Raw genomic sequence first — 144,179 nt, forward strand, 5'->3', positions numbered from 1 at the left:
CCAGAACTATGGGACACACTTCTCAAGAGTCCTGCAACTCTGATGCTACCCCCCCCCCCCGACTGAAGAGGCCATTTAGTTTTAGAGGTTGAACTCTATGTAAACAGCATATGTTCTGTAACAGGAGAGTCAATACAAAGGGACTGTCCTCAGAGCTTCCAAGGGAAGCCACAAGCCACAAGGTCAGTCATATAGCAATGTACCAGCAGATGGCATAAGTGATGGAGGAAAAAAAAATTAAAGGAACTATGGGTCTCCTACTTTTAAGTCTCTAAAATTAAACCAGGACTAGACCATCAATTGTCCTTGACAGTAAAAAAAAGGAAGTTATTTTGAGGCTATGTGCATGATCTTGAATACCCAGCAGATTAGCATAGTGGGAAAATGGCTCCTCTTTGTGGTGATAACTAGCTTCACAAGTTTCAGAAGAACGGTGGGTTTTTTCTAACTGCCAGAAATCCTCCTATAGTTCACGTCCAGCTCATTTCTGGATATTTAGACTGCCTTTTAGAGTTTGGGGAATTGAAATCTCCTCTGGGCCTTATAGTAGATACTAAGTGCATAAAGTTAATGTGAAGCTTTATAGATTCCATTTTGAATGTCATATATATATGGTGAGTTTTGGTATGTGCTACTTTTCTTTCTTTCCAAGGTTTTTCTTTTTTTTCTTTTTTTTTTTTTTTTTTTTTTTTTTTGTTGTTGTTGGTGGTTGGTTTTGGTTTTTTCAGACAGGGTTTTTCTGTGTAGCCTTGGCTGTCCTAGAATTACTTTGTAGACTTGGCTGTCCTGGACTTACTTTGTAGACCAGGCTGGCTTCAAACTCAGAGATCCACCTGCCTCTGCCAGCCACACTGCTGGGATTACATAATGCATGAACCATTACACCTGCCTTTTTTTTTTTTTAAATGATGATGATGATGATAAATTCAACTGGACCTGCTAGTCACCTAGGCAGGGGGGCCACATTAGGAAAGCAGATTCCCTGAAGCAATTCTAAGGAGGTGGAAGGAATGATGCCTACTTAGAGGGGAAATGTACTGCCCAGAACTCTCTCCCAAGCTGGTTGCTTGCAGACTGTCACTAGTATGCTTGCCCAATTTTCTGGCTTTCAATTAAAAAGTACAACCTTTCCCACATTCAGCATCTTCTTTTGATACTACTCTCTACTGCAGCTTTTTTCTTATGCCCTCTCTTTTAAGCAATGGTTCTCAATCTTCCTAATGCTTCGACTCTTTAATACAGTTCCTCATGTTCTGGTGGCCTCCAACCATAAGAATACTTTGCTGCTACTTCATAAGTGTAATTTTGCTGTTACAGAGAGTAATTACCCAATATGCAGGATATCTCATATATGACCTTCAAAGGGGTCATAACCCACAGACTGAGAACTGCTGCTTTCGAAGTAAGGCTAAAAGCAGTAAGTAACTCCACAGTTTTCTGGGGTTTGTTTTTTAAATTAATTTATTCAGATTACAACTCAATTGTTATCCCATCACTTGTATCCTCCCATTCCTCCCTCCCTCCCGCTTTCACCCTATTCCCCTCCTCTAGGTCTAAGACCGAGGGGGACCTCCTCCCCCACTATATGGTCATAGGCTATCAAGTCTCATCTTGGTAGCCTACTTATTCTTTTTTTGAGTGCCAACAGGCCTCCTCACCAAGGGGAGGTGGTCAAATATGGGGCACCAGAGTTCATGTCAGAGTCAGTTCCCACTCTCCACATAACTATGCAGAGTTCCTGTTCATTGAGTAAATAAGAGTAGGGATTCGATGTTTACTAGTTGTATTGTCCTTGGTTAGTGCAATAGTTTGTGCAGACCACCTCCCCTGCCCCCGCCCCCAGGCCCCGATCCACCCATCACAATGTTCTTCTTATAGGTTTCTAGAACCCTCTGGGTCCTTCTATTTCCCCATCTCCTATATTTCTCTTGTCTAGAGTCCCACTCCTTGGAATATACCCAGAAAACGCTCCACCACACAAGGACCATGTTCATAGTAGCCTTATTCATAATAGCCAGAACCTGGAAACAGCCTAAATGTGCCTCAGTTGTAGAATGGATAAAGAAACTGTGGTACATTTACACTACAGAATACTACTCAGCTATTAAACACAAGGAAATCCCAAAATTTGTGGACAAATGGATGGAACTAGAAAGGATCATAATGAGTGAGTTAACCCAGAAGCAGAAAGACTCACATGGTATATACTTACTTATAATTGTGCACTTGCCCAAAAGGCATGTCCCATGAAAGTCTTCACTTAACCAGGAGATTGGGATAGATGTGAGGACAGTTTTTGTTTTTAATGCTGTTAAGAGGATGCATTGTAAGACACTGTCACTTTTCATCCTTTCTTTTAGGAACAATCAACCCCAAATCTATGGGACTCATTTCTAGCGAGGGACAGTGGGAAAAATTTTGCAAATTCCCCAGGCACTGGTGGTGCAGGTCTTTATTCCCAGAACTCATGAGGCAGAGGCAGGCTGATCTCTCTGAGGCCAGCTTGGTCTACAGAACAAGTGTCAGGACAGCCAAGGCTACACAAAGAAGCCCTGTCTTGAAAAACAAACAAAAATGTAATTTTCAGGAAAAATGAATGGAACTGGAAAATATACTTAGTGAGGTAAATTGGGCCCACAGAGACACCAATTCTTCTCTCTCATATGTTGATCCTAACTTCAAATTTTAACATGTATTATATTTAACTTGGACTGTCTGTAGAGGCCAAGGGGCAAGAAAGGGACCATGGAGGAATGCTTGTAAGAGAAGGGAATAGAATACATCTGATAGGCAACTGGTTAGAGGGAAGGTACTGGGCTTGTAAATGCTTAAGTTGCTTAAGTGGAACTGCAGTGGACAGGGAAGGTAAGGGCATAATTAAACAAAACTAAGTATGTAAAGGCCATATAGAAATATGATTAAATGAAACCCCCAGTACCAGGTGTTGCTACCTCCACAAGAACTGTTGGTCATGGAAACCTCCAAAAAAGTCTATTTCTACTGCTCTTTATTTTGTTCTCCTTTCTAAAAATTTATTCATTCTTGTTACATCTCAATGGTTATCCCATCTTTTGTATCCTCCCATTCTCCCCTTACTCCCCTCCCCTATGACTGTGACTGAGGGGGATTTCCTCCCCCTGTATATGCTCATAGGGCATCAAGTCTCTTCTTGGTAGCCTGCTATCCTTCCTCTGAGTGCCACCAGGTCTCCCCATCCAGGGGACACGGTCAAATATGAGGCACCAGAGTACGTGTGAAAGTCATACCCCACTACTGCTCTTTGTTAGCCCCTAGAACCATATAGACCATACTGCTGAAGATACCCCCACCCACTTTGGTTGCAGGACATAGATGAATCAAGCTGAAACTGGGAAACTTCCACTCTTCTGGCTAGAACAAGTTGTTATTCAGGCTGCTGGGAGAGAATAATACTTCTTGCCAGCTGTGAGCCCTACAAGCTACAATCTCACGCTGCCAGGCAAGCATTTCCACTGGTGCAATAGTGACCTGGTTGTTAACAGTGAGAATCAACGGTGTTCTGGTTGTGCTTAAGGCTTGCTTTTACAGGGAAGGATTCACTTGTACTACTGTTAACCTAATCAAAAGCCCAAAGCCAGGAATGTTACAGGGCTTATGCAGCAACCTACTACTGTCTTCTTAAAAGGACATGTTGTCAAACTACCTTCTAAATCTGTATGCACTATTCTCAGCCTTGGTCAGAGAACCTTCTGCTTGCATTGGAAAGTGCTTAGAATAAAAAGACTGTTCAGTGCTAAATGGGACATCTATACCAACTCTCTCCCAAGGCTCAAACACCATCGAGGAGGAGGCAGAAAAAACATGAAAACTGGAGCGCAGGAAGGAGTGCTGTGGTAGCTTGGATGAGAATGGCCCCATATTTGAATGCTTGGTCCCTAGTTGGCAGAACTGTCTGGGAGGTTTAGACGGAGTGTCCTTGGATGAGGTATGTTCCTGGGGGTAGGATTTGAGGTTTTAACAGCCCACATTGTTTCCAGTTAGCTCTTTGCTTCATGCTTGTGGACCAGACGTAAGTTCTCAACTACTTCCCAAGTGCCATGGCTGCTTGCCTCTGCCATGCTCCTGCCATGAAGGTCACAAACTCCTCTGAAAACGTAAAGTTCCAATAAACTCTTTCTTCTATAAATTGCCTTGGTCATGAGTTTTGTCACAGTAATTGAAAAGTAATTAAGACAAGTGCTATGAAATGCTATCTTTGGGACATGACATGCTGTTACAAACGTAACAATGACATTCAGAAACTCATTAGTTCTTATCTAAAAACCATATTTCACTAAACTGAAAAGTCTACAAGAAATGAACATTCCTAAGATGCATATAACCTACCAAAATTAAATGCAGATGACATCAACAGGCAGTGAGATTTGAAACAGTAATTTAAAACATCTCGATTTTAAAAAGTCTAGGCCTTGGTGGAGTCACTGATGAATTTTACCAGGCCCTTGAAGAAAACCGAACATACCAACGCTTCTCAAACTGTTCCATAAAATAGAAAAAGGAGAAACATTACTAAGCTTTTTAAGTGGCATTGCAACAAAACCAGAATAAAGACACAACAAAAAAGACCTATCTCCCTTATTGACACATTCTCAACAGTACTTACAAAACAAATTCAAAAACACTTCAAAAGAAAGAAAGAAAAAAAAAAAAAAAAAAAGACCACAATCAAGTTGGCTTTATTCCAGAGATATAGGAATGAGTTAATATATTTGTTAGAAATTACATAAATGGACTCAAAGACAAAAATAACACGATCATCTTGATAAACCCAAAAACAAGGCAGGTTTTGACAAGATTCAATATCCATTTATGTTAAAAGTCTTGAAGAAATTCAGAATAGAAGGATCATATCTCAGCATGATAAAGGTTATATGTGGCAAACCTACAGGCACAAGCATTTTAATGGGAGAACGCAGCATTTCCAGGAAAACCATAGAATTCAAGAAGCATATGCACTCTCTCAACTCGTATTCAATATAGCAGTAAAAGTAACAGGGGTGAAGCAGCGAAGTCAAACATCAAGGCTTAAGTCTATTTTGCTAAAAAGCCTTGCCTCCTTACCTGGCCTCATAAGTCACCTTGGAAGAACAGAACAACCGTTGTTTAAGAGAGAGGCATCAATAGCACCTTATCCTCAGAGGGAAGCAATTACTGGTAGAGGTAATGATCTTTCAATGACTTCTTTGGACCACTTTTCAGAACCACACTTTAGCCAGGCCTGCTCAGTTATTCCTAACTCATGCTCCTTGCCTGAATTTGTCTCAATCCAAAGCTCATGTCAATACATTAAAGACAAGACAGGTGTGGGGCACTAGAGCACTGTATGTTCTTTTCTCCTGTGCAGCCACACTGAAGAAATCCAATCTGATTTCATCAAGCTCATTTCTTTAACTGAGTCTCTTAATGGGGACCGTATCTCATCTCTGAGGTCAATGGAGGCAGGACTTCTGCCCTAACAACTGCGGCTAAATAACTATATGCACTGTGACTATTTAATTCAAAATTAAGAGAGAGAGAAAAAAAGGCAGGCCACTGGATAATGCTGTGTAATGTGATTTGTTTATTTAAAATGACTTCTCTCCCAAGTTGCCCAATGATTTATTTAGCAGGCTTTCTTCTACTTTCATCTCAAACCATCAACACACCTTTTGTATTTTAACCATGAATGCTATTTTAACATTTGATTAATATCAGAATCCAATACGCTGACCAGTGAGGACAGATTTACATTAGACCCTTGGCAGCTATGGCAGATTCGTGAGATTTCGGTGATGGCAGATGCTCCTTCAGGCCCTGTATCCAATCTGCTGCAAGCCTAAAGCACTACACACCTCTACTCAAGGCTTCTTTGTTGTTTTCAAAAGATAAACCTGAATGTATTTTTGTCAGTATGCAAGTCTGTGAGGCTATCTCCTATAGTTCTTCATATACCTTCTTCTGTGGCCAGATAGCCTTCAAACTTACTCTGTAACCCCAGATGGCCTTAACTTTGTGTTATTCCTCCTGTCTGTCTCTCCAGTGCTGAGTAAAGACGTTGATGATTATAGGTGTAAGCCATCTCATATGGCTTACCTGCAGTTGCATTGTTGTTTATTGTTTCTTGTTTTAGTTTTTCTTCTTAATTTTCTTCCATTTACTTGTATTTCACCTGAATTTGCTACTTCTTTACCTATAAAGAGTAACATTCCACTCAAGTAAACACAACTTCATCAAAAATAAGCACAAACTCAACTATTCTTAATCTAATGCATCCCAGTTAACACACAAGACAGTTTTCCTTGAGTTTTCCCTTATCCCTACCTTTAAAAGTCAACCATAAAGTCACACTTGAAAAATAAATGAATTTAAAAGGAACAAATATACATTTTAAGACAAAAAATGCAATGATCAAGACAATCTACTGCACAATTTGTCAAAGTGGACAGAGACAGCAGGAAAACCTCCATCTTCAAATATATCATTAACAATACTCGCCTAAATAATAAGATCATTACACAATATGTATTTTCAGATCTGTACATCAGCTCCAAGAAAAAAATAAAGAGATGTAGGACAGGATGGGCAAGTAAAATGAAGGTTCTTCCCGGACAAAACTATATGGGTACCAGGGATTCAAGATTAAACTTCTTAAACAATTTTTTAACAGAACAAAACAGAATGATGGTCTGAGGATACATCTCAGTTGTAGAATGCTTGCCTACAATGCATGAGGTTCTGGTCCTGGGTTTAATGCCCAGTACCACCTTAGGTGGGCAGAAGGAGGTTTCTTTTTTAGACAGAAACAGGATAGGGTATTTCTTAATAATATTTACTAATTATATTAAGAAAAACTGGACATACTCATTTCACCCAGAGTCCAATGAATTCTTTCGATAATTTTGTCTCTCATATTACTAAAACATTATCAATTATTTGGGTCAACTTCATGTTTAAACTATTTTAACTGATTCACAAATGCAGAATTATCAAAGCTGAGTTACTTAAAACTTTTGAATCATCATGTTTGCATTTCCTTAGGCAAATCTGAGCAGCTGCTCTGACAGTGATATGATGGGAATAACTGAGACACTTGAAATCTTTCCCTTTAAAAACACATAATCTGTGTGATGCCAAGTAGTAAGTAGGTCATATCACACAGCTTCTTAACAAGGAAGAATTGTGTGTAGGCCTTACTAGGAGGAAAGAACTAGTAACAGCATGCACTGCCTGTTTCATCAGATATCCTACGTAGCTTAAGAATGTAACAATAAACAAAAAGTGAAACTCATTATCATTTTACCAAAAAAACCAAACAAACCATAGAATAAAGGCAAATGAGCTTGGCATGTGTTCCAGACATCCCACTATGATTCTGAACCAAACTTTAATACAAAGGCATCTATATACAATTTCCATGACTATCTATACTAGAAAGATAGAGTAGATGAGGCGAGCATGGCCTACCTTGTCAAAGATAAATATCCACTTAAGTAAAAGACCCATTGCTGAAGTGCCTCAACTGACTACATCAACCCCTGTTACTGCAGGTACCTAAGAAGTGATGGTCACTTACCACGACGTACTGTCTACATTTAGAGGCAAATGGGATGATGGGTGTCTTTTCCAATCTAATACTTTATAGCTAATTATAGAAAAGCAATCCTAAATTTACTACCATTTAAAATTCTAAAGTTAAGATAACCTCATCATCTTTAAATACTGAGAATACAAAGGGCCCATACAAACTAGTTGTGTCAATTAGCCACTTCCTACTTTAACATTCAATTGCTGTGCTCTTAAATCTCTATGAGAGAAGCAGGAATTTTCCCTGTGTCTTTTGGCAATAGATTCAAAAGCAAAAGTTTCAGGCCTGTAACATTGCATGAAGTCTGTGGTTTTTAAAGCTAAATTATTCATTATCTTGAATTATTATTGCACTCATATGTTGCCCGGAATATGTCTAGAAGAAAAGGTAAGTAGGTCTACAAGCATTTGCTTTCCTTATTAGATAAGCAAGCTCGCATAAAGAAAATCCAAAACGCAATTTAAATAAATCTATATATGTGTAACAATGTACCAACTTCTTATAGAATGAAATTCAACCCCCAACACTACAAACCCATGAAGAACCAGAAAGGAATTATTGTATACAAAGTTCAGACTATTGACACATTCCACTTTGAGATCACTGTGCTAAAACAGCAATTTCTCAATATTTAAGAAAAATAGATTTTAGGAAAGAGACTCTTTCAAATCACTGAATACATAATTTCTGTCATTAAGAGAAATAACTTATGCTTTTTTCTGAGATAATACATTCTAATGAAGTAATCCTGACTTCTAATAAACACTACATTTACAAGAGGAAAGGAATTATCAGTAGGCATTCTTCTTTTTTATTAAAGTTATTTGTCTCTAAAATATGTCAAGTAAGCTTTTAAAGACTCAGGGAGCGGAAGCTTCATGATCTTTTCCCTCAATAAGTTCTGAGGTGGTTCCTCACGCTTCATGGCTTCGCTGTGATCTTTTTCTTCTTCTTCTTTGCTGTCTTCTTCCATTTTTTCATCCTCTTCACTGTCTAGAGGCTGAGGGATGAGCTGATTACCTACAAATACGTAAGTGTTAATTCTCTGTTTAACTCTCTTCCTTTTCCTCTTGGGTGGAGCCCTCTGTGGAATTCCCCTGGCCTGCATCTCATCATTTATGAAGTTTCTAAGTGTGCGTCGGATGTAAATACGAGCCAAGTCTTGAAGATTCCGGACAGCACAAGGGGCTAAAAACAAACACAAAAATAAAAACATTATATAGTACTCACTTCTTCACAAACTTTAGAAAACATTAAACTATAGAAAACTGCTTTGAGCGTCCTTAAAACATGACTTAATGCATACTGAGCAGGGCAGAAAGTGCAGAAAAATGAGGAGAACATCCATGCTGTCATCTATATGCATTCAGAGTCTCTGGAAGAACAAATAATAATTTAGAGACAGGATAAGGACAAAATGGTAAGTACATGAGAGGTTTTAGTCTTTTTTTTGTTTGCTTGTTTTAAGTTATAAGTGTGTACATGGGGAGGAGGGGAAGGATCACAACCGTTGGTAACTAACTCTAGTTCCAAAGGATCTGACATCCTCTTTTATGAAAGACCAGGAATGCTCATGTTGCACATGTATACATGCGGGAAAAAAACCTCATACAAATAAATTAACAATGTAAAATTGTACTTAAGAAAATGAATAAACCATAGGAGACAAATACTTATCAGAAAAGCTCAATGCAACATTTCAATGGCTGCCTGAACTTTGAAGCCCTTGGGGGTACTCACATATGGGCATGTGCGTGTATGTGTGTGTGTGGCTGGAAAGTAAGATAGAGAGAGAAAGGGAGGGAGGGAAAAGGAGAGGGAGAGAGGCAGAGACAATTAGCAAATGCACACACTTGTTCACAGCAAAGAAAAGTCAGATATAAGTTGTGAATAAACAGAGATCCCCAATATAAGAGGCACAGTTTTAAGATACTGATGCTTACTTACATCAAATGCATCACAAAATGGAGGAAGAAGGATCATAAATTCAAATGTACAAAATACCAAGTGTGCCTTCAATCCAAAATTGTTCACCAAATTACTTAACAGATTACTTGTTAAACAATAAGCTGGACACATAACTCATTTAGATATATGACTGGTTTAAACTAGAAAAGTCCCTGAATACAGGGAGCTCACATGTGGAAGAGAGAAGTTAAAAAGATGGAGACCAGATGAAAAAGGGGTGGGTGGGGAAGAGAGAGAGAGAGAGAGAGAGAGAGAGAGAGAGAGAGAGAGAGAGAGAGAGAGAGAGAGAAAGGGATTGTAAGCAAAACAAAGCAGCAGTCACATAAGGTATTGTAGCTTTCCACTAGCTGGTGGGAAAGGCCTCCCTGAGGAGACTGCTTTGCCAGAGTTCAAGGAGCTGAATCATCTAGCAGCCATTAGAATGATATGGGCAAAGAGAACAGCCAAGCCCTAACAGATGCTGAATATGCTCAAGGACTGACTACTGTCTAGCTGGTTGTGTTTGGAATAGCAGGTCAGATGAACACTTGGGTGAACAGGAGATATGGCTACACCGACAGTAAGGAGCAGGACAGATGGGGAGAAACAGACAAAATGTTGATACATCTAAGACACACAGAAACAAATTTGATATGGTGGCTAAAAGGAAAAATATCAAACTAAAACATCCAGTGTGCAGCCTGATTTTCTGGGCATGTGTCAAACACAAACTCAACAGATACAGACAGAAGAACAGGAGAAGGAAGTCCAAATGTGTTTGCTTGTTTGGAATCTGAGATATCCATCGGTATCTAAGAAGGGCCATTTCAGGAGTAATATCAGTAATGCAGGAGACAAGAGGGTTGCTGGGACTTCCTCTGGCCTCGGTATGTATGTGCACAGAGCCATGCACCCTTACACATGTGTATAAGCATACCATACACACACACACACACACAAAAAAAAAGTTTATGTCTTTACTATATAGGAATTTTACTTTACCTATATTTTTACTATAAAGGAATTTTAATTCAACAATAATGACTGTTCTGGAAAGGCATCACATCTGAAGACCTTTGAGGTCTATGTGATCTGGCTGAAATACAGACACACCCTCAGGACACACCTTTAATCCCAAACAATGATGTCTAGTTGAGGGAGAAAGTGATATATCAGATAAAGATCACAAAATAGGATATGCCCAACTTTCATGAGAGGAAAGAGAGGCTACTAATTAGAGTGCAGCATAGAAAAGGGGAGGGGGAGGAGAGGCAGTTTTACCAGGAGAGTTTTACAGAGAGAGAGGGTGAATCTAGAACAAGCTAGACACAGGTGAAGATAGAACAAGCCAGCAAATGACAAAGAGCCATAAGATTAGAACAGATTGTCAAGTAGAGCAATTCAGTTAAAAGATAAGAGAAGCCAATCTGCATTGATCAGGTTGGAGAGAAGTGTGCCATAACAGCTGAGTTGAACAAGCCAGCCATGGTTCAGAACGAGCTAGAGAGGTGAGCTTATTCAGCAGTGAGCCTCAGAGGCTGAAAACATTCTAGGCCTAGAATAGATAGTACAGAGGCTAGAGCTTCCAGGACTAGGCCTAGGTTAGAGACAGAGGCAGTAAGCCTCCTCTAAGACAACACTTATATCTGGTGAATAAAAGTAACTTTTATATTTACAGCCAGAGCTACAGAGACACTCTGTCTCATAAAAATAAACAATTACCACAATAACAAAATTAAGGGAAAGATTAAGAAAAGTCATTTGTTTAAGTACAGAACATTGTGGTTTCTCTTATGCTAACTTCAAATATTAAAGATATTTTTAAAATATTAACTCCACAGAAACCAATGTGATAAAATTTTATAATTTATTATGTATTCTCTGCCTCTGAACTTAAACAAGATACTCTTCTTTCTGAAAATTTGAATCATATTTCTATGGTTTTATATGGCATATAAATCACATTAACATCAAACCATGGGAAAGAATATGATTTTAAGTCAGATAAATATCAAAGGAAAAATTGTCACTTCATTTTAACAAGGTACTGAATATGAGCAGTTTTATTGTTGCCACATCTATTTGGTACAGAGTTTACACATGTATTGTTTTTAGGAGCTTGGGGACCAATGGTCTAGTCTATTCTAATTCCCTGTCAGTAACAAAATAATGTTCTATGAACAAAGAGATACTGTGATTCATATTAACAGAAAGAGAAACTTGTTCTGAATCTCCATTCTTCTATGGAATTTCAGCAAATAGGAATCTTAAAAGGTTTTTCATTATGTGATCATTATACAAAGTTGGGGGGGGGGGGGTAGCAACTCCCAGAATTCTCAACTTGCTCTTGGAGACTGTTGATATACAGAAAGAGTTAATATCAAAAAATGTACCTTTGCCATGATATTAACTACTGTCTCTTGATGCCAATCCAATTTTATCAATCCTCCCCTTCCATCTCCACTCAAATTATTTCTATTGAAAATATATTTCAGAGGGGAGATGGATTGTTTTAATTTGGCCCTGTACATTACCACTGATCCTACTTCACTAACAAATCTGTCTGCCTACTTCCCTAACGTATCTGTCTGCCTACTTCCCTCACAGTTTTCTTTCATTGTGTGTATGATGATGTGTGTTATTTGTATGTGGATGCACACATGCCACAGCACATGTATGGAGGCCAGAGGAAAGCTTTCGGGAGTTGGTTTTCTACTTCTACTGTGGGTTCCTGTATTCAAATTCAGATCACTAGGCTTTGTTCTGCAAATACCTGTGGCCACTAAGCCTTCTATCTGGCCTTTGTTGAATTTATTTCTAGTTTATATTCATATATATGCAGCCAATATCCAATGGTGACTGTCTTATTTGCCATTTCTATTTTTGTGGAGGTGAATGGAAACTGGTAACTTACAGCACAGCATCCATGCCAATTATCAGTTACATTAGGATGTAATCATAGTCATAGCTAAGACTTATAAAAGCTAACCTAAAGCAAATGTCAGATATAGATGCTTCTAGAACTGTGAAGCTTTCAGGAGCAAAGCATTTCCATGGCTACTGCACAAAGCTGAAGAGCCTAACAGAAAGAAATGTGCTTATACACAAAGCACCACAGGCAGAATGTGCCATAGAGCTTTTTTTTTTTTTTTTTAAACTTTCCATTGGGCTACAAAAAACTAAGGTGTAAGGAATAACTTCAATTCTGTTACAATACTGTGAGGAAAACTGGCTTTATCCTGATACTTCTTTTAGCTGGTAATTTAAGTCAGTTCAGTTAGTGTAGAATGGCATGGGTACACAGACTTCATCAAACAACCATAAAACTTGTATAAGCGATACTCATTTGACTGGACACCCAGCACAAATCCTGTTTTAAGTAATCTGGAAGGATGTGAATGCTGCAGCACAGTAACTTCTAATTTTTAACAGACCAAGTCCTTTTTTTTTTTTTTTGTCTTCTTTTTCTTTAACCATTCTTATTTTTAGTTTTTGTGTTGTATGTGGATATTTTATATGCTTTTTTTGTTATCACCAAAAGTATATATAAGCATATTTGTAAAACTGGCTAAGAACAGTTTATAAATTATAAAAATTTCAAAATTTTTCACAAATGAGAGCTTAGTCTCTTTCTAAATGAGATTAATTTTTAATAGACTCACAGAGTCAAAATGGGTGATTTTTATAAATCCTTACAAGCAGTCATGATGTCTTCATAGCATTCTTCAGGATCCAGGTGAAGAAACCTTCAAGCCACTACTGATAGCCCCAGAAAATGACACTTACCACACCACAGGTCACAAAGGTCTCTGCAACTTCTCTCTCAGTTTTCCCAGGGAGAAAATAGCTTGTGGTTTGAGTGTGTAAAACAACAAAGCTCAAACATAATAGTAGGCTGTGCTCACCCACGCCTGTTTCCTGTAACTGGGTGGACAAGTCTATCAGAACCATGCAAAGCTAATCTCTTTCCCTCTCATTGACCTTGCTTAGTAATGAAGTTGAGAGCGCCAGCATTAAGCAGCATTAAGGTATCTAACCTTAATGGATTAAAAAAGTAAGACTTGGCTTTTTACTAACCATTACTACAGGCCACATACTAAACCAAGTAATTTGGGGATATTAGGCTCGTAATTTTTGAAATCATTTCAATAGTTCCAATGTCATATGGCTCATAAGAAAACCAAACAAGTACTGAGAATAAAATGAACTTTGTAGCCATGTTCAATGGCGCACACCTATAATCCCAGCACTTGGGAAGACAAGAGGCAGGTGGATCTCTGCGATTTTGAGGTCAGCCTGGTCTACAAAGTGAGTCCAGGACAGCCAAGGCTATATTTAAAAAAAAAAAAAAAAAAAAGAGCTTATTGTATAAAGCCAAATTCCTATAAAATAAAATTGAATCAGAGGTTCATTTGTAGTTTAGTTTTTTATTTAATATTTAACAAAACCATGACATATTCAAAGCCAGTTAATGGTAGTCACTCTCTCTCTCTCTTTCTCAAGGCCTTCTAAGTCTGGTTCAGATACCTACTATATTCTCTTTGAGACTTTATTTTCTTGGTTTCCAACATCCCGCACACCTAGATCCCTTAACTAATGGCCTAAAACTTTAGATAGAAATTTAGAGAGAAAACAGGAAGTCACAGGTCCAATTCAAAATCCTCTTCTCTACCTTTATCTCTAGTACCCTAAGGTGATTTAATCTATTTCTTGTCCAAGTACAGCTTAGGACACCATCTTTACACTGAAGATTCTCAACTGATATTTCATTTGTGTAATAGGTTTGGGCCCAAACGGCTTCCGGACACTTGTATACTCATAGGCATCTCAAACATAGCCTACACCTCCTTCCAAACAATGTAACACAGACAATCTCAGCTAGTCATTAAAGAGAAAACCAATTCTTTTTCCTCCACCCACATTCCTCACATTGTGGTATGTTTCTGCCTTCAATCAATTCTATCCACACCCACATCGACTATCTTCACAATAACTAGCCTACTTTTGCCTTTTCCTTTCATAACAGCTAGTCTACTTTCCCGCTTTCCTGGTGATGATCGATCCTCCACAGCCCCTAAACATGCTCCTGATCTTGAACCTCTTGTTCTCTTCATGAGCCTAACCTTTTGTAGTCACTATCTCTGAAAGATGCTGCCAGTCAGTGTAGTAGACTTGTCTACAGTCCCAGCAGTCAGAAGGTGAAGGCACGAAGAATAGGAGTTCAAGGCCATCATTGACTTTACAGTGAATAGGAAACCTTGCCTCAAAAAAAGAAGCCAAAATATAAATGATGCTACCCCTGAACTCTTGACCAAGCAGGTTCTTTGATAGCATTCTCAGCAAATGGCCTTGCTTCCTACCACCCTTAGAAATCAGATGCTCTTCCCCTGTAAGAAGGAACCCAACTGAAGCCATTTTGAGTAAAAGTTCCATTTGAATAGGTTTCAAACATAGTTTAAGTTCTCAAGACCTCCCTAGGTAACTGACATCCTGCTTGGCTGAGAGAGATATGTAGATAGGTAACTAGCATCCTAGTTTGCAAGTTGAGACATGAATGCTAGTCAAGTCGCCCCACTGCAGTTGAATAAGTCAACCAATGAGGACAAGATAGATGGACCACACAGGGAAATGTCCCCAGGAAAGTCCCCTATCTCTGAATTGTGATTGGTAGAAACCTGTAACTGTAACTTGGCACAGATGTTTGTGGTTTTTTAGGCTTAAAAGCTCTGTAACATTCTGGCTCAGGGCCACAGTTAAGATCCCAAGTCTGTTCTGTATCCCTGATTGATCAGTAGGGGCTTGATCACATAATACCAACTTGGTATTTGAGCTGTGCTGAATCTAAGCAGACCCTGTCACACCACAACCAGTTACTTTCTACCACATCACAAACTAGTAAGCTCACAGTTGGTATGCCTTTCTTCTTAGTTTTCAGGAAGGAAGCTACAGTGCCCCATTCAACATAAAGATTTTTTATTCTTAAGGGAAGAATAGTAAATCTCCTCTTGCATTACCGCCATATTTAATTCCTTATAACTATATGATCCACTAAATCCAAAACATGAGTGAAATCCCATCAGTGACAACTCATTCTATGAGTTCAAAGATCTACTTACGGAGCCCCACAGAATCCGGTGTGCCATTATCATTCTTACTAGGTTGTACTAGTGGCGCAAAGGAGACGGCAAGGATATTTTTGCTTTCCCAAGTGTTTTGTCCAGTCCGCATAATCTGTGTTAACTATTTGGAGCAAAACAAGAAAGAAGCACTGTGATTACCTTAATATCAAACTTTTACATGAATAATTGCCAACGAGAATGTAACAATTAAATGCAACCAAGCTATTTCCATTTAAAAGAAATCTACCACCCACTCCACAGGATATGCATACCTAGTACTTTTAGTTTGGCCAAGAACCTGTAGTTGAAGAGCTCACAGAACCCAGTGTAGAACCTACCACTATTTTTTAACTAAATGGTCATAGTAAAAAAACTGTCCATTATGAGTAAAGCTTTCAGTCCTTATCAGACTCACAATTTGGCAAACTCCAGAGAATAAGTGTCTGTGGAGTACTCAGCCATAAATGGGGCATCTCTATCACATTTTCCCATACCCCCAAGGCTCAAGGAATATCACAATAAAGAGGGCAGAAAAAAAATTTAAGACCTTAGGGGTCATGGAGCATTGCTAGAAAACAGTGTTTTCTGGACCTGACAGGACCTTAGCACCCACTGGCTCACAGCAGCTGCTCGTCAAAATTTCAGCATTGGCAGAAGGGCCTCAGGAAGCTCCACCCATGACTGATGTAACTATTGACAGGTGATGGCTACTAGAAAATGGAAAGTCAGTTTACTTTAGGGATGGAGTGCTTGTTAGGTTGACCATTCTCCAGTAGATGGCCCTACACCACTGTACATTAGCAGCAGCTTCTACAGGTACCACTACAGATCTGTACACAACACTGTCTCCCCAAACAAACGTCTGAAATAGGTGCAGTCACTTCGTGACTGCACTGTTAAAGAGACAATACTTTCATTACTATACCACTGAACTCACTTTATGCTCTTATATAGCAGCAATAAAAGAGATTCTAATTCTAACTTTAATTTGACACCACAAACAAACATAGTCAGGGCCAGAGAGAGGGTTTAGCTCGTAAAGGTGCTTGCTGGCAAACCTGACATGTGGTTTTCATCTCTGAGACCTACGTGGCACGAGAAACCAACTCCAACAAGCTATCCTTTGACCTCTACACATGTTCTGTGGTATGCCTCCATACACGCAAACTAATATGATAAATAAATGTAATTTAATGTTTTTAATAATCACAAAAAAATGTTTATCTATTCAGCAAACATCTATTTTTAAATGCCCATTATCCAAGACACATATGTACTAAGACACCAAAGTCCTGAATTACAGGCTAGCTTGAGTTACATAATAAAACCCTGATTCATGAAATACAGATCTTCAAATACATCATTAAAGGAAATCAAACACATGAATGATTTTAAGTGTAAACCTTGGAAATTTTCAAGTAAACCAAAGAAAGTGCATGTACCATGTGTATGTGAGTTCAAAACTACACACTGGGCTCTCTTCTCCACACCCCTTCAAAATGAGACACGCATGTCTATTTTTTTCTTTTACTATATGTGCCATGTTTGTGTGTGTGTGTGTGTGTGCATGCGCGCGCATGCATGCATGTTTCTATGTGTTGCTGGAGACGGAACTCATAGCATCACCTGATAGGCAAGCCCTCTACCACTCAATCACATACCTGTTCCTTCTAGAAACATCTCTAATAATGTTTAGCATTGTAATCTACTGAGTCATCTTTCCAGTCCCTCAATAGAGTGTTTTTTTTTTTTAAATCACTTGTTTTATGTATGAAACTAAGCACTTGAAGCCAGTCACAAACCAAACCTAACATGTTACAGATAGAGGACATGCATTCATTCAATCACACACCTTCCAACTGAAGAACTAACTGCCTGGCTGAGGCTGGCTATCAAATGGGCTCTAGTTTCCCATGACACTTCCTCTCTACAGCTGCTGTGCTTAATATATTTAAGGATCTCTTTCAAGCTTCTTTCTCTGCACATACATAGATCTGTAGACTTGTTTCTTCTTCAAAAGTTATAATGTAGTCTTTCCTAATTCATAATTCCCAAGGTCACACCTGTCCTGTGACAAAAGCAGGACAGTGAAGGTACCTGATCCTCTATAGGCATGACCAGGATGCCCCCAACTTTGAGTAAGATCTTCATGTAGTTTTCATGGTCTTTCTGGACTCCGGCTCCACAGTAAATTCGGTCATACTGATGACTGTCAGAAGCTATCTGAAGGCAATTACCCACCACAAATGCAGGTTCACAGAATTCAAATCTGTGTGGGAAAACAAACATTTAATTTTGTTTAAACATTAGCACTTTGGCAAATTCTCATAACCCTGTCCTTGAAAAAGCAAGGCTACCAAAATTAATTTTAAGATAAAATACAATTAGAAATTTCTATTTAAAAATATGTGCGAAATTTAACATTCATCAAGTATATCATTTTGTCATCTGTGGCACAACATACAAGGCATGAACCTATTCGGGCCATACGAAATTTTACTTAGGGCATAGAAATAAATAAAATGAGAGGCCCATCCAACGACAATCTTAAGATGTCCCCAAAATGATGTTCGAGGATGAAAGTCAACGACAGGGAAAGACTTTCACTTTCTTTTCAGACACTTAGAGCCAACAGGAAGGAGAAGGGCTCATTCACGGATTCCTCTCTATGCACTGCTGTTGCTGACAGAAACAGTACACAATTTTGACAAAGAGATACCAATCTACTGGCCATGACCCTTGCAACCACTAAGATCAGAATGGTTTTCCTAAAATTTATGGCCAAGCAACTTACAAGATTGGGATAGAGCGCAAATGAGTGGTGATTTTCCTAACTGTGCTTCTATGGTTTTGCTAATTGACACAAGAAAAAATGTGGTTTCAAGGTTTATCCAACCAGTACTTCTAGTTACAAAGCTGGCTCCTGGTAATATGCTACCTTATATAGACTTTTGAGTTTATTTCTTAAATTCTGCCAACAAAGTGAAAAACAGACTATATAAAATTAAAAGCTTGATGTAAATGCAATCTTTTCCTCCCCTTAGACCTTGGACTCACTGTATGGCCCACGCTGGGCTCAAACTCCTTCAAGTCCTTCTGCTTTAGCCTTTTAAGTGCTTGAGTTACAGGTGTGACCCCCCTTCCCAACCTTTAAGTTGATAGTATAAAATCATACAGAAAGATTAAGCCATTATTTACAAATGAAATAATTTACAGTGAGAGCTTGGCAAAACATTGAAGGATGACTAAATGATTTCAATCAGAACCAATTTTACTTTCTAAAACATATCCTGCCCTTTGATAGTTAATAGTGAACTTACTACATATTACGTTCTCATTAAAATCCACTAAAACATACATCAATGATCATACATTTAAAGAGAAGTCCACCCAGTTTTGCATCCTGACTTTGTTTCCTTACTTTCACTATACATGGGACTAAAGGGAAACAGGAAAGGGTTAAAAGAGCCGGGAGACAGGAGTTAAAAACAGTGCACACTATACTGTCATCTCCACACCTTCATACTGAACCAGGCATGTCCTGGATTGGTTGATTGTATGATTGATCGATTGACTGACTGACTGACTAAGTGCCATCTCACTGAATTTTCAGAATATCCTTCCATCATTTTGTTCTCCTTCAGAGAAGAAGGGGGCACTATGCTCTGGATAGAGAGGGTGTGTTTCCTTTAATGTAACTACGTGCTGTAAGTTGGTTGCCAAGTATGGCAATGCCGCGAGGTAGTGAAATCTTTAAGAGAGCCTTGGTAGGAGGGAACAAGATTATAATAAAGCATCTCAAAGGGATTAACTCCCATGTCACTGAGGTGAGCTGGGGTCCACAGAACTAAGCAGTTGTTGCAAAGCTAGATCGCATCAAAAATGTTGTACAGTATTCCCAAATATGTGCTGATCATGAGATGCTATCTAGTCATGTCCTGATGCATGCCCTGAGGGCCCACCAGGTAGCTTGTGTTCTGTTACAACAACAAAGACAGACGCCCTAGTCTGCTTCAGCATGTATGTATTTCTCTGAAGGTAGATGGAATTACCTGCCTCTAATTTAATGTGAACCATGATGAAGCATTCCTGTGTCTGTGTGTGGTGCTGCTTTGCCCAAATGCTCTTCATTGGCCACCTGCTAGTAATGAATGTCCACTATACTTCAAACTTACACTTAAAATATCAGCTGCACAATGAAATCTTAGTGCTTAAAAGTATTAAGTTATCTACATTAGGGATATTTATTCTTTCAGAGACAAGCCTATATAACCTGTAAAATAGAGTCAAAATATAACTTCTTTTTAGGTTTATTTATTTTATCATTGTATGTATATAAGTGTTTTGCCTTTATGTACAGTATGTACCACGTGCATGTTTGGTGCCAATGGAGGCCAGAAAGGGCATCTGGATCCCCCAGAACTGAAATTACAAATGCTTGTAAGCCATCATGTGAGTGCTGGAAATCAAACCTGGGTCTGTACAAGTGCAACAAGTTCTCTTAACCAGTGAGTCATCACTCCAGCACCAAAATGCTCTTTTTAAAAACTTACTCCCAGTTAGTTCTGTCTGAAAATCTCCGTTCTTATAAAAACCCAATTTAAATACTAATTTATATTACTCTTATAAGTTTCAGATGTACAATTTTTTAAAAAATATCAAAGGGTTTTAAGTTATTAAAGTTATTTTACAAACCTATTAAAACATACACAGTTTTGAAAGCTTCCTATTAACTAAAATACAGGACAGCTTATAGAACTAATACCTAAGAAAACATCATTAGAAGTATAATTAAAACAACACAATATTGTTCATGAATTTTGTGCCTGATTTTAAAACTGTGTGCCTATCCACAAGTTCTCCCAAAAAGCACACACGGTCTAACTTCAGCTATGGGTGCTCACTGCAAACACAAGCAAATCCAAAATAACCACTAAGCAATTCTGCTCATTACAACCCACTTTACAGTTGTGATAATGCTTTAACATTTAGAGGAAAGGAATATGATGCCTTAAGAATGAAGGTAAAAGAAAACAGACAGACCCGGAGGTCAGAAGCTTCCTGTGAAATTAACAGCTGTGATCTGAAAGGTCAGACAGTAATGTCCAGAGCCAGACTATGCAAGATGGCAGCCATTAACCACAGACCTAAGCCCTTAAAATGTGGCCAGCCCAATTGTGAGTTGCGCTGTGTATAAAAGTCATATAAATTTTCAAAGACTTTCTACAAAAAAGTATACTATTTCAATAATAAGTTTACATTGCATACCAATAGACAATGTCTACACAGTTACATCAAAGGACAAAACTCTACACAACTGGCATCTGCTTGTCTTACACAGACAGGTGTTATAATAACTTTCTCCTTAAAATACTTTTTTCCTATGGAATATTTTCCTGGTTTTTGTTGTCTTTTGTTTGTTTTGTTTTTTACATCCCTGAATATGTCTAAGTGTAACTACATTTCTATCACCAATTACCCTCCCCATGCATTTATTCAATTAAATAAAACAAGTAGGAAATACATATTTTACATTACTTTTTCTTTTTTTTTTTTTTTTTTTTTTTTTGGCTTTTCGAGACAGGGTTTCTCTGTGTAGCCTTGGCCATCTTGGACTCACTTTGTAGACCAGGCTGGCCTCGAACTCACAGCGATCCGCCTGCCTCTGCCTCCCAAGTGCTGGGATTAAAGGCGTGTGCCACCACGCCCGGCTACATTACTTTTTCTAACTACCAACTCTGAAAAAGAACTCTAATTACAAACTAAATACAATAATCACAAAAATCAAGATCTAAAGAGAATCTTGCCTAGAAATAAAGTTAAAGGGAAAGTAAATGCCCCCTGCACTCTATAGTGATGTAATGGTTCACAGATTATGATGCTGATTGGTAAACGCCCCCTGCACTCTATAGTGATGTAATGGTTTACAGATTATGATGCTGGTTGGTAAACGCCCCCTGCACTCTATAGTGACGTAATGGTTTACAGATTATGATGCTGGTTGGTAAACGCCCCCTGCACTCTATAGTGACGTAATGGTTCACAGATTATGATGCTGGTTGGTAAACGCCCCCTGCACTCTATAGTGACGTAATGGTTCACAGATTATGATGCTGGTTGGTAAACGCCCCCTGCACTCTATAGTGACGTAATGGTTCACAGATTATGATGCTGGTTGGTAAACGCCCCCTGCACTCTATAGTGACATAATGGTTTACAGATTATGATGCTGGTTGGTAAACGCCCCCTGCACTCTATAGTGACGTAATGGTTTACAGATTATGATGCTGGTTGGTAAACGCCCCCTGCACTCTATAGTGATGTAATGGTTCACAGATTATGATGCTGGTTGGTAAATGCCCCCTGCACTCTATAGTGACGTAATGGTTCACAGATTATGATGCTGGTTGGTAAACGCCCCCTGCACTCTATAGTGACGTAATGGTTCACAGATTATGATGCTGGTTGGTAAACGCCCCCTGCACTCTATAGTGATGTAATGGTTCACAGATCATAATGCAGGTTGCTAATTGCAGCATTAAATGTATCTTGTCCGAACATATGAAAAACCAAATTAAATCTTGGCTTTGGTGTCATTTAACTGAATATCTAAAACCATGCTCATTATTCTAATAATAACTTGAATGTTTCTCCTTCTAATGGAGATATGAAGGAGTCTATTTACCTCAATGTATAGATAAAACATCATTTTGGAAGAAAAATTCAATCTCTAGTGCTCACTAACAAAATGAAATATAGACTTCTAATTCACTAACTTACTAAACCTTTACATACTAACTTCTTTATATAGGACACTTAAATTTGAAAGTCTAGTGGAATTAGAAAATATTCCAGGCCTGGTGAGATGGCTCAGAGAGTAAAGGTACCTGATGACCGGGTTTATCCTCAGAACCACATGGTGCAGGAAAAGAACTGATTCCCACAAGTTGTTCTCTGACCTCTAAGTCCATGCCCCACGCACAACAAAATAGATAAAAACATACTAAGAAAATTTAATTTAAATCCCAAAATATTGTACTATTTCTATTTATAAAAATTTCAAGATACAGTGAAACTGTGAAAAATGTTGGCAATAAAAACATAAAGAAAATAAAGAATATATAAATCAAATATACAATAAAGAGTCACCACAATTTATAACAATGTCAAATAATTTTTTAAAAAAACAGAAAAAAAAATCTCTCCCAAAGTATTCCCCATTCAACCATTATTTATTATACCATAAAATTATGGTAATCTTTCCTACCTATAATACATGGATTTTTCACAATTGGTTAAAAAATTCCAAAATTGTATACTGTTAAAATTTTAAAGCCTTACATATATGGATAGATTAACTTTTTGAACAAAGCACCGTAGGTGCTTCTGGATAGCATGCAATGAAGAATCTGAAATGCCTTAGTAATGTCACGGTACCTTTACCATAGCATCCGTGAAATAAATTCATACCAGTCAGCTGGGGAATAACTACCAGAGCCCACTGCTGGCATTGCCCCAGCTAAATTGTGGCATATGTTTATTGATATGCCCATTAATATAAATGATGAATAAGTAAATAACTGAGTCAAGACACAGATGGTGTTGGTTAACAGTGTTATTATTATTAACCGGATATAACTCCTATTGATTCTTCCAGGAAAGTAGAAAATTTAAAAAGCAATTCTCTTTTAGTTCTTGACTATTTCAAAAGATGTACCACACTAAAGTTGCTTAAAATACAGAGACAAAGTACATTTTAAATCTTAACAGAAATTTCTACGTACACTTAACAGCAATTCCTAGAACACTTTAGCAATGAACGTCCAGAATGTCTGTATATAAAATGGCACTATGAATATTGATTAATTATACATGTAATTCAGGTTAGGATATAATGAATTAGGAAACCCAAATTCTATCTTTTCACACAAAACACGCATCACATGAAACCTGAGATATGTAACTAATCTACCAAATAGTAGATAAATATATGTGGTTGTATTTAAGAATGGCTCAGGTATTCTCTCCTAGTTTTTATATTAAAATTAGATGTGTCTTAAAATGTTGTACCTAACTTAAAATTGCAGACATTTTACTTTTAGAAAAATCCCAAAACAAAATAGCCAAATAAACTTGCTTCCCTGAATTACACTACCAAACATAAAAGTTATCTGTATATGGGGTGGGGGGTGGGGTGGGAGGAGTCCTGAAGCTGGTAAAATACCCACAAATTCATTCACGTGAGGCTATATTACCAATACCTGAAAACACAATGACTGGTGTGAGATTCTCACACAGGAACACACTTCACTTGCTCTTACTAAGCTGTTCACCGAAAACCATTCATGGAAGAATGCAGAACATACAGACATCTTGGCTGAGAACATAAACACTTGCCCAAAATCAGACCAGTATTCCAATCACTTACCTTAGCAACGGCTTTCTTTACAGGTCCATGTTGGGCCATCTTCATCTTCAGATGGACAGATGATTGCGTTCACAGCAGGGACCTTGCCAACTTGCCCATATAATTCTTTTGAAAAGCAGCTAGGAGACAGGGTGACCTAGCCTTGCCCTGTGGCTTCCCTCTTAGACGGATAGTCTAGGTCTAGGAGCTGACTGAGAGTAGAAAAAACAACATTCCCCTTCAATACACTGTGAGGCTGGGCCAGCAATTGTGCACCTAGCTTAACTAGGTGCCAGCGGACACTGTCATTGAAATTGTAGACAATTATTCCAATGGAATAAAGGAATTTCAAGGACCTAGGGAAGAGTCCTACCTTGTTCTCATATCTCATCCAAAAGAAATTGACAAATGAATCACAAAATCTTTTTCTTAAAACATTTCATTAAAATACAGTTTGAGTCTTAAGAGCTATAAGAACTTTGTTAAAAATAAGACAAACTTTAAACATTTCTGCTGGGGTGAAAGCAAGGGAAATATTAAACTCTTGATCTCCAAATACACCATTCAAATACCTTATTATCAGTAACTAAACTGCTGAATGAAAATGAGAAAACAGCGACTTTACCTTTTCAAGTGTTTTCCCTTCCAACTGCATCAGACTCATCTTAGGACAATTCAGGCATTATTTGAAGTAAAATGTTAAATAAAGTGGCTTTCCTTGTTTGTTTGTTTGTTTGTTTGTTTGCACTGAATAAACAAACCCGAATTACTGTGGCATTGTAGAAACCCACAGTACTGAAATGGTCCCTAAATGATTTAGAGAAAATCTGACAGCTAAGTCATTTAAAGCCACTGAATTTTTCCACATAGATGTTAATATTAGAACTGACAGTTCTTTTACAATGTTTTAATTTATTTTTTGGTTTTTGGTTTTTGGAGACAGATTTCTCTGTGTAGCCATGGCTGCCCTGGACTCACTTTGTAGAACAGGATGGCCTTGAACTCACAGTGATCTGCCTGCCTCTGCCTCCAGGATGCTCGGATTAAAGGCGTGTGCTACCATGCCCAGCTTAAGGATTCTCTGTCCTCAAACAATTTGACTGTCTTCTATCACATTAAGATTTGTCTAGCAAGGTCTGGCGGTTCACACCTACAGTCCTAGCACTGTTGAAGCTGAGGCAGGAGGATCACAAATTTGAGGGTGATCGGAGCAACTTAACAAGTCCCTGTTATAACAAAACAAAACAAAATGAAACAAAAGGGAGGAAGGAAGGAATAAATACAGGGAAAAAAAGTAATGCTTTTAAGACAGGGCTTGACTCTGCAGCTAGGCTAGCTTGGAGCACTCAGTAATACTCCTTCATCAATCTGCCGAGTGCTGGGACTGCAGGTACGCCTCATCACAATCAGTTAAAAACCGTATTTTAAAATGGCTGAGGTTGTAGTTTGGTGGCACAATGATCTAGCATGTATCCTCAATACCACTGAGAGAAAAAAAACCCAACTGCTTACAACTTGCAATAATTTATATAAAATTATTTCTGGACTCTATTAGTATATCAAGATATACCAACAACTGAAAAGTATAAATTAATTACAAAAGCAAGATAACTTCAATACAATTCTCTTAAAGATAACATAAGAAACTACTCCAGTGATAAAACTAAATACAGAAGCAGTTAATTTTCAACTATAAATCACTGTGGAAAATAAACCTTTGATTAATTGTAAGTAAACCCAGGACACTAACTGTAGCCATGCATCACTTATGTCATTTGAAACTACAAAAGATGAAGAATGCATTGTCTTTCACTCATCTTCCCCTCCAATAAGGCCGAGCTGTCCTATCTCAGTTGACAGTGTCTGATTCTTATCTCAAGGAAATACATGATACACATAAAAGTGCTGCTTTACATTTCATAACAAGTGCTAAGTGGCTAGGCTATAATATATTGGTAGCACCTAATTTCTAGAAAGAAATAATAATAATAATAATAATAATAATAATAATAATAATAATAATAATAATAATAATATCAACTTTAACTGGCCAGAGTCTAAAATAGACCTTCCTAATGCTGTGACCCTTTAAAACAATTATTTTCTTGGGTACTTCATAACTGTTTTGCTACTGTTATTAATCATAATGTAACTATCTGATATACAAGATATCTGATATGCAACCTGTCAAAGTGATCGCAACCCATAGGTTGAGAACCACCGGTCTAAGACAACAGATTTACTTACTGGTCTGACTACACACTACTGTTTTCATTATCTATGACTCACGTATGTGTTCAGCTACAAGAATATGAAAACTCTGCTCATTTGGCTACAGAGAAGCATTTCCAAAACACTCTCTCTAGTCATCTTGAGGGAAGAGGTACACTCTACTGACCTAAAGAGCCAAATCAACTGTATACACACATTTGTATATTAAGTAAACTCATATACATAGCCATAAATAAATGTTTTACTAATGACAAACTCTTCTATGAGGTCAAAATTTACAACTCAAGCTTCTCTAAGATGCTCCCCCAAGTACTTACAGCTGGACAAATGTATTTTGCTTACTGAATAAACACTGTTTTGAAGTAAGCTGACTCCCCCAACTTCCTCCTCCTCCTCTTGTTGACTAAATAAAAATGGTCTTTGTGCTCACAGGTAAGCACTAGGGACCACAGAATGTAAAAGATGCGGGGATGTCTCTGCAAAGAAGAGATGTATAACCTGTTTACAGTCCGGAAACTAGAAATGGATGCAGTCAGCAGCCTGGTGAGGTGTGCTGTCTGTAGGGCCAGGCCTCACTTGACTCACAGACTTTTACACTTAGCTCAGTTACTCCGTACACCCTTATCTTGAGCACTGTTTCTCAGTCAATAGAACCCATATTTATGGGTGTATTTTTAAAGAGTTTCAACATAAACATGCTTTAAACTTTGTTGTATACATGAGATTGAGTTAACTATCATTAGCTGTGCTGAAATATGTCTGAGATAAAGCATCAAGTGTGACTTAGAAGTCTGAACCAACACCGGCACTGAGTAGGGCTGAATCAGTTTCCTTTCTGCCTCATGTGGACCATTACTCTGCTGGCTGTGGTGTTTGCAGAGAGCCCTCAACTCAACACCTAGTCTTTTCAAAGCCTCAGCGAATAAGGCCCCAATACCAATCTGGACCAGAGTGAACATTTGAAAAAGGAACCTTGATGGCTGTCAAGTGAACTTTTGGCTCAGTGGGGAAAGCTGCTTGCTGGCAAATCTGACAACTAGAGTTTGATACCCAGGACCCACATCATGGAAGGCAAGAATCAACTGCTCTAAGTAGATTAATAAAAATGTTTAATAAAATATAAGGGGGGGAGGGGGCTGGAGAGATGACTCAGAGGTTAAGAGCACTGCTTGCTCTTCCAAAGGTCCTGAGTTCAATTCCTAGCAACCAATGGTGGCTCACAACCATCTATAATGAGATCTGGTACCCTTTTCTGGCGTACAGGTACATGCATCCAAAGCATTGTGTACTTAATAAATAAATAAATCTTTTAAAAAACTACAAAAAATAAAATAATAAAATAAAAATGGCATTTTGTAGTGTGTGAAGACTATTAGAGTTCAATAAACTAGCAACAGCAGGGCAATGCTGCTAGAACCTGCCATGACCATTTCTCTCTTGAGGATTAGAGTCATCTTTTCCTGCAGAGGCAAACGTCACTGGCTGCCATCAGAGACCATTTAGCCCAGCCACCCTAAAAATAATCATCTGGTCATTTGTGTTTAGGAAATCCTTTGAAATCAGACCAGTTCATAAGGAAGGTCAGAGAACACCATCACTAAGGAATAAGTAATCCTGCTTCCTATGTCTAAGTACAGTAAACTCTGAGGAACTGCGCTGAGCCATGGATCTGTTCATGTGACACTAACATAGTTCTACAGACATGTATCAATGACTCATTCAAAGAACAAATGATTTCAGACATAAGACCCAAGTTTGTACACTACACATGCAACACAAACACACACACTTACTTGTATTTCTACATTGTACATTATATATTCTAACACTAGTTACTAGATCTCTCACCCTCCCATATATGAGAGCTCACCCTGACCTTCAGCAGATATATATAAGAAAATCTTCAAAGGGTAGCCTGGCTTACTACTTTGGGCAGTGTCATCCCTAAGCTGGTGGTCCTAGGTTACAGTAAGAAAGCAGGCTTAGCAAGCCATAGGGAGCAAGTTAGAAAGCAACCCTCCTCTGTGCCTCTCCTTCAGTTCCTGTTTCCAGGAGTCTACCTGGAGTTCCTGCCCTGACTACATGCAGTGATGGACTTTAAGCTGTAAGCAGAAATAAACTCTTTCCTTGCTAGCTTGCTTTAGGTCATGGTGTTTATCACATCAATAGAAACCTGACTACAATACCACTGCCTAAGAAGTAAGGTACAAATGTTCCAACTGACTTCTTTACAATAGATTAACATAAAAATGTTTCAAAAATAAGCTATAACACTTCAGCAGCTATGTTAATGATTATAAGTGGGATAGCAAAAACATTCAATGTCACAAGGAAGCACTTAGATTACTCTTCACTGAATGTATGAATCATCATTTCTGGAATTAGTTTAAAAATCTGCATAACAGTAACAATTTTTTTTTAATTTTAATCATTTTACAATCATGTGACAATATTTTTTTTTGGTGTGTGTGCAGGGGGGGGGGTGTTATTCAAGTCAGGGTATCTCTGTGTAGCCTGGCTGTCCTGGACTCTCTTTGTAGACCAGGCTGGTCTCAAACTCACAGCGATCTGCCTGCCTCTGCCTCCAGAGTGCTCGGATTAAAGGTGTGAGCCACCATGCCTGGCTCGTGAGAACATTTTGTGAGATAGAGAGATGGGGGGGGGGGGGGGGAGGCTGAGGTGTCCCAGTAGATGCCAGCGATGCAAGTAAGGACCTGAGTCTGTACTCCCAGAGGCATATAAAAAAACCAAGCATGCTGGGTTGAAGAGCTTCAACTTGGGTGAGAGACTGTGTCTGAAAAGTACAAATGAAGAGTGACAGAAGAAAGAGATCCCGCATCAATCTCTGGCCTCAACACATACACACATGTATGCATACCTTCATGTCCATACTCACATTAACAAGCACACCTACCCACACACAACATTGAATACAAAAATATAAATGAAACATGTAAACAACCTTCAAACTGATTTGTTATACTATACAAAATAAAAATCATTAAAACCATAGCACATTTTACTGCTACCAGGACCACTTCTTAACAATAAACCTGACGAGAGCTGTCTTAGTGACTCATCTTCCTTAAGCTTGTTGATTAATGACAAGAAACTAAACCTTCATGTATCAACAGATGAAATGTATTAACAACTAATACGGTCCAGTAACAGAGCTTACTGGAGATTTTATGCCTTCATTTTTATTACTTTTATATTTTCTAAGTTGAAATATATTAAAAGACTTCTTTTGGGCACATTAGTTTCAATTTTAAAACATATGTTACAGGAAATTCAGCAATTCAAAAAAAATCTCAGTAACTAGGTAAAAATTAATCATGCCCACATCTCAAGAATCAGCACAACATTAGTCATTAGAAGAAAAACAATGAGGACACAAACAGATACTAAAATTTAATTGCAGTTTCTTATTAAATAATTTGAGCTAAAAACCTTGATTTCTGTTAAGTATGTTTCTTTGGAATAAATGCAGTAGGCAATTGAAAATGACTGAAAGTATGAATTATGTTTTAATTATTTATAAAAAGTTGTTCAGGCTCTGGAGAGAGGGCTCAGTGATTTGGCACACTTGCTCTTGCAGAAGACTGTGGTTAGAATTCCAGCACCCACATGGCAGCTCTCAAACTCTATAACTCCAGTGCAGGATCTGACACCATCTCCTGAACTCAGTGTGCACCAGGCTCGTATGTGGTTGCACACACAGACATATAAACAGAACACTCATACACATAACATAAATCTACAAGAGATAAAGTGTTTTGCAAATTGATAATTTACCTGTCCAACATAGATCTATTGTGTCACTAAAAAAACATAACCTGAACATTTCAACTCTGTCAATCTTGCCTGAAGTGCTTAAGAATCAATTTATAACCACACCTCTGCTGCACAAAGCCTCAGTTGGGCTCCAAGAGCTGTTTTCTTCAAGCATTATTCACACTAGGATAGATACAAATTCGTAACAGAGGAGGAGACAAAAAGCAAATGGCAAGAGGAAGAGGAAGAAAAGCAAAAGAGCAAAACAGGAAACTGCCCTCCCAGGAAGACATTCAGAGTGCAGTGACTGTCCTAAGCTTCCTGTGTTTCCTATCTTTTGTAAGGCTATCTCTATTGCAAACTATGACAAACCACACAAAATGGCATGCCAAAGCCCTACATACAGTAAGCTATTTCAATTCACGGGCTTTCTTTCAAATTCAAGCCTAAGAGCCCTTGATCCATAAAACTGTCAAGGCAGAATTTCAGTATTATTACACCCCAAATCTTCACTTTCACTGCTGGCCAAGGATCAACACCCACGTAATATGTCTTGGAAAGAGGAGCCAGAGTTAAAGTAAACAGTTCCATAAAATGGAGTCTGACACATACAGACGTATTTACACAGTAATTTCCACTAAACTTATTATGGAGTAACTGAATACTATAAGGAGGGAGCTTTGTATGATGACATACAAATTATGGTACAAACAGAAGACAGGATGTTAAACTACTACTCAAAAGGTTTAAAACCAGTAACCAAAATGTACTTTGAGTACAAACATCCTGTTTTCTATTCAGATGATACCATATGACATTTAGTAAGTGAAAACCCAGTCATCACGTATTATTTATCTATATTTTAATTTAAAAATTACATGGTAACTTTCCTATTTTTTTCTCATTGCATAGCACAGAGATTTCTTCTGTATTTACTTAACCAGGATCAACAATACTGTTCAAGAACCAGCATACTACACATAATTGTTCTTACAGTGAAACTACGGGTATAAATACTTACTTATCAAAGCTATCGCTATTTTTGATGAAGCTCTCCAGTTTTTCCTTGGCATATTCCACCACATCTGAATGAAGTTCAATCCCATGATTTATTCCAAAAGGACCTGTAATTGTAGCAGCGGTTTTTACAACAATATTAATGATATGCCCCAGAGTTCTACTTTCTGTGCACTTATCTATCCATGGCATTTAAAGAGGGCAAGAAATAGGCAAACATCTACTAGCTGGATTTTAGAGCTGAATGAAAAACTATGTACATAGATTCAGTATAGTAAGGTGGAGGGGTGTTTGCCTACTTTCTATGACGAGGAAGAGGGAGTGAACACAGTAGCGAGAGATTATAGGGCTATTAACTTACAGGTCTCCAAAGACATATTTTTGGCAGGAATCTATGGTCCAAGTAATCACAGATCTCCAGGTTTACGTGGTGGTGACACTTTGCAGCTCTGAGTCTGGAACCAGACCTTGTCCCAGGCACCATCTGCCCCTCCAGCCCACTGTGTTGCTAACTTGCGTCCTCAGGCTGGCCTTCAAGTCACCATGTAGTCCATGCCAGTCTCTAACTTGATTCTCCTGCCTCAACTTCCAGAGTTGTAAGGGGAAAGATGCAAGCATCACCATAGCCAGCTGAGGCTGAATCTTTACTATAAAGCCGGACAATAGTGGCACACACCTTTAATCCCAGCACTTGGGAGGCAGAGGCAGGTGGATTCCTGTGAGTCTGAGGCCAGCCTGGTCTACAAAGGGAGCGCAAGACAGCCAAGGCTACAGAGAAACCCTGTCTCAGAAAAAAAAAAAAAAAGAATCTTTACCATAACCTTTACTTATCATTTATTCAAAATCTGGTGGTCCTCACGTGTGCAGTTAAGAGTTCCAGAAAACTTCATGCCTTTGACACCATACTTCTGTTTACACATGGTGATGGCTGAAGAGACCTCCACGGAGAAGGGCTGGAGAGCTGAGCTTACTCAATGCTCCCCTGTAAGTGGCAGATAATATTTTCTCACGGAGATCTAGGGCACAGTATTTACTAAGGTTACTATTGCACATCCTGTGTCCACAATCCTTACAAAGGTAGTCACATGACTGCAGCTGAACCGCAAGTTCTCCTCATCAGCTGAAATGGAACCTAACAGGTGTGTGCTTTGTATTCTTTTAGTCTGAGAGATATCCTGAGAAGGTTGTGTTTTCTTCTGAATCTTGTTTTGGGGAGGGAGTCGCTCTCTGTGTAGCCCCAACTATCCCTGAACTTAGACATTCTCCTGCTTCTGCCTCTGGAATGCTAGGATTAAAGGTGTGTGCTACCATGCCTAGCTTAATAATTTTCCTTAAAATAATTCTGTAACTGGAGATGTCCTCTACTGTCTGTCACAAGACAATGAATTTCAGACTTGTATTTATTAACCATGAAGTACTTTAAAGTAAAGAGAGTCAACTACAGATGATCAAATTTAGATGTTCAGAGAGTACAAAAAAATTTGACACAAAATGTTCACAGTCTTCGAATCAAATATCAAATGTATATTCTTTCTCTTGCCATCACATTCTTTTTAATTACTTATTTAAACAAAACAGAAAACTGATTTTTACCAAGAAAATGTATTTAGACAAGAAATTTTAACAAAGAATTTGACTCAGCAAACACAACACAGGGATTAGTTTCTTTCCTCCCCCCCTTCAGTTTGGTGAGGTTTTGTTTTTGTTTGGGAGGTGGGGTGGGGAGCTGAGACAAGGTCACACTGAAATGTTATGCAATGGAGAATGACTTCAAGAGTTGGTCCTGTCACTTCTCAAGTAATGGGATTATAGGCAGTAGTCACCATGCCAACCAACCTGAAATATTATGTTTTTAAACATGAGCAAACTGAGGCAATCCTAAGCACTTCTTCTTTACTGTTTCCTTGTAAACTGGTAAGCTTTGATCCGAAAACTGAAATGTCAGTCCAACATCATTTAATACTTCCTGATACTAAAAGCAGTAAAAGATGTTTTTTTAAAAAAAATCCCCACCCCCAAATTATACGTAGAATCCAACACACAGTGATGTCACCCTTTAACACATACCCAATCTGAGCATCCTAAGAACTTGAGTTTCCAAGAGTCTATACATGCCAGAGAAAGTTCAGCCTAGAAACACTTGGAGGAGAGTCAGGTAGATTAAGGAGATAATACGTTCAAAGTATATTACAGACACGAAAATAGCCTTGTGCAACCTTGTACAATAAAGTAATAGTAATAGAAGTATGTGCTTTAAAGCTTGTTCAAGTTAAAGCTGTCTTAGAGACAGTCACCTATAACTGAAGCTGAGGTGTAGAAAATGCTGGCTGGTATTTTCCTTCACCTGTCAGAAAATGGCACTTTTAAAACTGCAGCTATCAGTAGCTGAAATTGTTTGAAAGTCGTCTTAGCCTTGTCCACCTCACCTGTCTGTAGACATGGGAGACCACATGCATCAGCTACTTGTGTCTTTCAAGTACCATTTTCATTTTTAACTTGAAATAAAAATTATTAAAAATTAAAGTGAAAAGTTAATATCAAACTGTAATCACTTAATAAATACTACAGGTAAGAAAAGCCTTACCACCAAATTAATCTCAATTTGCTTCTATCTTCCATGATCCACTCAGGTAAAATCTAAGAGAAACTTGGGGTCCCATTATCCATTAATACTTTAGTAATAATTTTCGAACACTTTGTGCAAAAATAAGATACGAACAAAATATTGCTAGCATTCTATATTTCCTATAAGACCAAATGCAAAAGCTAAGAATCTGAAAATGAAGGTTTCCATTGCTATTTCAAGCTGCCTAATTTACACAAGAGTGTAGACTTGAGACTAGGTCAAAAGGACAAAGACAGGCTGTTCCTCACTTCAAGATGCTTCCATTACTGTCTTAAAGCACTCTTATCAGCTTTCAGAAATGGGACATTTCTGTAACTATCTTTTATTTTTGGAGGTTATAAGTATATTATTCTCCCTTCCTTTCCATCCTCCCAAACCCTCTGAACCCATCTTTCAAATCCATGACCTTTTTTCTATTAACTCTTGTTACATACATATATTATATTTACATATCTATTACATATATATTCCTAACTACATAAATACAACCTTCACAGGATATATGATGTTACCTGTATGTACGGTTTCAGGGCTGACCGTTTGGTACTGGATAACCAATTGCTGTACTCTTTCCTGGGGAAGACTATTTCTCCTACTCTCATCATTCTGAAAGAGCATTTTGTATATTTTTTTAAAATTTCATTGTATTTTTCCTCCATGTGAGGGTATCAGATCCCTAGGAGTGAGAGTGGTAGATAGTTGTGAGCTGCCATGTAGGTGCTAGGAATTGAACCCAGGTTCTCTGGAAAAATAGCCACTGTTCTTATGACCCATCTTAAGGAATATGTTTTCTTACCTAACTTATTTTTCATATCATCATAACATAAGACAGTTAATAATTTCAGAAGTAGAATGTATGGTGGTCCAGCTGTAACACCATACTCAGCAGACTGGGGCAACAAGATCAAGTTTAAAGTCTCAACTATATAGTTGGGGGGAAAACAATTTTCCCTCAGTAATATATTAAAAACTATTTTCAAACACAGCATAAATATATACAGAGAACACACTATTAAAAGATAATACAGACCTTTGTTTTAAAATGGAATTGTTTAATTTTAAAGCAACATGGAGGCATATCTTTATCACGTAATAACCAAGCCATTAGCAGTAAATCAAAATTAAAAGATAAAAGATATTAGTAAAGGCAGGATCCATGGACAGGAGGGGAGTCTCAGCAGTTAAGAGCATGTGCTGCTCTTGCAGAGGACTCGGGCTCCTAGTCTCAAACTCCTGCCTGTAACTCAAGCTCCAAGGGCCTCCAGAGGCACCTGTACTCTTATACACATATTCAAAGGAACACACGCCTGCGCGCGCGCGCGCACACACACACACACACACACACACACACACAAATAATGGTAAAAAAGTAAAAAGCAGAGCTGAAATAGCAATGCTATTATAGTCACAGAATGTGCTCTCAACTAGAACACATCAAGTTGTCATAAATGTGGGACAATGCTGATAGTTACAACTCAAAAAGAGAACCACAGGGAAATAGGACACAGGAAACTGAAGGCACAGCCAGCTACTTCTGAAAGTGGAGACTGAAACGTCTAAGGTAGGAATGCCATCTCATTATACACTGTTAAAATGTGTTTTACCTGGGCTGGGTGTGGTGGTGCATATCTTTAATCCCAGCACGTGGGAGGCAAGGACAGGTGGATCGCTGTGAGTTCGAGGCCAGCCTGGTTTACAAAGTGAGTCCAGGACAGCCAAGGCTACACAGAGAAACCCTGTCTTGAGAGAAAAAAGAAAAAAGAAAAGAAAAGAAAAGCAAGCATTCTACCCATGAACACATGCAACCTGTCAATTAAAACCTAACAGGCTAGGACTAAGGAGGTGTTAACAGAAAAGTGCTTGCTGTGAAAGTATGGGAAACCAATTCTGAATCCCAGAACCCATCTAAATCCAAGCTCCTTAGCTTGTCTGCAATCCCCGTGTTCCTACTGCAGATGGAAGGCCAAGCAAGAACCCCAGAAGCTCACAGGCTGACTAGTCTAGCTATGCAACAATAACAACAGAGAATCTCTGTCTCAAACAAGGTAGAAGAGTGATGACCAACACCTGGGGATGGCCTCTGAGCGCTACAAGCCTGCTGTGGCATGCGCTCACGCCACCCTACCCCACGTGAAATGTTAAATCTACACAGGGGTCAAGGTGATCTTCAGCTGTTTATCCTAGTCAAGGCCAAAATGGTTACATGAGATCCTGTCACAGGAAGGAGAAGATAAAATAAAAATAAAAAAATAAAACACTATGAAAGTTTAGTTTTTTAAAAAAGGCATTATTATGTATATCAAACAACAGTATAAGTTGCCAATGGGAAGAAAGAAAACAGTTCTCTAGATGAAATGTGAATGTGATTTTGTATTCAATACAATTCAATGCTATTTATTCAAAGAAGCCAAGAAAGATTATAAAATAATAAAGGCTTCATTCTATAATAAACAGTTTTAAAGAGAAAATACTAACAATTGATACAGCTTTTAACAATTAACTTCCAAAGAGAAAATTGAAAGAAACAGTTTATTAAAACAAATAAGAGTACTAAGAAATATCTAGTCTATATATTAGAAATTACTTAAGACTGACTAAAGTTCATATATCATAAATAACAAATGTAACAAAATTCTAATGTAATAAAGACCAATTATCTCTTTTAACAACTATACCTAGCCCTAACCGGCTCACATATACATCAGTTAGTCAATAATAAAAGTGTACATGTAACGGTCAGTAATTACTAGATAAAACGCAGTAACTATTCTATTTGCAGCTGTGTCTTCTTCACCTGATAACACACATACAATAGCCATCCGCAGGACCCAAAGCTTTACACTACACAAATGATGCTCACTCTGCTATTGGCATTTTATATAAGGCTAATTCACAGAACACAATCCAGACAAAGGGAGATCTTAACAGAGAACTGGAAGAACCACTAGAAGGAAATGATCAGACCTGCAAGTTCAGTTGGGAACACTTAAAGCCAAACTGTATGGTGTTCTTCCCTGTGGAACAACCTAGGATTGGTTGTTTTTGTTTTTGTTTTCGAGGAGGGGGGGCGGTTTGAGACTGGGTTTCTCTGTGTATTCTTGGCTATCCTCGAGACTCACTTTGCAGACCAGTCTGTCCTCAAACTCACAGCGATCCACCTGCCTCTGCCTCCCGAGTGCTGGGATTACAGGCGTGTGCTACCATGCCCAGCCGCAACCTAGGATTAATCAACTACTTCCTGGAAATTATTTTTTACTCTAAAAGGAATCTTGAGGATCCACAACTGCTTACTTAAAAGTGCCTCCTTTGCAGGGAAGTATCAGAGGTAACAGACCATCAGAAATTATGACATGATCTATCTCCTCTTACAGACCATGTTAGGGACACAAGCAGCATTCTAACCTACAGAAGTGGTTCTCAGCCATGATGGTACATCAATAACCTAGGAACATAAAAGTAGGACAAACATGACCTGTTTAAAGCCATTATTCCTGGGTCCTACTGCACACATGCCAAAGGCAATCCCTCTAGGGTGTGGCCTGGTCAGGCTAAAGTAATAACACACATCCAGGGCTCTGGTGCAGAAATGTACCCTTCCTAATTATTATACAAAGCCCACCCTGATTTTCTAAAACAAACACACACACACACACACACACACAGCAGTATTCTTGCCTCAGGACAGGGTTAAAGGCATATACCACCATGCCCAACTCAGATGAGTAACTCTCAGTGCTTTGGACCATTCGAATCTCTGTTTTCATTTGTAAAGTAATACCAAAAGTTAACAATGACTAATGTAAAAACATTTGGCTAAGCCTTAATATTTACCACAAGGGGGAGTAGATGAACTGGCTATTTGGTTTCTATGAAACCAATATACAGTCAATTATATTAAATTAGACATATAAGATACCTTTTAATAAATTATATTGGTTATTAATAACCCTAGTTATATTATTTTTAATTTTTTATTAATTCATTCATATTCCATCTCAATAGTTATCCCATCCCTTGTATCCTCTCATTTCTCCCTCCCACTTTCCCCCTATTCCCCTTCACTATGACTGTGACTGAGGGGGACCTCCTCTCCCTGTATATACTCATAGGGTATCAAGTTTCTTCTTGGTAGCCTGCTATCCTTCCTCTGAGTGCCACCAGGCCTCTCCATCAAGGGGACGTGGTCAAATATATGGGGCACCAGAGTTTGTGGAAAGTCAGTCCCCACTCTCCACTCAACTGTGGAGAATGCCCTGTCCATTGGCTAGATCTGGGTCAGGGTTCAATGTTTACTACATGTATAGTTCTTGGATGGTGTCATTGTTTGAGCAGGACCCCTGGGCTGAGATACATCCGTCATCATAATGTTCTTCTTGTAGATTTCTAGGACCCTCTGGATCCTTCTATTTCCCCATTTTCCCATGCTTCTCTCGCCTAAAGTCCCAATAGGATGTCCTCTCCTCTGTCCCACTTTCCTGATAAGTGAAGACTTTCATGGGACATGCCCCTTGGGCTAGTGTCCAGATATAAGTGAGTATATACCATCTGAGTCTTTCTGCTTCTGGGTTAACTCACTCATTATGATCATTTCTAGTTCAATCCATTTGTCCACAAATTTTGGAAATTCCTTGTTTTTAATAGCTGAAGCCACATCCCATCAACAGAAACAGCAAAATGACTAAAGGACAGCATAAGAACACAAACAGCAACTCTAGTTATATTAAATAAGACATTTAGAAATTGAAGTAACTAAATTTGTAGATATGACAGGTAAAACTGAATTATAGTAGCACAGCGTGTCAGAACTTAGACAGCTAGTTTCATGACACCGTGTGTGTAATCCTTGCACCTGGGAAGTGAAAACAAGAGGATCAGGAGTCAAGATCACTTTGGCTACAGTTAAGCTCAAACCTAAACTGCATGGGCTCTGGTCCCCCAGCAAACCAAACACGTGGGAGGGAGGGCGTGTGCGGTTCTCAGAGTTCTGCATATTCTATCTAACAGTGATCAAGGACAACTACTGTCCACCTTTTCCTAAGTCTTGCCATGTAACAGTTTAGTGATTCTCAAGATGAGAAACTTATCTCTCCTCTCTGGGTTTGGAAAAAGCCTAATGAAAAAGTGCTAGAATTTGCCAGTTAACATCTTAAAAGGCACCAGACTCATCCAAGACATAACTACCACTTCTCCTTTTTACTTCATTTTAGCAATTGTTGAGACACTACCTCATGAATTTTTTGTTGTTAGTGGCTTTTAAGACAGAGTCTCATTGCAGTTTGGTCTGGCATTGAACTCTTGAACTTGATATGTAATTAAGGATTTTTTCAAATTCATGATATTTCTTCCTCTACCCCCACCCCGACTCCCAAATTTATGGAGCTTCAGAGCTTGATCCAAATTCTTTTGCCAAAATTAATTTCCCCAGAATTTAGACTTTTCCCCCTGGTTTTGTTTGTTTGTTTGTTTTGTTTTGTTTTTAAAGACAGGGTCTTCTTTTGTAGCTCAAGCTGGTCTTGAACTTCAAGCCTCCCATTCTGTGCTGGAATTACAGTTGCCACTACAATGCTCATCTCACATTTATGGCACCTGAAGGCATCAGGGCCAGCCAAAGACTGACTCACCAAAATGTGTTTTTATGGAGCAGAATGAAGAGCTAATAGAGAAGTGCTATGGTTCTCTACTGGCCATTCTCAGCAGCTGATATAGGGTCTAATGTAAATACTTCATAAGCATATGATAAAGGAAAGAAATTGCAAATTTATACCAAAACCAGTATTAGGGAATAAGTCTTACAAATGAATATATTAGATTCAAACCTAATTTAATAGAAAAATTGAAGACATTAAATATTTACTTTTTATCTGTAAGACAATTTTCTTTTCACTTCAAGCTAATTCTCATCCCTGTAGGCATCCATCACGTAAGTATTATTTAAAAATCAAGGTGCCCTTAGGGCTTCATGTTACCGTGCAAGTGAGGAAGTCATTGGATTAAATGCAAGAAAAAGAAAAAAAAAAAGGAAAGCCATTTCAAAGCATGCTTTTTTACTTTTGGGTTTTAAGACCTGGACATTGAATGTGTTGCCTGCTCTATGGTGTAAGATTAAAGAGGCTGATATTCAAGTCTTTACCTAAGGCAGTTTAGAAGAAAACTGCGCCTTTCACCAAGAAAAGAAACACAGGACAAAGAAGAAAATATAATGAATTTTTTGTATTGTGTGGAAAAGAACTGAGGGAAGGACTGGTTGAGGACATGGACTGAATGTGTAAGGATGCAGGCTGGGAGTCCTCTCCAAAGTCCATGTCCAGACCTGGGCAGGGAGACTCTGAGGTTGTGGAAATTCATGGGTCCTTCAACAATCAAGGATACTGAAACCAAATAAAATAAAATAAAAGTGAGATCTATCCTTCACTATAGGAGAAAACTAAAGGGTGTTTTGTTTTGTTTTGCTTTGTTTAATGGACAAAGCATTTACAAAAACAGTAGGCATTCTGGAAATTAGACATCCAAAGAGAAAAGGGGTGTTATGAAACACTGTGTTCAAGATACAACAGGTCCGAACCCTGACAATCATGAACACACGGCAGCTGAGGATGCCTGCAGAAGACCCACATATGTCTATTGCCTGCAATATTACATTATGGATGAAGGAGAGGGATGTGCTACTGAACCCCTCTATCCTTCCCTGATGAGCTTTTGGCAGAGGAGGGGTATCATTTTCTTCAGGAGTATGGACACTGGTAAGCTACCCATGCACCAGTAAATAGCCTCTATTGTGCTCACACACGTAACTGCGTCTGAAACAAAGACAGAGAGGGGAAGACTAATGGAAAGAAGGGTTCAAGAGTGGAAAGGAGGGCAGTAAAAGTATGAATATTACACAACACACTGCATGAAACACTCTCTTATACATGTGTGCATGTATGCACGTGGCACACACACAAATAAATAAAAGTTCAAGAATGGAATAGGCTGACTCTGTTAGAAGGCAGACTTAAGCAGAATGTGAAGAGTGATTCCAGGGAAAACAAAAGCCTCCCTGCAAACCAAGGAAGCCTGTGAATTATAGTCAACTTCTGCCACTATTTGACACACTCAGCTTAACACACAACATAGCCTAAGGACGACTGTACCACAAGGAAAGAAACAATTCTACAGCTGTGAGCTTTGATACTACAAGACTGGTTCATGAACTCTTTCACACAGAGAAACAAATGCAAAAAGGCAGTAGTTTTCTGAAAGTGTTCTACTCTTCTAGTAGTTATAGTCTGTAAAGTCCAACAAACACTGTCAAAAGGAACACTCTGTGTGTGTGTGTGAGAGAGAGAGAGAGAGAGACAGACAGACAGACAGACAGACACACACACACACACACACACACACACACACACAGAGACACAGAGACACAGAGACACAGAGACAGGGGCGGGAGATGGAGAAGGATAGATTACAATTTTACATACTAAAATTTCATCGTGATAGAATCTACTTAATTTTACTAAAACTCAGAATGTGACTTGCCTAAGGTTGTCACAGGGACTGGTGTCATATTTAAGATTCAAGCTCCACTCACTGGCCTCAGTTCAATGCAGTGTCTTGCCCAACACAAGCAAGAGAATTCTTGCACTTCTAGTAGGAACACACACAAGTGACTCAACATTTCTTCTCCTCTGCATCAGAGCTGCACCAAAGTGCTGCATTCTTAGGAGCTACAAAAGTGCTAAATTCATTGGGGAGGGGGTCACAAAAGCACTGCACTCATAAACCTTACAACTAAATTTGGCAAAAGCAAAAAGGAGCATCTGCTATAGAGATGTTAATACCAAACATAGACAAGTAAACCATTTAGAATACCTTTCTATCACTAAGGGGATTTCCTCACACTTTCTAACAATGTTTGATGTAATAAACCTAGAGAAACAATTACTCTGAAAATGAATGATTCCATGGTATGTTATCTGCATGCCATTTGCTGCTATTAATTTGTAAAAGGCAGCAATAATAACCATAAAGAAAATCACCAGAACACCAACTTTTAGAGGCAGCAGCAGCAACAAGCACGGGTGACTCATTATGACACCACAGACACTTACATTGCTGCTCTACTAACAAAAGCAGGGAAGTGAAATCAACCTATGTTCATCAACAGATGAACACATAATAAAAGGGTGGTGCATACAGACAGTGGAATATTATTCAGCTGTAAAGAAAAAAATCTACAGTAAAATGGGTGAAATTGAAAAAAATATAAAGCAAGGTAGCTCTGTGTGGTTGCTCACATAGGTGGCTCTTACCTCCTATTACATCTAAACATCCAGATAGGAGAATAGAGGCTCCAAAAACAAGAAAGGCATCCATGAGACAAGAAAAAGGAAGCTTTGAGAGGGAATCAGAGAATAGAACATATGAATACTAAAATAGAAAAGGGAATATTAATGGCAAGAGGGCAGGCACAGTGGGGAAAAAAAGGCATGAACTGAAAATCAATCACAAGGAAGCAGGTGTGAAAAAAAAATTGTTTTTTAAAGGCATGCTAATAATGGAATACACGATGTTGGGATGGAAAACAAGATGCACAGATGCCTATATAGGACTAAACAGTGCAGTGTACACAGGCACTTTGACAGCTTAAGTATGATAAGACTAAGAGAAAACATTCTCAAGAGATATTTGTTCACAACCAAAACCAAGTCACTTTGAAGAATGTTCATCATTACTTAAAATTCAGAAATCTTTTCTTAAAACACAGAATAAAGGACCAAGACTAAAACCAACACTTAATGTGGGAAATAGAAATTCCCTTAGGAGGATGTGTTCTATCTCACAGGAACAAGGAGCTGGGGCAGGACCACTTTAAGGACGTCTGTACAGAATCTGAAGAAACATTATAAAATCCTATGCTAAAAATGCTTACATACAAAGCACAAAGGAATACAAGCAACAATAATAACGTGCAAAGAGCAGGGGAAAACCTTGCACAGACCCTGCACCAAAGCTATGCAAATAACCAACTAGTACTGAACAGATGCTCACTTCATTAATTATGGAAGTGTCAAACTGAACCGCCAATGAACCAACAATTCACATCCACTTATATGGCTACTAAAAGAATAAAAGGCTCCAAGTCTTAAAAGGGAGGTGAAGCTCAGTGGTAGACTGAATGTATGCTTAGTATACACAAGGCCCTAAGTTTTTGGTGGTGCTGAGGCCAAATTTTAAGTCTGGCAATTTCTTAAAAAGCAAACATAATTTTACCTTCTGCCCAACAATCCCAGCTCTGTGATCTACACAGGAGAAAGAAATTGTCTACCCAAGACTTTCTATAGAATTCTCAGGGCAGTACTCACAAATAGGCAACAGCAGTAAAAAAAAAAAAAAAAAAAAAAAAAAATCAATTGTGAACTGATTTAAACAAAAATGTGATGACATTTATCCCTGGGGTCACGGACTCCACAAGTGAGTTGTGAAGCCACAGCTGGGTGTCAGAAACCAGATGCAAAGAACACTGTGTGCTCCTACTGCTAGTAAAGGCCCAGAAGGCAACCTAGAGGAGCAGCTGCCTGCCAAGGCTACAGCAGGAACCAAGAGTGGGAACGACTGAACACAGCCTAACAACAGAGGCAGTTAAAGATTAGACTGTGGCAAAGTTAGTACAACACTACATTTCTAGTAATAAATCACCAAGTTAAAGACTTAAAAACCGTAAACTTGGGCTGGAGAGATGGCTGTGGTAAGAGTACTGGCTGCTCTTCCAATTCAATTGCCAGCGCCCACACGCGGCTCACGGCTTTCTGTAACTCTAGTCTCAGGGGGTCCAATGCCTTTTTCTGGCTTCCAAAAGAACAAGGCGCACACATGGTGCACAGACATATGTGAAGGCAAGGCACTCATACATATAAAATAAAAATAAAACAGGGAAAGGATAAGCGTTATAGTATATAAACTATACATTATTAAAGAAGAGGGGATGAGGGGGAGCAAAGACATATACAAATGCAGAGGGAGAACATTTTCTGAGGGCAAAGGCAACATAAGCATTCTGAATAAGGATTATTTAACATCCTAATACACACACACACACACACACACACACACACACACACACACACACTCTATATATAGGTTCCATCAGGAAAATCAGAATAAATCGCCCAGCTAAAAGGAATGGGATGAAGAGGAACCACCCCTGCCTGAATCAGCAGCTATAAGAATGACAGGAATGGTGATGGTTTGGTATTTAATTCAATTTTAAAAGTTTTGGGAAGCTTCTTTTTCGTTCTCTCCATTTAATTGTACAGGAACAAATATAGTGCTGAGATTCCTCTGTAAAAATCCTGAGCTCTGGGAAGACAGTTACATGAGCAGAACAGAATTCATTTTGAATTTGGAACTGAAGATGATGTTTTAATCCAACATAATAGGGTTTGAAGTGATCTACTCTCCAAGTCTGGAGCAAAATGAAACTTACAGATAACTGTTTTCAAGTATACTTTAACTGTCAAAAACTATCTGAAGAAAACTCTAACTTCCCCTCACTGAACAAGAATGCTCTAATTATGGCCCATCCTCCATACTCCACTTTCTGAGGTGAGACAAGAAGTCCCCAAAGGCATCTTATCCCTGAACTGCATACTAGCAAACCAGAGACGGCCTGCTCCCCAGCTGCTGCCCGCATCACTGTAACAGAACCATGACAAGCACATGCCGAGCAACAGGCTTCTTTAATGTGGCGGCCATGCAGGAGGGGCCACACGCACATAGTCAGAGAATTACAGGCTATGTGTAAGCACTCCTCCAGGTTCACATGACTGTTTTGTTTGCCCTCCCTCTGGTTTAACACATGAAATACAAATCAAAGTATGAGGGTGTAGGGTAGAGCAGTTAGCAGATTAAAATTCAGCTATGATCATTGCCTCACAATTGTCCTTTCTTGTCTTCATTTTTAAGTATTTTTCACCAACTATACAGTTCTAATAAAAAGAATAATAATTAAACTCTGGTTTTAATTATGCAGGATGACAAAGAAATCTTGAGACAGTATCCAGAAGCTATGGCTATATAGTAAGCTACATGTCCATGGCTTACTGGGCTTCTGTTACAAGAGAAAAATGCCTAACACACTATACAACAGAGGGTCTGTTTCCCCAACACTGCTGCTGGCCATGATTAAAAGACAAAATAATATAGTTCAAGGCCAGCTTAAGGTCTTGAACCTATCTGGCCATATTACTTAATCTGTGGGTGGCTGGGGCTAGTCAATGACTCTAGTCAAGCTACTGATGAGGAAACACACCTCAACACACCTTTGGTTGGACTGACTCCCTAACAGGGGATAAATGGGTCAACTGTCTTGAAACAAAGAGACAAAACCTCTTCTCAATAAGCCTCTACCAACAGAAGTACAGATACAAGTTGTTCCTATCAGAGGACAGAGAAGAACATCATACTAACGTAAGGTTTTAACTGTCTATTTTGTGACATCAAAAACTAATCCAGTTGTGAAAAAAGCCACACACATTTTATGAATCAAATGACAGGTTCCATGATTAAATCACACGACTAGTGGCATAGAACAAGCCCTGATTTCAGCCCTGAAAATACCTGACGGTGACAAATTGTGACTGCATTTAACTGAGCAGAGACACAGTCACCTATGACAGTGTGTGTCAGTCTCTACTTTACAACCTCCAACTACATCTCCCCACTGCTGTAGGAGGAATGTAACCCAAGTCTTGACCTGTAACTTTGGCACATAGCTCAACTACAGAAGCCATCACATGAGGCAGGAACTGTTCATTCTCTTTCTTGGAAACTGGTCCCAGGCCACGGAGGCAAGAGTTTATGTCATCCATCTTAGTGCTATCCTTAGCTGCTTCCAGGCAGCCCAGTGAATGTGATGGAGGAAGCCAATGTTAGTAACCCCATGGGTGCTCATTTTCTATGCAACATGCCTTATGGAGCCGAGGTCCCTCTATGCACTAATTTCCCACGTGCAATCCGTATTCCTACTCACCTTCTAGCCAGTGATTTCACGTAAGTAATTGAACCTCACTCACTTATAGCAGCTCAATAATAACATATTCTTCAAAGGACTTCTGGAAACATTGAAAGGGCTGCAGAGCCTGATACAATGCCAGCATTCACTCTGAGAGTCCCTTTTGATCCTTGCTCTACTCCCACTCCAGAAGCCTGGTACAACAGACACAAAACAGGCTGCAATATGCTCTTTCTGTTATTCTTCTCCAGTATTCTGCTTTGCCCTGCAATGCCACATGAAGTTCCACACTCCTGTCTTCAGGACTGGCACAATTAATTCCTTTTCCATTTAAAATGAGACACTAATAAAATGGTCAAGAATTGTGTATCACAGGTAATAGTTTTTTAAAAAGCCAAGGCTTTCCCAGGTAACTGGGTACACTGTATAGAAAAGACAACCTGAAACATAAAAATCCAATATTGTGGAAGATGATAAATATATACATATGTGAATATGTAAGCTTCCAATGTGCCCTCAATTGGGATTCTGGAATGTCTTTGGAAAATAGTTTCACAAAAAAAAATCTTAAAATATTATTTTCATTTTTGTTACTTTTACCATGTGGGAAGTACTTTACAGCACTGACTAGTCCCTACTTCCATCACAGTGTCTTGTTTTTAACAGCTCTTATATTAGTCCCAATATAAATGATAAAAGACCTGACGTTTTTGTCAAAGTCATTCCATTGTTGTGACATGTTGATTGAGATTGTGGCGAGTTCATAAATAAAATTAGAGGTAATAAAAATCATATTAAATATTTTTTCTTCTTCTAAAAAAAAAAAAAAAAAAAGAATTGTGTATCACTTTACATACACCTAATACTCCTCAGTTTCTTGCTTTTGGGAAGGGGTAAGAGGGTGTGAAATAGGTCTCATGTGTCCCAGGCTGGTCTCAAACTCATTATGCAGCATGTAACTAAGGATGATTTTGAGTTTTTATTCTTCTACCGCCATGCTGGTAACGTGAAGTACCGGGTCGCAGCAGGGCTTTGTACATGCTAGGTAAGTATCCTACCAACTGAGCTCCAGATCCAGGCCCAGCTGCTAGATTTCAAGTACTGTTCTACTATAACTCAACAGAATAGTGCACGAGCTGACCAACCCCCACGGGCAGGGCTGGGAAAGGAGAGATTACTACAACTGTGTGCTTCCACACCAATGAAAGAACTATGCTGCTTTAAACCAACACTTTCAGACATACCAGACACAGTTACAAACACTGTAGGTCATGAAGAGCCATGCAAACTCAGCTCACTTTATAAATGGAAATTTACAAAAATAAAATTACCTAAAATTAAGCCCACCATTGTACTTAAATATCCGGTTCCACTTCCCAGGTTAAGAAAAGATAATCCTGGTTGAAGTTTCAAAGCTTCCATAACTTCAGAATAAATGCAAGGTGCTGACAAGTGTATGTTCCCGTGCTTCCAGGCTAAGTCTTTGTAAGCATTGTCTCTGTAGCCTTCCAGATAGTAATCTCCGCGGTCAATGGCTCTGAAGGCTTGCTCTACTCTTTCAGTTCGGATGTACTGAGCTTCTTTAAGGTTATCAATTAAGTCATCATTATCTTCCCCAGCACTCACAGCTCCTCCCATGACAGTATTCAAATCAAATCATAAGTTAAAATGTAACGGATTAGTAGAAATGGCTTCCAATAATGTGTGCTTTTTCTTTTTAATATTGAACTTGATTTCCAAAAATAAATTAAACCTGGAAAAGAGTAAAAATAAACAAGTTTAATGTGTGTCATAATACTTACCTACCATTTCCCAAATATACATTCTGTTCTAGCCACAATGTTAAGCGACTTAAATAGATTATTTCACTTAATTGTTATAACATTCATGGAAGTTAAGGCTAAAAGTTTAAGTTACCTAGTACTGGTCCTAAATGATGACCACAAGTCACATATCCACAGATTAACTGATTGTAATTACACGCAACTTAAAATTCAATTAAGTCAACTTTGTCAGATTCACACCCTTAACATCTACCTGTGGCAGAAGGTACAGGCAGCTAGCTACCAGGTAGCTGCCACATCACACTATATGGGTCTGGAGAATGAGGATGCTGCCAACTTAGTACCAGGTCTTTCTAACTCAAAGATCATGCTCTGAATCATTTAGCTACATTTATAGTAAGAGTAATCCTGGATTAATGACTTAAAATTCCTAACCTTAGAAGCCAATAATTCCACATGGTTTGCATTCTAAATATTTAATATTTATGATACCTAAACACTGAGTGAACATGCATCACCTCATGTCATCAAAAGACGATACGGAGACATTCAGTTCAGCCTTAAGGACATGTGTAACTGGGGAGGAAAGGCTGGAAAAAAATATATACTCCAAGCAGATAGTAAACAGAAGAGAGCAAAGAGCCAGACATGCTAGTGCATGCCTGTGATGCCAGTGCTCAGGAAGATCAGAAGTCACATCAAGTATGTTCTTGAGCATAATGGAGTAAAAGCAAACTCAATTGGCAGGAGAAGTTCTGGAAAATTCTCAAGTACTTGAAAATGAAACATTAAATGTTCCCAAACAGCCCACAGTCTACATCTCAAGGAAATTTTTTTTTTCAGTATCTTAAAAAACTTAAACTGAAAACAAAAGAAAAAAAACTTAAACTGGGAGAAAATAAAACAAAACTGAAAGTGAAAATGAAGCCAGGAGGTGGTGGCACACACCTTTAGTCCAAGCACTCAGGAGGCAGAGGCAGGTGAATCTCTGAGTTCTAGGCCTGGCTACTCTACAGAGGAAATTCCAGGACAACCAAGGATACACAGAGAAACCCAGTCTCAAAAAACAAAGTTGAAAGAGAAAAACCCAACATACCAAAACCACAAGATGCATCAAATTTGAACCAGGCCTTGTAGTACAGGCCCATAACCAGTTACTCAATAGGCTGAAGCACAAAGACCACACATTGGATTCGCTTGGCTATCCTAGACTACTGATTACGTTCAGGGCCAACCTGGGCAACAGATAGAGATCTTGTCTCAAAAAGATGCCAGGGATGGTGGTATACACCTAAAATCCCAACATGGAGAGTGGAAGAGGATCAGAGGCTACAATCATCCTTAACTACACAGTAAACTGGAGGCCAGCCTGGGCTTTGTGAGATCTTCCCTCAAAACTCAACGTGGGAGCAGAAGTGCAGGGAAAAGCTGAGATAAACCCAATGACAAAGCTCTTGGCCAACATGCACAAGCCCCTCTGTTCAATGCCCAGTATGGCTCAGGATCACTGTAAGGGAAGAAACAGCCAATGGCCCGAGTTCCTGGACTAGGGCAGGGGTGAGGGTGGGAGGGTTGGTCACAAATAGACCACATTGCTTAATTATGTATGATATTTAAACCTTGCACTCATGTTACGACATGAAGATGGACTAGAGGACATCACTGGATCTCAATGTCCCTCTCCCAAGTGTTGCTAATATTAAACAAATACTCTTTTCCTGGATTTTCAATATTAACTTGGCTTTTATTTAGCCTATTACAAATAGGTGGCCCACCCTGGCCTCTTAGGACTGTGAGGGCATACAACCTGGCTGCCTGATCAAAAAGACTATCAGCCTGCCAGATTAATAGCTTTATGCTAATGCCAACTAATCTGAGCATACCATGCATGCCGTCTATGTCTTAGCTATTGTTCAGCTATGAGGAGACATCATGACCAAGGCAATTTATAAAATAAAGCATTTAATTGGGATTTTGCTCACAATGTCATAAAGCTAGTCCATGAAAATCATGGTGAGGGAGCAGAGCAGCAAGTAGGCATGGCACTGAAGCTCTGAGAGCACATTTGAGAGAGATAGAAAGAGAGAGACAGATAGACAAACAAAGAGACAGACTGGGCCTGGCTTTGGCTTTTGAAACCTCAAAGCCAATCCCCAGTGACACACGTCCAACAACACCACGCCTCCTATTCCTTTCCAAACAGTTCCACTCACTGAGGACCAAGCATTCTAACATTATGAGCATATGAGGGCCATTCTCACTCAAACCATCACACCAAACAATATACTACTACAACTCCTGAAATATGCAGCTTCAGCCATAACTGTTTCAAACAGCTTATATCAGACTTTCTGCTACCACATGCCTTGGAGAATTCTAAGATCCTACAATAATTCCTATGTAAGTCTGAGTGGAAGCATATCAGATGCTGATGACCTAGCAAGATTAAATACCACTACTGTAAAAGACAGGAAAAGGAAGCCTCATTAGCATGTGAGTTTACGGTAATAAGTGCAAACGCCCTTCCTCTGGCTGTAGGGGCAAGCCACTCGGACTGACTTAGAGTTGGCTGGGAGCCACCCTCCTGTGCTGCCTTTCCTCCTATTGCAACATTAGGCCTTTAACAAGTTGCCCTTCAGAGGCCTCCTCTTACCTACTTTCCTAGCAGTGCAGGCTGCTATAAAGAAGACAACATCTATTTTCAGTAACCGCGCAAGGCCTAAAGTGGAGGGACTGGGACACCAAACTAGCCATAAAACCTTCAACCTACAGTCTGTCCTGCTTGCAGTGTTCTGGGACCAGAACCTAGCATAATTGTCATCAGAGAGACCAGAGTGACTTCATCTAGCAACTGATAGGAGCTGATGCAGATTCCCACAGCCAAACAATCAGAGCTCTGGGAGTCTTGCTGATGAGAGGGAGGAAGGATTGGAGGAACCAGAGAGGCCAGGGACACCGTGAGAACAAGGCCCACAGAACCAACTGACCAGGACTCATGGGTGCTCACAAAGTTCAGGGAGACTGCAGCGGTTTGGCCTAAGTTCTCTGCATAGCTTGGTATTCTTGTGGGATTCCTAGCTGGAGAGGTGGGGCTGTCTCTGACTCTTTTGCCTGTTTAGAGGATCCTTCTCCTGCTAGATTGGCTTTTCTAGCCTTAATATGATGGTATGTGCCGGGTGTTACTGTAGCTTGTTGTGCCATGTTTGGTCCAGGTCCCTGGGAGGCCCGTTCTTTTCTGAGAGAAGGCGGAGAATAAAACAAAAACAAAAACAAAAAACAAAAAACTTAATTTTAAGGAAGAGGCATCTCAGACAGCAAAGGAGCAATGCAGTGGAGCATCAAGCAGGCTACCTGACTCCTAAATGAGGCAGCTGAACAGTTCAGACAGGGCTGTAACAGGAAAGAGAGGAACAGCATGCAAAGCTGAGGTTAAAGGGCAGAAGACCTTAAAGAGAAGAAGACCAAAGCCGAGTGTGGTAGTACATGCCTGTAATCCCAGCACTTGGGAGGCAGAGGCAGGCAGATCGATGTAAGTTCGAGGCCAACCTGGTCTACAAAGCGAGTCCAGGACAGCCAAGACTACACAGAGAAACCCTGTCTCGAAAAACCAAAAAGAAAAAAAAAAAGAAGGAGAGAAGAGGACCACAGGCCTTGACAACGAAAGCTGCTAGTAACTAAGGAATGCCAACATGCTAGGCCTGAGCAAGAGCTGCCATATGTGGATGTGAGAGTTCCACAACTCAAGGGCCGCAGAAGAGCTGTAATATAAGAGGGCATGTACCTGCCATCACCTCTGATCACCACTGTCAAATGCCAAGAATGAGAGGTGACATAACTAGCACCTGAAGAGCTTCTCCCTGCCTGTAGTTTCTGTCCCAGTAGAGAAAAGGGCCTCAGCCAGATGGCCAGTAGCAAAAGGGCAGTGTAAAAATCCCAAGAAGCTGCATCATACAAATAAGTGGATAGTGTACCCATACAAACAAGGATGGCATCCTGATCCTGGATTAGGATCGAGAAAATATCCAGACTCAGTGCAATGTATACAAAATTCCAATGCCATTTTTTTCACACACACAAGAACAACAATCGTAAAATACACTTAGAAAAACAAGACTGCAAACAGCCAAAGCAATCGTAAGCAAAACAAGCACTCCTAAAGGTACCACATGACCTCATTTCAAAGTGCACTCAAGTAGCTTCAGTAAGCAAAACAGGAGGACACTGGCAAATAACAGGCAGAGGAACACAAGGCCCCCAGAAATAAGTGTGCACACTAATTTTCAGTGACTGTGTCAACACCAGCACACTGAAGAAAGTGCAATCTCTTAGGTAAACAGTGTTTGGAAAAGTGGTACCCAAACAAAAATTGAAAGTGGGCCTTTACTTCACACTACATTCAAATGGATTAAAAATTTAGCTATAAAAGGTTGGGGAGAGAGCTCCCAAATTAAGAGTGCTTGCTGCTCCTGCAGAGAAGGGGAATTCTTTTCAAGTACCCACAGGGCTTGTTACTCTTGCTGCAAGGGATCTAACATCCTCAGGTGGCCTCTGAAGAAGCACCTGCACACACATGGGGCACACTCACACAGGGATGAACATCTAAGTAAAACTTCAAATCAAGGATGTAAATATGAGACATGCGAACCGTAAGACTACTAGAAGAAGAAAATGCAGGAGCAGAGCACAGTGGTTCCCACCTACAGCTCCAGCACTCGGAGGGCAAAGGCAGGAGGAATACTGCAAGTTTGATCCAGCCCAATCTACATGGCTAAAGCTGAACAGTAAGACTTAATGGAATGAAGGGAGAAAGGATGGGAGGGAAGGGAGGGGGCAGGCAGGCAACAGAAGAACTGCTTAACACCTCAACATTCATCTGGGACCACACTTACTATGGATATGACTCCAAAGTCAGAGGTGACACAAATAAAAATTGACTGAGGTTACATCAAACTAGAAAGTTTTGCACAGCAAAGGAACCCATAATGAAAAGACAGCTGATACACTGAAAGAAAACACTTAAAACAACCTATGTGATTGAGGCTAATGTCTAGGATTGCAACTTGGAAGCAAAAAAACAAAACAAAACAAAAAAACAACCCGGCCAGGGAACAGGAGATAAACTGAGCTTTGGAAGAGCACACAAGTATGTCCAAAATGTACATGAGAAATGTTCACCATGACTCTCCCCAGGGGAAAAAGAAAAAGAAAAAAGAAAAGAAAACAAAACCCAAAACCACCATAAGACCATGAACAGTGGTACACCTGTACTTTTAACACTAGAGAGGCTGATGTGGAAGAGTCCAAAGTTCAAGGTCAGCCTGGGCTATACAGTAAGGTCCTATTTCAAAAACACAGACACACACACACATATATGTATGCACAGAAACATATGCACACACATACAGGAAGATATCACATCACCTCTGTTAGAATGACTATTATGCTTTTTTAAAAGTTTGAAAAAGTGTTGATGATGCCGGTGGCACACGCCTTTGATCCTAGCACTTGGGAGGCAGAGGCAGGCGGATCACTGTGAGTTCAAGGCCAGCCTGGTCTACAAAGTGAATCCAGGACAGCCAAGGCTACACAGAAAGACTCTGTCTCAAAAAACAAAAAAACAAAAACAAAAAAACAAAACAAAACAACAACAACAAAAAAAAGTGTTGATAAGGGTATGTAGAAACAGGACCCTCTAGCATTGCTGGTAGAAATATTAATACAGCCATTACAGAATACATATAGTGGTTCCTTAGAAAACTGAAAACAAAATTACCAAATGATCCTGTAATCCCACTTAAAGATATATATGCAAAAGAACTGTAATCAACCTACTGAATGGGCATCTACACTCTCATGATCATCGCTATAGTATTCAGTAAGATGCGGGTCAGCATGGTATGCATCATCAAGCAACTGATAAACAAAATGTGTCCACCTGAGTGTGGCAATACACATCTATAATGCCAGCATTGGGAGGTAGACGCAGGATGATTGGAAGTTCATAGCTATCCTCAACTACATAGCAACTCTAAGGGCAGCTTGGGCTACATAGTCATATAAATACATAATGAAATGTTGTTCAGCCACATGTCATTACAACATGTAACTTGGAGGATATTGTGCAATGCGAGTAAGCCAGACACAGGAAAAGAAATGCTGCAAGGTCTTTTATGTGGAACCCACAAATGGGAAATTGTAGAAATCAGCTCAGTGATTACTAGAAGCTGAGGAGGAGGACCATGGGAAAAAAGAAAATGTTGATCAAAGGATTTGATAGAAAGAATACATAGTAATGCCCAATGCATATAATGGTATGCATTATTATAAACATTGAGGACCAGTGAGCTGGCTCAGCTGGTAAGAGATCGCCAGGCAAGCCTAATGACTTGAGTTCAATCTCCAGAATCCATGCAGGAAAGGCCAGAAGTGGTGACACATCTCTGTAACCCCAGTACTCCTACAACATGATAGGAGACAGACAATGGAGACCTGCCCAGAAACTCAGTAGCCAGCCAGCCCACAGTATCCAGCACAGTAAAATCATGACTCTGCCCCCAAGACTCTGTGGAAGGAAAAGAACTGACTCCTGAAAATTATCCTCTGACTACACACACACACACACACACAAGGGGGGGGGGGGGAGAGAGAGAGAGAGAGAGAGAGAGAGAGAGAGAATATTATAAAATAATGAGCATGTACTCTATACTAAGTATACAAAGTGACAGGCTTACTAAGTAGCCTGGTTTTATCACTCCATATATTACAAATACCACAATGATATGTCATATAACATATGCAACTCTGACAGGAAGTTTGTTTTCTTAGTGCTATAGCCAAATAATGACATGGTTTGAGGAAACAGGCCATCCTGGCCCAGGCATCATGGCACCTGAGCAGCTGGAAGGCCATGGCTGCAGGGGAACACTGGGCTGACAGGAAGCTGGAGGGAGCTGGGGAAAACAAGCAGGTCAAGCTATAATCTCTGAAATCTACCTGGGTCCCAACAACCCACTTCCTCCACATAGGCCCTACCTCCTAAAGGTTTTAAAGCTTCAAAACAGCACCACCAACTGCAGACCAAGTGTCTACACACGTGGACCTGTGGTGGAAATTTCACTCTCAAAGCATGACAGCCACACAGACATGCATAATTACTACTCACCCATTAAAAATAAAAATACTTAATAAAAAATATTAAGAAAAAACAGAGCCATCAAAGCCAATGAAAGTAATGTCAGTGTGTTACTTGGTAAGACTGGGTCAGCAGTCACACTGCTTATGTAGTAAAAACAATGGCTACTCGGCTGTTGGTTTAATTTGGACACTCTTCTCCGCACGCTGGTAGGAGAGAAGAGGCAAGAAGCACCACTGGAAACTGAAGCCTCATCAACAACCACAAATGGGAAGTGCTATCCAAAAGTATCAACTAGAGAAAAACCAGATGCGTGTTTGTTAGTGATGCTGAAATAAATAACTATAAAACCAACGTTCCCTCTAGTATAGGAGCTAGAGGGTACAAACAGGAAGAAGCCAGAGTTCCGGGCTTGCCTTTAGCTCCTAAAGGGTTTACATGAAGTGACGGAACAAAACTGGCAAGTCAGAGCGGTCACATGGAGAAACTACAACAGGGACTAAAGGGAAGTGGAGGATAACTTAAGGAATAAATGTACATTTAGCAAGAGTCTAGGGCAGAAAGAAATCAGTAAAGAGATTACATGGAAAACACTAAACTTCAAAAAGTTCTCTTTACATTATTATATTAATGTGTGTTATTATACATTTCCCTGAGAATTATTATAAAGATCTTCATAATATTGACTGGCGTGATCCTAAGAGCACTTCTGCAGAAAAGTGAACGCTATTATAACACCAGTGTTCACAGCCACTTCTATTACCTTTCTAAGCATCTACATACTTTTTAGAAATTATTATTGTTATTTTGGGTGTGTGCACAAGTATATACCACAATATGTGCTTGGGAGACCAGAGGACAACTTTTGGGAGTTGGTTCTCTCCATCAATCCATGGAATCTAGGGATCAGATTCAGGTTTTGAAGCTTGCAAGGCCAAACACTTTACCTGCTGCACAATCCTGCCGGCCCTATATGCTTTTTAAACATAGCACTGATAATATATTGTTTATACTGCCAAGTTGCTGGACAGGGATTAGTAGTCTTGGAGGTCATTAAAGACGGCCCCATCCCTCACAGTAGGCTTTGGGCATTGTTTCCTTGTTTAAGAATTAATCCAGTAAATTGGGTATAGCTGCAAAGTGAGCACTTGGGAGGCAGAGGCAGGTGTGAGAACAGCCTAGTCTGCAAAGTGAGTTCTAGGACATCAAGGGCTACAAAGAAACACTGTCTTGAAAAAAATAAGAACAAAACAGGGAGGGAGGTTTTAAAAAAGAAGAAAAAGAGAAAAAAAACTTGATTAAGCTTGCCAATCACCAGGCCAGAAATCGACCCCCCACCACCACCACCCCACACCAGGAAAGATGGTTCACCTGAAGACATGCTCAAGAGATAAGAAAGTTGAGGGGGTGGGAGGGTGGGGCAGGTGACTATGCTATTGATCAAATTAGCTTGAACTTCCCAGAAGCCCTTTTGAGGTCGTTTCACTGATAAGCTTGCCCTTGTTTTGAGTTCTAATTCCACCATATTTTTTTCTTATCTTACTTTCCATGCCTTTTTCTCTTTTGTTTTGTTTTTTTCGAGAAGGGTTTCTCTGTGTATCCTTGGCTTGGCTGTCCTGGACTTGCTTTGTACATCAGGCTGGACTCCAGCTCACAGCAATCCACCTGCCTCTGCCTCCTCCCAAGTGCTGGGATTAAAGGCGTGCGCCATCTATACCTTTTTCTAAAAGCCAAAATATGCTGTTTCTGACACTCTGGCCTTTACTCTTTCCTGCCTCCTGCTATGCAACTTACAGAGCATACCACACCTCCTTTCTTGGGCCCTAACTCAAAACCCATTGCCTTCTCCCTCCTTTCCTTAGCAGCAAGATTTGCAGTGCATCTGCCCTGTTGCTTTTCCTCAAACACGAACAAAATAGTCCTTAAGCTTCCAAGACCATTTTTAATTATCTTATTAACAAGACTAAGAATCCCAAAAGGGAACCCAAATCATCCCAGTAACAATATCATTTAAGATTTTTATTATTTGAATATTAATAAGACATGAATATTTTTCATACCATCCACTTAATAGGACATAAATATTTTTTCATACCATCAAATATTCTTCCTAAGTCTCCACCACCTGACAGGGCATGACAATCTGACTGGCAAATAATGGGATCAGGAAGTGATTACAGCAAAGCGTAGTTAGTTTGTATTAAAATAACTATGCTGATGTTTCCATAACAATCTCCTAACTTGAACAGTATTAAAAAGTCAGTACTATGTAAGTGTCATTTGTTAACTCTGAGCTAATCATTGAGGGAAGTGTGTCAAATCCACATCAAAAGCTACACCTATCTGGCTGTGGGCAGCGAGCGGTAACTCTGCAAGCCATACCTGCAGTAGGGAACTGCTTCCCAGGGCGCCTGCCTGGCTCTGATTTCCTTCCTGCTTCCCCAGCACGGGTGCCACACCTTGGTGTTTCTATTACTTTGGTCACAACTTGTACTGCTCCCACCGCCATTTTTCTCTTTCATAAGAGAAGGTTTTAGGAAGTGTTCAAATCCTCTGTCAGATAATAAAAGCAAAGAATGCAAAGCGCTAAAAGAGCGACAGAATGAAGGGCTGAGCGGTTTAAGCACTTAGTAGCTCCTTCTGGGAGGAAAGCCATCGTTTACCAGCAAGCCTCACAATGCTGACTGACTTACTGTTCAGCATTTTCTCCCCAGTGTGTGTGTTGGGGGCAGCGGGGAGAAGGAAACAAAGCTCCACGTTACACATTCTCACCTGAAAGGCTTTGGAAAATCTTGCAATTCTTCCAACATTAAGGCCTGTGGATTGCATTCATTTGGTATACAAAAGAAGTGCTGGGGCTCCACAGAACATCAGGGTATCTCTGGGGCTGCCAGGGATGTCTTATGGAGGGTTAAGTGCTGACAAGTCAAAGTAGGTGGAAAGCAGACAGAAGGCAGACAGATGTAGCAAGGTGGGCGGAGAACAGAATGAATGCTGACTCACTTGCCTTCCCCCTTAGCACCCTGGAAGGAGAAGTCAATAGCTGCTCCTTTTCTGCAAAAAAGGAGACAAAGCTCACCATGCCCTGGTGCAAAAGAGAATGTAATCCCAAAGAGAACACAGTGTTTGAAGACATAAACAAAGAACACTTCACAAGACCAGATAGCTACTGTCGCTGGAATCATGGACAAAGGTGCTTTGAGTTTGGTGGCAACTGCACCCGAGGAAAGTTTTTCTTACTGAAACAGGCAATTTATAAAGAATTATGAAGGAAAGCAAGTTTAGGTTGTTTCACTACTGGCTTGCTAAAAACATCAAATTAACAATATTCAATGATAAATATAAACTGTTATTAAAGACTTCTTTTTATTTATATATATATGTGTATGTATCTGTTTATCTGCCATGAGTACAGGTACCTAGATGCCAGAAAAGGACATTGGATTCCGTGGAGCTAGAATTACAGATGGTTAGGAGCCCAATGTGGTTTCAGACTGTAATAATATTTCAGCTTTAAAGCTAACTGCTAAGGTCATCTTAAAGGATGAATTTGTCAACGGTGGTTTAATGACTCTACTCAAATGATACCCATTTAGAAAACTTTCATTTATCAAACAAAATGTTTGTCAGACTGTATTTTATTTACTTACTTATTTTTTAGGCAGGTGTTAATTTGCCAGAGAAAAGGCAGTCCCACCATTTCAGTCAAATTTGAAGACTGACCAGGGCGGACTTTGATCAGGACCACTCCTAGAATGCCCAGCTGAGTGGACTTGAGAAACATTATTCAGGGGCTTATAAGGACAAACCCACCTTACTTTGCCTTGAGGCTTTCTTATTTTACAAGAACCATAACTCCCAGCATTCCACGAAGTTACATTGGCCTGGTAGGGTTTACAGATTAACTTGAATCTCACACAGGGTCTCACTATGCCTAGCTACTCTAGAATTCAAAATATAGACCAGGCTGACCTCAGACTCACAGAGATCTATCTGCTTCTGCCTCCAGAGTGCCAGGATTATTAAGGCATGTGGCACCACACACATGCTGTCAATGCTTTTAAAATTCTAGCTCAATACCTGTATACTGTATCTAGTATCTTCTATAAAACTGTTACAGTAAATTGACCAGAACACAGGTTCACTATGGAGAAAGAATCTCAGATTATTTCAAGTCTTTGTTCTAGAAAATTAATATCCATGTAAAAAGAATTATTTCATAATAAGTTGATTAGTCTTCTTATCAGTAGTAAACTGTGACTTAAAACTATCCTTAATTTTACACTTTAAAATTCTGAATGTGGCTGGGTGTGGTGGTGCAAGCCTTTAATCCCAGCACTCAAGGAGGCAGAGGCAGGTGGATCTCTGTGAGTACGAGGCCAGCCTGGTCTACTGCCAAGGCTACACAGAGAAACCCTGTCTCAAAAACAAACAAAACTTCTGAATGTCCCTTCAATAATAAGTTACTTAAAACAGTTTCAAAAAGAATATAATTTTTAAAAGGAAAATGGAAAGCAAAATGTTTAAATAAGTAAACAATAAAGATATTAAATTGTGCCTTCGCGACCTATTTTGCTTAGAAAAAATTCACTCAGTTTTCCCACTAAACAAATAAGACTGATCTCCTATTTATGCTTCAGGAATGATGTCTGGAAGAGAAAACTGGGCTCAATGCCGAGTCCTAGGAGGTCAGAATCAAACTGAGCTAACGAGCACTTGCCTTGCCCAAGACCACAAGTTAGGAAGGGTTTACTAGGTATAAAGTTGAAAATCCAATCTGTGTCAGTCACTAGAAGGCCTATCAAACAGTAGGTCCCCCAGTTCTTCTTCTTTTGTAAAACTAAGCAGCCACAATGCATCTTTTACAAATAAATTTAATTTCAAATTTTATCATAATTACTATTAGTAATGACCATTATTAATATTTAGTAATATTACAGAAACATAAATTATGGCATCACATTAAAAACTAAAATAAATACCATATACATGCACATATATACACACACACACATAAACACAGATATTTATTTATAAAATTGCAGATGCTGTAACAGAAAGCCACTTTTTTCTACTTTTTAAAAAAATTCTGTTAAAATTCCTGTACAGAGCCGGGTATGGTGGCACACACCTTTATTCCCAGCACTCGGGAGGCAGAGGCAGGCGGATCACTGTGAGTCCGAGGCCAGCCTGGTCTACAAAGCGAGTCCAGGACAGCCAAGGATACACAGAGAAACCCTGTCTCAAAAAAAACAAAAACAAAACAAAACAAAACAAAAAACAAAAGAAAATTCCTGTACAGAAAAAGTTTCTGGATTATGAGTCTCTAAACAAGAATGATATGCCTTGATTTATTGAGTACGTCTCTACTAAATCTATACAGGTTTTGATCAAGTCACAATACTAAGCAAATGTAAAAGTTTGGCAAGAATTTAGGATACTCTGTGTCAATAGGAATGCCACTTTGCTCATTTGTTAGTCCTATTATACCACTGGTTCTCAAACCTTCCTATGCTGTAATCTTTTAATATAGTTCCTCACATTGTAGTTGCCCCCAACCGTTAAATTATTTTTGTTGCTGCTTCCTAACTGTAATTTTGCTGTTATAAATCACAAAATAACTGTGCCTTAAAAGGCCACATGACCCCCCAAAGGGATCACAACCCACAGGTTGAGAACCACTGTATTAAATGACTATAAGCATATCAGATTATAACTTCCTATCAAGTTTGCTGTCCATTATGAGTTATGTTCTAACAGAAAGCACTCGTTTCTACATAAATAAAACAAAAACATTTAAAATAATAACAACAATCTTGTAATGTGTATCTAGTTTAGAGCCCTCATTCCACAATGTTCTAGGTAACCAGATTTAAGAAACAAAATTTACATCTCATGGGCCTCCACTGGTATGTGAAGAAAGTAAGAAAGAAATGAGGCAGTGATGGTGGTAGTGGTGGTGATGGTGGTGGTGATGACGCACACCTTTGATCCCAGTACTTGGGAGGCAGAGACAGGCAGATCTCAGAGTTTGAGGCCAGTCTGGTCTACAGAGTGAGTTCCAGGACAGCCAAGGCTACACATAGAAACCCTGTTATGGGGGAGGAGGAGACACAAAAGCAAAAACAAACAAAAAAAGAGTCCGCTTTTTCTGCTTGCAGTCTGAGAGTCCCAGTATGAGGCCTCACGTGCTGAATGAAACTCATGCCAAGACAGACAGAGTGACATGGTTCCCTTCCTTGCAGACACTGCTCAGCACCCCGCCTGTGTGTCTCTGGTGGTCCCAGTACAAGAACTCAGCAATCCTCTAGTACTCTACTTGGAAGCCTGGGTGGCAAAACTGAGTTTTGGTTCTAAGTAGGCCGAAACATCAGAAATTGAGTGGGTGAGCCAGGCCTTACTGAGAGTGGACCCAGCCAACTCCAGGAACCTAACTGAAATCGCCACCTTTGGAGCCAGTGTACTGGCTCGAATGAGAAATATTCTCTTGACCATGGTAGCAACGCACAACGAAAACTAGTACATCCAAAGAGCTACGAAGACAAAACAACTTGAAGAATTCTTGAAAGTTCCTTCCTCCTTAACCTCAAGCAGCCCGTGTAGTACAAGGCAAAAGGCACACACTGACTGGCTGCCCCGCTTTGGCCACTGGAAGTGAAGAGAAACATGGATTCTTAAATCTCTCTAGATGTGTGTTCCCCCCCCCCCCCAAGAGCTGAGGACCAAACCCAGGGCCTTGAGCTTGCTAGCGCTCTACCACTGAGCTAAATCCCCAACCCCTAGATGTGTTTTCCTTCCTGCTATCATGAGTATCTTGTTTGTTTTCCTTTGCAAATAGCAGTTTCATAGAACTATTCCAATATAGAAATGAGTTCTTTTTGGTATGATGTAATTTTCATCACACATGGTAAAGTAAATTTTATATTTTTAAAAAACGGAAATAAAAGGTATGGTATTAATACCAAAAGTAACCTGCGTTGAGCAATGTGCAAATTACACCAAAATTTTATTTTTTAATTTTAAAATTAAAAATTTTTAATTAATTGTTTTTTCTACGTGTCATGGTCTGAGCACTCAATAGGCATCAGTTGTTTCTATAATTTAATAAGAAAACATTTTATCCTCTCATGTAAAAGAAAGAAAGCTAGTCTTATTTAAAAAAAAAAAAAAAAAAAGAATGACTCAAATGAACATACTCTAAAGATTTTTCAGATAATAAATTCTCCTAAAGTACTTGGACTTAAATGCAAATTTTCAACATGATTTCAGTAGTTCTGTGGCACTTTTCAAGGAAAACTACATGGAAAGATTGAGGAAAGCCTAGAATATGTACATGAGATTGAAATAGGAAACTACAGCAATGTACATACATACGCATACACTGGTTAGCTTTTTTGTCAAGATGATACAGACTTGTTGGAGTCGAGTTGCTGTGCACTGTGAGAAGATTATCCTTATGTATTCAAATGCTGATTTCTGTACTCACAGGGTACAGGCCAAGCTCTGGTGTTCTCATTATGAAGCATCTTGGCCCTAGTATTTTGTAAGCATTGTTCTCTATCACCTTCTGACTGGTTAAATGAAGAGATGAACAGCCAATAGCTGAGCAGGAGAGAAAAAGGTAGGACTTCCTGTGTGAGAGAGAGGGACTCAGGTGGGAACCTGAAGGAGTCGACTTTGGGACTCAAGCAGAGAAGCAGGTGCCAGAATGAGACTAAAATGGCAGGACATAGGCTAGGCCAGTATTGTAGGGTTAGGATAGCTGAGTATCTGCCCAGCTATAGTGCCTAAAGCTTTTAATAAGCATAAAGATCTCCTTGTCATTACTCAGACCAAAGGCAGACAGAAAAACCTCAGGGTCACACAAACTAGAGTTACTGGGGAAGGAAAAAGTTTTAAATGAGAAGCTGTCGCAACGAACAAGCCAGAAAGCAGCGCCCCTCCATGGGCTCTGAACCAGCTCCAGCCTCCTGCTCCTCCCGGCCCAATTTGAGTTCCTCCCGTAAGTTCCTGCTTTTGATAATAAACTTATCTGGAAGATTAAACAAAATAAACCCTTTCCTCCCCAAGTTGCTCTATCAATCTCTGTATATAAATTAACACCTTACTATGATCATTATGTAAAACCTTTGGAATGTGTTGTTGAACTTAGCGGTCCACTAGCCTCCACCAAAAGCTAAGAATGCTGTAAGATTCTCCCATTCTATTAGAGCAATGCCCTCAGCAATGCATTTAGTTAACACAAAATTGCACAGCCATTCTGTGGTGAAATGTGTTGTTCAAATCCATATTTCTGGGCCACAGTCACTCATAAACTCCCTGTCATCCCTTGGAAGCAAGAGCAGGATTTATGTCAACCTACTTAATAGTGTAAGTAATTTTCATGTTTCTACGTGAGCAAAAAAGACTGCTATGGAGACACACGAAATCTCAATACAGGTAGAAGAATTAGTAGTTCTGAGTCCTCCAGGTCACACATAGATCATTATTATGAACAAAATGTACAGAGAGAGATACACATAAATACAAAGAGAAAAGAAACCCAAATGATTTCACAGAAGAGCAATACTGGAGTCCTACAAATTACTCTAAACACAAACAATACAAAAAGCTGGAACCATACACAGATTTAAAATGTGTTCAGAAAGTAACCAAGACTAGAATATTCTCTAGTCTATGAGTCCTTTTTTTCACCTACCTGCCTTAAGGTCACATGAGTTTTTTAATGGCATGTGATAAAAATCTTTTGTTGTTGAATTTTGATGAGAATAGCAATAAAATGAGACTAAGTAAAAAAAAAAAAAACAGTCATTACTGACATTTGAAACTGCTCTCTTGAACTTTGATATCAACTACACCACAAAGGCAAAGCTTTGACCTATTTACTTCTCTGTGTGTAGAAACCAAACAGAGCACTTTAACGATTGTGAAAAGCAGACCAAGAAAAGTAATTACAAAGGGGAGAAATATTATTGGGACTGGAGCGAGGGCTCAGAGGTTACAAAAACTTGTTGCTCTTCCAGAAGACCCAGGTTCAATTCCCAGCACCCACCTGATGGCTCCTAACCATCTGTAACTCCAGTTCTAGCGTATCTGGTGCCTCTGAAAGCACCAAGTACACATATGGTACACAGACAGGCAAATACCCTTACACATAACATAAATAAAATAAATGGTTTAAGTGTCATTATCTAGCTTCCCCTCTTCAGGTAAAACTACTCATTTGAGGTCACACTGACAGCATCAACTGGCTTCAGCATATTATTTTTCTTTTCTTTTTTTAATTTTTGGTTTTGGGTTTTTCGAGACAGGGTTTCTCTGTGTGACCTTGGCTGTCCTCGACTCACTTTGTAGACCAGGCTGGCCTTGAACTCACAGTGATCCGCCTGCCTCTGCCTCCCATGTGCTGGGATTAAAGGTGTGTGCCACCACGCCCGGCCTCAGCATATTATTTTTCTTTTCAATTTTTTGTAAAATAAAAGCCACAAAAACTGGTATTAAGAGATGAAATGCTTTCTTCTATGCTGTTTATAAAACAAAAAAAATCTTTTATTAAAAATAAATAGTACCTTATTTTTATGGAGAGTAATACTACAGGGAAAGCCTTTAATCTTACTGATGTGGGGTAAAGAAAAAAAAAAACTAATGCCCTAATGCTATGACTATTTTCACATCTTTATGTGTGAGTATACGAGATTCAAACAAGAAATGAGCTGTGGATCAGGTAAATGGGAACACCTTAATACATAGGAGAAACTGGCCTCTAATCAAAAGGGGTCCAGCATAATTGTACCCAAAAGGAAAGGGTACAACAGCCATGGAGATGTTTCAAGGAGAGCCTAGAGCAGGGGCATGTTGCCTTGTCCTACCAGGGACTAGACCAATGGTTCTTGGCCTGTGGGCTGCAATCCCTTTGACAAACCTCTATCTCCAAAAATATTTCCATTATGATTCATAACAGCAGCAAAATTACAGTTATAAAGTAGCAACAAAAATAATTTTATGGTTGGGGGGTCAACACAACATGAGGAACTGTATTAAAGGGTCACAGCATTAGGAAGGTTGGGAACCACCAGATTAGACAAAGGAAAAATACACTATTGTCAACTAGTAGTTAATGTTTACCAGATGGTACTAAAGATACTGCAGATAGCAAAAGGCTTTCCTTCCTGGTTAGGGCAGCAGGCTTGGCAGGCTTACAAACACCAGGCTCTCATACCGTACCAAAGCCCATAAGCTTCCCTTGCACCCTCCCCTATCAAGTATGTAGACGGAAGTCTTCAGCAAATTATCTGTATGAACAACTGATTCTGCTACTAGCATGGGTAAATTCCTGGCAAATTCTATTCTCAACTCATCCAATCAGCCAAAGATGCAATGCTTCCAAGGCCTGGACGTCGGGCCTAGCTTAGCTTCTTGCTGGGGTGCTCAACCACAGGCCTAAAGTTGTGGCATATTTGAGCCAGTTATGGCTGCATCTGTTTGTCATCAAGAGGTTCACCAGGAGTATGAGGCCAGCCTGGGCTACACAGCAACATGTCTCAAAAAAGCAAAACAACAACAATACCAAGGAGTTTTGTGGCTGTCCCAATATCTCTCCTTTCTGCTCCACCCACCTTGACTGAGTTCCAGGTAACCCAAGATAGTTGCAACTACACAGACAAGGATTGCTTTATTCTCCTGGTCCTCCTGCCTTCAGCTCTCAAGTGTGTGTCCCCACGCCCTCAGCACTCTCTTATTAGCCAATTTCTTACAATAGGAAAATCTTCAATTATTCTTTGTTCAAATTACTATGATTTCTCCTCCCTGTCTGGAGCCAGAGAAACAGAGTCCTAAAAGCAGAATAGTAACTACTAGACCACTGGGGCAGTGTTCAGGCTGCTCAAGAAGCGAGACTGCAACTAACACCTGGCCAGACAAGCATCCACAAGCCACAGCTTGATTTAATCACTGCACACAAACACTCCCTTTGCCTTGTTTAAATTTAAGTATGGAGGGTTTGTCTCCTATCCTGGCAGAGTTCTAGCCACCTGTTGCCAGCCTCCATCTTAAAAGAGCTGTCTATTCTAATCTTGGGACAAGGACCAGAGTTACTAACAGTATGAAAGCAGCAGCCACCAATTTAGCCATGAAGTTCAAAGCCAGAAAGCACACTTTGTCAGGTTCTAGAAAGATGCCTTAAGAGCTTTCCTCGAATGAGAGACAGCTTGAGCAGTGTTAACTGAAGCGCATGCTCTCTCTGCTGCCAGACTTCTATAACCACTAACACAGCTGCAGAAGGACAAATAAAGCAATAAACAAACTCCATAAATTGCACAACAGGCGGACCAAAGACAGAAATCTCAAAAGAGTAAAGGAACAGGGAATTCGGCAATGTTAAATTCTTGACACAGAGGCAAATCACAAACAGCAGCAAAGTTTACTGTGACAAGATTAAGTTTCTTGTGACATTTCACGTTTATAGACAAAAAGAACAGGAACAAAACCAAACAAAACTCCACAGAAATACGCTAAGTGCCAGAAATTCTTCTATCACACACGGGTGTGTGATTAGTTTGTTCTAATTAAGAAAGTGTTATATGTTTTAAAGGGACCAAAAATATGAAGTTTGGGGTAGTCTTTTTGTTTTCGTTTCTGAAACGGGGTCTTGTTTTAGAGCCCACTGTGGAAGCCAGGCTGGCCTCACAGTTTCAAACTTGTGGCAATCTTCCTCTTTGCTCTCTCTCCCAGTACTGAGATTACAGGCAGAAACCACCATTCCTGACTAAAACATCATGTTTAAAGACAGCAACTTAAAAAGAAAAAGATAACTTTTAGTCATCTGTGATAGCCAACATCACTGCTGCAAACTCGTTGTGCTTCTTTAACAGCTGGCTGGTCCAGGATAGAAACGTGTTATTATATGCCCAAAGCTCACAAGGCAGGGTCTCTCTAAGAACAATGAATATACACAATTTCTTCCAGCACAAACTTTTTTTTCCAAACTGGGAAGACTCGTTACTGGAAATTCACAAGAACTGTGGCTTCCCTTCCATCTATCAGGGCAATTTAAGCACCTGTGAGTTGTTTGGGGTTTGTTTTTTGGGTTGGTTGGTTTTTGTTGTCTTCACCAATGTGAAGCAGAGATTCTCAACCTGTGGGTTGTGATCCCCTTGGCAAACCTCTATCTCCAAAAATATTTACTTTTTTGTTTTGTCCTTTTGTTTTTGGTTTCTGGTCTTTGGTTTTTTGAGACAGGGTTTCTCTGTGTAGTCTAGACTGTCTTAAACTCGCTTTGTAGAGCAGGCTGGCCTCAAACTTACAGCGATCTGCCTGCCTCTGCCTCCCAAGGTGCTGGGATTAAAGACGTGGGCTTCCACACCCGGCGTTTTAATTTTTCTTTTTCTTTTTCAAGAGAAGGTTTTTCTGTGATAGTCTTAGCTGTCCTGGACTCCCTTTGTACACCAGGCTGGTCTCAAACTCACAGCAATCCACCTGCCTCTCACTCCCGATTGCTGGGATTAAAAGCGTGCACCACCATGCCCGGCCCTACATTATGATTTTTAACAGCAGCCAAATTACAGTCATGAAGTAGCTAGGAAAATAATTTTATTGTTAAGGGTCACCACACATGAGGATCTGTGTTAAAGGTCCCAACACTAGGAAGGGTGAGCACCACTGCTCTGGGAGAGTCTCCTGATTTACCAGTTGGGCAAATATTCCAACATAAACATTTAAACAATCTAAATATTTACTAAATGTTTAGATTAATTTCCCAGGGAAGGTAAATCCCACTATCACTTCAAATTTAACATGGCTAAAATCACAATGTCCTACCTACCTCCTTGTCTTTCAAAGCAGCTATTCTGTGCAATTATTCCCACCAGCTTTGATAAGAATCTCCATCACTACCCATAACAGTTCTCCCAATTTAAAGCATCCTGTACCATTCACTTCCCTAAGGAAATGTTTACAATTTATTTAGTTACAAACAATAGTTTTCTATCACTGTCTTAATGACCCACCAAGAACTTAATGACTTAACCTCAAGCTTATTATTCTTAATCGCAGAAATCACAACTCTGGCACCGATCTCCCTAGCCTCACCAGGAAAACAATACCGAGGAGTCAGGGCCTCAATTCCAGGAACTGCCACTCAAATAGAAACTCCTTTTTCCAGGAGCAGAGCTGGGAGACTATTTCCACTGTACTCTCTGTGAAAGTCCCCTCCTAGGCAGCATGTGTGCACGAGCACGTACATGTGGACATATGTACACACATACAATTAGGGCCAGCTACACTTACTTTGTTAAGTCCTTTTGAGATACAAGGAAACCTATTACACCGCTGAACACATCTTTAATCCCAGCACTAGGGAGGCAGAGGCAGCCAAATCTCTGAGTTTGAGGCCAGCCTGGTCTACAGAGCTAATTGTAGGACAGCTACAAGAAACCCTGTCTTGTGAGGGACAGGGGGAAATAAAAATGATTATTAAATATTGGCAACACAAGTCCTTAATAGAAAAGAAAACAAGCTTCTTTGTCATTGTAAGTGATGAGGAGGTTCAGCTACAGAACCATAGTGACTTCACCCCCTTTTTTAGAGCCAAACCAATTTCATAACCAGTTATGATACACAGATATAAATCACTGTAGCAGTGTCTTTCCATTTTTAATTTCTCTGTTTCACTAAGAACAAGTTCAAATCACTCTTTACAGGAAAGAAAATCAACCCCATTAAAATGGGTTCAAAGTACTTAAAGTAATTCTTTTAGGTTTTACAATGCATGTTAAACCATCAGAGGCAACTGCATGCTTTTCTTGCCACTAAAATCCTACTAATTACTTTGTGTTCCAAATTTGCTCATATGTTTAAACATGAAAACTAACTACAATTTTTAAACTGACTTTAGAGATCAGGGATTTAATCAACGGGTAGAGGACTAGCCTAGCTGGCCCAAAGCAAAGATTGGGTAAAATCTCCAGTATCATATAAATCAAGGCTGTAACCCCAGACTTAGGAGGTGGAAGCAGCAAAATAAGAAATTGAAAATCATGCTCAGCTTCATAGTATGTCAAGGCCAGCCTGGGCTACATGAGACTATCTCAAAAACCCAAATTATTCATGTATGCGTGCGCACACACACACGATATACTGATAAAAACCACGAGAACCAAGAGTCACAGGGATAAAATAAACTGTTTTCCCATATATCAGGCATACACCAGTTTTTAGAGGTGAAAAGTTTCTAAGTAACTTTTCAGCAAGATACCTGCCCAGCACAGAGCCCAGAGTGATCTACCTGTGGCTCCATACCCAATAGCTAAGCTACCAAGTAGCTGACCGAGCATTTGCAGAAACTCTCCGGATGTCAGCTAAGGCCTCAGCACAGCCTGGATGCTGAAAGCACAATTTCCTCATGCGCAAAGTTCCACATCAAAGAAACTTGGGGTGCTCAATTTGCACAGTTCTATCACCACATCTACTTGCCTTACAGGAGAGCTAAACCTAAAGCTGAGCTCTTCAGTAACAGAGGTCCTTCACACTTCCCTTGCATGTGCCTCTGGACAGTAACACTGCTCCAATCACCTGTGACTTCTTTACACTTTCTATGTCTTCAAAGATTCCTAACCAGCGTACTGTATGGAAGCAAAAACAAAGAAACGCCCTTTGATTTATGTCATTTACAATGTCTAATAAAGTATAAGTGATTAGAAACAAAGCAAAGAAGCCAAGCACGATCCCAGCATTTTAGAGACAAAGGCAGGCGATCTCTGTGAGGTTGAAGCTAGCCTGGTCTACAAAGCGAGTCCAAGACAGCCAGAACTTCAGTGAGACCCTGTACCAAAAGAAGAAAAGAAAGAATAGAGGTTCAAAATACATGAGCACAAATGAATTACATCTCAAACAAACACACACACAAAAATCTAAACCATATGGCCCAAATGTAGACACATATACATACCAGTCTGAATGGCAAAGAAATGGCATAATTAATAAACTGCTATAAACTAATTTTTGTGGGCTGGGGAAATGGAATGTATAAAGCCCTGAGTTCAGCCCAGACACAGCACAGGTGAAGCACACCTGTAATACAACACAGCCAGAAGCAGAGGGCACGAGAGGGAAGACCACAAGTTCCGGGTCATCCTCAACTACACAGGGAATTTAAAGCCAAACTGAGATACTTTATACCGTGCCTCAAAAAAAGTAAAATAAAAAGCTAACTTATATCCACCAGAAAACCCTTCAAATCCCTATTTATAAAAAAAACAGCAGCAGCAACAACAACAACAACAACAACAACAACAACAAAACGAAAAGAAAAGATCTCATAATCCTTACTGAATAAATCAAACTACTAGGTATGAAAATATGTAGCTTGGGCCAGGCAGTGGTGGCACACACCTTTAATCCCAGCACTTGGGAGACAGAAGCAGGCAAATCACTGACTTCAAGGCCAGCTTGGTCTATAGAACAGGATCCAGGACAGCCAAGGGTACACAGAGAAAACCTGTCTTAAAAATGCAGTGTGTGTGTGTGTGTGTGTGTGTGTGTGTGTGTGTGTGTGTATGTAGGTAGGTAGACATATGTATGTATGTATGTCAATCTTGGGAAACCTTAAATTACTGGGCACCATCTGACAGACCAGATATGGTGTCTAAGAAGCTGTTGTGAGTCACTGATTATATTTTATAGCACATGAAATCTGAACAGATCAAAGAAAATTCACTATTGACCTTTGCCACAGCATCACGGTAGCCACCTGTTTGTGAGTTTCCTTCACTGAGGTAGGATCTCCAGTGGTCCAGACTGGTCTCAACCCATTATATATGAGAGGATCACCTTGAATTCCAGATGTTCCCAAGTAGTAGAATTATAGACTCCACTTTCATCGTTTGTTAGATCCTGATACCCACTGTCCTTCGCTTCCTTGCCATTCAAGAAGATCCTGGGGTTATGTGTGCTTCAGAGTGTGTGGTGTACATGTGCACATGCTATATATGAACATGTATGTGGAGGTGTGCATCCACAGGCATGAATAAGATGGCCAGAGGTAAATTTCATGTTTCTTCCTCAATGTACCTTATTGAGACAGGGTCTGTCTATCAAATCAACTAACCTGGGCAGCCCACAAGCCCCTAGAGCCCTCCTGCCCTCTCCCCAGTGCTAAATCACAGGAGTGCTACTACTGCCCCAGGATTTTCACATGTGTTCTGAGGGCCCAAATTCACCACATGCTTGTGCAGCAAGTACTGCCAACCAAGGTGTCTCTGCAGCCTCTCTCATATTCTTAAGGTGCACAAACACATTGTTCTTATTTATACCTCAAAGCCTGAGCTAGCAACCCACGAGCAGGGAAAGACCTACTGAAGGTAAAAGTTCTCTCTCCCTCTCCCCCCCCCCCCCCCCACCCCGCATCTCCCCTTCTCTCTTTGGTTTTTTGAGACAGGATTTCTCTGTATAGCCCTGGATGTCCTGAACTTGCTTTGTAAACCAGGCTGGCCTTGAAATCTGGCCTGCCTCTGCTTCCCTAAACACTGGGATTATAGACACACGCCTCCACGCTCGATTTAGGAAATTTTTCTTTAACTTCACTTATTTTATTACTTTAAATCTCCCATTTGAATATATAGTAACTTTATAATTAAAACATTGATGACTGCCGGGCTGTCCAGGACAGCCAAGGGTACACAGAAACCTTGTCTAGAAAAAAACCAAAACAAACAAAAAATATTGATGATCGCCAGGCATGGTAGCACACGCCTTTAAATCCAGCACTTGGGAGGCAGAGGCAGGCGGATGGCTGTGAGTTCGAGGCCAGCCTGGACTACAAAGAGAATCCAGGACAGCCAAGGCTACACAGAGAAACCTTGTCTTGGAGGGAAAAAAAGGATGATCACATGAAAAAAAAAAAGACACATCACCTTGGAGGCCATGGCATTGTCTTGTTAACACTGTAGGGAATCTTCCTTTGCTCCACAACAGGTTTTCTGTTAAGTATATTACAATAGGCTGCACTTGTCAGTTTTTCAATCAAGATGTCTGAGGCAATCCTTGTGAGAACAAAGTTTTATTCCATACATACTTTGGAAAGTTAAAGCTATGCCACAGCATCCTCTGTTTTCAAACCAGCCCTGTTGCCTGTAGCACATGGTGCTGGGTGGCAAAGAAGAGAGCCAGTACTGGAGATCATTTACACATCCCAAATAGGAAACTGGAGAGCCCGGTGGGCAGACACACTTTTTAGAACTGCCTCTTGCTATAACCCCATCTTCTGAAAATTATCCTGGAATCACCTGAGCACCACTTTAATGCTTCCCTAGAGATTGATCTCAAGTCACCTAAAGATCTCCCTATTCACAGGCACTTCTTAAAGTTCCTGCCACACAGGGAGCCAAGGTTAAAACACATGGGTGTGACCAGTTTCTAAGTGTTATGTATGTGTAAACACTGAACTACTAAATACGTTCAGAGTAAAAACAAACAGAAACTTGGATGGACTGCTCTTAGCATCTCACTCTCCTAGTTCTTACAGATTCTATCAAGTATAGCCACAGGATTGCACTCTTCACTCTCCAGCCATTGAGCCAACAGGTCAGAAAGAGAAACACGCCTTTAATCCCAGCACTCGGGGGGCAGAGGCAGGCAGATCGCTGTGAGTTCGAGGCCAGCCTGGTCTACAAAGTGAGTCCAGGACAGCCAAGGCTACACAGAGAAACCCTGTCTCGAAAAACCAAAAAAAAAAAAAAAAAAAGAGAGAGAGAAACAGTAAACATCTGATATGGTTCAAAACCACAGGGCCAGAGTGTGGGGCTTCAGTGTGCTGACTACTCTCAACGGAGAAAATACGTGAAGAGGCAGCCTCAGGAGCAGGCGCTCTGACAGCCTACCCTTCTTTCTCCTGCTCCATTTTCCTTCACAGCAGGCTATAGAAATTAGTATTCCTCTTCCCTAAAGCAGGTCATAGAAATTACAGTTCCTACCCCCAAAAGTGAGCCATAAAATCTGAACTATCTTAACCCTCTCCTACCCTCCTGTATTGAGCTGGTAATAAAGAAATTCTGACAGATCTTTTCTAAAAGGTCAACTCCTCCTCACTCAAGCATACTGAAAAAGCAAAGAGACACCAAGAAGAGTCTCTGCAGACAAGTTTTGCTTGGCTTTTCCCCTCCTCAGGCACTGCACCAGATCACACCTCCTGTCTAATTACACTTCTATAGGGCTATCCAGGCTATCCATTTTTCAACCCCAAAAAGGGAAGTAGTTTTCCTGGTCTCTGAGTTTTCATATAATCTGCTAAGAAGTGGACCATGCTTTTTTCCTGTTAGCCTATCCCTACATGTAAACGAATACCAATTTGTTTCACTCCTACATGTCTATTTCAGCTTTCTTTCTTTTCATCCTCGCCCTCCCTTTTTTTTGGGGGGGTGGTGGCTTTTTGAGATAGAGTCTCACTAGGTAGTACTGGCTGTCCTGAAACTCGCTCTGTAGACCAGACTGCCCTTGAACACAGAGATATGCCAGACTCTGCCTCCCAAGTTCTTAGACCAGATGGGGAGGGGGAGTGTTGGTGCTTTTAAAGGTGTGCACCACCACCAAGCCTCTTTATTTCAGCTTTTAAACTTGATTTTTTTTTTCTTTACAGGGCAACAACTAGGTGTTTGTTTCTTTCTCTTTCTCTTTTATTCTCTCCCTCCCTCCCCCCACCTCCATCTTTTCTACACATATAAGAAGTTGCTCGAGCCGGGCGTGGTGGCGCATGCCTTTAATCCCAGTACTCAGGAGGCAGAGGCATGTGGATCCCTGTGAGTTCGAGGCCAGCCTGGTCTACAAAGCGAGTCCAGGACAGCCAAGGATACACACAGAGAAACCCTGTCTCAAAAAAAAAAAAAAAAAAAAAAAGAAGAAGAAGTTGCTCATGAGAATACTAATGAACTGCAGTTCATTAGGAAACCGGGCCAACTAGACAGCATGAAAATATTCAAATGCCAAAACACTTATTTCTTACAAACTTAGATACAATACCAAGAACCCAAATATGCAAATAAACTTATTTTTAGATGAGCAATTTACCATTTCCTAATAATCTGAATAAAGATTTCACATGATCTACATACCTAGAACAAGAAAATGAAGTTGTTAAGACACATAAAACTCTAGGAAGTTTGTGAGGGGTGTGTGTGTGTGTGTGTGTGTGTGTGTGTGTGTGTGTAGAAAAGAAAGAGAAATACAATAAACACGAAACAGAAACAAAGATGTAGGAGCTAAAATAAAATGCTTCTCCCATGTCGAAGCAGAGGAGTTTCCGCAGCACTGGCCTATTCCAAACTGACTCTGACAGAACTGAAGACTTGGGTTCCTCTCCCCAGAATTTCACAGGCCAACCGCAACGGCTAGAGGACTAGCAGCAAACAGCACCATCTTGACGGGGTGTGAACAGGCAGAAACTACCACCACACAGACTAAAAAGAGAGATCAAAGCTAGTCTTTTACACAGGACTTTTTCCATTTGTTTGTTTTCAAGGCAAGGTTTCTCTGTGTGGTGGCTGTGCCACCAAGCCCGGCTCACAGGAACTATTTCTTTTTTGCCTTTTTTTTTTCAAGACAGGGTTTCTCTGTGTAGCCTTGGCTGTCCTAGACTCCCTTTGTAGTCCAGGCTGGCCTCCAACTCACAGCGATCCACCTGCCTCTCCCTCCTGAGTGCTGGGATTAAAGGCGTATGCCACCACACCTGGTTTACAGGAATTATTTTTAAAGATAAAGATGAAAAAGAAAAAGATACCAAGAAATGGTCAGACAGTGCATAAGAAAACAAAGTGTGGTAAAAGTAAAGCTCACCTTCTTTAGGAGGCCAAGGCTAGTCTGTTACTACACAAAGCAAAGTTTTTTACAAATCACTGGGGCCATTTAATAGAGATGATGTAGAGGAACTGGGCAGACTTGCAAGGATGACGCCTGCAGCATCAATTCCCAGCCCTCCACATACAAAGCACTACTTGGTTTTTTAACAAGTTAAATGGGCTGACAGCACCTACTAACACACATGACAAGGACCAAATGAGAATAAAGCATCTGCTGGGGCGGAGGGTAGGGGGACGCACACATGTGTACACAGTTTCACAAAAAATCAATAAATGGTTGGGGTTTTTGTTTGTCACCAGGCAAATAATCAAGACTTTTTTTTTTTTAGAATAATTAATATCAATAAGCAGGACGAAAAACAAAACCTAGAGATGAGAGGAAAAAAGGAACTGTAACAGAAAATACTATTGAGAATAATAGTGAAAAAATATGGAAGACCTTCTGATTCGGGCCCACATGACTAAGAAAATATTAAGGTTATTAAAGAAATAAGAGGCCGGGTGTGATAGCACACACCTTTAATTGTAGCACCCAGAAGGCAGAGGCAGAGAAATCTCTGTGTGTTCCAGGCCTGGCGGATCTACATAGTGACTTCCAGGACAGCCAGGGATGTTACATCCTATTGGGACTCTAGATGAGAGAAGCATGGGAGAATAGCAAAGTAGAAGGATCCAGAGGGTCCTACAAACCTACAAGTAGAACATTATGATAGGCAGATTTGGGCCCCAGGGGTCCCGCTCAAACTAAGGCACCAGCCAAGGACAATACAGGCGGTAAACTTTAAACCCCTACCCAGATCTAGCCAATGGACAGAACATTCTCCACAGTTGAGTGGAGAGTGGGGTATGACTTTCACACGTACTCTGGTGCCTCATATTTGACCATGTCCCCTGGAGGGGGAGACCTGGTGGCACTCAGAGGAAGGACAGCAGGTTACCAAGAAGAGACTTGATACCCTATGAGCATATACAGGGGGAGGAGGTCCCCCTCAGGAACAGTCATAGGGGAGGGGAGTAAGGGAAAAATGGGAGGGAGGGAAGAATGAGAGGATACAAGGGATGGGATAACCACTGAGATGTAACAAGAATAAATTAATTTTAAAAAAAAATTGGGGGCAGGGGAGGTACTCAACTCACAATGAAACTAATTCGAAGTAAGAGAATGTATAAGATAGACCAACAAAAGCAGCAAATCTCAAGGCTAAAGAAAATAAGCTGGTGATGCAAAATCCAGACACAGGAAAAGGGACAAGCAGATGAAACCAAAGTACGGGTACAGCCAGAAAAGAAAGGTGAGACCCAAAACCAAGGATACCTAAGACAAGCTGGACCATTTGAGGGTGCTGGCTCAGAGTGGGTACAGACTAGTCCTTCATGGCACTTCACATGGGCGGCTCTTCAAACGCAGCATAACTTCCAATTATGAACTGAACAGACATGGGATTGCTGTGCAAAACTTGCAAGGTGCTGAAAGTTACTATTTATCCTAACTCAATTCCCAGCAGGACAGAACTAATAAAGGATACTTATAAGTAGATGTTATGCCAGTATCTCAAAACTAAGAGAATTGTAGCTTCATCTTCTTCTACACTCACTCACATATCTGATTGTAAGCAGTATTTGGGGAGGGGGAATATTTATTTTATAAAAATGTAGTTGTTTTAAGGTAGATCTCCCTGGCATTTATTTAGAAATCACAAGACTTGATGTTTGTGTGAACATTCAGATAAAACACATTTCTTTCTAGGTTCTTTACTGGAAAAGTGTATTGTTTCACTCTTACTGTATTCTCTGACGGACTTGAAGACCAGATAGTTTAGTCTTTCAATTAAGCTTAGTAGGTTAGGGGTCAAGATGTTTTTAAATCACAATAGATGTTTTAAGTTAACAGAGATGAGATATAATAGATACTCATCTCCATTCAGAAATGTAAGCAATATTTTTAAAACCAGTTTTCTCCCTTTGTTTACTGACAATTAATTCTCAATTTTCCAGGCCCTCCCCTCTCCTCTACTTTGGCTTCTTCCTAAAATCCCAACTTTGGAAAAACAACTCCCGATGAAATCTTGAAATGGCTGCTCTTAAAAACCCAATTGGGGCTGGGAGGTGGTGGCGCACACCTTTAATCCCAGCACTCAGGAGGCAGAGGTAGGTGGATCACTCTGAGTTCGAGGCCAGCCTGGTCTACAAAGTGAGTCCAGGACAGCCAAGGCTACACAGAGAAACCCTGTCTCGAAAAATAAGAAAAATTTTTAAAAAAAGAGAGATTTTAGTACTCTCTCATTTTTGGAATGTAATAATTTTTGTGGTTTTTTTCCCTGACCAAAACAAAACAAAGCTCCAAAAAGAGAGAGGAGGAGGAAGAATAATAATTTAAACTGAGGATGTAATCTCCTGTGCTTTTTATTGAAAAAAAAAAAAAGAAGCTGGGCTTGGTGATGCATGCCTGGTCTACAGAGAGAGTCCAGGACAGCCAGGGCTACACAGAGAAACCATGTCTCGAAAAACCAATACACAAACAAGCAAGCAAACCACAAGACCGAAACCATCGATTTATCTCTGGCTACTCCCATGAGCATTCCCCAAAAGTATTTTCAGGTTAAACTAGGAAGCAAGCTTTCCCATCAGGCACACAGCACTGCTCTGTTGTGGTCCCCGGAATCATGGAGGGCCTCAGCCATGCCAGCTAAGTTCTGTACTACTGAGCTGCAACTCCAGACATTACTCTTTTTGGAACACACGAGCTCAACATATTCCCAACTCTTCCCATTTCTGTAACTAATAGTGAATGCATTTTATATTCTATTGAAAACAGTTTTCTGTGCTGAAGCATTTTGTGTCCCACAAATATTAGCTATCCAGGACTATCTAAGGGATAAGGGGTGGCAGATATTTGACACCCAACTTCTTAACAGGCAAGAGCAGCTCAAATCTTTTATTATACACAGGTTTTGCCTCAATACATAATTTGATCATACTTTATTTAAATCTCATTTTTGGTCATATTTCCTTAAACTACAGTTCAAACACCTGCAGGAAAATAAAGAAATTAATATATCATAAGACACAAACCCCAGTAATACATTTTAACTCCCAGGAATAAACAAAATTTAACCTTATCTACTTTGTATTTGTTCAACTTACAGAGGTTCAGCTATTTTAATATGAAACCACCAGAACCTCATCTAAAGTGACACCACAATGGCTTCCTACACTTATTTCTTTAGACACTTTGATGGGGCAGTTTCTAGTCAAGAGTACAAGGCAGAGCCAAAACTGAGGCTCAGACACTCAGCACCCCACAAAAGCAGGGCAGCTCCAGAGAGGCAACAGGAAAGGGACCTCCTGACTAGCCACAGGGTCAGAAAGACACTACTTCGGCTTTTATGAGAAACCAATACCAGCATACTGTTGCCAAGACACCATGGATCTCTTCCTGTCTTTTAAGCCCAGTTGCTAAATAAAATACAGTTAAGTCTATGCTTTAAGGAGAGACCTATTTAGACTGAGATGGCTGCCTATGATTACTTTAGTACGTTGCTTTCCTTGGAACCTATCAAAATTAGTGCAATAAAACATCTTTAATAAATAAAGTTAGCTACTGTATGGACCTGCTTCCTTTCGTGCAGTACCACTTTTCTTCCACTCAGACTCCTCCCGAGCAAAATATTTAATCCGTGGTGGTTTTTTCCTTATCCGAGTACAAATTTCTAGGCACTGATTTTTCTACCATACTTCTTCGCCAAAAGTAGCCTCCTCAAGTTTAAACAATTAAATGCTGCCGTCTAACCATATGGTATTTAAACTTTAAGAGGAGCAATAAAGAAAAAGTAAGACTTCGTGTAATCTTCTTGAGGCAGTCATTCCCTCTCTTGGAAACTCTGACTGGGGTCTATGAACACACTATCAACCTATTTCATATGGAAGTATCACATGTGGCCTTGGATATTGTGAAAGTCTCAACAGATTAAGTTGCAAAATACTGGCTAGGAGGCCAGTCAAGGCAGCTCATGTTTGATCCCAGCACCTAGGAGGTGGAGGCAGAAGCTAAGAGTTCAAGGTCAGCCTCTCCTACACAGAAGGTTCTAGGTCAGCCTGAGCTATCGGACAATGTATCAAATCACAAAATACACCATCAGTTTTTAAGTGACTTGCTATTTAAAGTGTGAAGCCCATGTCAAATAGCATTTAACAATTAAGTATGTAAAAAAAAAAAATTGGAGGGATCCATATACTGTTACTGCCTCCCCCCCAAAAAAACGACAATCTATATACAATTCCAATTTTCGTGTGTAAACACACTCCTCAAAGGCACCGACAAAATACTGAATGGCGCTAACTGTATATACTTGGAATCGGGTTACCCTGAATAGTAGGAGAGTACATATTGGGGTAGGGGACCTGGAGGCAGAGGGAGGGCAGGAGTCTTGTGTCTTCATTGTTTGGCAGCTCAATTTTTTCCCCCTTACGGAGCACGCAGTACTTTAGTAACAACAACAACAACAACAAAAAAGCTCCGTTGCTAGGAGTATTCCTCCTCCTCCGTGCCCAAATTCTTCAGATTTGTAAATGCATAGCTGTGGTTTCATGATCTTAAAAAGACACGCATAAACGAAACAAGCCGGGGAGGGGGGAACACCTTGGCTCTGCAAAACTGCTCGCCCTACTTCTCCTCCACGGTTCTCCCGGCTAGTGTCTAAAATGCCAAACAGCGGACGCGCACCGCACTTACCAAAGACGCAGAAGACGCTCAGACAGCAGCAGCAGCAGCGCCAGCTCGGTCCTCCGAGCCCCGTCCCAGCCCCCGCGTCACGAGCCTGCGTAGGCGGGAGCCCTCCAGGCCAAAGCAGCTGCAGGCCGGCGGCGGGCGGAGCGTTGTTGAGAGAGCCGACGAACCCGGCTCCGCGTCCAATAGCGCCGGCGCGGGAGGGCGGGAGGGCGGGGCCCGACCCGCCACCCGCGACCTAGGTAGCCGGACAGTCCCAGCCTCCACGAGGGCCCACGAGCCGCGCATGCGCGGGGGAGCCCCCGAGAGAAAGGTGCGTGTCAACAGCGTGTCCGGAACCGCCCCCACGCCCGAACCGGGTTGGACTCCGCCCTCTCGCAGACCGCCCTGCCCCTTAACCAAGCAACGCGAGGCTTTCCCCGGCAGCCGGCTGCTCCACAGATCCCGCGAGAGCTCCGGCTCCTACGGCTCAGCGGCTGTTTGTTTGCTACGTAGCTCCGCACCGGGGGTTCTCGCCTTCTAGGTGTCTGTGTCCACGCCGGGTGGCACCGGCCGCCTGCACGTACGTGGGCCTCTCAACTCCAGCCTCCCCTCGTTTCTCGGTAGCGGGAGACCCGCGCGCCCCCCTTGACTGGCGGCGAGGCGCTGCTGACGCCGAAGCCACAGCCTTTTATGGGAAGGAGCAGTTGTTGAGAGACGCCTGAGATCGGAAGCCCGGAAAGCACCTCCTTAGTAAACACGTCGCTTCTACTTTGAGACTGGTTTGTTTTTTCCTTTGTTTCCAGCACATAAAAGACATTGTCTCCAAAATACTGTGATTTGGTTCTGTCTTATTACTTCTTTTGTTCACTAAGTTGTTTCCCTCCAAACCACTATGATCATTCAAAACCTTTATGGGTTTCCCGAGGAAAATTAGAACACCTTTGAGTGCCCCAGGTATGATGGCACTTGCTTGTAATCCCAGCATTTGGGATGCTCACGGCCTGTCTGGACTACACACATACGTCAAGACTCTATCAAAAATACACTTGACGCCTCGGTCACTCTCACCTAATGTAACTAAATAAGTGCAAAGTGTTTAGAAAGAACAGGCTGGTGAAACCAGAGCCCCCATGAAATGATCACTGAAAACAGTAGCAAAGTTAAGTGCTGTAATTCCCGAACTTTCAGCTCAACAACTTCCCTTCGTGCTTAAAGTTCAACTGTATGTTCAGTGGGCTCCCCTAGGCTGGAGCCTTAGTCCCGTCTTTGGATCTCTTGCCTGGAATCAAAGCACTCCTGGTCGTGATGGGATCACATAACACTCTTGTCAAGATTAGCTTTCTGATACCCCAGGCAGAAATTTTAGCACGTGAACATACTTTACCAAGTGGATGTAATGGCTCATGCCTGTAATCCCAGCAGCTCTGCCTTGTGAGAGCAGGGGGATCAGTAGTCAAACGTCATCCTCCAATATAGAGTTCATTTGAGGCCACTCTGGGTTATATGAAACTGGCTCAAAAATTACCATAAAATAAGTTAACATGATAATATAAATTAGGAAGGTTTGAGGGTACTTTTTTTTTTTTTTTTTTTTAACTGAGTCTCCAGGTTGGCCTCAAACTTGAAATCTTCTGGTCAAGGCTCAGCCATCTGACAAATTCCAGGTGGGTTCCAAGCCACCTGTTTTAATACAGCAGTGAAACTAGAAAACGTTTTGGCTTTCTTGTTTAATCTTTCAGTCCCTACGGGAATTTTTTTCAAGTAGACTTTTTTTCTACTGAATTAGAGTTGGACGCAGCTTTTCTTTCCACCTTCCAAAGGCTTCCAGGTCTGTAGCAAAGGCTGCGGTTTTTTTTTGGGGGGGGGGGGGGGGGTTGTTGTTGTTGTTTGGTTTGGTTTGGTTTGGTTTTTCGAGACAGGATTTCTCTGTGTAGCCTTGGCCATCCTGGACTCACTTTGTAGACCGGGCTGGCCTCGAACTCACAGCGATCCACCTGCCTCTGCCTCCCCAGTGCTGGGATTAAAGGCATGCGCCACCACGCCCGTCTCAAAGGCGGCGTTTAGTAAGAGGAGTGATAAGGACTTTGTATATGAAACAGGACCAGGGGTTACTCACCTGTGAGCAGCTGAACTGCAGATCATCATGCAATGACTTGTGTATATGCCGCATGGTACCCACCACCTATCATTTCTTAGGATTATGTGTATCCTCCCACTACTTTGTAATCTGGGAAGGCTGGGTGTTGAATGCCAAACTGCTTTCAAATCTTGACACAGTGCCACACTGTCAAGACTTGTATAGTGTTGGTCAATTTTTAAGTTATTTCACCACCTAGATGTATTTAAAGATTGTAGGCTTCGTGTAGCCTACAGGAAAATGTGTTCTTGGCATTCTTGATCCATTATTGGAGTAAGCCTGGCCCTGGGAACAGTAGCAACACTTGCTGTGAAACTTTATTCTTCACCCCAGGTGGCTTCAACTGTATTACTATGCAGAAAAGACCACAGAGTCGTATATGTTGTGGCACTCTGTTCACAAAACCATGTAGGCAGAAACCTTGCTATACCACAAATGTTCAGCCTGGCGCGGTACGGAAGGCCTTTAATCCCAGCACTAGAGAGGGAAAAGCAATAGGGTCAGAGTCAAGACGTTGGCATGTAGGTCTCTGTGAGTCCAGGAAGAGCCTGGTCTATTATATCAAGTTCCAGGATAGCCAGAGATAGAGACAGAGAGAGACAGAAACAGGGATTCAGAGATAGAGACAGAGCAGGACCAGAAGACAGAGATGACTTAACTTAGTAGTTAAGAGCGCTGAGCACTGGCTGCTCTTCAGTATGACTTTGGTTCCATTCCTAGCACCCACATGGCTGTTCACAACTGTCTGCTACTGCAGTCCCAGGAGATCTGACACCTTCTTCTGACCTCCACAGGCAGGCAATGCGTATGGTGTATGGACATTCATTCACGTAAACACTCAAACATGTCAAAATAAATAATCTCAAAAAAAAATCTTTAAAAAGAGTACAAGGCCATCCCTAGCTACCCAATTAATTCAAAGCAAGGCTGAGCTACATGAGACTCAGCCTAGAGCACTCCACACCCACCTTCCAAAAAAAAAAGAGGAAAAGGAACTGTTTCGTCATTTAATTCATAAGGCATTCAACAAAAGTTTATTACATTCAAAGTACAAACTCTTCTCACCTTCCTGGTGTCTCATATTTGACACAGGTGTAACATTGGCATTGTCCTACATTTTGTCGAGCCTTAGAACTGGCAACTTCCTTGTGCTGCTCAGTTTCTCCCAACACCATTATCACACAATAGACCAAGGTAATGGTTTATGGAGTCAAATAGAGTCTGAGGCCTGAAGAATTTTCTCACATTCAATGCCTGGGGAAAACCCAAAACTAGAGCCCTACTAAATACGGAACAGCTTTGTTCTGTAATTTTATTTCCTTGCACTATTTCAGTCCTTCCCTCTCAACCCTGATTCCAAACCAACAAAAAATAGACACTTTCCCTCTGCAGAACAGTTTTTTCTCTGTTTTGTTTTTCTGGGTTTGAGAAAAACAAATCATTCTCATCTTTCTCTTACTGATTTGAAAAGTCCTAACTTTGTTGGGAAGATAATAATTGTCTTAGTCCAATACCAGCTACTATAATAAAGTGCTATAAACTATACCCTATACATAAGAAACTTAATTCTCACCATGCTATAGCTGCAAGGCTCGAATCATAGCATGATTAGATTCAGAGTCTGGTGAGAGCTGGTCTTCTGGCTCATCCCTGGCAGTTGCTTTCTGCATCTTCACAAGGGGCAAGGCAGCTCTTTCTTGACGGAGTGCCCTATGGGCCCACATTAACATACCCTAACACTTGTGGTGAAGGCTCATGTGAGTTCTGAGGCGCTCACACTTTCAACTCAGAACACTGATATTTTCTACAGTAGAAGTAGACCCAGGGAAATAAATCCCCAGTGTGGGGATCACGAGTTTGCTATCACATTCCAGAAAGTGATAACCCTTTATGTATGTGTGCTCATTTTTTGGTCTTGTTTTGGTTTTAGAAACATGGTTTCATATAACCCGAACTGGCTTTGAACACTATGTATCTGAGTAGAACCATAACTCCTAATCCTGCTGCCTCCACTTCCCAGATGCTGAGGTGACAGTCATGCATGGGTCACTATCTTTTTAAAAAATAGAAAAGAAAGACATACACAACAAATAAAAACATGTATATGCCTCTGAGACATACCACATTCTGTCACCAAAAATATTCACAACAAATTTGACCTGTAAAGGTTTTGGGGGGATTTTGTTTGTTTGTTTTTGTTTTGTGTCTATGAGAGTGAGACAGGGTCTTTGTGTAACCCAGGCTGTCCTGGAATTTGCTGTTTACACCAGGCTGGCCTCAAATTCATAGAGATCTGCCTGCCTGTGTCTCCTACGTGCTGGGATTAAACACATGTGCCACCACACTGCTTGGTTTCTAACTATTTACATTCAGTAAAATCTAAGGGACCACATGTACAATTGAAAATATAATTATGTTTGTATTTGCCCAAAGTCAGTTGATCCTATTCCATGATAAATCAGAAACCCCAGCCCTGCTTACTGTACTCTTTAACACATCAGAGAAAACCTAGAGAAGATACCAAAATTTATAGATGCCACATTAACAAATGAAAACAGTGGATTTCTTTTATATTAGTTGCAAGGCCATGCCCAAACTGAAATACTCCACTTCTTTCCCTGTGTATCTGAATATCTGTAGTCTGCCATTTGTTTGTTTGTTTTTTGTTTTTGTTTCAAGACAGGGTCTCTCTGTGTTAGCCTTGGCTGTCCTGGAATCACTTTGTTGACCAGGCTGGCCTCAAACTCACAGCGATCCACCTGCCTCTGCCTCCCTAGTGCTGGGATTAAAGGCATGTGCAACCACACCTGGCTTAGTCTGCCATTCTTGATCTGTCTGTAATATGTATGTTGTGTGTGTGTGATTTGTCTGTTCCTTTTGCCTGGCTATTGTGCTATGCAGATATGAATCATTGTCTATCCCTAACAAAAGGGCTTTATTCTGTATTTAAGGAGCAGCATAGAGAACATGGTATGGGAAAGACAAGTCTTCAGCTGAGCTTTCCAAGGGAAGAAGTTATGTCACTCACCCAGAACAACATTCAAAACGGAAAACCGATGCTATCAACCTACATCTGCATGTTCCTCACAACATTTATGGGATACTTGTTATTAAGATTGCTTTCAACCCATTGGCTGAATGATTCTCATCAAATGATTGCCACAATACATACATACACACATGTAGTATTATGTATTGAGGGCATGGAAGAGTACAGAATTTAAGATTAAAGCTCTGCATTTAGCTTAGGGTGTAAAAGCCAATTACATGGGAAATCCAGGGCATAGAAGGTTAGTTACATTGCTCCTTTAAATATATTTAATACATAGTAGGAAACAGGTTAAGTATACAGTATTATATGATATCAAGGCATATTTTCTACTTGGCTGAAAGATCCAGCAACATTTTTCTCTGTTTGGAGTCCAGAGGTATTTTTAGAAAATACACCACCATACTACTTAATAAATGACAATAACCTTGACACACATGTTCCCACCTACATCTGACTGGGCACACACACACACGCACACACACACACGTGTTTGGGGGGAGGTTGATTTTTGTTGTTAGTTCTTACAATATATAATTCTTTTAAACCCCAAACCTAAAATTATCCAAAAATGATGCTGTTGTATTATTGGGAGGCAGTGTGACTGATTGTCTGGGTTTTAAGGTATCATGATTGTCCCAGTGTGCTTGCTAGTCTTATGTCAACTTGACACACAAATGAGGGTTATTTAAAAGGAAGAAACCGCAATTGAGATATTGCTTTCTGTAAGATTCCAGGGTAGGGAATTTTCTTAATTAGTGATGGATGGGGGAGGCGTCAGCCCATTGTAGGCGGTGCCAACCCTGGGCTAGTGGTCCTGGCTTCTATAGGAAAGCAGGCTGAGCAAGCCAGTAAGCAACACCTCTCCAAGGCTTCTGCATCAGCTCCTGCCTCCAGAAGGTTTGGGTTGCTGTTGGCCTCCTGTCCTGTTTGAGTTCCTGTCCTAAGTTCCTTCAGTGATGAACGGTGCACTGGAAGTGTAAGCCAAAGAAACCCTTTCCTCCCCAACTTGCTTTTTGGTCATGGTGTTTTGTCACAGCAATAGAAATCATAACTAAGACACCAGGGGAGGCCGGGCACATGCCTTCGATCCCAGCACTCAAGGCCAGCCTGGTCTACAAAGTAAGTCCGGGACAGCCAAGGCTACATAAAGACACCCTGTCTCAAAAGACAAAAGCAAAAAGACACCAAGGTAGCACCTTTTTCCTTTGACATCCCTTGATTTCTAATTAAAGGCTAAATATCAGGTATATCTCTGAAACGTAGTTTATACTTTATTTTCATTCCATACTCGTTCTTTCTTTTTTTGTTTTGTTGTTGTTTTCTTTTGGCTTTTGGGTTTTTGTTTGGTTGGTTGGTGTTTGTTTGTTTGTTTGTTTTTTGAGAAAAGGTTTCTCTGTGTAGCCATGGCTGTCCTGGACTCACTTATAGACAGAGATCTGCCTGCCTCTGCTTTCTGAGTGCTGGGATTAAAGGTGTGCACTTTTTTGTTGGCTCCGTTTCTTAACAATTAAACTTTATTATACAACCCAACTATCTTACGCAAGAGGGAAAAAGGGTAAAGGGAAACAAGAGTGAACCTTCCGGTATCCATTCTATGGGACGGGTCCCTAGATGTCTCTGGCTTGCACGCTGGTCCGGCCTGTTCGCTGATCCTTTTCCCAATCTACCTGCGCTCAAGCCCGGTCTGAACCTACTGCCCCTCTCCCCTCTCGTCCTCTCTGCCTGTGTCTCTCACATGCAAGGGCCAGTCTCCTCCTCCCATGGAGGGTCAATTAGAAACACAATAATCTAGGTGGAGTCCTCAGTCCTGTCGGCTTCCTGAATTCCAGGTCCGGGATGGCTCCACCCAGTCTATCTCAAGGTTAATCTCAGGGAGTATCCATGGTGTGCCCAAGGGCAAAGCCCTCCAAGATTACTTTCACCTGTAACAAAGCATACAATCCTTCCCACAGTTTTAAAAAATCTATTTTAGCTATACTTTAGGTGTTGGTTTTCTTGCGTTAGTGAAGTAATGAAACTTTTGTCAGGGAAGAAAGCAAACTTTGTACAGTAACTTTTCCACCCTGCAACCCACTCAAAGAATTTAAGAAAGAATTACAACATGCACAAAACCTGACACTAAGCAGTGTTCCCAAGAAGGTCATCGGGGAAATGGTGGTTCTGGATGGGCAGGGGCATGACTGGTCTGGAGAGCTGGGGCTTCGAATGCATGGTGAATGTTGGCAGGCAGATGTTTTAGATTTGGGCTTCCAGTTTACCACATTTGTTCATGTCCCAAGTTCAGAATGAATCATAGGTCTGGAAGTGGAGGTCTGTGTACCCAGGACATTGGGCATCTCATAGCATTTAGTACATTGGCTATATGTAAAAGCCCAAGATACTTTAACCATATGGATAGGGAACCTGTGGTAGTTTGAATAGGAATGGCCTACATAGTCTCAAATATTTGAATGCTTGCTCATCAGGGACTGGCACTATTAAGAGGTGTGGCCTTGTTGCAGAAGGTGTGGCAGTGTTGGAGGAAGTTTGTCACTGGGTGTTGGCTATGGAGTTTGAAATATTCGAGCCAGACTCAATGCCTCTCTTCTTCTGCTGCCTGCAGATCTGGATTATAGAACTCTCAGCTACTTAAAAAGCTGGCCTCAATTAAATGTTTTCCTATATAGAATCTATGTTACTATGTGTCTTGTACCTTAAGTAATAGGGGGATGGAGGGGGGGGAGGTATGGCGGGCGGGGGGAGGGCGTGGCAGAAAGGGGAGAACCAGGCCAATTTGGCCTTGAAAGATGGCTCAGCTGGTCAAGGTTCTTACTGCACCAGGTTACTCACCTTAGTTCAGGTCCTGGAACCAAGTAAAGATGGCAAGAAACAATGTCACAGAATTGTCTTCTGACTGCCACACACATATATCATTGCATGCACACCCACACACAGTAATAATAAAATGAAGTCTCAGGTTGGTGAGACATGTACACCATCTGAGTACCCTCGCTCATGTGGCCAGCTGCCATTGATGACAGCACATTTCTTCCTGATTTCTACTAGCACATTGTTTTGAATAAAGTATTCTTGCTACTTTGCTTGGGTGAGCCTTTATTTCACTGAACAGTATATATCAAATACCCCAAAACACCCAGTCTAAAACAGAAAAGATCAACAGCATGAAGAGATTTTTCTATCATAAGAGATAGGAGAAATGGATCCCAAAACTTAGACATTCAGCAACTAAAAATACAGAACTGTACAAAAGACTTGGAAGCATCTATGTTTTTATAACTGTACAAATCCAAACATATGGCACAAAACTAAAAAATAGGCCTTGTATGGGGGTGCCTGCCTATGATCTCAGCACTCAGGAGGAAGAGGCAGGCGAATCTTTGTGAGTTTGAGGTCATCTAGAGCTACATTATAAAACCTTGTTTTAACACAAACATGTAGACCAGACAATTTTCGCATTTATACCAGTCCTTCCTTCCTACCTTCAGTAAGACCCCTTTGAGTCCCAATACCTCCTTAATCCTTTCTTAGCCGTGCTGGGACACATTTATCATTGTGATATAGAATGTTAGAATTACAGCGTTTTGGAAACTTAATATTAATAATTAAAATTGAAATAAAAACATATGTAGTTGCCATTGGCTACAGACGCAAAGTTAAATTAGAAAGATGTGGTGAATTAAAGGAAAGCAAAATAGCTGGCATGGTGACACATACCTTAATCCCAGCACTTAGGAAGCAGAGTCAGACAGATCTCTGACTTCTAGGCCAGCCTTCTAATAGGCCAGACACAGTGAGACACTGTTTCAAATAATATAAAATTTTTAAAAAAAGAAATATCTTTGGAATATACTACTATTGAATAAATTCTAACACTACAGAAAGTCATAAATGTGTCTATCTACTTTTTGATATAGCTTATTTTCTTTTTTTTTTTTTTTTTTTTTTTTTTTTTTGGTTTTTCGAGACAGGGTTTCTCTGTGTAGCCTTGGCCATCCTGGGCTCACTTTGTAGACCAGGCTGGCCTCGAACTCACAGTGATCCGCCTGCCTCTGCCTCCCGAGTGCTGGGATTAAAGGCGTACGCCACCACGCCCGGCTTGCTCTCTAATTTTTATTTCTTTGGATGTCTTGCTTCTATGATATCCTTCTTTATTTGTTCAGTTCTCATTCTGCAGCCAAGGCTGGCCTAGAACTTACTATGTATCTCAGACTACCATTGAGCTTATAGTGATCCTGCCTTAACCTCCAAAGTGCTAGAATTACCAGTGTGAGCCACCATGCCTGTCCTACCAGTATTATCTTTACAAAAATCTACACATTCAACCTTTCCTGCTCTGCCAAGTTTCCCTCTCTTACCTCTCTGTGAGTTGACAGCATTCATTTTTCCGTGTCCTCCTCTGTAGTTCTCAAGGTCAATGCCATTTTATTATTTATGAAAAAATTATAAGTAAATCAGAACTGTTCTTTAATCTGAGACTTTATGAATATAGACAACAAAGATTTAATGGGAAGTCTTACTGTGGAATGAGAATGCTGTGGTTTGCAATACAAGCATGCATAATTTTTGCACCAAATTATGTATAACATATATTAACGTATTTAAATGATCGTTTAAAATGGCCTATCATTTCGTCATCATTTAGAATGGATGGAAACTTTAGGCTGTTGTGTTTATCCCTTGTAGAGTTTTCTTCCGTGACAGTTCTATCAACTCTTTACAATTTTTACTCACTACGTGGACCAGGCTAGCCTCAAACCTACCTAGGTCTACCATCTTCTTCCTCCTGAGTGCTATGATTAAGGGAAGGCAACACTCTGCACAATCTCAACCATATAAATCAAATATATTATCCACCTTGCTTCCAGGGAAGCAAGACACATTCACTACCAGATGGCATCTGTTTTTCGAAACTCTGTGCTTTAATCCCAACACTCATGAGGCAAAGGCAGGTAGATCCCTGTAAGTTTGAAGTTAGCCCTGTCAATTTAGGCTTCATGGTGGTACTGTGTCTCAAATGAACTGGAGTTCATGAGGGTTTTTTTGTTTGTTTGTTTTGGTTTTGGTTTTGGTTTTTCAAGACAGGGTCTCTCTGTGTAGCCTTGGCTGTCCTGGACCCGCTTTGTAGAGCAGGCTGGCCGCGAACTCACAGCAATCCACCTGCCTCTGCCTCCCGAGTGCTGGGATTATAGGCATGAGCCACCACACCCAGGTTTTTTGTTTTTGTTTTTTTAAGGACAAGAAATTGAGGAGTAGGTGAGAGAGACCTGGAAGGAGTTAGAGAGAGAAGCTAGGCATGAACATGACCAAAATACATTGTAGGAAACTCTCAAAGACTAATAAAATATTACATGAAAAGGAACAAACAAAAGAGTCATTGACAGATTAAGAGAATTAATTTATACTTTTGGTAAATAGTCTTGCCCTTTTCTTTTATGTAATTGTAAGCTACTTTTAAAAGAAAGTTTAGGTGATAAAAATTTATATATCTAAGAGTGAAATAAAGAATTACTGGTAAAGTTTTCATCAACTAAGTTAGATGTGCATGGCTGCAAGCAGGCCTCAGTGGGTGATGTGCCGGTACACAATACCTGAGCTAGAGCCTGCAGAAACCATGCCTGTAATCTCAGCACTCCTACAGTACAATGGGAGGTGGAGGCAGGAGGATGCCCAAAAGTTCTCAGGCCAGCCAGTCTGATGTCAAGCATACAGACAAACAGCAAAAGACCTGGTTTTAAACAAAACTAAAAGGTGAAGACTAGCCCCAAAAGTTGTTTTATGACCTCCCTCTCTGTCCCCACAACAGGCATGTACCCTACACACACACACACACACACACACACACACACACACATATCTATACAGAGGGATTAAAATTAAATAAAGTAGGATGAATATTTAAACATTTGAGCTCAGCCAGGCAGTGGTGGCACACACTTTTAATCCCAGCACTCAGGAGGCAGAGGCAGGTGGATTACTGTGAGTTCAAGGCCAGCCTGGTCTACAATGCCAGTCCAGGACAGCCATGGCTACATAGAGAAACCCTGTCTTGAAAAAGCAAACAAAAGTTTGAGGCCATTGAAATTAAGAAAGGGGTGCCCGGGCCTGGAGAGATGGCTCAGAGGTTAAGAGCACTGACTGCTCTTTCAAAGGTCATGAGTTCAATTCCCAGAAACCACATGTTGGCCTACAACCATCTATAACAAGTTTGTATACATAATAAAAAAATAAATCTTTGCAGCCGGGCGTGGTGGCGCACACCTTTAATCCCAGCACTCGGGAGGCAGAGGCAGGCGAATCGCTGTGAGTTCGAGGCCAGCCTGGTCTACAAAGTGAGTCCAGGATGGCCAAGGCTACACAGAGAGACCCTGTCTCGAAAAACCAAAAAAAAAAAAAAAAAAAAAAAAAAAAAAAAAAAAAAAAGAAAGGGGTGCCCTAGCCTCCTGCTGTAAAACTAAGTCATTGAACAAAAATTCCATTTGCTACAAGTGCCAGCAAACCCCTGGACCTGACAGCTCAGGTTTCTAGGCCACAGCCATGTGTTAACACTTTAGTCGTCTCTGTAAAGCTGGCCTTAATGAAAGTATAAGGAATATGGAGAGCAGCAACTCCAGTTGTTGGTAACCAATTCTGACATGAAGAAGACAAAGGCACAGTAAGCCCTTGACCTTTGCCTCTTCCCCAGTGTCCTCATTTCCTCAAATAAGAAAGAGAGCCTTGACCCTGGATGCCCACCACAGTGACAAGCGCGGGAAAGGCCACCTTTTCAGAGCTTCCCCACCCAGGATTAACAAAACATAGGAAAATCCCAGAGTTGGAATCATAAAGTTCTTGTTCATGTCAGTAAAAAATGTCCTTTTTGGGGCCTGCCAGATAGCTCAGGCAGTAAAGGAGCTTGCCACCAAGCCTGAGGACATAGATCCTCAGAACACACATGACAGAAGGGAAAGGCCAATGCCTCAAGTTGTCCTCTGACCTCCACATGCTCTGTTATGCTCCATGTGTGGCCAGCACCCAGACAAATAAATGCAGGTTTTAAAAGTCTTTTACTTATTTATTATTATTATTAGAGATAGGGTCTCTATAGCCCAGACTGGACTCTATGTCACTGTGTGGCCAAAATTGACCTTGAGCTCCTTTCTTCCTACCTTCGTCTCCCAAGGGCCCGGGTGTGCACCACGACACCCTGTCCCATGTTAGCTTTTCGATTGATGTCATTGTTCAGGTCTCATTTAGGCAGCCGTATCGTTGAGGAACCACTGACAGAGGTGAAAGAGTAATAAATTGATATTATAACAGACGTGCTAAGCTTGTTTAGAAAACATTGTTACACAAAGCAGAATTTAGCTAAAGGGCCTCAAGGATGCGTAGTGAATACCGGACTTGGTAGGAGCTGTAGGAAGAAAAATCTGTACCTCTACCATAATTAGGGCTTAAGTTTGCTGCGAATATGTTTGTTTTAAGATTTGTTCACCAGGACTCCTTCCAACTGGGCCTTATTGTCATATCAAAAGAGACAACCCTGGCTCACAGCTGGCCTTTGGGACCATCCCCATCTCAAAGACTATTCCTCTATAGGCAGCTCAAAGGGAGGGGGCACTGCGTCATAGATGCTAAGTCCTCATCTGTCATCAAGTCTGGATTCTCTTATCAGAATCAGAGCATGATTCTGCCAGGCACACAGGGTAGCCTTGAACAAAGCAGCCTGGGTCTGTCCTGGGATATACTGTAAACCTCCCCATTTGTCAAAAAGCCTATACCTTGGGACCTTTCTGCTTCTGTAAAATGTGTTTAATTACTCAAATTTAAATTTGGGGCCATGACACTATATAAACTCATGAGGGTTGCTGGTTTCTTTTAGTATGTTAACCAGAGCAAGTCTTGTGTATTAGTAAAAAAGTTTTCCTTTATTAATCGGAAAGTGCTTAGAGCAATTTCTCACTAAGACGTCATACTGATTCTAGAACATTGTGGCTACAACTTCAGTGACATTTCTAGGAGACACTATCTCACTTTAGACTCTGGTCCTCTGAGCACTTACAATTTTTCTGCTCCCTCTGTCACAGAGTTCCCTGAGCTTTAGGTGCAGAAACAGTGTTGTACATCTATCTGTTGTGCCTGTGTGCTCATCATCAGTTTTCCTCTACATTTGATCAGTTGTAATTTTCTGTAATGTCCATCTATCGCAAAGAGAAGCTTCTTGGATACCACACTTAGCTGTGTGTGAAATGATAAATCTTAGAAGGTAGTTAGGAATCATGTCCTTCTAGTGGAGTGGTGATAGGAGTTTCTCTTCTAAGACCCGTGACATCACTAACCCTGGTAGCCATTTGTTTTTATTTTGTCGTTTGTTTTCCAGACAGGCTTCCACTAGGTAGCCGAGACTGGACTTGAACTCATAGAGATTCACTTGCCTCTGACTCACAAGGCCTGGGGAATGTTTGTTCTTTCCTCCTTCCCAGGATCTATATTTCTATCTGGTGATGCCCCTGTAACATATCTGTCTTCTTTCACTGCAGTGTTCATCTGCTCATCTATTCAAACAAACAAATATCTGTTGGCTATTTGAATGTTCCAGACACAGCTCTAAAGATTAGAACAAAATAGAGATAAAACAAACTGCCCTCAGTTTGTTTATAACTCAATTGGAGTTATATTCCAGTGGGAAAGGAACAATAAATCACTGAATAGATTTGTGAATGTGGCCAGTGTGGTTAAGCATTGTGAAGATAACTGAAGCCGACTGAAAGAAGTCCTGTGTAGGAATGAGAAGACTCCCAAATGCACACAGTTGCCAAACGTGAACACTGACTAAGCAATGATAACGCCTGATAGTAAGCATTTCAGACAAGGAAGCAGAACACAGGGGAGCCAGTGCAGGGCATGGGATGGTGCACAGTTGGTGGAGCAATTGCCTAGCATACGCCAAGGCCAGGGTTCCATGCAAACACTGCATACATTGGGCATGGTGCAATATGCCTGTACTAATAAGGTGGAGTCTAGAGGGTCAGAGATCAAGACCATCTGAAGCTATACAGTGAGTTTGTGGTCTGCCTAGGATATATGAAACCTATCTTTTAAACAAAGCAAACAAGCTGGGTATGGTGCCACATACCTTTAATGTAAGCACGTGCTGGACAGAGGCAGTTATTTTCTCTAAGGAAAGTCGGGTATAATGGGCTTGGTGGGCAGGAAAATCCTACACCATGAAGTTAGAGGTAGGGGTCCCTGCAGGCTTCACAGCAGGCAGAGTGGAGGATCCAACAAACGACATCATAACTAGATTCAGCCCAACTTTATTGTAACCAGTGCTAGGCCAGGACTTCTAGAGTCTGTCCCAGATCATTTATTTGAGCCAAACATGGCACAATTTTAAGGGGAAAGCATTTTCTGATAACAGTGCAGTCCCAAATGAACAATTTAAGACATGTTTACATTGACAGTTTTTACAAAGTACATCTGAGTTCTTTCTCAAGAATAGGTACTATTGCCGGGCGTGGTGGCGCACGCCTTTAATCCCAGCACTCGGGAGGCAGAGGCAGGCGGATTGCTGTGAGTTCGAGGCCAGCCTGGTCTACAAAGTGAGTCCAGGATGGCCAAGGCTACACAGAGAAACCCTGTCTCGAAAAAAAAAAAAAAAAAAAAAAGAATGGGTACTGTTGACTCAGAGACAGTACCCAAGAAATAGGGTCTGAGAATCATGACCAAGGTAAATATAGCACCTGTGGGTTTCAGGACTGCCTGGCCCTGAAATAACATAGAAGTCACCTAGGCTGTGATAAAGCACAAATGATATCACTCCTAAGAATAGGTTTTATGGCCTAAAAGCAATGTTCAGAATTTAGAGGGGAAGGGTCTGGGATAAGGAAAAACATAAATCTGGGAGATAAGAGCAGAATCTATCTCATGAGACAGCAAAGAATCACTTGGCTGTAAAACTACCCCATTCCTGGCATTCCAGGAAGAGCAGTTACACACCTCATTCCATTGAAGATATAAGCAGTGTGTTTAACTTTCCCGGCTTCTACAGTGCTTACCTGTGTCCACAAAACCTTTTTGCCTTCTACAATTAGCTGTTAGTGTCTGAAACTAAATAGTATGTTCAGTCCAATCTATCTATCTATCTATCTATCTATCTATCTATCTATCTATCTATCATCTACCTACCTAACTACTTTTATAGCTTGTTTGCTTATCTGTTTTAAGCCATGGTTTCATGTATCTAAGGCTTGTCTTGAACTCTACCATGGATGACCTTGAACACATGATCCTCCTACCTCCACATCCTGAATGTTGGGATTACAGGTCTGGCTTATGCAGTTCTGGGGACCAAACCCAGGGCTGCATGCATGAGAAGTAACTACTCTATCACCTGCTCCCTGGCCCTCTCCTCTTTGTTCATATGTATCTATGTGTTCTATAGTGCATGTGCGGAGGCCAGAGAACAACTTGGGGGGGGGGAGGTGCGTGCTCTTCTCATTGGTCCAGGGGTTGGACTCAGATAGCCTGGTTTGGCAGCAAGCACTTTTACCATCTTATTGGTCCTGGTTAATACTGTTTTTCTCACCTGAGAGGTATTATTTTAAACATTAAAAAAAAATGTATTCACTCTACATCCCAATCATAACCCCCTCCCTCGTTTACTCCTGATCCCACCCTCTCTCCCTCTTCTCCCAATGCCTCTTCCCTAGTACTCAGAGAAGGGAGGCCTTCTCTCTTATTGATTGACCCCCTGGTTACTTTTTAACTTTATACTGGATTATAAGCCTTGACCACCAGTCTGGGCTGAACTGAAAGAAATTTTTCTAATTCAGAGAGTATAAAATATGCAATAGTTTAAATATCTGTAAGTAGTTTTGGAGCTAAGATCACCTGTGGGCTTTGTGATCCACTGTGTATAGTTTCTTGTACATCGTCTCAAAACTTCTACTTCTGGCTGCCTGTGTTAGATCCTTCCTGCAACCCCAGCACACAGGAGCCTGGGGTAGCGGCATGGTGGAGGATGACTGAGAGTCCAAGGCCAGCCTCAAAGCAATAAACTTCTGCTTTTGCTAGGACTGGGACTGTTAGAGCAAGGCTCTAATCTTAGCTACTTTCAAGGCTGAGAAAGGAAGGTGGTAACCACAAGGACTTCCTGGGCTGTGAAGTGAGTTCAAGGCCAGGAGGGGCAGTTTTGAGATCCTATCTCAAAATCGAAAGTGAAAAGGGTAATTTTAAAAAGGAAGCAGTGGGTATAAGAAGTAATAGAGTGCTTGTCTATCAGCATGTCCAGGTCCTTGAGTGTGATTTCCAGAACTCCAAAAATAAATACATAAAGAATAAAATCCTTCCACTTTCTCACAGTTTTACAGTGTCGAACAGCATTTTGATCTAATATGGATAAGTGACTGTTCCTCCTGGCACTCCCAGGACAGCATAGAGGTTCATCTGAGGCAGGCACAGGCAAGGACGGAGCAGAGAGATGCTTTGTCACCTGTGGACAGGCTAGCTGTGGCCATCTCATTGCTACCCCGGACCACAGCCTTTACAGCATTGGCTGCCAGATTTTCTATTTGAGTTGCAAAAGTAACTGATGTTCTAAAGTTGCTTATTGTTTAGCCTGCATTTCCATGGAGACACTGGAGCTGGTTGTGGCGTAAGACAGCTCAGAGACAAATGCACAGGTCTGGGGAACATCTATTGCAGGCTTGCTGCAGGTGGTGACTAAGGCAAATGTTACACTGGGGAGGAAGACCACCATAAAGGGGCCACCCCAATGTCTGCTCCCTTAGTGCCCAGCTGCCTTAATGTCCAGATGCTCTTCCTGAAGTGCTTATTGTGCCATTGTGACATGGGACGGTCTGCATGTAGCTGAGACATCAGCACTCCTCCCAGACAGTTTACAATCCCGACAAACTGGAAGTTAGGTGGGAAAACTGCTTTCACTCTTTTAAACATTTTCTCTACTATATCTATTTGTTGCACATCTGTAGGTGGTGTTACACCCTTGCCACAGTGAGTGTGGGGGTCAGAGGTCAACTTGTAGGAAAGGTCAACTTTTTCTCACCCTGTGGATCCTGGGGAATCGAACTCTGGTCATTGAGCTTTGTGGTAAGTAAGCGCCTCTACTGGCTGCACCTTGCTGCCAGCCCTATTTTCGTTCTTTTAAAACATGCCAGTGTATAAGCTTAATGAGCTTTCATATAGCTGTGCTGACCCACGTAGTTTGGTCCTTTGCCAGCTGAAACCTGCCATAGGAACAGAAGCAAACTCAGTATAATGCCTAACCCTAAGAAAACCCAAGTCCAGCTCATGAGATCTAGAGTCTTAAAGCATCCAAGCTCAACATGCTGTGTTCTTTTATTTATTTATGTATTATTATTATTATTATTATTATTATTATTATTATTATTATTATTATTATTATTTGGTTTTTCGAGACAGGGTTTCTCTTTGTAGCCTTGGCTGTCCTGGACTCACTTTGTAGACCAGGCTGGCCTTGAACTCACAGCGATCCACCTGCCTCTGCCTCCCGAGTGCTGGGATTAAAGGCGTGCGCCACCACTGCCCCGGCTAAGATTTATTACTTATTTATTATCATGTATACGGTGCTCTGACTGCATGTACACCTGCATGCCAGAAGAGGGCATTCGATCACATTATAGATGGTTGTGAGCCACCATGTGGTTGCTGGGAATTGAACTCAGGACCTCTGGAGGAGCAGTCAGTGCCCTTAACCTCTGAGCCCTCTCTCCAGCCCCCCACTGTGATCTTTTTATAATCCCAGCACTCCTGGAAGTCCAGGCAAAAGCTTGAGGCCAGCCTGAATTATGTGACTACATAATGTCCTAATTAACTAAATGCACTCATGCATATACATGTATAACTACTCATATATCTTACTTGGTTTATTTGAAAGCACACATTTCCCCTAAAAGTAAGTGTGTGTGTGTATATATATTCATGTGTTATTCATTTTTGTAAGTATGTGATGTGGGTATGTGGGGGGCATATGGGTGTGCATGTGCATCTAAAGGCCAGAGGTTAATGATAGATGTCTTTATCAAGTGTCCTCCACTTTATTCACTGTGGCAGAGTCTCTTGTGGAGCCAGAAGCTCACCAAGTAGGGCACTAAAGTGGTTGGAATAAAAATGGCCCACACAGACTAATAGGGAGGGGTGCTATTAGGGTGGGCGGCCTTGTTGGAGTATTACTGAGGTGTGGGCCTTGAGGTTCCAGATGCTTAAGCTAGGCCCATGTCACTCTTTCTTCCTGTTGTCCAAGGATATGGATGTAGAGCTCTCAGCTACCTCTCCAGCACCATGTCTGTCTGCGTGCCATCCTGTTTTCCACCATGATGACAATAGACTAAACCTCTGAACAGTAAGCCAGCCCCAATTAGGTGTTGCCCTTTATAAGAGTTGCCATGATCTAGCCTGGGGAGATGGCTCAGCTGTTAAGAGCACTGGCTACACTTCCAGAGGCCCTGAGTTCAATTCCCAGGAACCACATGGTGGCTTACAACCATCTGTAATGAGATCTGGTGCCCTCTTCTGGCCTGCAGGCACACATGTAGACAGAATATTGTATATATACATAATAAATAAATCTTTAAAAAAAAGAAAGAAAGAGTTACCATGATCATGGTGTCCCTTCACCATGTAGAAACCCTAAGACAACCAATGTAGCCCAAGAATTTCCTGACTGTGCCTCCTGAGCAGTGAAGTTACAGGCAGGCCATCATATCTACCATGCTTTACTGTAGGTGCTGAGGATCTGGTCCACACACTGAGCCATTGCCTCAACCTCTTACTTGTTTTGAGATAAGATCTCATGTTCCCAGGCTGGGCTCAACTGAGGTATATAGCTAAGGATGACCTTGAGCTTCTGGGTGGACATCACACCTAAGGTTTGTCCTTTTGTGCTTTCTTGGTTTCTTGGCAAGCATTATAACAACTGAACCACACAACCAGGCTTTAAAAATATTTTATTTAGTTACTTAGATAGCTTTTTGATACAGTGTCCCTCTATCTATTCATAGCTGCCCTATTGCCATAGGTAGCCTAATACTTAATATGTAGCCCAGGGTGGGCTTGAACTATCTCAGCCTCCTGAGTGCTGGAGTACATGTCTGCATCACCAAGCTTGACTGTCTTGGCTCTTGACATCACTATGTAACCAGATGGGCCTTGAACTCTTAATCTCTTTGCCCCAGCCTTCTCAGTATTGGGATTATAGTTGTGAGCCACCATTATCTGTAGAATAAAAAATAAAAACAAAACAAAACAGCCTGGGAGTGTAGCTTAGAGCACATATGTTGGGCATGAGGTTCAGTCTCCAATGTGAAACAGAAAGACAATGAAAACTTTCCTGAACCTAGGCAAAATCACATGTTGCATGAATGTTGAAGCTGTCATGCAAACAACTCTATTATTTGGCAGAGGCCCTACAGCAGATAAGCAAACTGAGCAGGGGTCGGGGGCAATTAAAGACACAAACTGCCTTAACAAGCGCCACATGTTTGTAAAGCAGGCCTCCTCCAAATGGAAAGAAAGTGGACGGACTGACTCACTGCAGGCAGCCTGGCACCCATAAAGGTTAATGGACCCTGTCTGAAAAATTCCTTTCAAGTTTCAGAGTCCCCAGTTCCCTTTGTGATCTTAAGAAAGTAACTTAGATTCTCTGGGGCTCTTTTTTTTTTTTTTTTTCCTTCCGTCTGTGAAACAAAGTTTCATTTAATTTTGACTTTCTGTGTTGATAGATTATAGATTGAAGACTCCTGCTTTTCATATGAAAAGGCTATTCTTACAAGCCACTTTCACTGAGAGAATCTAGTGTCCATGCTGTGGACACTGCCATGATTGCCAGCGTTCACATTTTACTCTAGGACTGAGTTTAATCCCCAGAGATTAGACCCTTTCTCTCCTTGTCAGTCTCTCTCCAACTCCATACTCTAATTCATAGTCTTAAAATATTATGCCATGCCATAAATAGGCATAACTAAATTACTTGAGGTAAGGTCACTTGGTATACTAACTTTATTAGCAAATTAATTGTATTCAATGTTAATATTTTATAAGTTATTAAAATTTCATTGCTAATAATTTTAAAGGACAGTTTTAATTAATAAGCATTTACTACTCAACATTATGATGCCCATATTTAAGCTGTAATTTTTGCTCACTTAAATTACCTTTCAGGGCCTACCAATACCATCTTAAGCCATAAGAAAGTTCATATTAATAATGCAAAAGTGATGGTAGATTTAGGAAAAGTCTTGTTTGAATTCAAGTTTGTAGAATCAGTTTGGTCTCTGTTGGTGGATTATTACCACACTTATTCCTATTTTACTGTTTAGGGGTTGTATTAGTTAGAGGTTGTTTTTTTGTTTTGTTTTGTTTTTTGTTTGTTTGTTTTTCAAGGCAGGGTCTCTCTGAGTTAGCCTTGGCTGTCCTGAACTCACTTTGTAGACCAGGCTGGCCTTGAACTCACAGAGATCCACCTGCCTCTGCCTCCCAAGTGCTGAGATTAAAGGCATGCTCCACCACTGCCTGGCAGTTAGTTTCTATTGCTGCGACAAAACACCATGACCAAAAAGCAAGTTAGGGAGGAAAGGGTTTATTTGGCTTACACTTCTAGATCATAGTCCATCATTGAAGGAAGTCAGGACAGGAACTCAAGATGACCAGGAACCTGGTGGCAAGAGTTGACGCAACCCCACGGATGAATGCTGCTTACTGGATTGCTTCCTATGCCTTGCTCAATCTGCTTTCTTATAGAACCCAGGACCACCAACCCAGGGATGGACCACCCACAATGGGCTGGACCTTCCCCCATTGATCACTAATTGCAAAAATGCCTTACAGATGGATCTCATGGAAGCATTTCCTCAACTGATTCTCCTTCCCCTCTGATGACTCTAGCTGGTGTCAAGTTGTCACCCAAAACCAGGCGGTACAGGGCTGTACTCAGGTAATTGCAGTTTTTAAGGCAGAGCCTGGGCTCTAGCCACATCTAGGCTCAAACACCTGCCACTAATATCCCAAGTAGAGTCTGGCCAGATAGAAAACACTTTATTCAGTGTGTCCACATTTGATAAGAGGAAGCAATAAAGGGATCCTGTGACCCTGAGTTCATCTTTGGGGTGCTGACATGAGCTTTTAGGTTTAAATAAAGTAAAACTGGGCAGGAGGAGCTGGCCGTGATGATGCAAACCTGTAAATCAACCACTCATTAGCTGCCTTCATTAGAGATAGAGGCAGGAGGGTCCAGGCAAGTTGGTCTACAGCGGAGTTACAAGCAGGGAGGCAAGAGTTATCTGTAATTAAAGAGTTCTGCAAGGTGTGGTTGGCTTGATCATTGCCTTCTTTCTGGTCCTACAGGTTTATCCTGAAAAGGTCAGTTGTTGCTGTCACAGTTCAAGTACAAGCTGGTTCTTCAGAGATGGTTGTTTCTCCTGTAGAGTTTGCCTTCCCACTTATGTATAATTGTCTCTATTTGCATGCAGGGTGCCCTGCGGGTTTATGTATTTCTTGGTGGTAGTCTGAGTCCAGTATCACAAAGATTTATTCACCAATCCCATTTTTCCAAGTAGCCCAAGAGTGTGAACTGAAGTTGGCCGTAGGGGGACAGCCAGCCATACCTAGTTAAATATTCTATAGTGTGGAAAGAGTAAAATTTCTAATTTGGGAGAGTAAGAATGTTGCAGATCATGTCAGGCTCTCTTGGTCCCTTTATGACCACTTACTGGTCACTTCTGTGTCTGATCTAACATCCCATGACTCCTGATACTGGCTGACACTGGGTTTCTGTAGGCACTTCCACGTTAGTGTGGTCAAAATGAAGAACTGGGAAGTAGATAGTGGCAAGAAAAATAAGAAATAAGAAAGGAGACATGGGGCTGGAGAGACGGCTCAGAGGTTAAGAGAACTGACTGCTCTTCCAGAGGTCCTGAGTTCGATTCCCAGCGACCACATGGTGGCTCACAACCATCATAATGTGATCTGATGTCCTCTTCTGGCCCACAAGTGTACGTGCAGGCAAAGCACTGCATACATAATAAATAAATCTATAAAAAAAAAAGAAAGAAAGGAGACACTTCCAAGGAAAGGGCTTGGCTGTGATTTTTCCTACCTCTAGTCTACATTCAAGGATTAACAGAAGAGCTTAAAAGCTTATTTGTCCCTTAAAAAAAATCTAGTATACTTTTGTTCTCTGTTCTGCATTGTTTTACCAGTTATTCTACTTTTTAGATATAATTTTTTCTGGGTATTTAAGACCATATATCAAAACAAAAAATGACTGTTTTGTTTTTGTTTGTTTATTTGTTTGTTTGTTAGTTTTTAGTGTTAAGATGAGCCAAGACTTCTCAGGAACTACTCTTGGGGTCAGAGGAGGAGCTCCTGGCTCTTGGAGTTTTCTTCTGCCAGTTGTACCATCTGCTGAGATGGCTGAAGGTTTTCTGACCATGTGACTCCTTGGTTTTTTTTTTTTGTTGTTGTTTGGTTTGGTTTCGTTTGGTTTGATTTAGTTTTTGGTTTATCAAGACAGAGTTTCTCTATGATAGCCTTGGCTGTCTTGGACTCACTTTGTAGACCAGCCTGGCCTTGAACTTGCAGAGATCTACCTTCCTCTGCATCCCGAGTCCTGAGATTAAAGGTGTGTACCACTACTGCCCAGCCCATGTGGCTCTTTGGAAGAACAGATTATATATATGGATAGATAGCTGTATGTATGTATATGTCTACATACATATATATTACACACACACACCACAACTTCCCCACTACCATGTTTATCCTTCTCTTTTCAGCATGTACCATGCATCTCCATATCCTCTTTGATCGAGAGCACAGATGATTCACCTAAGTCACAGAATGTTGTTGTTGTTGTTGAAGTTTTGAGGGGTCTTATGAAACCCAGGCGGATCATATGCTGGATAAAGCAGAAGATGACTTTGAATGTCTGACACTCTTGCCACTAGGGTGGCTAGGACTAGATTGTGGCTACCACTCCACATTAGGTGCTGGGGCCCAAACCAGGTCTCTGATAGGCTGTCAGCATTTTAAGAAACAGATCCACATCTCCAGGATCTGCAAATGCTTTGATGTATGTCAAATCATCTCCTTGGACCTAGCTAGCCTAGGAGCAGTTCCAAAATATTGGTTGTTCTCTCCCTAAGATGTGTGTGTGTGTGTGTGTGTGTGTGCGCGCGCTATTTTAAACTTTATTTTATACATGTAAGTGTTTTGCCTACATGTATTTTTTTGTGCTATATGTATGCAATGCTTTGGAGTCCGTAAGTGGACATCAGATTAAAAGGTAGTTGTTAGCTGAGATGTGGGTACTGGGGATTGGACCTAGCTAACCAGTGCTCTTAGCAACTGAGCCATCTCTCCAGCTCCCCCAGTCTCCATGCCTTGCCACCTTCCTTTTCAGACACTTTTCCTTTTCACACCGTATGGCCCTGGTAGGTCTGCAATTTAGAAATCTGCCTGCCTCTGTCTTCTGAGTTTTGAAATTAAAGGCATGCACCATTATGCCCTTTGTCCTCCTCCATCTTTCTTTCTTTCTTTCTTTTTTTTAACAAATTTAGAACATGGGCTTAATGTGAAGCTTTCACACAAAGCCTGTCTTTGACCAGTTGATATAAAAAAAATACCAAGCAAGGTGTATATTTATGAATTATGAAATTCATATATTCATAAAGTTATGAAGTTCATATCTTCAAATAGTTTTTATTATAACAAGTTGCCATACTACTCAGAAGAACTACTATGAGCATTTCTTTTCATCTGACCAATGCTCAGTAATCTCAACTATATGGTTTTAAAATTTTCCTAGTATGTATTTTTCCAACCACCTATTACCTTTTAGAATCTCAGTTGCATGGCCCTGTTTATTGACCTAACACAGTCCTCACTGAGCATCTTGCAGAATTAAAAAGCCAACATATCCTTATTATGAAGCTTTGATCTAGAAGACCTGGTTCTGTTTAGGCAACAGGGAGGGGCACAATCTTTAACAAGTACTCTTAAGAACCGAAGTTATGTTTTAAATACTATGCCTAAAAAAATTCATGAAACAAAATGCCTCTAACCTGTAATCCCCTTGTCTGAGGACAAATACTTCCTGGGATGCTGGAAGCTGTTATTTATGGAAGATAACAAGTGGCATGTTTTAGCAACCTAAACAATTTTGCTTGATTCAACAGCACTGGATATGCTTGATTCCATATAGGCAGAAGGTACATGAGAAGGCACAATGCCAAGATGTATGCTTGCCTCTGATTATATGTAGGTACATGTAGGTAGTGGGTACACGGGCAGAAAATATGACAAGGTGTACATTTGGCCCTAATTGGATATAGGCAGGAGCTACAAGGGCAGGAAGTACATCAAGATGCATGCTTGCCCCTGATTGTACCTGATGGGAAATACAGAAGCCTTATAGGTTTACCTTTAAAAGCCTCTGCAAAATATAACCATTTTCTGGGAACTGCAAAATGGACCTGGCCCAAGTCCGTTATCCTGGCCAGTAGTTAATTAAATATTGCTTCGAATTTGGCTCAAAATTGCAGAACTGGTCGTTCTCTTGCAATTCTTAAGTTTAACGTGCTGCCCCGCTGTTAAGGGATGGTCTAGCCAATGCTTTCTCTGCTTATTTTTTCTTTTTCAGATTTATTTTATTTTTAATCAAGTGTTTGAACATGTGTTTGTGTCTGTTTGGGTGAACATGTGTGCAGGTGCCCGCAGAGGCTATAGGAGTCAGATCTTTCTTGAGCTGGAGTTACTGGCAGTGGAGAGCTACCCCACATCGGTGCTGGGTACCTTGGATCTACACTCCCAGAAAAGGGCTACACTCCTAACTAAGTGCTATTTTCAGCCTCGAGGCTATCCTTTTAATCTCTCATACTAATTGACCTTGTTTCCATGTATGGTTATTGAACAGTCTGAAGGTCAATTACATAACATTTGAAGAATGAACTGTTTAAATTTTAGTGGTTCTATAACAGCTCCATAAAGCTTAAGAGAGACAGATTTCCAATAAATGTTGACTCTCTTAAGTTTCTAATTAGGAGCCCAATACTCAGTAGAAACTATAAACAATTGTCTTGATAAAGCGTACAAATTGGGTGGCCAAGATGGCTTAGCAGGCAAAGGTACTTTCTTCCAATTCTGTGGGTCAACACCACAGACCCACTTGGTTAAAAATGAGAACCAACTCCCACAAGTTGACCTCTGGCCTCCACATATGTATCATGTGTACATGAATATCTACCCCCTCCCCCACCTTTCTTATAGATGAGAGTCATTGCCCCAACTTTAGGTTCCAGGAATAGCAGAGTCTAGAGTCATTCTTGACTGAGGACAGTTGCCTAGGATGCTGTCCTTGGAGCAAGTGCCATTGTGTGCTGAGAGCCCATTTATTTTCTCACACAAAAGGGATTTCATTAGGCCAATTAAATGTACAATTAAATTTGAGACAATAATCTAACAAACAGCATCTTGACTGAGACTATTTTCTTACAGAACTTTTTGGTTTCTGTCTTAAGATTGTAGTTACTTTGTTGACAAAAAGGAATTTAAGCTGTCTGACTGTTAGTGGTTTATTTCACAAAGCAAAATTACTGAACAAAGAGAAAATAAAGTGTAGAACTTGCCCACAGATATGTGAGTCAAATGCAATCCTTTAACATGGATAGTTCCATAGGTTGCTATATTTTTCTATTCATATCAGGAAAGTGCACTCTGTCATGTTCCACTTTTCCATTTCTGTCATCCTGCTTCTAGATGAATGAATGCAGGGACACAATGTTTCATGTCAAGATGAAGGAAGAAAGCTAAAGAAGAGAGTGAGTCTACAAGTAGTTGTGTAAAGCCTTACAAAATTAGGTGTCTGGGAAGATGGCTTAGTGCTTCTCATACAAGATTGAGGATCAGAGTTTAGTGCCCTATAATGAAGGTGTGATGCATTTGCCAGGTGGGACATGATAGCCTGCCTGTAAGTCCAGAGCCTGGAAGGCATAGACAAGGATCTCTAGAGCAAGCTTGATAAGTTGTACTGGCAAGCTCTGGATTCAACTGAAGACCATGCTGGATGAACAAAGTAGAGAGGGTCCAAGGAAGATAGCTGATATTAACTTCAGGCCTCCACACACTCAGTGAACACATATATAAACACATGTACAACACACACACACACACACACACACACACACACACGCATTAACAGTAAAGGGCCTGGATTTGTAGCTCAGTTGGTAGAGTGTTTGCCTAGCCTCGTGTTCCATGCCCAGTGCCGCTTAACATTGGGTGTGGTAGTGTGGCCACACACACTGTAGTCTCAGCACTCAGGGTGTATACAAAGGAGGATCAGAAGTTTAAGGTCATGCTGGACTACATAGCAAGTTTGAGATGAGCCTGGGACAAAGACCCACTGGCACAGGGTAAGAAAAACTACAGAGTAAGCTGAGTAACTAAAGCCTACATTTAAGCATATAGAACATGTGATACATGAAGTTGCATGGAGAACTACATGTAATAGAGAACGGAAGGAACAGCTATGTCCAGGAAAAGGAGCTGAAAAGATGGTGCTAATGTAACATAAAATGAAAAACAAACAACAAAAAAATTGTGCAGAAAGACTGTTGAGCTGTTGGCCCATTTCTTCTTGTGCACATGTGTTCTCTTTAAAAATTCTGCTAAAGGGCTGGAGAGATGGCTCAGCGGTTAAGAGCACTGCTCTTCCAGAGGTCTTGAGTTCAATTCCCAGCAACTATATGGTGGTTCACAACCAGCTATAATGTGATCTGATGCCCTGTTCTGTACTGAAGGTGTACATGCAGGCAGAGCACTGTATGCATAATAATAAACAAAAATTAAAAAACCTCTGCTAAAATGAATAAATTACCCAGTAGCCATTATATAAGGACAAGTAGGTAAAATCAACTTAAATAATGTATTTATTAATTTATATATCCTAATTATCCCACTATATTTTCAATTAAAAAGTATGAATAAGAAAAACAACCTCTCTCCTTCTACAGCAACTGTGTGTCTTTGCTTAATTCCTTGTTTGGGGGCACAAGAATCTGGAACCCCTCTAGAGGTGTCTTCTGAGTCCTAGTACCAAGCACTAACAGATCAGGACGCCAGTGCCTCAGAGCTGCATGCTTCAAGTTACAGGTTCAGAATATAGTTGAAGAGACAAGTGTCTGAGTTCTGCCTCCTAGTAGGCCCCAAAAAGGTTGCAACACGTTCCCCTGGACTCCATGCCACATGATGCAACATTGCATGGAGCAAAAGAACCCTTGAATGAGTGGAGTCCTGAGCAAATGTGCGTTGTTGACATGGGTGCAGTAATGTCTAGGATTCTAAGGCCTCTGCTGCACAGACATTGCCAAAGCTATTAGCATCTCAAAAGGAGTGGCAAACCTTTCCCTGGGAGTACAAGTTTGAGTGTTTATTGATTGAGCTGTGTGTGCAAAGTCTACCAGCTTTAGCTTCATTGCACATGTGTTTGTACGTCTGTCTTTCTTCATTCAGGTCAAGGTTCCAGGATCCAAACCACACCGCATGCAAACTGCATGTCAAGAGAAAGAGTAAAGATGGAGTAACATTGTTATAGACACTTAGACTCAGCTGGGGAGTTGCCTGAGCAGTTAAGAGCACTTGCTCTTCCAGAGGACCAGAGTTCAATTGCCAGCACCACATGGCATCTTACAGCCATCTGTAACTCTACTCTGCTCTTCAGACATCAGGCACACACACACACATGGTGTAATACATATATGCAGGCAAAAACACTTATATACATAAATTAATAGGATAAATAAATAAAAAATATAAGAAGAGTGAGAAGACCACCTTTAATCAAATTTGGTGCTTTGGCAGAAGCACCTTTGAATCAGGCTGCCAGTGCTCCTTGTCACACATTGTCCTTTGAACCTGGGTCTGATGGCACAGACCTTTAATCTCAGCACATGAAGCAGAGACAGGCCTATTTCTGTGAGTTATGGACTAGGCAAGGCTACAGGGTAAGAGTATGCCTTAAAAAAATGTGCTTTGAGACATTATTAAATTTTGCTGATTTGCTGACTTTTAGTACAATAGACACTTTCCTCAAACTAGCCAGTGACCCACACAACAACCAATTTATTTCTTATAAAATACCTGAGTTTTTGCCAGGACAGGTTGTAGTTCCTGACTCTCCAATGAACCACTAAAAACCTTATTGAATTTTAAAGCTATAAAACAAATTTCACATGTTCTTGAGCCTTGGGGAACATTTCCAAGATTGTTTGAATCTGTGTTTATCCAGAATGCAATCTTAATTAACTCCAAATTGATGTGATTTTCTTTGTTTTTAACTAGGTTGGTTTTATTCTAGGTCAACAAGGGCTATAGAACTATCATATCTAACGACTTCTGAAGTGAGAGCTGGCTCCGAAGGTATTAATAGCAAAACAAACCAAATCAACAGAAGACATAGAAACCAGTCCCAGAGAAATGAGAACACAGTTGGTATGGCCAGGATAAATACCAGAGAAACTCGAGTGCTAGGGTGAGATCCCACAGGGATGCATGGAACATTTCTCATGGAGTACAGTACCTGGACACTTGCATGTAGGCAGAAGTATGAGCTAGCCACAAATTGGAGTCCTTGGCAGTTTCATAACCACTGTCTTTTAGACAAATGTCCTTCCTAATTTGTAGTGGAAGACAGAACCTAGGATCATTACTCAGAATTAAATAGGACGGACGGACAGAAGTCATTGATTTAGTCTTAGGCATCCACTTCATGTGTGCATGTGTGTGTGCACGCGCGTGCGTGCGTGCATGCGTGCGTGCGTGCACGAGAGACAAAAAGAGACAGAGAGAGACAGAGAGACAGAGAAGGAGACAGAGAGAGAGAGAAAGAGAGAGAGAGAGAGACAAGAGGGATGAGTTATTTGTCAGTTGACTATCTCCCCTACATGAAAACAAGCTGCACAAAGATCAAGCACAGAGGAAAGATAGCAGGCTACCAAGAAGAGACTTGATACCCTATGAGCATATACAGGGGGAGGAGGTTCCCCTCAGTCACAGTCATAGGGGAGAGGAGTAAGGGGAAAATGGGAAGGAGGGAGGAATGGGAGGATACAAGGGATGAGATAACCATTGAGATGTAATATGAATAAGTTAATTAAAAAAAGATCAGGCACAGCTCATGGTGTCAATTCAGGTTCTAGAGAGCACTTCAAGAAAACCATCAATGATTAATGAATTAGTGTACAAATAAACCACTGTCTTCTAATGCCAGTATCAATCAATGGCATTACAAGAAAGTGTTTCAAAGGAAGTTTTTGTTCAAGCTGCTCTATTTTAAACCACTTTTTTTTTTTTTTTTTTTTTTTGGTGTTTGGTTTTTGGTTTTTTTGAGACAGGGTTTCTCTGTGTTAGCTTTGGCTGTCCTGGGCTTGTCTTGTAGACCAGGCTGGCCTTGAACTCACAGCAATCCACCTGCCTCTGCCTCCTGGATTAAATGTGTGTGCCACTACACCCGGGACAAACACTACTCTTATGCATGAAGCTGAATACCAGACAACCTAAGAGGAACTGGAGGGCCGGGAATGGGACTGAAGCTACACCTTAGGCCTTGGCTTTCTTCCCAATACTGAAAAGGGGGGGGGGGGAGGGAAGTAAAATTGAAGAGGAAGAAGTGAAGATTTTTATTAAGTAAGTTAGTGGACAGACACATAAAAGATTGATGTCAGGTCCAGGAGAAGCTCACTCAGGGACAAATGGCTGACTCTGGTCTCTATTAGGGTACCAAAGCACACTCTCGCCTCCAGGCATCACAAGTACCTGTTACAGAACCCACTTGGCATCTTGGCTCCTCTCAGCTCTGCTCGCCCCAGCCCCTACACTAAACTTCTCCAGCTCATGGCCTTCCCTTCCTCCAGCTTCTCATTCCTACATAGCCCACCATTTGCCACATGCTCTCTTGGCTTTTGATGCTCTTGGTCCTCTCCCTTTTGGTCCTTCTCTCTCCACCCTCCCTTGTTTCATTTCCTGGTCCATTCTACTGGCCATGTTCAGTCTACTACTTTCTCTCTCTTCTCTGGACTCTACTAGAGTTTTGTTGTACACCCCTTCATATGTACAATAAAAACCATACTGTGTGCTATAACTTCAAGTACTCATGTCCTTACTTTATACATCTTTATATGCTTTATACACATTTACACAATCTATCAGTGTGTAAAATGCGAAATTTTAAAACTTAATAATTTATTTATTTATTCACTTTACATTCTGATTGTAACCCCCTCCTTCCCCATCCCCCCTACCCTACTCCTCAGATAAGGGGAATCCCCCAATACCCACTCACCTTAGCTCATCAAGTCATATCAGGACTGAGTGCATCCTCTTCCCCTGTGGGCTGTTGAGGTACCCACCCCCCAGAGGGTGGTGATCCAAAAGCAGGTAACAGAGTCTATGACTGAGACAGCACCCTCTCCCTTTTCTAGAGGACACAGATGAATACCAACCTTCCCATTGGCTTGTGTAGTATGTATAGGGGGTCTAGGTTGAGTCTATGCACAGTCTTTGGTTGGTGCATCAGTCTCTGTAAGCCCCCCTGGGCCCAGGCTAGTTGGCTCTTTTGGTCTTCTTGTAGAGCTTCTGTCCCCTCTAGGTCCTTCTATTCTTCCCCCAATTCTTCCATAAGACTCCTTGCTCTATACCCAATGTTTGGCTGTGAGTCTCGGCATCTGCTTCAATCCATTGCTGGGTGGAGTCTCTCACAGGACAGCTACATTAGGCTCCTGTCTACAAGCATAGCCAAGTATCATTAGCCATGTCAGGTGTTAGTTCTCTCCCATAAGGGGGGGTCTCATGTTTGGTCACGCATTGGTTAGACATTCCCTCAATCTCTGCTCCATCGTTAATCTGCACAACTTGTAGGCAGGGTGTATTTTGGGTCAAATTTTTTGGGTGAATTGCTGTTCCCCTCCCTCTTCTAGGAGTCCTGTCTAGTTAGAGGGTGGCCTCTTCAATCTCCATGGCTCTTGCCACTTGGAATCTCAACTAGAGTCATCGCCATACCCTTCCAGGAGCCTACCCTATCCTAGGTCTCCAAATTGTCACATAGATGGCCCAGACTGTGGTTTCTTTTCTTTCTGCAAGCCCTCTGTTCTCCTTCCTCTGCTCTTCCCACATCTGATCTCCACCCTCATTTCTCCCCAGGATCACTCTCCCACCCTAACCTCTTTCCTCAATGGCTTCTGAGTGAGATTTAAGCATTCCTACTTAGGTCCTCCTTGTTACTTACCTTCTTTGGGTCTGTGAATTATAGCATGGTTATCCTGTAGCATGTGACTAATATCTGCTTATAAGTTTATACATACCATATGCGTCTTTCTGGGTCTGGGTTACCTCACTCAGAATGATTTTTTTCTAGTTCCATCTGTTTGCTGGCAAATTGCATGATTTCCTTGTTTTTAATAGCAGAGTAGTATTCCATTGTATAAATGTACCATAGTTTCTTTATCCATTCTTCAGCTGAGGGACATCTGGGTTGTTTTCAGTTTCTGGCTACTATGAATAAAGCTGCTATGAATATAGTTGAGCAAATGTGCTTGGTGTATGGTGGAGCAATTTTGGGTATATGCCAAGGAGTGATATAACTAGGTCTTGAGGTAGAACTATTTCCAATTTTCTGAGAAAGTGCCAGATTGATTTCCAAAGAGGTTGTACAAGTTTGCACTCCCACCAGCAGTGGAGGAGTGTTCCCCTTTCTCCACATCCTTTCCAGCATGTACTGTTACTTGAATTTTTGATCTTAGCCATTCTGACGGGTGAAAGATGGAATATCAGAGTCGTTTTGATTTGCGTTTCTCTGATAACTAAGGACCTTGAACATTTCTTTAAGTGCTTCTTGGCTATTTGACATTCCTCTGTTGCGAATTCTCTGTTTAACTCTCTGCATATTTTTTAGTTGTTTATTTGTTTATTTATTTTTAATATATTTTACTAATCTATATATTACATCTAAATTGTATCCTCCCATTCCTCCCTCCCTCCCATTTTCCCCTTACTCCCTTCCCCTATGACTGTGACTGAGGGGGACCTCCTCCCCCTGTATATGCTCATAGGGTATCAAGTCTCTTCTTAGTAGCCTGCTGTCCTTCCTCTGAGTGCCACCAGGCCTCCTCATTAAGGGGACGTGGTCAAATATGGGACTCTAGGTGAGAGAAGCATGGGAGAATGGGGAAATAGAAGGATCTCTGCCCATTTTTTAAAAAGATTTATTTATTTATTATTTATACAGTATTCTACCTCTATGTTTGCCAGCAGGCCAGAAGAAGGCACCAGATCTCATTGTAGATGGTTGTGAGCCACCATTTGGTTGCTGGGAATTGAACTCAAGATCTTTGGAAAAACAGCCAGTGATCTTAACCTCTGAGCCATCTCCCCAGTCCTGTGCCCAGTTTTTAAATTGGGTTATTTTGTTTGTTGGTGTTTAATGTTTCAAGTTCTGTATATAGTTTCAGTATTAGCCCAGTGTTGGATGTAGGATTGGTGATGATCTTTTCCCAATCTGTTGACAGTTCTCTTTGCCTTACAGAAGCTTTTCAGTTTCAAGAAGTCCCATTTATTAGTTGTTGATCTTAAAGCCTGAGCTGTTGGTGTTCTGTTCAGGAAGTTGTCTCCTATGCCAATGAGTCCAAGGCTCTTTCCTACTTTTTCCTTTTTCTTTTTTGTTTGTTTGTTTGTTTGTTTTTTTGTTTTTCAATACAGGGTTTCTCTGTGTAGCGTTGGCTGTCCTAACTTCTTCGAACTCACAGCAATCTGCCTGCCTATGCCTCCCAAGTACTTTGATTAAAGGAGTGCACTACCACCACCCAGCTCTTTCCTACTTTTTATTCTAATAGATTTACTGTATCTAGTGTTATGTGGAGGTCTTTGATCCACTTGGACTTGAGTTCTGTGCAGGGTGATGAATATGGGTCAATTTGCATTTTTCTACATGTGGACATCCAGTTAGACCAGCACCATTTCTTGAAGGTGCTGTCTTTTTTCCATTGTATGCTTTTGGCTTCTTTGTCAAAAAGCAAGCATACATAGGTATGTGGGTCTTCAATTCAATTCAGTTCATTAACCAATCTATTCCTTTTTGTTGTTTGTTTTTGTTTTCTTAGTCAGAGTTTCTCTGTAGCCTTGGCTGTTCTGGATTCACTTTGTAGACCAGTCTGGCCATAAACTTACTGTGATCTGCCTGCCTCTGTCTCCCAGAGTGCTGGAATTACAGCCCTGTATCACTGCACCCAGCTCAACCAGTCTATTTCTATGCCATTACTATGAAGTTTTTAGTAATATTGCTTTGTAGTATAGCTTGAGGTCAAGCATGGAGATACCTTTAGAAGTTCTTTTATTATATAGTATTGTTGTAGCTACCCTGGATATTTGGGTTTCCATATGAAGTTTAGTATTGTTCTTTCAAGATCTGTAAAAAATTGTGTTGATATTTTGAAGGGGATTGCATTAAATCTGTAGATTGCTTTTGGTAAAATGGACATTTTTACTATGTTAATCCTATGGATCCATGAACATGGGACAGCTTTCTATCTTCTCGTAGCTTCTTCAGCTTCTTTCTTCAGAGACTTGTGATATAGGTCTTCGACTTGCTTGGTTAGAGTTACACAAAGATATGTTATATTATTTGTAGCAATTATGAAGGGTGTTGTTTCCCTAATTTCTTTCTTAGCCTGTTTGTTGTTTGTATACAGGAGGACTACCAACATTTTGAATTAATTTCTTATCTAGCCACTTTGCTGAAAGTGTTTATCAGCTGTAGGAGTTCTCCAGTTGAATTTCTAGGGTCACTTATGTATACTATCATATTATCTGCAAGCAGTGATACTTTAAAATATTTTTTGCATATGTATTTATATAATTACACACATATATAATAAAAGGAAACATTTAAAAAGTTAAAACAATAAAAATAAAGCTTTAGGGATGGACGTACAGTTCTGGTAAGAACTTTGCTTAATATGTGTGAAGCCTTGGATTTCATGGCTAGAACAACAACAAGATTTCTTCAGAAGGATGTGAAATACAAGAGAGTCGATGGAGAGTTGTTGAATTTGGCTCCAGGACAAAAGGTGCGCAAACAGAATACACAGAATACAGTAATGTATTGCTTAGAACTGTTGGGAAGAGGAGCAAATGAACACACCACTACCACCACCACCCCCAGGCTAGCCTCAAATGTATAGATAACACAAATGTGATCTTGAATTCTTGCTCTTCTCCTTCTGTCTTCTGGATCCAGGTTTATAGGCATTTATAGGCATATGAGCCTTTGAAGGTGTTAAGAAGGCTTTGATCCCATCTGTATTTAGACTACCAATGCTTGTTGAGCCTTCCTAAGGATTTGGAAATGAGACCCTGGACAAATGGCTAAATGAGGTGCCTACTACCATACCAAAGAGGATTCTGGCCTATAGGCTCACCCAGTACCTCTGTCTCCTCTGTGCTCTTTTCACACCCAGCCCCTATCCTAAACATCTCCAGCTCAGGGGTTTCTCTTCCCTTCCACCAGCTTCTGGTTCCTATAAAAACCTGCCATTTTGGCCATGCTCTCTTAAGTGTTCCTTCTTCCCCCGCCCCCCTTGGTTCCTCTTCTTCTTCCCTTGGTTTGTTCTCTTGGTCTTCAGCTCCTGGCTCTTGTTCTCTCTCTCTCTCTCTCTCTCTCTCTCTCTCTCTCTCTCTCTCTCTCTCTCTCTCTCTCTCTCTCTCTCTCTCTCTCTCCTCTCTCTCCCCCCCCTCAGATGTACAATAAAAAACTCCTCCCCCAGTATACCTTGGAAGCAAGAGACCCACTGCCACCTTGTGGCACACGCTGCAAATTCAGGGATAGTACAGAAGCTTTTTGTTGGTTTGCAAATAGGGTGGCAGAGTTGAGGAACCTTCAAAACTCACTACCTTGTGCTCCTGATCCTCCAGTTTTCCACCTCCCAACTGGATTGTTTTTCTTATGTGTGTGTTTGACTTATTATTATTATTTTAGTTCTTTATGTATATTAACTCTAAAAATTAAGTAGAAATTTAATTTTACCCAATGGTGGTTGGCTAATGCTTTTACTTTATTTAGTTGTTTTTACATTTTTAATTTATTTTTGTGTGTGTTTGCAGGTAGTGTGGCTCCTGGTGGAACTCTGGGGATAGCTTCCGGTGTTATTCCTCTGGTGCCATCCACCTATTTTGGGATAAGGTCTCTCACTGGCCTAGAACTTACCAAGTGGGCTAGGCTGGCTGGAGAGTCTGGGGATGCCTCTTCAGAGCTAGGATTGCAAGCACTATTTGCCACCACACTGGGCTTTTATTGTTGTTAGTACATCTGACTTTTTTTTTTTTTTTTTTAAACATGGTTTCTGATGGTCAAACTCAAGTTCTTGTACTTTCAAGATAAACACTTTACCGACTGAACTGCCTCAATGGGTGTCAAAGAGGCCATGTTTATAGAAAGTTATTCAAGCAGAGTAATGAAAACAACTTTTTAAAAATGTATGTTCATGCATTACATACATGCCTAGTACCCGTCAAGGCCAGAAGAAAGCATCAGATGCCCTGGAACTGGAGTCATAGATGATTTTGAGCTGCCATATGGGATCTGGGAATTGAACCTAGGTCCTTTCCAAGAGAGGTAATCGCTCTTAGCCATGAAGCCATCACAGAAAAAAAGTTAACACGCCAAAGAGCTGGCAATCATTATTGACTATAATTTTGATACTTTTTAAAGAAGAAAGGATATGCTTCCGTTTTACCAATTAGCTAGAACACACAATAGATGGTAGAGGGAGACAGGGCTGATGAAGGCACATCTTAGCGCACTGTGGAAATAACAGTACTGGATTAACTGTATTCTTTACAGTGTAGAGCTGTGGGGTGGTACTCAAGCTCCTAGTTACCATCACTCTTATTGAAGTAGCACATGTTTGTATACAGGGCCTCAGAGGCTCATAGCCTTATTCCAAATTTCATTCCTGTCTATACCACTGTTAGCTTAGTGATCTTATGTCCACATATCATGTTTCTTCCATGGTTCTGGGGATTAGAACTCAGGGCCTTGAGCGCACCAAGCAAAGGTCCATGCTAACACTCCATCCCAGGTCCTTATTGTTCTTTGAAAAGTTATCTTTGTAACTTATTGCTTCTGTACCTTTGTACCTTTTTCTTTTCCTTTTTCTAAAACAGTGTCTTACCATGTTCTTCAGACTGTCCTGGATTCCAGTCTTCCTGTTTCTGCTTTCAGATTACTGGAAGCACAGTGTATGCTAGCAAGCCTAGTTTATTGATTGTATTATCTTGCAATTTTAACATCTAAACAGCTGCATTAATATTTTTAAAAAAGTGCTCATAGCTATGTTAAGGAGAGACACACATTTATATAATAAAGAGATGTAAGAAAGACAGTCTTAGCTGCCATAACAGGAAGTGAGCAGAGGTGTGTTCCATCTGAAATTGGGACTTCTAACTATTGAAATATATAGCTAACTATATTGAAGTGGTCCGGAAATAATATAATTTGGTTAACTCTAGCTGTATGAGCTTTTTAATAACTAATACTAAAGAAAGAAGGGATGGAAGAGGGTCAGTTGCTCTTGTAGGGATTCTGATGAGGGCTTTAAGATGTGTAATGCTGGGGAGGAACCCACAGGGAGGAGTTGTTCTCCTTCATCCACTTCTAAAACTCCCAGCATGGCTCCCTACTGCCCTAAAAGGCCTTTTTCTCTTTGTAAAAGCCATCTTCAGCAGCCACTGTTATTGGCTATTTTTCTGTTGCTGTGATGAAAACCATAAACAAAGAAAGCTTAAAAAAAAAACGCTTCATATATCTTGGACTGGCACTGTACTTCCTATGTTTAAACCGAGGATGACCTTGAACTCTTGACCCTCGTGCCTTCAGTTCCTGAGTGCCAAGATTACAGGAGTGCACTAGTGTGCACCGCTACACCCTGCCCCATTATCCCTTAAAAAAGTGCTTTGTAGGATAGAGAGATAGTTCAGCAGTTAGGAGCACCTGCTGCTCTTGCAAGCAGACCCAGCTACCCCCATGGCAGCTCATAACTACATGTAACTCCAGTTCCAGGACTCCATGGTCACCAGGCATGCATGTGGCATTCAAACATGTGCAAGTGAACATCTACATGCACAAAATATTTTAAAATGCTTAACTTTTTTTAGTTAATCAAATTTTATGCAGTATTGTAGATAAAGCCAGATTTACACACCCTTTAAAATTCATCGGGAAAACATTCCATAGTAATGTATTGTGAGTATTTTCTTTCACTTAACAAATTAAAAGGAAAAAAGAGAGATGTGACAGCTGAGAAATTTGAAACCATCTATTGACTAAAAAAACTGTTTACAGCTCCAGGTAAAACAATGAGAAGATGAGACTTTTGGCAAAACATACGACTTGTTTACATTTTGATTGCAGTTTAATAATTTGCTGATTACAGTATAATCACAGCAATATTGCATTTTAATCACATGTATGTATTTGGATACCTAATTAATGCCTTTAAATCACAGCTTGATTTTTTGCTAATATAGAACCAGTTCCTTTTCTGTCTCTGTTCCAATAAGGAAAATCATCAGTACGCATGGTTTTAAAGCAATTGGGTTTTTTTTGGTTCACTCCCTAGGTGCATTCTGTGTTTTGCCTACTAAAGACATCATCCTTCACAAATGGGTGGAACAGTGAAGAAAGCTTCACAGAATAATGCACAATAAATTGAAAGCGAGTCTCGTCTAGCGCAAACCTTCAATATTCTTAGTGTGACTGACATCCACAATTACTGGAACACAGATTTGCCCATTGCTCAGAAACCGCATTCTTTTTCGTCAGTGTTTAAGCTGCTAGACTTCGCGTGGGCCTGCAACTTAAAGGAACTTTGCACACTGGGGCACAGAGGGCCTTGCCATGAAACCTACAAGGTTGAAGGTTTGAGAAGTGCCTTTAAAAATCCCCTTTTATAAGCTAGCAAAAAGAAGGAGGAGGAGGACAAAGAATTCTATTGCTCAGACAATTTCTATGCCATTTAAAAATAAGATATAAGCCATATACAAACAGCAGATGATTTCAACAGTACAGAATGACTCGAAGGCAGGGGAAGAGCCTTCCCATTCATTCCCACCTCCCTCTTCCTACAAAGTTCCCATGGCTTGAGGTCCTTCTAAGAGAGGGTTCGTCATGCCTTTCATGTAGGGAGAAAGAATGGAGGCCATTGTCAGGTTAACAGTCAGGAGCTAAGGCTAAAGCCCTGTGTCTCTCTGGAGCTTTTGACTGGGGGATACACAGGGATCCAGGGAGCCGATAGACTTTGAAGTAAAGTCTGACTTGGATGTTGAGTGGCGTACCGCATAGTACCTGTGAGATTGTTGGCCCAAATCAGCTGACAGCCATCAGAACCGAGTCATTTTGCCAAAGCCTTATAATAGAGCTCAAGGACAGCAAAAGATCTCAGAAAAGACGTGAGCACAGAAGGGAGCCACAGTTGCCTAAGTTTACTATGAATTAGGACCTAAGCAGACCAAGGGGGAAAGCAGAGGAAAACACTTTTAAAGATAATGGGACTAAAAAAAAAAAAAGACAGTGGTACTTTAAAAATTGTACTACGCTTTTTCTTTCTATATTAAAGTTAAACGTTGAGGACAAACAAGAAAGGAACAGTTGTGGTTTAGCAGGGCCGTATTTGTGTGTCAAATTGATAAGGGGTAGACTTCTGATGGTTAATCTTGGTTGTCAGCTGATGAATTGTCTCCAATCAGATTTTCCTTTAGCGTATAATTTTATTTTATATTGCTAATTGAAAAAGAATGACTTGCAGTTAACCTGATGGTCATAGGTTATACTAGAAGTACTGCCTTTGACTGTCAAATTTAAGTTGTTTCCGCTAGCAATAGAAATAGTTTCTGCAGAGGTATATTGACTCATAAAATAGAAAACTATTTCTTGACATCTGAGCTGTGGTTTTCATTAATAATTTGAATTTTGTCGCCCAGTTCTCACAGTAGCAGTATTCTCATTTTTAGAGATTACAAAGCTTGGTAAATGTGACAATACAAGCCTCAAAGTTACACAACCAGCATGGGCAACTTGTCAGTGGCTACTCCAGCTGCAAGCGTAAACCATGCTCTGGTTCTCAAGAAAGCATGGGGCCTCGCAAGTGTCTCTTCTCTCATGACCACATGCCAAAAATAAAAAGATTTAAAAAAAATTAATTAGAATTAATTTTTATCAATTAGTTCAATAATTAAAAATACAGTTTATATTTATATATTATTTTAGTTTTTAAAATTCAGAATCCGTTCAAGTTTTGCAGCTCCCATTTGGCTGTTCTGTGTCTGTAAGGAAGCACAACCTAGTGTAATCACTGGAGAAACCTGCATAGTTAAGCATGAAAGTCTGCTTTCTTCAATGGAAGGAAGCATGATGCCTGGTCACCTGGAATGCCGGAGTGAGAGTAGAAAAGAGCAGCAGGTTGTTTGCCCACTTTCCCTCCAGCATTCCTCCCACTGTGTGTGCCGCCAAGAACAGAGCTGGAGAACTGACCCAAGCACATTGGAGGCATGCAGAAGAGCGAGAGCAAATTCCCACAACTGGACAAGGGGTTACTCACATTGCTGGAGTTTGCTTTTGCTTTGCATTCATTGTGACTGTGCCCTGGTCCTTCCCTTCTGAGAAACTAGTTATCTTTTGTTTTAAAGAGGCCCAAAGTGGAAAGACTTTGAAGTTTTAAAAGAGATTTTTGAATTTTTAAAGAGATTGGATATTTTAAAGAAACTGAACGTTTAATGTGTTTGAATTTTGTGCTTTGTCTATAACTGTGAGCTTGTGTTTTCTTGTGTCTCCCTCCTTACTTCCTCGGTTTGTTCTTTACTTATATTGATTTTTTTGTAAGGTCCAGACCAGTTATTTTATGTTTGGGGATTTGTTTCATAGTTTCCTCAGGATTAACATCAGGTTAACTATTTGGAAAAAGAAAATCAATAGAGAGCTATTTCATTTTGTTTTGTGGTGCTGGAGATGGAATTCAGGATTGTGTACATGACAGGTTGACAATTGACCAATTGAGCTACGTTCCCAGCCCCACTGTCACTTTCTCGTTTTCAGGCTTGCTTTTAAGCCATCTTAAATATTTTATGATGTGCTGATAATTAATTTAGTAAATTAGTATAATTAACATAATTATAACCTAATAAATTGAGCTGCATTTTGTTTAACACATAAAAATATTCCAGAGTCAAGTAATGATTAAAAATTATATCATTAGTATTCTGATTTAATTAGTATTTTCTTGACTTAAAAGGTTGCTAGGCAATAAAAATTATAAATCGAGGTCATTAGGCACATCTAGAAAACAAGGCTTCTTTGGGTCCCATATCACATTAGGGAGACAGGCTGAAAGGAGAACGGCTCAGAAAAGGGAAACTGGTTGAGAGATTTTATATATTGATAACGGTTTTTATTGACTACTTAAATACAGTCATAAAGGGTAGCAACTCCAAGGCTGCTCTTAGAGCCCTTTGAGGAGGAAGCAAGTGAGAATGAGTGATGAGTGATATTGTAGAAGGTCTTAGGAGACTCAGAAACCCCGAAGAAGATCAATGCAACTGGGGAGGTGTGTGAAATAGTCCTCACAGAATGGGGAGACTGGGTGCTGGATGTCCATCTCCGAATTTCAGAACCCTTAGTGGGTGTGATTGTCCTTCATATTGCTTGGCTGGATGATATAGACCAGCTAACCTGCATCACTTTAAAAAGTGAAAGAGCACCTTAAGTTTTTATTTTTTATTTATTCTCTCAAACATTACAATGTGAACGCAGTTTCCCTCCCTCCTTTCCTCCCAGTTCTTACCCCTTAACCGCCCCCCCATCCACAATACACCCCCCCATTTACCTTTAGAAAAAAATGTAGCTCTCGAAGGGATATCAAGCAAACATGGCTGAACAAGTTACAATAAGACTAGGCACCTCCCCTCATATTATGGATGAATGAAGCAACCCAGTAAGAGGAAAAGAGCCTCAACGGCAAGCAAAAGCCTCAGTGATTGCCCCTTGCTCCTAGTCCTACAAAAAGATCAAGCTATACAACCATAGCTTATGTGGCAAGGACCTAGGTCAGACCCATGCAGGCTCCCTGATTTTTGGTTCAATCTCTATGAAGTTTTCTTGAGGTGTCCTTGACCACTCTGGCTCCTACAGTCCTTCCTCCCCCTCTTCCACATGACTCCTGAGCTCCATCTAGTGTTTGGCTGTGGCTCTCTGCATCTGTTTCCATCAGAGGCTGGAGGGAGCCTCTCTGATGTTGATTATGCTAGACTACTGTCTACAAGCGGTATATTATACCCATATATGTGCAGAAGACCATTAGGAATCATTTCATTTATTTTTTTCTGGCATGTTTGGTTTCATCCTAAGACTCTGGACTATCTGGCATTTGGTTCCTGGCCCTGTAGTCAGTGTCAGGCATGGACTCCCTCTTGTAGCATGGGTCTCAAGATGAACCAGTCTGACAATTTCTGTGCCACCTGTACCCCAGCACATCATGTGGGCAGAAAAAAAATTCAAGTAGAGTTATCCTGGATGGGTTGGTATCCTAATCCCTCCACTGTAAGTCTTACCACAAGATGACTGGTTCAGGCTCCATATTTCCCATTACTAGGTGTCTTCACTATGGTCCCCCTTATAGATTCCTATGTCTTTCCATTTCACTTGGTTTATTCCTCTCCACCTAAATTACCTTCTATTCCAGTTGTCTTTTCCAGTACTTTCCCCCTCCCTTCTCCCACCTAATCCCTCCTCTTCCAGTCTCCACCTGACATCAACCCAAATATAATATATATTTCCCTTCCCAGGGAGATCATGCACACCCCCTTGAGCCCTTCTTGTTTCTTAGTCTCTCTAGGTCTGTGGATTGTAGCATGGTTATCCATTACAGATAACATCCATTTATGAGTGAGTACATACCATGCTTGTCTTTTTGGGTCTGGGTTTTTGTTTTTGTTTTTAGTTTTAGTTTAGTTTTGTTTTGTTTTGATTTTTTGAGACAAGGTTTCTCTGTGTAGCCTTGACTATCCTGGACTTGCTTTGTAGACCAGGCTGGGCTCAAACTCACAGCGTTCTGCCTGCCTCTGCCTCCCAAGTGCTAGGATTAAAGGTGTGTGCCATCACTTCCTGGCTTCTGGATCTAAGTTATCTCACTCAGGATGATCTTTTCTAGTTCCATCCATTTGCCTGCAAATTTCATGATGTTATTTTTTTTTTAACAGCTGAAGAATAGAATGTGTAAATGTACTACATTTTCTTTATCTATTCTTCAGTTGAGGGACATCTAGGTTGTTTGCAGTTTCTGGCTATTATGAATAGAGCTGCTATGAACAAGTGTCCTTGTGGTAGGATGGATCATCCTTTGAGTGTATTCCCAAAAGGGGTATAGCTGAGTATTGAGGTAGATATACTCCTAATTTTCTGAGAAATTGACATATTGATTTCCACTCACACTAACAATAAAGGAGTGTTTCCCTTGCTCCATATCCTTGCCAGCACAAGTGTATTTGATGTTAGCAATTCTGACAAATATAAGATCAGAGTTTTGATTTGTATTTCCCTGATGGCTAAAGGTGTTGAACATTTCTTCAAGTGTTCCTCTGTCATTTGAGAATTTCTCTGTTGAGAGTTCTCTTTTTAGATCTGTACCCCCATTTTTAAATTGTATCATTTGGTTTGTAAATGTCTAGACTCTTGAGTTATGTACATATTTTGGAAGTTAGTCCTATGTCAGATATAGAGTTGGTGAAAATCTGTAGGCTATTGGCTATGCCAATATGTTAAAGGCTATTCCTCACTTTCTCTTATATTATGTCCAGAGTTTCTGGTTTTATGTTGAGGTCTTTGATCCACTTGAACTTGAGTTTTGGGCAGAATAATAAATACTGATCTATTCACATTCATTCACATGCAGACATACAGTTAGACCAGCACCATTTGTTGTAGATGTTTTCTTTTTTCCATTGTATAGTTCTGGCTTATTTGTATGTACTTGGGTGAGTGGATTTATGTCTGAGTCTTTAGTTTGATTCCATTGATTCATCTGTCTGTCTTTATGCCAATGCCATGTGGTTTTTATTAGCTCAGGTCTGTAGTAGAGCTTGAAATCAGGAATGGTGATACCTCTGGAAATTCTTCTATTGTACAGAATTTTAGCTTTCCTGTTTTTCTTTTTTTGTTGTTTTTCTATATGAAGTCGAGTAGTGTTATTTTAAGGTCTATAAAGAATTTTGATGGGGATTGTGTTGAATCTGTAGCTTGCTTTTCATGAGATGGCGTTTCCCCTACCCCTCTACTGTGTTTGCCCCCTTTACTGTGTTAACCTATTGACCCATGTGCACTGGCAGCCTTACATTTTCTGATGTCTTCTTCAATTTCTTTCTTCAAGAACTTGAAGTCCTTGTCATACAGTTCTGTCACTTGCTTAGAGTTAGCTCAGTATATTTTCTATTACTTGTTGCTATTGTAAAGGGTGTTGTTTCTCTCCTTTGTTTTTCAGCCCATTTGAAATTTGTATAAAGGAGAGCTACTGATTTTTTTTACAATTTTTATCAAGGATTTTTATATATACATATATTATTACATATATACAGTACAAAAAGAACCATGAAACAATCAGGAATTATATATCTATATCTATATCTATCTATCTATCTATCTTCCATTTATAGAGTTTTGGCTATTTGTATTTGACAGCCTTGAAGAAGACATCTTTCCTATCTTCACTTCCTGTATACTCAGGTAATTAATTTTATTACTTCTCAAGCTCTGATGGGGTTGAAGACCAGATAGTTTAGTTTTACAATTAGGCTTAGTTGTTTAGAGGTTAAGATGTTTTTAGGTATAGATAGATGTTTTAAGTTGATAGAGATGAGATATGATAGATATTGATTTACACTCAGAATTTTAGACTCACCAAAATAGGTAACTTTTTTAAAAGTTAACCTTGTATCCAGCCACTTAACTGGAGATGTTTTTTCGGTGTAGAGGTTGACTGATAAAATTCTTGGGGTTGATTATATATGTTATCATATCATATGCAAATAATGATACTTTGAATTCTTCCTTTCCAATTTATATAGACTTTATCTCCTTTAGTTATGTTATTATTCTAGATAGAACTTCAAGTACTATATTGAATAGATATGGAGAGAGAGGCTAGCCTTATCTTGTTCCTGGTTTTAGTGCGATCATTTTGAGTTTCTCTCCATTTAATTTGATGTTGAATATTGGCTTGCTGTAAATTGCCTTTATTGTGCTTAGGTATGTCCCTGGTATCACTGATTTCTCAAAGACGTTTATCATGAAGGGGGTGTTGGATTTTGTCAAATGCTTTTGCAGTGTTTAATGAGATCGTTGTGGGTTTTTTTCCTTTCAGTTTGTTTATATAGTGGATTACACTGACAGATTTTTTATGTTGAACCATACCTACATCCATGGGATGAAGCCTACTTATGATGGTGGATGGGGTGATGTAATTGATGTGTTCTTGGATTATATTTGTAAGCATGTTATTGAGTATGTTTACATCAATATTTATAAGAGAAATTGGTGTGTAATTCTTTTTCTTTGTTGAATCTTTGCATGTTTTAGGTATCAGGGTGACTGTGGCCTCATAAAATGAATTTGTCTTCTGTTTCTATTTTGTGGAATAATTTGAGAAGCATTGGTATTAACTCTTCTTTGAAAGCCTGGTAAAATTCTGCACCAAAGCCATTTGGCATTGGTCTCTTTTTGGTTGGGAGAGTTTTAATGACTGCTTTTATTTCCTTAGGTATGTTAAATTGTTTACCTGATATTGATTTAATATTGGTAGATGGTATCTATTGAGCAAACAGTCCTGTCACAGACCTAGGGGAGGGGAATCAGATGAAAGAGGGAGGGAGGGAGGGAGGAACAGGAGGATAAAAGTAAGGGGATAACAATTGAGTTGTAATCTGAATAATTCATTAAATAAAAATTTTAAAAGTAAAAAATAAAACATAAAAGACACAGTTAAGAGTAAATTGGGGTAAGGTCAAACATCATTTTTTGTCTCACTTTGTTAGTTGTAATGTCAAATGGACTAGTGTGTGTGTGTGTGTGTGTGTGTGTGTGTGTGTGTTGAGGGTGTGCATGTGAGCGCAGAAGAGGGCATCAGACCCATCTGGAGATGGGGTTATAGGTTGTTGTGATCCAAGAAAAGTGGGAGCTGGGAATGAATTCCTGCCCTGCTCTTGACTCCTGAACTATCTCTGCCGCCCATAAGAGGAATTATTTCAGTCTTGAGAAATAACTACACAACAAGCACAGAGAGACACTATTCAGAGGCAGGCAGGCAGCTCTGCACACCACATGAAGAGTTCATACAAAGGATTTTCACAACAGAACCTGGTCAGTGTCCCTCCAGCACCACAGAGCATACCTGTGTGGCTGTGGGATTCAGGACCACACTGATTCTCCCATAGTGGCTTCAGTTTTTGTCTGTGATTGCTCTGAGCCCCAACCTGGATCTCGGTCAACTGCCCTCCAACACTAGACAGCAATTTCTTGAGAGATGCATGAAGACAAAGGGAAAAGGAGATCTGGTAGCCTAGTGCTGTTGGGGACACCTTGGGGATGAGAATCAAACTACTCTGGTGGAGAATGCACAGGACCTGGGTTTGGACACCAGACTAGATGGTGCACACTGACTCAGAGGTTCTTCATCAGCTTTGCAATCTCAGCACTTAGATCTTTACAGATACTTAAACAGTCCTGGACATCAGCAGTACTGAGCAACAGCATACTATTTTATACATATAGGTCACTGAAATGCTTGTAGAGCCACGAGCAATGTCAAACTCTTAAGTCTCTCTCAGATTGTGGGATAATGTTATTGGCAATGAAAATGATACTAATACATCAGTTAATTAATTAACTTTTCCCAGTATGTGGGAACTGAACCCAAGACCTCACACATGGGAGCTATATCATCATTAGCTGTATATTATATATTTAGTTTCAGTGGGGTTAGAGAGATTGCTCAGAGCAGTGGCTCTCAACCTGTGGGTCATGACCCTTTGTAGGGGGATTGCCTAAGAAACATCAGAAAACACTAGTATTTTAATTATGATTCATGGTTGCCCCAGTCTCTTCTGTCCTTAGACTGTTATCTATAGCTCCTAGTTAGTAGGACCCATCACTGGGAACGGGTGGCTGAAGGAGAGATAAACCTGTTTTTTAGGATCCGAAGTGTGGGATCGGAACAGTCTTGTGAGAGAACAGGTGAGGTTAACCCATTAGAAGACCAATCACCTTGTGCGGGTGCTTGATTGTTGCCAGCTGAAAAGATCCCATGAACAGACTCTGGGAGGAGATATATAAATGAGTCTAGAATTGGAGGCGGGGCTTTTTTGGGAGACTTGGGATAGTTTTGGCTGTTCATCGCTGCACTTCAAGATGCTCCTAGAGAGAACTGCTCGAAGGCAGGCTTTGGGGCTCCAGCTCCTGCTGAGGTTCCAGATTCTGGTTACTCCAGGTTCCAGCAGGAGAAATCCTGCTGACTGTGCCAGGAGACTCCTTCCTCAGAACTGATACCCTTACAGTTTTGTTATTGTGTTTCTTAATCCTCTTTTACTATTGTTTTGGTTAGTCAGGTTATAAGTGATGTATGCTCAGTTAATAAGTTGTAATAAAAATATATTGGTTAAGGAAAAAATGATTCATAAAGTAGCAACATTATGGTTATGAAGTGGCAATGAAAATAATTTTATGGTTGGGTGTTGGGGATGATAGGCCATATGGCCAATGTTCAGCCATCTTGTCCAAGTCTACACCTTTAAGTCTCTGTTTTTCCCAGAGCTTACTTTTCACCAGAAACTAGCTGACCCTGTAGTGGGTGAGCAGTTAGACTAAAGACAGATAGAGATGGAGCAACCCTGTTATGGTTTAGCAGTTAGACTAGACAAAGAGGGAGCCAGATACCCTGTGTGGCAGGACATTATGACCCTGCCTGGAATTCCCTGTGTTTTGAGAAAAGCCTGCAGCTGGGTTGCTATAGCAATATGCTCCCCTGCCTTCTGATTTATAAAAGCTGCTGCCTGACTAATAAAGTTTGAGAGTTTGATCAGTCAGACTTGCTCTCCTTCTTTGTGTCTTGCATTCTCAACAGGTGACCTTCCTCCCGAGTTTTAGTTGAACCCTGCAGGCCGGGGCAGTTGGAGGTCACTACAGCATGAGGGTCTGTATTAAAGGGCCATAGTGTTACGAAGGCGGAGAAGCCTGGATCAGAGGTTAGAGCTGTGTTCGAAGAGGATCCAAGTTTGGCTTCCGGTACCCACACTGGGTTGCTCACAGCTGCCTATAACTCCAGTTTTAGGGGAGTCTGACACCCTCTTTTGGCCTTTATGGGCATCTCCCTGCAGGTGTCACAAATATACACATAATGAAAAACAAAACAAAGGGAATCCTAAACACACACACACACACACACACACACACACACACACACACACACACACACGTCCCTAGGAATATATTTTCACTGACTTTTACTATAGTATGTGTTCAAAAAAGAAATCAAATGAAACAACAGCAGTGGTGCCAACCCTTCAGGCAAGATGGAATGGAAGGTAGGACTCAGCCTGTTTGGGAGGAAGCAGCAAATACCAGCATCTGTCACCTGTTTCTGTATGGCTGTAAGGTAACTGAGAGATGCTGGTCAGTTTGACAGATTCTGTGTCCCTGAGTTCTGTGTGTCTAGCCGTGTTTCGAGCACAGCTGCGAGGCCCCCAGACAGGATGCAGGAGGGCTCCCCAGGCCAGGCAGGGACAGTTCCTTCATGTACTGTGGTGTTTTTATCTACTTGAGCCATATCAAATGTGCATGCAGATTACACTTCCTGGTGTTAACTAAACCAGCGGTACAAAGTGAACTAGAGAACTGGAAAGAGTCCTACAAACAAACCACGAATTAATGATAATGGCCACAACATAAAACACGGAGTTAAATAAGAAAATGGGCTGGGCAAGGTGGCACATGCCATTAATCCCAGCACTCGGGAGGCAGAGGCAGGCAGGTCGCTGTGAATTTGAGGCCAGCCTGGTCTACAAAGTGAGTCCAGGACAGACAAGGCTACACAGAGAAACCCTGTCTTGAAAATCCAAAAAACCAAACCAAACCAAACCAAACAAACAAACAAAAAGAAAATGGCAGAGTTGTGAACTCACTGCTAAAACAAGTTTCTACCATAACACAGATCTTAAAAATCTAACTAGGCCTGACAACAAATCACATAAAGTTTTAGGTTGTCAGTAAGAAAAGCATTGAGAAATGTATTTACAACCAGTAATAATGAATCCTGAGAGAAAGAATCTAACAGTGTAAAGACAGAACAGCTTGCCAGATGTCTACGAAATGGATATCCAAGGATAAAGGTGGATGTCTGCATAAGTTAGACTCATATCTCCAGACTTTTGTGACAAGTACCTTTCCCATCTGTCAGCCCTAGGATAAAGTTTTGTATACAAATACTAAGCGCCCCCCATCCCGAATCATGCATTCAAGGCCTGCCAGTCTGGACAAGAAAAGTGCCCATCCTCCTGAGGCCCAGGGGTGAGTCTGAGGGAGAGCTCGCTTCCACTCAGTGTGCAGTTGTCAGAAGATCATTGTGACTTAGAGCATGGTGCTGGGTCTCATTGTTAATAATATTTTATACTACACAGCTTCACAATTAATGACGAAAAGACAGCCACTGACTACGGGGGGAATTACTAGAGAGCCTAGGAAAGCAGGGTGGGATGAGGACTGGTATTGTTTGTTGCACCCAGATGAGACCTTGAAAGGAAATGGTTAAGTGTTTTGAGTGATCAGGAGGTGCGCTGGGGTTCAAGGAAGAGATGCTGTCCTAAGACCCACACTATCTGGAAGCAAGTGCAATTTTGCAATTGGGTAGCTAAGAATGGTTTTGTTTTGTTTTGAATGATAAGTGATGGCTTGAACAGCATATTTATGAAGAAGCAGCAGTTACTTGTACTAGCCAGGAGAGGGGGATCTTTGGTCATTTTGTAATTTGGAGAAATGTTTATTTTTGAGAGGAAATAATTTTGCTGTGGTATAAATACTCAATATGAGACATTTCCATTTAACAACTTTCACGTGCCTAATACTTTGTTGGCAGCGTGACAGTGCTGTATAGCAGGTCCCTTGGACTTGCTCTGCTCACTTAACTGAGCTTCATGCTTGACTCGAAGCCCAGGGCAGCGACTATATGAGCACTCGGATTCTCATGAATTTGACTATTTCAGATACTCTGTATAACTGGAGCCTTGGAGCACTGGTCTTTCTATATCTGGTCTGTTTAAGTTGTTCCCAGCTCTTGGTTATTGTGAATAACTATATAATGCATGTAGAAGGACAGGCATGTTTTCAAAGCTATCATTGCAATTCCTTTGGGTGTGTGTGTATTGTGTACCCAGAAGTAGATCTGCTAGATATTATGAGAACTCTTATTAATTCTGCTTTGGTTGAGACAAGGATGCACTATGTAGCCCAGGCGGGCCTGGGACTTGCCTGAATCTTCCTACATAGCCTTAGCCAGGTTAGAATTTAGGACCCTCCCGTCTCCCCAGTGCTGGGAATGCAGAGGCTTTTGTTCAGTGTTGAGGACTGAATCTAGAGCTTCACTTTTGCCACTTACAAGTGGGCAGTACAAAGAATTCTAGCTCTAAAATTTTTTATAAGCAGCTTTTATATATGTTTCCTTAGCAGCTGTACTATTCTGTACTCATATGTAAACAATGCTAAATTTCCTTATTCTTTTAAAACTTGCTAGGTATCCTGGCAGATGAGGCCAGATACATCTTCATGGTTTTTATTTACCTTTCTCCAATATCAGGGGCAGTGAGTATGTTTGGATCTGTCCACTAAATATGTGAACATCTCTCTGAAGAAATGCCTGTTCAGGCTGAAGGTGATGCTCCAACATAATTGAGAGCTTTTGGGTGACTATTCAGGTAGAAAACTGTCTCTGTCATCTTCTCATTTGGGAAGCTACTAACCTCTTCTCCCGGCATACCCAGGTAATCAAGTTTATTCCTTCTCAAGTCTCTGATGGAGTTGAAGACCAGATAGCTTAGTTTTACAATGAAGCTAAGTTGTTTAGGGGTTAAGATGTTTTTAGGTCTAGATAGATGTTTTAAGTTGATAATGACAAGATGTGATGGAGATTGATTTACATTCAGAATTTTAGATGCACCAAGATAGGAAAGATGTCTTCTTCAAGGCTGTCAAATACAAATAGCCAAAACCCTAAGAATGTAACATTTATATAATTCCTGATTGTGTCATGGTTCTTCTTGCTATAGGTAGTTTATTGCATAAATGTGGAATAATATAAATGCATATGTAAAAAAAGAAAAAGAAACGTCTATTCAGTCAAACCAGTGCATTAACAGTTATTTCTCAAATGAAATGTATCATCCTTTCTAAGGTCATCTTTTCCTCTTGTTATTTTCTTTGCTGGGCAAAAGCTTGTTAAGTTTTGTTTTTCTTGCCCATACTCTCATGATGATTAATGCTAAAACTAGTGCTTTTCTCTCAGCATTTTAAAGTTTCAGTTACACATGAGACTTTAATCTTCGGAGGTAATTCTTGTATACACTGTGAGGATTCAATTTCATCCTTTCACATTCATATATCCAATTCTCCATGAGGACTTATTGTGAAGAATGTCTTTCCCTATCTATCACACAGTCTTGTCACCCCTGCAAAAGGTCAGCTTGCTGTACATGTGAGGTTTTTTTTTTTTTTTGCTTTGCTTTTTTGTTTGTTTTTTTTTTTTTGTTGTTGTTGTTGTTGTTTTTTACTGGTGCATTTTGCTGTACTGGTCTACATGTCTGAAAGAAACATCCTGGTGAGGTTCACACTACACTTTTCAATCTGAATGGGCTGTGCCTCCCTCCTTTCTGGTCTGTCTCAGGATTGGTTTGACTCTTATAGGTCCTTGGTATTTGCACTTGAATTTTAAGACTTTTTTCTATTTTAAAAAAATCTTGCAGGACCTGGGCATGTTGGTGCACACCTTTAATCCCAGCACTCGGGAGGCAGAGGCAGGCGAATTGCTGTGAGTTCGAGGCCAGCCTGGTCTACAAAGTGAGCTCAGGACAGCCAAGGCTAACACAGAGAAACCCTGTCTCGAAAAAACAAAACAAAACCCCAAACAAACGAACAAACAAAATCTTGCAGGGCAGGAGTGGCACAAACCTTTAATTCCAGCACTTGGGAAGCAGAGGCAGGCAGATCTCGGGGGTCGAGGCCAGCCTGGTCTACAAAGCAAGTACCAGAACAGCCAGGGCGACACAGAGAAACCCTGTCTTGAATGTTTTCCCCCACCAAAGAAAAGTCTTGGAATATTCTTTTTTTTGTTTGTTTAAATATTTTATTTAATTTTTTAATTTATGTGCATGTGTTGGTGTAGGGGTGTCAGGTCTTGGAGTAACAGATAGTTGTGATCTGCCATGTGGGTGCTGGGAATTGAACCAGGGACCTTTGGAAGAGCAGGCAGTGCTCTTAACCACTGAGCCATCTCTCCAGCCCTGGAATATTCTTATAGAATCAATTGGTTGAATTAATTTTCCTCTCCAACAGATAAATGGTGTCATTCTGTTTTGTCCTGTTTAATCTCAGAATCAATGTCTTGGGCTTCTCAGATCTTTCACTTGCTATTGTGAAAAATTGTTTTCCTAATTTTCCTTTTGGATAATTTGTTTTTAGTGTTTAGAAACATAACTAATTTTGTTATTTTGATATGTTTTATGCTACAACTTTATTGAATTCATTTATTAGTTCTATTTTTAAAGATAGAGTCTTTCTAATATGTATAAAACGATGTGTTCTGCCAGCAGAGATAATTGATTTCTTCCTTTCCAACTTGGATGCCTTTCACTTGCAGCACTATGTTAAACAGAAGTAGTGAGAGCTGACATCTTTGCTTCCCTCTTGATATTAAATGAAAAGATTCTGGGTTTTTACCAGAACCTTTTTTATATTGAAGCATTTTCCTTCTTAGTTGATTGAGGTTTTTCATAAAAGTGTACTGCACTTTGTAAAATAATTTCTCTAAACATTTACTAAGATAATCATGATTTTAAGATTTATTATTTATTAATGTTGTTTAAAAAACTACTTGATTTTCATATAGTGAACCACTCTGGCTGGCATCTTGGAAATTAAACCCACTCGACAATTGTGTTAAATTTCGTTAATTCTGTTGCTGGATTGCTTTGTGGCTCTTTTGTTGGGTGCTGGTGCTGTCTTGGCCAGGAATCTTTGTCAATTTCACCTCTTGTACTGTGTGGCTTTGATGTGAGGGTGATGACAGCCACTAAAAATGAACTAAAAGTGTTCTTGTGTCTTCAGTGTTTGGTAGAATTTGTCAGTGAACCTTCTGGGCACTGGTTTTTGCTTGGTGGGGAGGTTTTGACATTGATGTTTATTTTACATGGTCTAGTCCTAGTAGGTTATGTATTTCTAGAAATTTCCATTTCTTTTAGACTTTACAGCTTGAGAGTATATGACTGCTGACAGTAGTTTCTTGTGAGACGTCTGATTTTTGTGTCACTGACTGTAATTCCTTATATTATTAATTTTATTTATTTGAGAGTTCTCTGCTTCTTTTTTCTGGGTCTAATTAAGGCTCTGTCAATTTTTTAAATTTCAAACAACCGAATTTTATCCTTTAAACAAATAGTTTCTCCATTTGCTACTTTGTTTTTGTTTCTGTCCTTTTGTCAACCTTGGGTTTACTTTTTCTGAGCCTTGTGTGTGCATTCAGACTGTCTCTCTGGATTGTCTCCTCTTTATCCTTCCCTTCTTGTCTTTGCATGTTTATTATGCTAAGACTTTCTATAAGTTATGCTATGCTATAACCTTTTTATTTTATTTTTTTCATTTAGCTGAAAGCAGCTATTAACTTCCTTTTTCTATTTCTGTATTGATTTTCCTGTTTTTTAGGTATGTCTTAAATTTCACACTTTGGTTCCTGTTTTCTTTTTGGTATTAACTTATGGGTTCATTTCCCTGTACAGGAGAGTATTTTATATATATATATATATTCTTATTTTTAAAAAAAATCGAGACTAATGTGTAAGACCTAATGTGTAAACCATCTTTGGATAAAGATATGTAGCTATTTTAAAAAAGAATGTGTTTTCTGGGCTGGGCAGTAGGTAGCTCAGTGGTTGAATACTTGTCTAGGTATACAAATCCAAGTGCTCAGTCCCTGGACTGAGCAGCAAACAGCAAAGGTGCTTTCTGCTGTTGTGATGACTGTTGTATGTGTTGAGTTTATGCTGTTGCTCAAGTCTTGTTTCCTAACTGACTTTCTGTCTGAGAACTCTACCTGGTATTAAAAATGAGACTTCAGAAAAACAGTATGTGATAGTTTTTGGCTTAAGGCCTGTGGCTTCAGATTCACACAGAGCCAGGCCTGCTGTCTTTCAATGATATTTTATACAGACTATAGTGTGCTTATTTTCTTTATTCAAATGTCTCTTTCTCTATGTGTATAAGTTGTGCTTATGTGTGCACACGTGTGCAGGAGGTCAGAGGACAACCTCAGATGATTGTGACTACCTTTTACCTGTTTAAGACAAGGGTCCCTTAGTCACTGTGATGAATGCTGAGCTAGCTGGCCTGCAAACTTCGGAATATTCTGTTGTCTTTGTTCCCCCTCTTGTATAAGTGAAATTACAGATGTGTACTACTGTGCTTTATGTAAATTTTGGGTATTTGAGCTCAGGACCTAATACTTGCACACCAAGTGGTCTACTCACCAAGCTACGTCCCCAGTCCACACTATGTTTCTTGAATACAGGATGTAGTTAGGTACCTTCCCCAACTCTGACCTTGTGGTGGTTTGAATGTGTTTGGAACTTGGTCCCCAGTTGCTGTCACTGCTGATGAAGGCCATGGAACCATTAGAAGGTCGAGCTGGGCTGGAGGAAGTCCATTCCTGGGCCTTGGGTTTTGAAAGTCTACAGCATAGCCTGTCCATACTTCCTACTCTCTGTCTCTGTTTTCTATATGTGGCAGGACTTGAGATCAACCAGCTTTCTGTTTTCACTACCATGCTCCTTCCCTGACTGGCACCATGCCTTTCCCTTCCAGGATGGACTCCATTCTTCCAGAAACATATGCTAAAAAGAAAATCCTCCTCTCCATAATTTCTTTTTGTCGGAGTGCTTAGTCACAGCAGCAGAAAGCTGGCCAGTAGACATCCTCCCCAGTTTAGCTCTCAGTGTCTTTCAATTTGGGAACGTTAGTGTATTTATATTTAGGTTAATTATTCATTGTGAATAACCATTGTCATGTTGTTGCTGATTTTCTTTTAGGCTTGAAACTGTCTTGTTTGCCTTTTTTTTCTTTTGCTATTTAGCTCTGTGCTTTGCTAATCTTCTTGAAATTTATATGCTTTAATTACATTCTATTTTTCATTTATAGATCATTGTTTACCTTGATATTAACATAAGATATAACAGTCTAATTGAATTTGATAACAAATTTAAATGAATAGTGCTAAGATCTCTATAGCTTATTTCTCTCTTCTTCTTACTAGTGTCACTGTACACTATATAACCTAGACACTGTATAGTGTCTTGTATAGTTAAGAATCCTTCTAGTGGGGAAAGGCATCTGCTGCCAAGACAGGTGACCTGAGTCCCATCCCCCACATCCCATGTGTTGGAAAGAGAAAACTGGCTCAATAAAGAAAGTTGTTCTCTGGCTTCTATGCACGGGCATGTGCACTAACACACACAAATAAAAATGAAGTGACTATTTAAAAGAACACTTCTAATTGTATTTATATTGATAGTTTTTGTTTTTTGGATTGTTTTTTACTTTTAATTATACTTGGGGTCAATGTGATTTATCTGCACCCTTATTTTGACACAAGTTCTGTTTATGTAAATATTTTCCAGTTAGTTTTACATTTTTACATTTTCTTTCGCTGTCCTGTTACTGTTCAGAGTTCCTGTGTATTGTCTTGAATTCTTTTAATATTTCTCATGAGAAAGAGAAGTGATGATGAACTCCCTTGGCTTTGTGTGTGTGTGTGTGTGTGTGTGTGTGTGTGTGTGTGTCTGTGTGTATGTGTCTGTGTAAAATTCTTCACCCATTTCTTATACATTTTTGGTTGGCAGCTTTATCATTTTAGCATCCGAATGTGTCACCCAGCTCCATCAGGGCTGTATGGCTTTTTCTTTAAAACTTCACTCAACAGTTCTATGAAAGGTTGTCAAGCTTGGCAGCATGTATCTTTACACAGTGAGACATCTTGCCAGGCCTGCCTCTGGTGCATTACTTGGCCCACTGTACAGATTATTCATCAAGGAGGAATGGACCATTCATTTTCCAAGACCTTATTGGGTGTGTTTAACTTTTAAAGCCTTTGTCAAAGTTTTTGCACTTCGGTACATATCTAACTCCTCCAAGAATGCCTTGTCTACAGAAAATAGCACAAGCTTAGAGTAAGGCTCAGTCCCAGTCTTCCTAACCTCAGCTCTGTAGACTTTCAGACTCTCTTCTATGTAATGGTGGTGCTGGTGCTTACCTTAGGGAGCTGTTATATGAGAGACAGTGAATAGATACACTGTTCTCTATTCATTCTTGCTCAGTTGTTCTCTCTTTACATTCTATTCATCTTTGTTTCTTTGTATTCCAGAGTCCTAGAAGAGGACAGCTTAAAGTAATCTTTAAGTAAATTGAATTAATGATAGTCTGACAGATGTTAAATTTATGTGTGTGTTGACAGAGAAAGCAAGGAAATAGTTAATAATAACATGAATGCCATATGTCATAGTATGATGTTGATATATTGTATAGTAATATGAATGGACCCATTAATAAGACTATTGTACATATACAAACTCTAGTTGGGCCCAAGGTTTAACTCAGTGTATAAGCTCTAGCTGAACCTGAATTGTAATTTGTCACTTTATAAAAGTATATTTTCCATTTGACTTCTGATTAGGGAAATAAACCAGAATCCCACATCCAAGTCCTTGATTTGCTTGTATAAAACCATTTTAGGCTGAAACAACTGGCGTCTAGCCTTCAAACTCAAAATTTGTAACTCAGAAGTCCTCCACCATTTGAAATTTGGTTACATACAAAATCAAACCTAATTCAGACCATTAATTACAGAGCTCCTAATGTCCCATTCAGCTCTGATAGCTGCATTCTCTGGAAGAAAACCACAACAATTATGAAACAGTGATTTCCCACTGGCTTGGAGATTTCAACTTCTTTGGGATTGCACCCAGCTCTATGGTGATTAAGCCATATTCTCCCCCTTGTTAGGAATAAGGTGCATCAGGAAATTGCACAGGATGGCTTTGGCTACTTTGCATGTACAAACACCAAGAATAAGCCAGGGCTGTATACCAGGAAGGGTGGCATTTTGCCTGCCAGGTCTGTTCCTCCTTCTGGTCACAGCACCCTCATTTTACAGGAGGATATAACACCTCACGTTGTCTCAGCCATGCTAGATTGAAAACCAAGGTATTATCCTTTTCCAATTGATCCATGGTAACCTACCTCATCCAACTGGGTTCTCTCTATCTCTGCCAGCCACTGTGTCCAGAAGTATAGCCATGTACTCACATCTGCTATTGACATCAATGTGTCTACAGTGGCGGGGGGGGGGGGGACAGGGAGCCCTGCAAGCTGTGCTGCCAGCAGAAAAACAGAGGTAAGAAGGAAACTCGGTTTAGCATGACTTTACTGGGCTGGCTCAAACTTCTGAAGTCTGACACCAGACAGTTTATTTTAAATGTATTTGGTACAATTTTGGAAGGTTTCCTGATAACAATTATCCCAATCCCGTTTGCACAATAAAACTTCTGGTATGACTACATTGAAACTTTTCTTCAAAGTACAGGTGACCTCTACCATGAAGATGGAATCTATAGTTTAAGGGCCCAGGATCTGGTGTGGTCTCTGACTGAGATAGTGTAAAGGTCATCAGGCTATGAAGTACAAGGGACATATTCCCTAAGGATGAGTTCTACTGACTGAGAAACCAAGCTAAAGATAAAGGTCTAGGGAGGGAGAGTCTGAGATCACCTTTCTGGGGGACTTGGGTGAGGCCTTACCCTATGGATACCAAAGGTCACCAGATTATTGACAGCATCCACTCCCAGCCTTCAGGTGAAAGACAGGTGCACAATCCTTTCCATTGAGCAGATAAGCCATTCTTGGTTTTCCTAGCACTTTTCTGTGAGCACAAGGACATCATGGCCTCTATACTGTACTTTCTCCACTTCAGAGAATGACTTACCATAGATTTCTGTTGTTCACAAGCAGAGTCCTAAGTAACATACAATGGAGTTTGCGGTCCATGGGAAATTAACTTCAGTGTTGTTTTAAGCAATGCAGCATGAATGTGCCTGGGGTGTGGCTGCTTGCCCTCTTGGGCCTTGGCCTTCTCAACTATAAATCTCTATTAGACTTCCACACACTTCATTTTTCTTTACAGGTTTGTTCATGTTAGAAGTGAGAGTGTGAGTCTAGAAGGTAGTTTTTTTTTTTTTTTAGTTCCAGGCTCATCTGTTTGTGAACAATGACTTGCACAGAGATACCTGGATAGTTACTGGAAAGGTAATTACTTATTAAGCAGTAGATACAGGGAGTCTGAAGGCATTGTATGCCTTCCTTGTGGTATGGTGCCAAGAAGGCAAGAAGGAAGACAAGAGTTGACAGTGACCTCTTATTTGTCCTTAACACAGCACCCATCTCTTTGAAGTTTTATAATAATATAGACTTTCCTGAGCATGATCCCTTGGCTGAATGAACCTTGGATAACTAAAGGCTGTCAACCTTCTCCCACCCCCTCACCACCTCTTATATGTTAAGCTCTGTAACTGCCTCTTCATTTTCTGTTTCCCTGCCTTATTGTGATAGAAAATACTTAAAATGACAATGTTCTTTCAATCACAAAGCATTCTGTAAGGCATTTAATCCTCCTTTATTTCTCTGCAAGCATTTAACGTCATATGATATTCTTCTAAACAATTAAGGACAATTCCATATTGATAACATACACCTAAAAGAAAGTCAGCTCTGAAAAATGTTGCATGCACTTATCTGAACCATGCCGATGTGTAAGCAGTGTCTAAGCATGGCTCTTCTCTTCAGTTACCAGTAACCTCCAGTATTACCATTAATTTGTCCCAAGAAGTATACAGTAAAAAGGGTGTATTGTTCAGACACAACTAATGGTGTTATGTTTTTTAAAGGAAATACAATAAAATTGTACAAAAAGTAGAATTTTCAATTATAGTATCTGATCAGCAATTTCAGTCAAACGTTAATTCCATAATTTAAAAAAATTTACTTTATCTGACAAAGGTCTAATATCCAAAATATATAAAGAACTCAAGAAATTAAACACCACCAAACCAAATAACCCAATTGAGAAATGGGGCTTGGAACTCAACAGAGAATTCTCAACAGAGGAATATCAAATGGCTGAGAAACACTTAAAGAAATGCTCAACCTCCTTAGTCATCAGGGAAATGCAAATCAAAACAACTCTGAGATTCCATCTTACACCCATCAGAATGGCTAAGATAAAAAACTCAAGTGACACCACATGCTGGCGAGGATGTAGGGAGAGAGGAACACTCCTTCATTGCTGGTGGGAATGCAAACTAGTACAGCCACTTTGGAAATCTATCTGGTGCTATCTCAGAAAACTGGGAATAGGGCTTCCTCAAGACCCAGCTATTCCACTCCTTGGAATATACCCAGAAGATGCTCCAGCACACAACAAGAAAATTTGCTCAACCATGTTCATAGCAGCCTTATTCATAATAGCCAGAACATGGAAACAGCCTAAGTGTCCCTCAGTAGAAGAGTGGATAAAGAAACTGTGGTACATATACACTATGGAACACTACTCAGCTATTAAAAACAAGGAATTCCCGAAATTTGTGGATAAATGGATTGAGCTAGAAATGATCATAATGAGTGAGTTAACCCAGAAGCAGAAAGAATCAAATGGTATATACTCACTTATATCTGCATACTAGCCCAAGGGGCATGTCCCACAAAAGCCTTCACTTACCAGGAAACTGGGACAGAGGGGAGGACATCCTATTGGGACTCTAGATGAGAGAAGCATGGGAGAATAGCAAAGCAGAAGGATCCAGAGGGTCCTAGAAACCTACAAATAGAACATTATGATAGGCAGATTTGGGCCCAGGGGTCCCGCTCAAACTAAGGCACCAGGCAAGGACAATACAGGCAGTAAACTTTAAACCCCTACCCAGATCTAGCCAATGGTCAGAACATTCTCCACAGTTGAATGGAGAGTGGGATATGACTTTCTCATGTACTCTGGTGCCTCACATTTGACCATGTCCCCTGGAGGGGGAGGCCTGGTGGCACTCAGAGGAAGGACAGCAGGTTACCAAGAAGAGACTTGATACCCTATGAGCATATACAGGGGGAGGAAATCCCCCTCAGGAACAGTCATAGGGGAGGGGAATAAGGGGAAAATGGGAGGGAGGGAAGAATGGGAGGATACAAGGGATGGGATAACCATTGAGATGTAACAAGAATAAATTAATAAAACAGTCCACACTGCTTGCCGCCATCTTAGATCCCCCTATTTGACAAGATTTTAAGTTGAAGGCCCAAGTTGGTCTTTACCTCACTATGTAGCCAAGCATAACCATCTTCCATCGTTAAGGGTGACTGCTGACCTTCCTGTCCCCACCTGCCAAGTGCTGGATCTATGGAGATGCACCATTACATCTGGTTTATGAGGCACTGGGGATGGCCTTCTACATCCCCAGTGCATCCACCTTTGATTTTTCTGTGGTAAACTGTGGTCTCAGGCAAGAATGATGGTTCACACCTGTAATCCCACCACTTGGAGGCTGAAGCGGGAGGATTTCTGTGAGTTTGAAACTGTTCTATCTGAAGAAAGACAAATAAAATAAACTTCAGTCTTTGGAGATGAACAGAAATGTCTAGTGGAAAAATACCCTTGCTTGTCAGGTGGAGACCTGGCTCCTAGTTTAGGCACTCTGTGAATGCTTTCTGCATTCTTAGAAGACTGATGTACATCTTACACCTTCCTCATCTGACCTATTTTCAGAGAACAAATGGGGCTGAGTACTTTTAGTAATGCAGAGCATCCCAACTATGTAAGTTAATACTTACCTACCAACAGGTACCCATCGAGCTACATCCCCCAGCACACTGACCTTTAATTTTTCTGTGCTAAACTGTGATATGCTTAAAATAAAATATTTACTTAATGCAGCTGACTAAATCTTATATTTTATTTCCTCTCCTACAAACTAAGCATTCTTTGATTGACACAAAGAAATGCCATGTGTAGATCAATGTAATTTAGGTGGACACACGGCAGCAGCAGCAGTAGCAGTAGCAGCAGCCTCTGGGAGCTTGCTAGGTATCTTCCTTTCAGGCTCCACTCCTGATGGGCTGAATCAGAAGCCCTAAGGGTCAGGGTCTAGGAACTGATGGAGACTTCTGAGTTTTTATTTTTATTTTGACTGTGTGTGTGTGTGCGTGTGTGTGTGTGTGTGTGTGTATTGTGGTTGTTTGATTTTAACCTATGCCTATCATAGGATCATATGTTTGAATGCATGGTCATTAGGAAGTGGTATTTCTTGAGTGAGAGATTAAGGAGCAGCCTTGGAGAAAACGTGTCACTGAGGGTGGGCTTTGAGATTTCAAAAGCCCAAGGCAGATCCAGTGGCTTTCTCTTCCTGCTTCCTTCAGATCCAGATGTAGAACTCTCTGGTACCATGTCTGCCTGTGTGCAGTCATGCTCCCCACCATGACGATAATGGTCTCAACCTCTGAAATTGCAAGCAAGCACCAATTAAATGCTTTCTTTATAAGAGTTGCTGAGGTCATGGTGTCTCTTCATAACAATAGAACACTGACTAAGCTAAGACATGTGTTGAGGTCAGAGGTAGGTGCTGAGTGTCTTTTTTTTTCTCTTTTTAAGATAGGATTTCTCACTGAAACTCATCCTATTGTCTAGACTAGCTGGCCAGTAAGATGTGCCAGTTTCTGCCCTGTCCCTACTCCACTGATAGGATTTCAGGCATATTTCACCACATCTGGCTTGTTATATGGGCACTAGGGATCCAAACTCAGGTCTTCATGCTTGTGTAAGATGCACTGGACCCACTGAGCCTTTGAGGTTTTGATTTTTGAGATGGGATTTCATTGTGTTGCCACATTGATCTCAAATGACTGGCTGAAGCAATCTCCATCCCTCCAGCGTAGCTGGGACTAGAAGCCTATGCCAGTACACTGGGTTCAAACACTAATGTTTGATCAAGACTTCTGGTGGCTTGAATGAAAACGGCCTCCATAGCCCCAAAGGGAGTGACACAATTAGGAGGGGTGGCCTTGTTGGAGTAAAAAATAATATATTGTGCTCAAAAGCACCCTGATGTGGCCTTGTTAGAGGAAGTGTGTCACTCAGGGTGACCTTTGAGGCTTTAGAAGCTCTATCCAAGGCCAGTGTCTATCTCTTTCAGCTGTCTTCGGACTGAGATGTAGAACTCTTGGCTGCTTATCCAGCACAATATCTTCCTGCATGCCATTTGCTTCCTGCCATGAAGTTAATAGTCTAAACCTCTGAACTGTAAGCCAGTCCTAGTTAAATGTTTTCCTTTATAAGAGTTGCTGTGGTCATGGTGTCTCTTCAAACTCAGACAGGCCACCAAAGAATTTCAGCTTCTGCGACAGGGAAGCACTGCCCATGACATTTTTATTCCAAATACTCATCTGGCTGTCAAACGTAGTTCTTTCTTATAAGGTACATAACAGTAATAACAATGATGAAAATAACACAGGCATTTCATTACCTTTTGTGTTCTTCTTTTTTTAAACTAATACTTATCTGGAATGCAGTGATGAAAATAAAATAATACATTATGTTCAAAAGCATCCAGGAGAGGCTAGGAATCAGAGAGTAAACTGCTTGCTGTACAAACATGAGAACAACCAGCACCCATGTTAAATGGGCATGGGGTTGCACCTCTGTGGTCTCAGCACTGGTGAGGCAGAGACAGATGAATCCCTGGAGCTCACTTGTCAACCATCATAGTCAAGGAACAAGCATGTGAGATCCTATCTCAAAAAATAAGGTAAAGAGGATGTGTTTGTGTCTGCAAGCACACACACATACACACACACACACACATACACACACACTCACACCACTTATAGAAATTTCTTGCTCTTGATGTCACATCAAGAGCACTTTTCTCCACAGTTGAGTGGAGAGTGGGGTCTGACTTTCACACGAACTCTGGTGCCTCACATTTGACCATATCCCCTGGAGGGGGAGACCTGGTGGCACTCAGAGGAAGGATAGCAGGTAGCCAAGAAGAGACTTGATACCCTACAGCATATACAGGGGGAGGAAGTCCCCCTCAGTCACAGTCATAGGGGAGGGGAGTAAGGGGAAAATGGGAGGGAGGGAAGAATGGAAGGATACAAGGGATGGGATAACCATTGAGATGTAACAAGAATAAATTAATAAAAAAACTATTCAGGATAGAAAAAAAAAAGAGCACTTTTCACTTCTGGAGACTTGCACATCCTTTGAGTTGGTCATGGCTTCTAGCATCATCACCTTCAGTCCTCTGCTTCAAGAGCCTAACCTTCACTCTTCCTTCCTAAACCAGGGCTTTGGTACTTACCTTAGTAGATCCTCTGCTGTACCTTGGTCTTCTGTTTCTTGTAGATTCTGGTCCAGTGTCATCATCTGTCAGCAGATCTTGCCAGGAGCACTCTCTTTCATTATTCATATTAGTTACCGTCTGATCTCCCCACTTCCCAACACTATCACTTCATAAAAGAACAGCCTTTGTCCAGACCCTAAGATAGGGCCACAAGGTGCTGGAGAGATGACTCAGAGGCTAAGAGCACTTTCTTCTCTTCCAAAGGTCCTGAGTTCAATTCCCAGGAACCACATGGTGGCTCCCAACCATCTATAATCAGAGCTGGTACCCTCTTCTGGTGTGCAGGCACACATGGGGGCATAGTAGTGAGTAAATAATAAATAAATAAAATCTTAAAAAAAACATAGGGCCATAAGATATGTCCAGACTCAGAAGAGGGAAATGATACATGTTGGTGAAATGAAGACAAAAACTGCCTGCTGTGTTCCGAGCACCATGGAAAGAGCAGCTTCCCCTGTGTTCACTATGTTAACGATAACTCAGATTTTTGGGTCATGTTGTCATGTGAAATTTTATAGATCCTCATGATTGTATGACAGAGTTTTACAGAGACTAATAGAGTGCACTGACCACAAGCATTGGTTTATGTGATTATGTAGGCCGATAATCCAAACATTCTGCAGAGCCAATGTCAAACTTTGAGTCAAAGGCCAACACTGCTGTGAAAGCTGGAAGAGGTGATGAAGAGGTTCAGGATTTTGTTCTAGTCAAATCTCTTCCTCATTGGTTGGGGTCCACCTCAGAGGGAGAACAATTTTCTGTAGTCAGGCATCTCTTTAAAGGTAATCTTACTCACACACACCTTCACAGAGACACCTATAGAAATGAAGACTCTGGTGGTCCAGGCAAGTTGATATATAAAATGAATTCCATCATCTTAGTGTCGGGTTCTCATTGTTTATTATCAGAAAGCAAATTGAGCCTCATGGCTTAGATATCCATCTTGCAGCACAGAAGAGGACCCCATCCCAGCCTGGACTCCACTTACATGTCCTGTTCACCACTGTAGATACGCCTTCTTACAAAACACCCATGTATTTTTTTTTTTTTTTTTTTTTTTTTTTTTGTGGAAGAAAAGGACATAAAGAAACATTAAGCAGTTCATAAGCTATGTTTTGTTTTCAGTTTGGTCAGCTGGTTTTGTTTTAGGACTTTTTTTTTTTTAAGCAAAGTTTGAGCTGGAGATAAATAATCCCTTGGTAACATTTCAGTGTCTTTTAGGGACAGCCAACTCCCTGTCACTCAAGCAGGTGCATTTTGTTGAATAGCTTTCCTCAAATGTCTGCAGGCTCGGGGCCTAGGGAAATCCGTAGCTGAGGAAAATGCAGCACTATTCATATTCAGATAGAAATACAAAAGTTTTATTTACTATGACTGCCAGGTTTTTGGCTGTCCTTTGTGATGGCTCAACTGTGTTTCTCCTATGCACACAGTCAAAATATTGAGTATTATCCTTTGACTAAGCAAGCGTCCTCTTTGGGTGTTTTCCTTCTACTATCTTGAAGAATGGCTCAATGCAAACTGTTCCATGTAACAAAAAGAGAAAAAAAAAAATTATTTAACCCCTGAGAATAATTCTTAAAAGACGGTGCAACAAGAATCTCCATATGAATCACATTAAATTCTAATATTTTCTTTTGAATTGAAGAAGCATTCATAGGTTCTTCCTTTTGAATGGAAATAAAAGGAAAAGTTTGAAGTACAGACACAAAGGTCTGGGAGAGGATAGCTCCTCTGTGGTATCCAGGCAGATCAACTGTTACTGAGTCACTACTTAATGTCCTCCAAAAAACAAGAAAGGAAAAGGTAAAGGGAATGAATGACATGTTGATTATACGCTCCATGAAGACGAGTGAGTGCTCCATGAAGACAAGTGAGTGCTCCATGAAGACGAGTGAGTGCTCCAGCACTGCTTATCACACAGAGCAGATGGAGCTAGCTTAATGGCAACTGGTG

At 40.6% G+C, this 144,179-nt stretch overlaps 1 protein-coding gene across 2 annotated transcripts; it reads right to left on the reverse strand.

The window, feature by feature from the left end:
• Positions 1-6,541: 6,541 nt before the first annotated feature.
• Pcmtd1 (protein-L-isoaspartate (D-aspartate) O-methyltransferase domain containing 1) lies at positions 6,542-79,270 on the reverse strand. Of its 2 annotated transcripts, XM_051159411.1 has the most exons (6): positions 79,213-79,270; positions 47,052-47,473; positions 31,104-31,206; positions 17,767-17,938; positions 15,667-15,790; positions 6,542-8,791 (listed from the first exon to the last, which is right to left on the reverse strand). In XM_051159411.1, exons 2-6 carry the CDS (start codon positions 47,356-47,358, stop codon positions 8,424-8,426), a joined length of 1,074 nt encoding a protein of 357 aa, XP_051015368.1. In that variant the 5' UTR covers positions 47,359-47,473; positions 79,213-79,270; the 3' UTR covers positions 6,542-8,423. The 2 variants fall into 2 exon arrangements, with proteins under 2 accessions (XP_051015368.1, XP_051015374.1); XM_051159417.1 differs by lacking the exons at positions 47,052-47,473; positions 79,213-79,270 and adding an exon at positions 24,098-24,288 and having other exon boundaries at positions 31,104-31,185.
• Positions 79,271-144,179: the final 64,909 nt, after the last annotated feature.

This window comes from Acomys russatus, chromosome 2, assembly GCF_903995435.1.
Source record: "Acomys russatus chromosome 2, mAcoRus1.1, whole genome shotgun sequence".
NCBI classification, from domain to species: Eukaryota; Metazoa; Chordata; class Mammalia; order Rodentia; family Muridae; genus Acomys; species Acomys russatus.

Coding starts and splice junctions, on each gene's coding strand:
- Pcmtd1 (XM_051159411.1), bottom strand. CDS start 47,358: ATGGGAGGAGCTGTGAGTGCTGGGGAAGATAATGATGACTTAATTGAT. Junction 31,207..47,051: donor AATGGTGGGCTTAATTTTAG/GTAATTTTATTT, acceptor CTACAATTACAG/GTCCTTTTGGAATAAATCAT. Junction 8,792..15,666: donor ACCGGATTCTGTGGGGCTCC/GTAAGTAGATCT, acceptor GTTTGTTTTTAG/CCCCTTGTGCTGTCCGGAAT.